Source organism: Tamandua tetradactyla, chromosome 7 (assembly GCF_023851605.1).
Source record: "Tamandua tetradactyla isolate mTamTet1 chromosome 7, mTamTet1.pri, whole genome shotgun sequence".
In the NCBI taxonomy this organism is placed as follows: Eukaryota; Metazoa; Chordata; class Mammalia; order Pilosa; family Myrmecophagidae; genus Tamandua; species Tamandua tetradactyla.
In genome coordinates, this window is record NC_135333.1 from 117,535,011 (window position 1) to 117,679,189 (window position 144,179).

Below are 144,179 nucleotides of genomic sequence, written 5' to 3' on the forward strand. Positions count from 1 at the left end.
CTGTACTTTATCTGAATGGGTAAAAATGCACTTTCTTTACATGGCAGAATAATGTCCCATTTTATGTAGATACCATATTTTCTATATTCACCTATCTATTGATGAACATATGGAGGGCTTCCACATTTTGACATTTGGGAATAATGATGTACTGTAGATGAACCCCCCTCACCCCAAATCTGGGTTCATTGTTCATTGTGGCTTAATGTACAGACACACAAAATTGGCTGAGGTGGAAAAGGTGGTTTATTTTGCTGGTGGAAGGGCAGAGAAAACTTTCCAAATGTGCCTCTCTATAGTGATTTTTCAATTGACTTTTATACATATTGAGACAAAGAATGCTAATCATATTGGTTAAAAAGTAACAGGGATCTGGAGAACATCTGTAGTTCCTTCTCTCAGTTATTTACTTTTTTAGGATTTATATCCTCTGTGATACTTACAGCCAACACTGGGGTGATAGATGAAAACCTATTCACACATGGATGTCAACTTTGCATATTATCCCTCTGTGAGTTTAAAAGCTCAAATTCAGAGCTTGCTTACAGCTTTTTTTTTCTTTTTTGTATTTTCTTTCTTTCTTTCTTTTTGCTTAAAGTTTTAATATTATTAAAAGGCTACCACTAAACTATGAGCATCACTGTGCACAATATTTGTTAGAGCCCCTGCTTTCAATTCTTTGGGATATATTCATAGAATTAGAATTGCTGAGTAACACAATAATACTGCACTAAAATTTCTGATGAAGTGCCCAAGTCTTTTCAGGTAGCTGTACCATTTTACATTCCTACTAACAAGGAATGAGTGTTCCTATTTCTCCACATCCTTTCAAAGTTGTTATTTTGATATGTTGTTTTATGTGAAGTTAACCTCTTGTTAGTGTCTTAATTTGGATATTTTCATAAACTTGCTTTAATTGGGACATTTTCATGGACTTAAAACTGAAAATTTGCAACTTAATAATTCCCCTTTTTAAAAGCCATTCCATTTCTGGTGTATTGCATTCTGTCAACTAGTAAACTAGATCAGATATCTTTAAATATTCTGGCTATTAAACCCTTATGGAATATATTTGTTTCAAATATTTTCTTCCATTTTGCAGGTTGTCATTTTACTTTCTGAAGAGAATTCACTGATGCACAAAGATTTTACATTTTGATGAAGTTCAATTTACCTAATTTTTTTCTTTTGTTTCTTGCGGTTTTGGTGTAGAGTTCATAAAAACATTGCCTAATGCAAGGCTCTAAATATGCTTCCCTGGGTTTGCTAGGATTTTTTTTATTTTTGTCTTATATTTATGTCTTTGATACATTTTGAGTTGATTTTTGAATATTGAATGATATGAGACCCCCTTCACTATTTTATGCATGGATATCCTGTTTTCCCAACACCATCTGTTAAAGATACTATTGTATCACAGTTTGGTGAGTACACTTGTCATAAGTCACTTGGCCACACATGTGAGAGTTTACTGCTGAACTCCCAATTCTATCTCACCAGACTTTATGTATATATTTTTGCTGGTATTATGCTGTTTTGACTACTGTAGTTTTATAATATATTTATAAAATCAGAAGTATAACTGAGAAATTAGGATTTAAGGAGTGATTTTGATTGCTGAATCATTATATAGATATTCCTTTCTACTTTCTGGTATATTAGAGTAGACAGAGGGAAATGCCTGAACTCTTTAAATTGTAATCCAGCTGCTTTGATCTCTGATAATGATTGTATGCCTTTATGTTGTGCCTTTGTGATTATAAAAACCTTGTAACTAACTTTCCCTTGTACATATTTATCCAGTTTTTCAAGTTTAGAGTCTTGTAATCATTAAAGACAACCTCTAGTGTTTATCAATGCAGGGTCCTGGGTCAGCCCAGAACTAACCCACCCCAAGTCCAAAGTTATCTTAATAGCCAAATCTGTATCTAATCAAGGTAGGCCTGCCTGGTATACACAATAGCCTTGACTTTAACCTATAAGTCACCTATACCTCATTATAATACTAAAATCACCACCATTATATTATATTAAGGCCACCATTTTCTTACGTTCATTCTGTGACGAAGCATGTAATCAATCTCTGCATGCTTAATGATTAAATCACCTCTAATTGCATCACCTAGGGCCACTGTGCTCATTATCCTAAAAACCTGCCCATTTTTTAATACTAAAAAACCGTCAGAATTACTGCAGCTCAGGGAGACAGATTTTTGAGCCAATAGGCCATCTGATCTCCTGCTTTGTGCCTAACAAAATAATCTCTTTCTCTCTTTGAAACCCTTTGTCTCATGAGTTGGTCATTTGCCGCTGATAGCTTCAGCCGGGCCACGCGACCGGTACACTGGGTGGGTTTGGGGCGAGCTCGCAGGAATTAACCTGGGTAAGCTGGAGCCGGCGCTTTCCCCAGCCGGCGGTCGCGAGAAGTCGTCACTCAGGCCAGATGCGGGTTTTAAGCTTTTATTGTTACACTCCGGGATGGGACACCCAGGAACCCGAGGAGTGAGACGTCTGGGGTCCAAAGACCCCGGGGCTCGGACGACCCAGAGCGGGGTAAGCGTGGGGCTTAAGTACTCTCGGGGAGGGGTGGAGTCTTGGGCGCACACGTCAGGAAGGGACAGCCAATCACACAAGGCAGGAGGCAGTTGCTAGGCTGAGGGCTTAGGTTAGGTATAGAGGAGTGAAGAGAATAACAGGAAGGCTTGCGGTTTAGTGGTGAGCTACGGAAATGGGCGGTCTACAACAAGAGGGGGAAGGGGGGAACAGAGAGGGGGGTTACAGGTACGGAGGGCAGAGAGTGAATGTAGAGAGGGAGAGAAGGATTAAAAAATTTTAAGCATGGCTAGGCTCCAGTCCCTGAGAAATATGCCACAATTCCTCTCCTTTTTCTTTTAAAGGCTCACCTGTGTGACAGGTGGTGGGCATTAACCTTTGCTGGGAGGGGTAGGGATGAGATTCCCCTTGCACTTGAGGCTCAGAATTTCAGGGGAAGGGTATGTGCTGAGCCGACCCTTACGCAAATCTCATGTGCCCCAGAAGAGCCAGAGGAGGTCTGTTAGAGAGACCCTCTTCTGCGACTACTTTGTGTCGCACCCAGCGGTACCCATCTGGTAGCCGTACGGCGGCCCCAGATGCATGTACTCTGATAACGTGCAGCCCCCGTAGGGGAATGGAGAGGACAGAGGAGTGGCGGAGGCACACAGCTTGCTGGGCCAGTATTACAGCAGTATGGGGCAGGCTCCTCAAGGTGATCAGTCTTGAGGGCAAGACCCAGGCCCCAGGGTGATCAGTCCTGGGGGTGAGCAACACTAGTTAGCCAAACCTGTGTTTGCCGATGATTGTTTGTACCGGCAAAGGGATTTTGGAGCTCAAGAGCAGCTAGGGCTAGGAGTTGAGTTTGTCATTTATGGTGAGATATTTTTGAGAAAAGGCACTAGAATAGGAAGAAGATGCAGATGAGGATTATTAGTATAATGCCGTAGAAGATGAGTTTAGAGAGTTGAAAGAAGGAAGAACACTTGCGGATGGCCTGGAGAGTAAGGGTGTTGAGTCCGGTCTGCACGGCACTTCAGCGGTGGTAGATGTTTGGGTGAGGGCGAAGGCTGCGGTGACGGCTGCTGCTACAGAGGCGATGATGGCTGCAGAGATGGCGGCGGTGATACCGAAGTCTTGCTTCGCGTGTGGGCTGAGCTGAGTGACGGAGCTGTCCATGGGCAGTGCAGGAGCGACCCATCTGGTTGTGTTGAGGGGGATCCACAGGAGTCTAGGTTGAAGTACTATGAAAACTACTGAGAAAGAGGTAGTTAAGTAGGTGACATGTGTCAGGGTGACTATAGTTTGAGCAGGAAAGGAAGTAGAACGGAGGGCTTAAGAAGACCGTGGAGGTGAGGTTTTCGGTGCCTAGAATATTAAACGCGTAAGAGCTCGTACCGATAACTTTATTACCCTGAGTAATGGGTTGCTGGGTGTTGTGGTAGGTGACCAGGCACCATTGGGATTGGGTTGTTCCGAGGAGGGGACGTAGGTCTAGGCAACTGAGGTTTCCACAGAGAGAGAGATGCGTGAAGCCGCTGGTACCATAAAGAAAGGGGGGATTATAGGGAACGAAGAAGTTATATTTGGAAGAGTTGAAAGTTCGAGGGGGAGAATGACATGGAAGCCACGGGATTTCTGTAAAGGAAGTCGAGGGTGTAAAGCTGCCAGGCGAGCAGAGGGGAACTGGGGGCCATGCCGGTGGGTGTGGGCGAGTTTGGTTATAGCCGGGTGCAGTTCCTCTAGCTGGCCAGGTTCCTGTGAAAAGGAGGGCTTTTGGCTTTTTCGTGCTGAGTACTCCGGCGCTTATGGTTCGGGAGTAGATAAGGTGGATGCAATTAGGCCATCGAGGAGAACACGGGAGCCCGTCTTCTGCTTGTCCTGAAAGATTAGCGAACGTGAGGTTTAGTAGTTTGCTGTTTGGCGGGGAGACTCTGGGCAGGGCTTGCATTGACTGATTCTGCAAGAAGGTAAGGTTAATCGCTAGGGCTTCGGGAGGCGGGGAGAAATTAGGGAATGATGATAGGTTGAGAGGCGCACTAGCGGGGAGGATATTGGGATCGCACGGGAGATCTAGTAAGCAATCATTAACAAAAGGTTGTGGGAATGTGGGGGAATCGGGGGTGAGGAACAGTAATCCTGGGGGATATTGGACTGCGGCCCACACTTCGCTTTCAGGAGGTTTTGCAGAAGTGGCTGTGGAGAAAATTAGAAGTGTTACAGGGAGGAGTCGCCAGGTGGGAATTCCGGAGGGGCGTGCTAGGGAGAACATTTTTACTGAAAATAATAAGCAGGTTAGCACCTAGAGGAAGAAAATGAGCAGGTTAAAACGCGATGATGCACAGGAAAATTATGGCAAGTAGGATTCTTTTGAAGAGGCTCCAATCCTTTGGAGCAACTGTTGCTGGGTAGTGTAGGGACCGGTAAGCCCATCCTCTTTGACTGCTTTGCGCAGTCGCTTTATATCTTCCTCACTGTGGGGAACTCACGGGAACGGGTGCTGCGGGGATGGGGTGAGATTAATGGGGAAGAGCGCTGCCTGTGTCGGCGGCAGAGGCCAGACCGGGGGCCAGAGCTGTCCAGGTCCCGGGGAGGGGTTATTGTTAGTGGGATTGTAGCAGGGCGGCCGGGGTGGGCAAGATGGCGGTTGCCCCGGGCACGGCCCTGCGTAAGATGGCGGTGGGGGAACATAAGATGGCGGCTGCACCTCCGGGACAAAAGGGTTAGTGCAGCTAAAGGAAGAAGGGGGGGTAGCAGAGGGAGGGGCTGAAGGGGTGGGGGAGGGCTTAGGATGTTTTGCCTCTGTGCTCTTAGGGAGGGCGGGGTAAAGGTTGTGGCTGTCTTCCGGTTTGGGTAGTGGAGAAGAAGGCGGAAGGGTGGAATTTGTTTGTCCGCCATTAGTATGTTCGCCATGGTCCCGCAAGGGTGGGTGCCTCTCGAGTAATTCGAGGGAGAGGCTTCCCCAGCGGCCGCATTTACAGACTTGGATCCAAGAGTGCGGCTAGGGTGCGCACCTGGGGGACCTGGCTTTTAGAGAGAGATTGACCCATACTAGAATTTAGAGGGGACTACTCACTCCTTGTAGAACCTAGGACTGTGTTTATTTAGCAGGAGAGTCTAGTAGGCTTACCTTGGTTCAGAAGAGAGGTCCTAGGATCTCCAGTGTCCAGTCAGCGACGGAAGTGTAGAGGGTCCCTGTTCGGGCGCCACTTGCCGCTGATAGCTTCAGCCGGACCACGCGACCGGTACACTGGGTGGGTTTGGGGCGAGCTCGCAGGAATTAACCTGGGTAAGCTGGAGCTGGCGCTTTCCCCAGCCGGTGGTCGTGAGAAGTCGTCACTCAGGCCAGATGCGGGTTTTAAGCTTTTATTGTTACACTCCGGGATGGGCCACCCGGGAACCCGAGGAGTGAGACGTCTGGGGTCCGAAGACCCCGGGGCTCGGACGACCCAGAGCGGGGTAAGCGTGGGGCTTAAGTACTCTCGGGGAGGGGTGGAGTCTTGGGCGTACACGTCAGGAAGGGACAGCCAATCACACAAGGCAGGAGGCAGTTGCTAGGCTGAGGGCTTAGGTTAGGTATAGAGGAGTGAAGAGAATAACAGGAAGGCTTGCGGTTTAGTGGTGAGCTACGGAAATGGGTGGTCTACAACAAGAGGGGGAAGGGGGGAACAGAGAGGGGGGTTACAGGTACAGAGGGCAGAGAGTGAATGTAGAGAGGGAGAGAAGGATTAAAAAATTTTAAGCATGGCTAGGCTCCAGTCCCTGAGAAATATGCCACAGTCATTTGAGTGCATAGGCAGGAACCCACTGCCTTTGTCCAGGTTCAGAAAGGTGATTACTGCAACTTTATTCTTTTTATTCAAGATAATTTTGGCACTATTATTATTCAGAACCACTTACCCTTCCATACAAATTTATTGATTGACTTTTCCATTTCTGCAAAGAAGGATGTTGGAGATTTTATTGAGCTTGTAAGAAAATTAAGTTTAGTTTTCACACAAGATGGCTCAGGAAAGGGCTGCAGGACAGTTCAAACCAGTCTTTTTAGTACTTATTTTCAAACCAGTACATTTAGTATTTATTATTCTTTATTATCTTACTGATTTTTCTATTGCTTCATTGCTGTCAACTGAATGTAAATCCCTTTAGAACAAGTATTTATTTATCTGTCTACCATTTGTTCCTGTACATAAAAGAGCTCCTTTCACAAACTGAATACTCAAAATTAATTCATCATTTAAATTAACTATAACTGTGAGCATTAGATGATCATTTAAGTTGCAATTTGCATAAAATAAAATCATAAATGTTAAATTTAAATACTCACAATAGCAAATATATATATATCCCCATAACCACTATCTCAATAAGGATATATTACTATTTTTCCATAACATCTCTTGTGCATATGTGAAATCTATCTCTCCTATTATCTTTACCACAACAAGCCACTAACTTGCTTTCTCTTAATAAACATTAGCTATTTATATTCGGGAATAGTTAAATGGGATTGTATGTCATACACTTTTTTGTATGTTTCCAGCATCTTTCTCTCAGGACAATACCCATGAGATACCCATCTTGTGTACCCATCTTTTTAATTGTGATGTATAGCCTATTGACATTTAATACAATTACTGACATTTTCATTTAAATATAGCATCTTGCTATGTTTTTCAATTTGTCCTATCTGTTTTTTGTCCCTCAATTTTTTTTTATTTTCTTTATTTTGGCAGATACACAGACCTTAAGGTGGCCCCTAGCATTTCTTACCTCCTGTTTTATGCCATTGTGTAGTCCACTACATTTGTGTCTAGGCATGACCTTGGTTGGTTCTCTCTATACGAATATGTCAGATGTAATGTCATGTTACCCTCATAATAGGGTTGCTTGATATTACAAAAGTGACGGGATGCCATTCCATCTTGCAGAGCTAAGGATTCTCCATGCTTCACATGATGAAGCAAGTATTCATAATGGAGACTCTCACATGGCAATGAATTGCAGGAGGCTTTTAGGAACTGCAGGTAGCCTGTATGTCTTTCAGGCATCTTCAGCTGACATCCAGCAAAAAGTCAGGGTCCCACTCTTGGAGCTGTGCAGAGGTGAATACCACCAATAACTTGGAAGAATTTGGAAGCAGAGTCACCCTCAAATCATATCCCTGTAGAGAACTAAACCCAACCAATACTTGGAAAGTGAACAAAAAAAGTGGGAATTTTGTGTATGAGTTAGTGTCTGCTATCTGAAATTTTTAACATATCCTCCACAGACAACAAAGAAAATCAAGAACAAATTAAACTACAAAAGGCATGCCTCTAGAATAAACAGAAGGTAAAGAAATTCCAAACTTTAATTTACCTATTAGTAGAAAAATAAACAACAAATCCCCCAAACTCTCTTTTGCAGTCCTAGACCAATTTATCTTCACAGCAGTCAGGGAAAAACAGAATGGAAGAGAGAATCATGTCATAGCTGCTAATTTCAGATTGACCTAAAACCATCAGAAAGAGAAAATACACCCTAAGTGTATTTTTAGTATATTTTTAGATAGGAAATCTGGTAACAGGGAAGGGACTTAAAAGTTCTCATGGGAGTGGAAAAGCAATCTTAGAAAAGAAATCACTCTGGGGAACAAATACTGATTAAAACAAAGGACTATGTATGCCTCCTTTGGAAGACAACATTGTGAAGGAAATGAAATAAGAGTGGGGAGATATCGAGGGTCCCAGAAAAAGAGAAGAAAATGTAAAACTTAGGAAGCACAAAACCCTTCATTCCATTTCCTCTTCCACCAGGCAAAAGCAGCCAGAGTAAAAAGACAATACTGGGATAAGTTAGCACTCTTGAGCTAGGAAATTCACAAGCCAAACTAAATTGCCTGCCATACAGGGTATGAAATATTTAAGTGTAAGTGGAGAATGAGTAATAACACATAGTTTAAGGTACAGTTTGTCTATGATAGGATATGTTGCTCACTTTATATTCTCACTTCTTATTCCCATCTGAAATAACCTTACCTCTTTCTGCCCCTAAAACCTTATCTAAGTGTCTAATATTTCATAACATGCATATGTGGAAAACCAAACATGTATGAGGGCAATGTATACTGAATTTTCTGGAGACATAATTAAATAAAGTAGTTCATTCATGTTATTTTTTAAAAATTTAATGCCTGCAGAGAACATTTATATGACATACAAGTTGGTCATCTATTGGGAAATGGTGTTCTTGGATCACAGATCCCTCTGAGAATTCCTCATAACCTTTGGTTATTTTCCTGCAGGTGCAGAAAGCATACATGTGCCATGGAATCAAGAGTTGATAAATGTTCATATGGCATTATGTACAATATTTAGGAAGAATTTAATGTATCAATTAGTAAATAGCACTAAAGGGGAAATGTCAGTACACTGTGAACAGCTGCAAAAATGTCTAATAAAAATTTTACCAAGATTGTTGTGCTGGTTTGAAATGATGCATATACCCTAGAAAAGCCATGTTTTAATCCTAATCCCATTTTGTAAAGGCAGCCATTTCTTCTAATCCCTACTCAATATTGTATGTTTGAAACTGTAATTAGATCATCTCCCTGGAGATGTGATTTAATCAAGAATGGTTGTTAAGATGGATTAGGTGATTCCATGTCTCCACCTATTCAGGTGGGTCTTGATTAGTTTCTGAAGTCCTATAAAATAAGAGGAAGCATGTTGGAGTATGAGAGTGATTCAGAGAGAGCAGAAAATGCTGTAGCACCACAAGGCAGAGTCCACCAGCCAGCGACCTTTGGAGATAAAGGAGGAAAATGCTTCCCAAAGAGTTTCATGAAACAGGAAGCCAGGAGAGAAAGCTAGCAGATGACGCTGTGTTCGCCATGTGCCCTTTCAGCTGAGAGAGAAACTCTGTGGTTGCCATGTGCCTTCTCACCTGAGAGAGAGAAACCTGGAACTTCATCTCTTTCTTGAACCAAGGTATCTCTGTCTGGATGCCTTAGATTGGATATTTCTATAGACGTGTTTTAATTGGAACATTTCTCAGCCATAGAACTGTAAACTAGCAACTTATTAAATTCCCCTTTTTAAAAGCCATTCTGTTTCTGGTATATTGCATTCCAGCAGCTAGCAAACTATAACAACTGTCATTTTACGATCATAAATGGTGGTGTAGAGTGGGTCCATGAGGGAGGACTGTAACATCAGCATGTACCTTCAGCATGATGATAAAAGAACTGAATATTGAAGGGCAGATCTTTTTGCCTGTGAAAATACATGTATGTCTTCTTAAAAAGAGCTGTTCAAAATCCTAAATGCATTTGTCAGGTCACTTTATGACAAAAAGGATGAAAATAATATGTATTTCTAAAATTTAAAGATGATATTTTCAGTTAGATATGTATGAATCCACTTTGGTCTATTTGGACCAGTAAAACTTGAAGCTTTTTTCCCATCTTTTAAATTTGGATTTTTGGAAAATGGTGAAAGATGAAAAATGGGATAGTGATTATTTAGCATCAAAAACTTTCCAATTTAAAATGTATCTTCTATTCAAAATATCTAATAAGATTAAACGTAATTGCCTTTATGGTCCTGAGTTCTGATGGTTTTATAATAAGAATTTTATTGTTTTTTACAGTGCCTGTTCATGGCTAGATGGTGTGTATGATTATTGAAGTTAGACAAAGCAATCAGTTGTGATAACAAAATCCTGATTTAGATATTTTAAATGTATTTATTCTTATAGTTGTCATTAGCATAAATTGTCTAAAAGGGAAAAAAGTCTTAATAGATTGTTTCATAATTATTTGAATATGCAAGAAATGTCCAGGAAAAATGTTATTTATTTTCACTTATATATGCTTGCATTATTAGCACATATGATTTTGATAGCTGAACTATAGTCATCGTTCCTGACATAATCATGTACATGCACTCCACCTTGCTTCTGTTCTGGCTGTTTCCTCCACTAGAAATAACCACGTCTCATTTCTTCATCTCTTCCTAGGACCAATCTTATAAAGCACCTTTCTCTCTGTGAAACCCTCTAGATAATACTGGACACATCTTTTGTTTGTTCTTATGTTATTTTTCTTTATATGCAGGTCTGTTAAATATAATGTATGTTTTGGAGGTTATAAATAATTCTCTTAATACTCTTCAGATACATATATTGCCTTATATATAGTACCCATCAAAAATTTAACCATTTTATTGTTTGATGATGAAGATACAGAGGAAAGAAATTTTCACAAGATATATAAGGTATCGTTTTTTTTTTTAAGAACTGCTCTATAATTTGGCCTATAATTGCTTGTATAATCACTGTGCACAACTAGTGTTGCTTCTCTTTCTCATTGTTTCTCATTTATTATATATTGAATGTTGAGAATAGTTATCTGTTATTAATATCTCAAATCTACTGTTAACTGAGCATTTGAATATCCCTATGTGGTAAGAAAATGCATGCTTTCTCTCAAATTTGTCTTACCACTTCTCTCAGTGATTAACTGTTAATTTGAAATTAACCAATTATTCTTTTTTCTTGTCTTCAAGTCATGTTGACCTCCACATTCTTTATGATTTCAGTTGTATTTTAGACAAACAGCAGAAAGTTAACCTAAGGAATAGAAGCAGATGGAGAGAAATTCAATTTTAAACACTCCTTCATCATAATTTTTTACTTACTAATTTATATATTTTTGATCTTTTAATTTTTTCCTCATACTCATTACTCCTTCTGTACGAAAAGTCATTTTCTTAGAGCCTCCATGCAACATTTTCTGTATCTTTCTTCACTGTGTGCAATGCCCATCTCGTAACTAAACCTAAACTCATATTTATATATTTATATTTGCTTCAATATCCCTTTGTCCTACTATTAGTTTATTTTTCCCCCTCCAGTAACAGAGCCATAGACTGCAGAGGAAACCTGCAGTTTCTTGTTATTCACAGCAATGCTATCCTACAGTTTCTGCTGACTTTTTCATAGGGTAGGAAGCAGGAAGGCAGGTACATGACAGCAGGAGCAAAACTGTCACCCATGTCTCACGTTCACATATCTGTTAAAGGTTTACTATCCTTGATTATTGACCACGGGAAGTGTGTAGGGATGTGTGTGTGTGTGTGTGTGTGAAATGCAAAATGTGACCTGATGCAATTGCAATGATGGATATAATTTAGGTACTAGAATAAAAACATTTTTAAGTGATCAAGACACACATGGCATTCCAAATCTCATCAAAAGAGAAGAAAAAGTACTTTCCTTGAATTTAGGCCCCTGTAATTTATTCACTTAAAAAAAACAAGCAACAATGACTACTGTTATATACTTTATTTCCTGGTGGAAATGCAATTTAAGTTCTAATTATCTGTTCAGTTTCTCTGGAAATGTGATCTATTTTTTCTCACTGAAAAACTATCTGTAAAACTTAATGAGTATTCTGTTACTGTATCTGAACAGTGCTTTGCAAACTGTAGTGTAACACTAGCTATCACTTCTCTTTGTCACAGGGATCAAAGTAATATATTTATTAATTTGTTCAGACTATAGAATCTCCAGGATAATAATGGGAAACCATACAAGAATAGCTGTATTTATCCTAACGGGTTTGACTGATGACCCACAATTGAAAGTTGTGTTATTTATCTTCCTGCTTCTCACCTACTTGCTCAGCATCACAGGCAATCTAATCATCATCACACTCACCCTGCTGGATGTTCACCTCAAGACACCCATGTATTTTTTCCTTCGGAATTTTTCCATCTTGGAAATGTCTTTTACTACTACATGCATCCCTAAATTGCTAGTTATGATGGCAACTGGGGACAAAACCATTTCCTATAATGGATGTTTCACTCAGTTGTTTTTTGCTTTCTTTCTCGGAGCGTCTGAATTTTACCTGCTGGCAGCCATGTCCTATGACCGTTACGTTGCCATCTGTAAGCCCCTGCACTACACCACCATCATGAACAGCAAAGTCTGTGTACAGCTTGTCTTCAGCTGTTGGCTTGCTGGGTTCTTTTCCATCTTTCCACCACTCCCCATTGGTCTAAACCTTGACTTCTGTGCTTACAACATTGTCGACCATTTCTTCTGTGACACCACTCCCCTGCTGCAGATCTCCTGCTCAGACACACGCCCGCTGGAGACAATGGGTTTCATCTCAGCTTCAATGGCACTCGTGGTCACCTTGGGAATGGTGATAATATCATACACGCACGTCGCATTGACAATTCTAAAAATCCCTTCAAGTAATCAGAGGAAAAGGGCATTTTCCACGTGTTCTTCCCATATGATTGTGATCTCCATTTCTTATGGCAGCTGCATCTTCATGTACGTTAAACCCTCAGTACAACAAAGAATTTCTTTTTCCAAAGGAATTGCGGTGCTCCATTTCTCAGTTGCACCACTTTTGAACCCTTTCATTTACAGCCTAAGGAACCAACAAGTGAAAAAAGCCTTCATAAATATAGTACAAAGAACAGTCTTTTTCTCAAAGAAATGAATATAGCATTGCATTATTTAAAAGATATGGAAAAAGGAAATCTAACACAATATCAATTTATTTATTAATAGCTTCCAATACACAGCTTTTCTAGTTTTTCTTCTTCCATTATTTTTATATTCACCTTAATCTCTCTTCAGAATTTATTTTTCATAAGTCTTTGTTCCAAAGAAGATAATTTTCATTTTTTTCTCTATTGAATATTCTTTTCTCATCACACTTCCTTTGCTTTGATATCTGGAAAAAACAAAGCTAAGTTTTCAATCTGTCTCTTTTGTCTGCAGTAAAACTAATTAATCAAGCCTATAAAATATTGTTTCATTTAAATATTAAATACATCACACAGTGCAAAGTTTATGATACAATCCTCTTCTTTATACACTATTACTTGCAATCAATAATAACATATTCAAGCTTATTTTAATGATAAATTTGTCTCACTAATTTAACAGTGCATATTACATTTAAAGAAAATTTTAAAGAGCTGTAGCACAGATTCCTTATCAGTGTTGATATCCATCTTTGAAAATGTTGGTTTATTTAAAAATCTATGAATATTGTTTTAAAGTACATTCTACTCATGTAGAATTACATTAAATGTAATTGTAGCTTCCATATTGTAGATAAATATCTACCTATTTATCTATGAACATTTATCTTTTGAATATTTTTGAGAGAATGCTAATCTCATAGCTTATTGTAAAATTAATAATGCAATCCAATATACAATTGGTGTTTCTATACCAGGGAAACACCCTCCAATTACTTGATACATTTCTGAGACCTACTTGAAGTTTCTTGGTAAATGGCTGTTAAATAATGAAATAGTGCTCCTCACTTTATCCTTCTCAGTAATTATTTATGTCTGCTATATATTTGTTACATATATTTATATATATGCCTATGTCTATTGATATCTATCTATCTGTCTCATCATCTATCTATCCTCTGCTAATGAAATCACAATTGTAGATGAATCCTACTCTTAAGGAGAAAATTTCTTATGTTAATACACAGACTCTGAAAGCAATTTCTGTTATGACCAGAATTTTACAAAGTGAAAGCAAACAGAAAAATGCTTTCATATAAATTCACAGTATTTCAATGAAATATTTGTTTTAAAAGTATGGGTATATTAGGCCATAATATTGTTTCCCATTTCTTCTTTCTTATTTTTAACTGTGCCTTGATTTGTATGGAGAAAAGTTTGAAAAATATTGGCTAAAGCAGCAGAATAAAATACAGCCATGGAACAAAATATAGTTAGTAAAAATTTGAGTGGATACTTGCACAGTTTTCTCTAAAATATTTTGAATGATGTGGGCTGTAAAAAAGTATTTGAGTTTATATTATGATTTCGGGAAGAAGTGGTTATTTAAATAGCTGCTGCATATTTTTCCTTTGATAATTTTAGATATGAATTTTTTCCAATTTTGAGAAGCTAGATCTAATAATCCTAGAGCATTATCTAGATTTAGAAACTTTAAGAACAAAGAAAATGAAAAAACTATACAATACTTTGAGAAAATAAATAACATTAAAACTTTGGTTTTTATTAATATTCTAAGTAGGTTTCATTCTGTTATGCACCAATCAGAATAAGTAGGCTAAAAACATTCTCCTCAAATAAAACCGTTATGTTATCACTGAACTTTTCTGAAATGGTTTCATTATGTATTTTTGAATGTTTGTTATCTACAAGTCATTTGTCCTAGATCATGCTCTATATATCTAAGGAAGAGTCTAGCCTATATAAATGAAAACTTGCCCTAATCCTTCTCACTCCCAGGCAGAATTAAAGTTTTATCATCTGTTCTGTATGGTACTTCACATTCGCCATGCCACATCGCCTCATAAATATATATAAATATATATATATATATATATGAACCATGACCATTGATCTTAGTTCTGAATCCCCAGACAGTTTTATATTGCTGATTTTGTTTTGTTTTGTTTTAACATGTTCTTTAGCACTAACACTGTCTTAAATTTGTATACAATTTTGTTTTTGAGAAAATTCCACCTGAAATGCTCAAATGCTTTATTCTGAAATGCCATCTGAATTTCTGCCCTATATTTTGTTGAACACTCATTAAATTCCAGACAACACTGTTTTATACAAATAAGTTATTTCTTGCAACAATAGTGTGATATAAACGTTATAATTAGCATTATGCATAGGTTCAAAAGAGAGTTCAGGGAGGGTGTGAGTGTGGCTCAGTGGCAGAATTCTCGCCTGCCATGCAGGAAACCCATGTTTGATTCCCGGTGCCTGCCTATGCAAAAAGAAAAAGAGAGAGAGAGAGAGTTTAGGGAGGTTAAGAAAATTTCAAAGGACAAAGAGCTAAACAGGATAGTCAAAATTTTCTAATGTTAATCCACAGTCCATTAAGGGACTCTGAAAGCAATTTCTGTTGTTACCAGAGTTTTACACAGTTACATATAATGGAAAAGGTTTACATAAAAATGCATAGTATTTCCATGACATTTTGTTTTAGAAGTACCCATATATTAGGCCATAATACTATTTCCCATTCTTCAAAATTTAAGCTTAGGAATCTTAGTTTCCATTAGTCCAATAGGAGACACTGATATCTTTTTTAATTAAAAAATTTCAATTAGAGATGTAGGTTTATAGAACAATCATGTAAAAAATACAGCATTCTCATATATCCCATTCCTCTGTTATTAATACACATTAATGTGGTATCTTGGTTTCAATTGCTGAAAGAATATTATAAATGCACAATTAACTGTGGTTGATAGTTTGTATTAGGGTATATATTTTTCCCATTATACCAAAACATCACCCTAAGATTAATACCTTACATTAACGTGGTATATTTGTTATAATTCACAAAAGAACATTTTAATAAATGTACTATCAACTGTCACCTATTATTTACAATGGGGTTCACTATGTTGTACAGTCCTGTTTTATCTTTACATTTTTATTTTAATAGCATTCATATGACTGAAAATTTCCCCTTTTAACATTCACATATATCATTCAAACCTGTTTGCTATACTTACAGTGTTGTGCAACCATCTCCACCATCCATTTCTGACACTTTATAACCAACCCAAATAAGAATTCTGTACAAATTAAACATTAACTCCCATACACTACCCTCAACCCAACCCCTGGTAATCTGTATTCCAGATTCTAACTCGATGAGTTTGCTTATTCTAGTTGTTTCGTATCGGTGAGATCATGTAATAGTTGTCCTTTAGTTTTTGGCTTATTTCACTCAATGTAATGTCTTCAAGTTTCATCCATGTTGTTGTATGTACTCAAGCTTCATTTTTTTTTCTGTAATATTTTATTTGCTGACCTCTTCGAAACATTACAAAATTCATAATGGCCAGTGGAAATTTCTATGCTAAAATACTACTCAAAATGACAGATTTCTAATAAAAAAGATTTTAAACCATAGTACCTTTATTTTACTCTGCACATTTCAACATGTGAAAATTACATTTTGGTGGTAAAACTCAGGTGACAAATACAAGACAAATATCAACTAATATCATATTTCTGGCTTAATGGAAAACATGGCAGTTTTGACAGTCATGTTTAGCACCGTGGTCAAGTAAGGAGAAAATGGGCAGGGCTATCACAGAGGTATGCAAAATTTAACAGGTCAAATAATCCTTCGCCTTGCTGAGAAATTACAGATAGGATATATGTAGTAAATATTTTTGTAACAGGGTGATTTTAGTCATTAGTGACCATCGTTCAGTTCATGTGTTCAAAGTAACTGCAGTTAGTTTTGATCACTGAAAACTGGATTCAAATAAATTACAACTCGGTGAACTAAATACCTTACATTCAAAAATATAGTTTCCATCTGGCAAGTTTAAGGTAAAGAAATACTTGTAATTCTAATATCCTTTAGATATAATTGAGACTACTCTACTATACCTAAATAGGTGTACTATTATGCATAGTTAATTCCAGTTACCATATTAAATATTTACTGGTCATCAACAGCAGAAATTTTTATGCTCCAAAAGAATTATCGGTCCAGTAAAATGGTTACACCTAATTTCCTTTCTTTCTTTCTTTTTTTTTTTAACATGGGCAGGCACTGGGAATCGAACCCGGGTCCTCTGGCATGGCAGGCGAACATTCTTGCCTGCTGAGTCACCTTGACCCGCCCTTAATTTTCTTTTAAAGACAGAAGAACAAAATTGAAGGAAGATTGGCTCTTTCCTATTGGTATCTTTTTCAAATTGTGGATACAAATTTACCAAAGAAATAATTATATATTTTGCCTAACATCAAATAATCTGCAAAAAGTTTCTAAGATAGATGCATTTCATGTTCAATTTCCAAAAATAAATAGAGGCTTTCTAACTGACTAAATTAACTAATTTACATTCCTAGCTCTCTAAAGCAAACGTTAAAAACAAAGCACAAAAAATGGTCTCTTGGTTTTTGAATAACCCATTTAGTTACATAAAGTATTTTCCATCCCAACACTTCTTCAAATTCCAAAGATATTTATTTACTTTCAAAGAACATGACAGTCTTCACTTCAAAACATTCCATCGGTTTCCATGGCAACGCTGCGGGATTCCTTGGCTACCATAAGTCGCATCAGTTGGCTGGAATTTCTCAATCTTCTTTACATCTTGAGCTTGATCTGTTCTATATATCAAACAAACTAAATCATCTGTTACTTTAATACACAGACTCCCATCAGAATGCCTATATTTGAGAACCACACATGCCTTCATAGGGTCTGCAAGGTAAAGCCTCTCAGTCGCGCGGCTGATCTCCTCCCAGGTTTGGTATTGCGGCAAGGTGGGCTCAGGGTGGAAAGGGAGGAGAAAAGAGAGGCAAAGCCAGGGAGGCAAGGCTGCGGACCTAAGGCGGCGCCACCGGGCACACCTACCCACCCACTGCAGCCACCAGACTCAGGAGTCCTTCATTTCGTTTTAATATGTATTGCCTGGTATGTATATACCAGATTTTGTTTATACATTCTTCAGTTGATGGACACGTGGGCTGCCTCCATCTTTTGGCAATTGTGAATAATGCTTCTATTAATATTGTTGTGCAATTAAATGCTTCTTTGTGTCTCTGCTTTCAATTATTTTGGGTATATACCTAGAAGTAGAATTGATGGATCATATGGTTATTTTATGTTTAGCTCCCTGAGGAATTGCCAAGCTGTCTTCCACAGAGGCTGCACCATTTTACAGTCTCACTAGTACTGAATGAGTGTTCATATTTCTCTACATCCTCTCTAACACCTGTAATCTTCTGTTAATTCAATAGTAGCTATTCTAGTATGTGTCCAATAGTATCTTGTGTTTTCAATTTGCATTTTTCTAATAGCTAATGATGTTGAGAATCTTTTTATGTGCTTTTCATCTATTTGTTTATCCTTTTGGAAAAATGTCTCTTCACACCTTTGCCGGTTTTTACATTTTGTTGTTTGATTTTACTGCTGAGTCATAAGATTTCTTTATATATTCTGGATATGAAACCCATATCAATATATGATTTCCACATATTTTGTCCCATTGAATAGGTTGTCTTTTAACTTTTGTGATGAATCCTTTGCTACATAGCTTTTAATTTTGAAAATGTCTATTTATCCGTTTTTTCTTTTGTTGTTTGTGCTTTGGGTTTAAAGTATAAGAAACCATTGCCTAACAGAAGATCTCAAAGATGTTTCCCTTTTTTTCTTCTAGGAGCTTTGTTATCCTAGTTCTTATATTTAGATCTTTGATCCATTTTGCTTTAGTTTTTGTATAGGATGTGAAATAAGGATCTTCTTTTTTTTTTTTTTTCTTTCTTATGGATATGAAGTTGTCCCAGCACCATCTGTTGAAGAGACTATTCTTTCTCAATTGAGTGGACTTGGTAACCTAGTCAAATCAATAGGATATAGATTTGATGGTCTATTTCTGAACTCTCAATTCAGTGTCATTGGTCTATATGTCTATTCTTGTATCAGTACTATGCTATTTTGGCCATTGTAGCTTTGTAATAAATAACTCCTCCAACTTTGCTTTACTTTTTCATAAGGTTTTAGCTATTCAGGGCTGCTTAATCTTCCTATAAATTTGATAATTGGCATTTCCATTTTACAAAGTAGGCTACATGTATTTAATTGGAATTGCATAGAACCCATAAATCATCTTGGGTAGAATTGACACCTTAACAAAATTTAGTCTTCCAATCCATAAGCATGTAATGTCCTTCCATTTATTTAGATCTTCTTTGATGTCTTATAGCAAAGATTTATAGATTTCCATGTAGAGAGTCTTCACATCCTTGGTCAAATTTATTGCTAGATATTTGATTCTTTTAGATGCTCTTGTAACACAAATTTCTTTCGAGATCTCCTCTTCAGAATGCTTTTTACTAGTTTATAGAAATTACCAATTTTTGAATGTGTATATTGAATGCCTAAAGTCAATTGTTGCAGTTTTAACACGAGCAATTTTGTTAGCAGCTTGCAACCTCTTTAGTTGATCAGGAAATGACATATCCCAATACTTGAACATCTTGCCAACAGAAGTAGCATTTTTCACATCTATGGGCATTCTAATTCTTCACATGAAATAATGAATGGCTGCCACCCTTAAGAATTACAATGTTATTGGATTCCAAAATTTGTAAGAACTGTCAGGACTTGATAGACAGAAGACCGCGTCACTGGACCCTATGACCTAGACCACCATGGTAACATCACCACAGAATCATGTCTCAGGACTATTTCTATAATACAATTTTAATGGGTTTTTTGCATTTTTTTCTGTGAAGATACTATTAAAGGTGTGCCAACTATGGTTTTAAATTTGCTTATGAAAAATTTGATTATAGATTTCCCTTAGACTATTACATAACATAATGAGTGGTGTTGGACAAGTCATTTAACATTCTCAGTTTTGGTTTTCTCGTTTAAAAACATGAATCATCTATTTCATATGGATATTAGTTATATTAGATGAGTAAGTTTACAAACATATATAGCCAATAAAATCACAGTGTAGATTATTAAAATGGATCAAACATCAGAAAACGATGTTGAAGAAGTGTCATCAATTCATTTAACTTGTTATATAATTGATATAATTTCATTTTTAATTCTATTGTGACAACTTTTTGTTTCCTTTATAGCAAATGTCTTCCATGTTTTTCAATTTCATTCAAATTAAATTTAATGTTTCATAAGAAGATTCTGCATTCTATGATATTTTACAGAACAATTTATTTCAATATATTTACAATATACTTTTTATAACAAATCAGAAACCTTTAGGGTGAACAAAATCCTCTAAATTGAAATAACACAAAATAGGGGTTGTCAAACTCAGGAATGAAAATCCTACCAATAATCAAACTTTACTAAGAAGTTTAGGACACAAACATTATGATGTACAAGGAAGCAAGAAGTCCAAGATGGCCTAGTCCATGGTTCAGTTTATACCTGACATGTTATGGTGCACGTTAGCCCTAGCATCTGTAAGTGAGCACATTACTTTCATAAAATGAAGCCATTTTGATAATGAAATGTCTTCATTTTATAATCTAAAAATTACATTGGTTACATGAAATTTCAGGGAATATTGTCTCATAAATTCATAATTCCAGATGAGTTTACTAGAAGCAATTCTAGACAGAATTGTTACAGCAATTTTAAATTCTGCTAAAAGTATTCCATAGGTAAGGACTCTTCCACAAGTAAGTACCATTAGTATGTTTGCCAGACACTCCTTTCTTAACAAGAACACTTGGAAAGTTAAGAATAGAAGAAAATTTTCCTCAACATGATAAACGGCATATAGAAAAAACCACAGCAAATACTGTATTCAATGATGAAAGATTGAATGCTTTCCTTCTAAGATCTGGAACAAGACAAGGATGCCCATTGTCCTGATTAATATCCACATTGTGCTAGAAGTTCAAGCTACAGCAGTTAAGCAAGAAACACACAGAAGGTCTGGAGCTATCTATTTGTTACCTTTCCAACTTTTTTCACTCTCAAACAAGAAATGGAAAGAAAAAGATCAATTTTTATTTTTAAAGAAAGACTGTCTCAGACTACTCTGTCAGTTTTGCCTGAGGAGCTTTTAAAAATGACCTCCAACAGAGCTGATCCCCAACAATCTGAAGTCACTAACCAAAAGCAGTGATCAGCCATCAGGCCACATAGCCACAAATTTTGGAGAATTGGGTCCTGACAGGATAGCCCACCCTGGCATAAACAAGATACACCAGAAGCCTCAGTGGCAGTATCCACTACTGCCTGCCGTGGGGTTGCAGGATGGGAAACTGTAGTTGCTGCATGGAGGATGAAATTCACTGATAGAGTCCACAATTTACCAGCTTATTCCTCCTCCTCTTCCCTGGATGCTGAACAATACTTCACAGTACTCTAGGGTTTCAAAAGACTTGATTCAACACTTCCTGCCAGTTCAGTTTAGTTGTTTTGATGGAGAGAATGATTCCTAGAGCTTTCTACTTCACCATCTTCCCACAAGTCTCATTTTTTTTCTTCTGGTTGTACAGAGTCACATGAACAAGGCTTTAGAGGAATTTTTACAAAGACTCATAAATTTTATTCTAATTTAGGAAGAATGATTAAGGGAAAAGAAAAAAGAGAAGGCCAACTTATTAATAACAGAAATGAAATTAGAGCAAAACCACTGATTGTCCAAATATTAAAATAATGATAATATGATTTTATACTAAAAGAGTGCCAATACATTTCAAAAGAAATGTAATGAATAATGTAATCACAAAACTTTGAGAATAAAAAATTAGAAATTCTGACATGTCTTATATTTATTAAGGATATGGATTCTATTCATGCTTGAAATTCATTACTACTGTTCATGTAAGTTGTATCATTCCACGCCATTTTCTCCTTCTCTTTGTTTCTCTATTCTCCTGTAATGTATTTGTGTGTTATTTGCATACAAGAAAATCTTTGGCTGCGTGGATTCTATTTTTCTGACAGAGATGCATGAATGAATGTTTCATTCTTTCAGAGTGAATATTTCATTCAGAGAATACATGAATGAATATTTGACTCTAATACATTCTTAATGAAAATTAGCATGCCATAATTTTTTGCATTAATCAGTTAGCAAGTTAGCATACTTTAATAACTTCTACAATAGTTTTAAACTGAACTTATTGAAACTCAAGTATTTTAAATTTTGAAAAGAATATCTAACATTCATTTTTTTCTTTTTTGGCAGAAAAAGATATTAATTTTCTTGTTAAATTTTTTTGTGCCAGGTTCATGTCTGGTTATCTGATCAGCAGATAAAATCCAAAAGAAATTTCCTCTTACCTTGCGAAATTGACCTTCTTCCCTAATCTTTCCATCATATTATTTGTTCACTTTCACATAATCTCTTAAGTATTTGAAAATTTAGAACAAACATGTACCACCAGATGACTGCTATTTTCAAAAAGAACATTAAAAAGCCTCCTTCAAATTGCTATTTCCAATCCCAGATCCATACTACTTAAGAGTGCTGTAATAGCCAAACTAATTAATCATTTCAGTACTTATTTCCTACTTTGCTAAAAGGAGATAGTGAGAGTATTGTTCTATTATGGAATTGGTTTCAGGATTTTTTGAGATAATATTTTATAATGCTCATCACTTGGTGGTTGCTAATACACAGTGTAATTTATTTGTCAATTTAATTATCACACAATTATCTAAAGATATGAATTATGGAAACAAACTGGGAGAATTAATAAAAAATTTTGCTTCTGTTCATGAGAATTCATAGTTTGAAAAAATTGGGACTTCAACAGGCAATAGCCATAGGAATATAAGTTTCACATCTTCGTATGATCCTAATTACCAAATTAATAAATTCTCTATGAAAATACTTAGAAAAATAGAAATAGAAGGGGACTTTTTCAACACAATAAGGGGAATATATTGCTCACTGTCACCACTGTTACTCAACATTTTACTGGAAGTTCTAGCTGGAGAACTTAGATAAGAAGAAGAAATGAAAAGCATCCACATTGAAGAGGAAGAAGTAAAAATTTTCAATATTTGCAGATGACATGAATCTAAATACTGAAAATCCTGAAAAATCCACAAGAAAAGTATAAGACCTAATAAATTAATTCAGCAAATTAGTGGGGTACAAAATCAAGAAGCAAAACTCAGTATTGTTTTTATACACTGGAAATGAGCAATATGAAGTATATATAATAAAGAAAAAATTATATTTACATGAGTAACTATAAAATCAAATATCTATGAATAAATATAATCAGGTTGCAAAGAAAATATACTCTGAATACTACAAAACGTTGACTCAAAGACCTAAATAAATGGCAAGACCTTCTGGATTCATGGATTGGAAAACTGAATGTTGATAAGATATCAATTCTACAGAAAGCAATTTATAGATGTATTGAAATTCCAATCAATATTCCAAAAGCTTTCTTGGCAGAAATGGTAAAACCAACCGTCAATTTAAATGGAAAGGTAGGAGAACCCAAATATCCACACCATATTGAAAATGAATAAAGTAGGAATATTCACATTTCTGATTTTAAAACTTGTTACAAAGCTATTGTAGTGAAAACAGCATGATACTGACACCAGGACAGAGGTCTAAACCAACGCAAGTGAATTGAAAGCACAGAAATAAACTCTCATGTCTATGACCTATTGATTTTTGACAGATTCATTCAGTTGGTAAGGAATAGTCTCTGCTGAAAATGGTGTCAGAAAACTGAACACTCATATGTAAAAGAATGAATATAAGTCCCCCTACCTCACACCATTTACAAGAATTATATCAAAATGGAGCAAAGATCTAAATAAAATCCATGACAATACAACTCCTAGAAGAAACACAGGGAATCATCTTTAGAACATCATGTTAGGCAGCAGTTTCTTTGATTTCATACTAAAAACACAGGTAGTGTAAGAAAACATATATAAATTGGGCCTAATCAAATTTTAAAATTTTTGTACGTGAAAGGATTTTGTCATGAAAGTAAAAAGGCAACCTACAGAATGTCAGAAAAATACTTGGAAACCACATATCCAATAAGTTTAAATATTCACAATCTATAAAGAAATCTTACATCTAAACAACAAAAAGAGAAACAACCAATGCAAGGTGTTAATAGTAGGGTGGTAAAAGGGAACCTATATTTCATGTACGATTGTTCTGTGAACAGCAGAAGAAAAGAATAAATGATAGGAAGAGAGACAGTCTCTTCTGAATCCTCCTTAAAAATCCTTTAGTGATTAGATTAAGCATGACTCATTAAAGAAGACACTCCCCTTGGCTGATTACAATTGGAATCAGCTGTGGATATAGCTGATGTGATCATGATTTAATTTTATTAAATATCTTCATAACAATTGGAATCAGCTGTGGATGTAGCTGATGTGATCATGATTTAATTTTATTAAATATCTTCATAACAAGACCAGCCAGCACTTGCCCAACCAGACAAACAGGTACCACCATCTGGCCAAACTGACACATGAACCTGATCATGACAGCTTCTGACATCAAGTGCAAATACAGCAGTAATTCAATCCAATCTAATTCTGCTCTAACTACCCTAAAGTAGGCAGACTCTATGGGGAAAGGACATCTCCTTATAAGATTACTCTGAAGGCACCTCTTGCAATTTCAGGAATATAGGCTATCATACTTCTCACCAACTTGCTACAAAGGGTTACTTCCACTGCCTCAAGTTTGACAATTTGTTATAACAAAATTATAGCTTCATTGTTATAAAAGCATACAAAACACAGGGAGGCATAGGCAAGATCTAAGAGGGTCTCAAATGATGCGTCTGTGTTCTCTATATATGGAGTCACAATATCTTATACTCCCAGCACAAAGATAGATCTTATCAATCATGGAAGTTTCAGGACTTCCAGTATTCAATGTATGGAGTTCATATGGACTTCATTATATGTGCCATTTCTGGGGCACATGCTCAACCCCTTCATTTGGTGGCAGCCAGGCTCTCCCTAGTCCCCCAAGGAGTGTGTTCTATCTTCTCCAAGGCCTGAGGCCGCACGACTCTTCCACTGCAACAAGGTGGGAGACTCATCCTCACCCATCAGGGTAAACTCACCCTCTCCATGTATATGGGTGGGTCCACTCTCCTGGCTGAGGTTTCTTGGCTTCAGACCCCAGCTTCCATGGTTCTTACTCTGTAAACTCCAATCTCTCCCTTTTTTGTCCTCCTTTGTCCAGATTGGCAGTGGTTCCATTTACACCAACAGTCTCTTCAAGCACTCCAGGACTTCTCCTTCATTCTCTTCAGAGTTCCTCCAAAATCTTCCCCTTAGCCATCCAAAACACCATTCCAACATATCTGGTATTTGCAAACTGCAGCAGCACCCCACTCTCTGGTACCAAATCTGTTCTAGTTTGCTAGCTGCCGGAATGCAACACATCACAGATGGATTGGCTTTTAATAAAAGGGGATTTATTTTGTTAATTCTTCAGAGGAGGCAGCTAACTTTCTACTGAGGTTCTTTCTTATGTGGGAAGGCACAGGATGGTCTCTGCTGTTCTTCTCTCCAGGCCTTTGGGTTTCAACAACTTTCCCCGAGGTGATTCCTTTCTGTATCTCCAAAGACCTGGGCTGAGCTGCAAGTGCGGAGATGAGGAATGCTGAGCTGCTTGGGCTGTGCTACGTTGAGCTCTCTCATTTAGGCACCAGCCAATTAACTCAAACATCATTCATTGTAGCAGGCACGCCTTCTAGCCGACTGCAGATGTAATAAACAACAGGTGAGGTTCATGTACCATTGGCTCATGTCCACAGCAACAGAACTAGGCACCTTCACCTGGCCAAGATGACAACTGAATCTAACTACCACAGTCCCCATATGTAATCTTTTAATAGTTGGCATGATGGATAATCAGAAAATTCTCCTTAATTTTCAGTTACCAGATATCTTGTTGTGGAACAGTTTAGCTTTCCATGATCCTGTTTCTCTGGTCCACTATGTGAAAGACTGAACATATTTTCTTAACATTCTTCTCATAGCTGCTTTGACCTCCTTGTTCTGCAGGCCGTAGATCAGAGGATTCAGCATGGGCATGATCACACTGTACTGTAAGGGGAAAATCATCTCCAGGAAGGAACTGGAGGCTAGCAAAAGATAGCTGATGAAACCTGAGCTGTAGAACAAGATCACAGTTGTGAGGTGGGAGGAGCAGGTGGAGAAGGCCTTGCTTCTGCCTGAGGTGGAGCTGATGCTCAGGATGGTGGAGACAATATGGGTATAAGAGAAGAAGATCAAAATGAAAGTTCCAAAGAAATGCAAGACAGAGGAGCTGAGCAGCATAAAGTTGGGAGAGGTATCAGAGCAAGAGAGAGGGAAGAGAGAAGAGAGCTCACAGCTGAAGTAAGGGGTGGTTTGGTCCTCACAAAAGTCTAAATTGACAGCTGGGAGAATATTGATGAGTGCATCAATAAAGGCCAGGCCCCAGGAGCCCCACACCAGCCTGACACAGAGCTGATTACTCATCAGCTGGCCGTAGAGCAGAGGGGAGCTGACGGCTACATAGCGGTCATAGGCTATCACCGCCAGCAGACAGGCCTCAGTGCCCCCCGTGGCAAACACAAAGAAGGCCTGAGCCAGACAGCTCTCTACAAAGATGGCTTTGTTTTTAGAAAGTAGATTCTCCAGCAGTTTGGGAGCTGTGACAGAGGAGTGGCAGAGGTCCAGGAAGGACAATTGTCCCAAAAAGAAGTACATGGATGTGGATGTGTGGAGGTGAGAATCGGTCCTGATCACCAGGTTCCCCATTAAAGTCAAGAGGTCAATCACCAGGAGCAGCACAAAGGGCAGAGCCTACATTTGGGGGTTGGCAAACAGCCCGAGGAGGATGAACTCACTGAACCTGCTATGATTTCCCATAGTGATAAAAAGAAGCTTTATCCTGGGAATCCAAGGAAGAGACATCACTTCTCCTTTTGTGCCTCCCATGTACCTAGTGCCTTAGCTGTCTTACACACTTACCTCAATTTACTGATGTATATTTTACCATGCTCAGACATTCCTAAGATAACTCCCAAATCATCATGATAGGCTTGATGATTTTTTGGACAGCAGTCCACTACTCTTCTATCAACCCCTTATATAATTTTGTGGGTCATCTTATGTCTATGGGGGTTTCTTTTATTTTTAATATGGGTATTAATATAAAAACATCTTGTATACTCAATGAAAATAGAGAGAGAATTTGTTGATGCATAAGAGAAAGGAGTTAATAGCAGAAATGCAGACCTTGGAATGGGATCCAGAGCATAGGTGAAGTTTTGTCCTTAGGAAAAGGGAATCTTTATCTGTTATAAATAGGAGGGAAGATAAAGATAGTGGGGACAGAGGCAGCGAGTTCCTATATTTTATAGTTGGAATATGAGATATTCATATTCTGATTGCTGCAAAGTGTTTGATGCAATGTGAAGTGAGATCATAAACAGAGTCCCTCTCCCGCACATGCTCCCTTTCTCTATCCATGTATGTGTGTGATACATTTTCAGTCAGGTGGTGGTGAGAAATGTTGATGACCCAGGTACAGCCAGTGGAAGATTAATTTACTAAGGAAAGAAGGTAGGATTAACTGGTAGTATGTTTTCCCATTTTGGACACTGGTGCTAGTTTTAACAGATATGCAATTGTCTTCAGTAACATATAGCTGCTTATGCTGTGGATCAGACATGGTTTTAACTGTTTTTTGTTTGTTTGTTTGCCAGGTATACGCAGTGACAAAGAAAAACAGGAGTAAGGAAGTAAAGTATACTTGGAAAGGGAATGTTTATCAGGATGAATCATAGAAACACAGCTGTGAGAGGAATTCAGTGGGACATGCAGGAGATCATGGGTAGGGAATAAGTAGTAAACTCATTGGTTTGATTTGAGGCATTTGTTGTTTAGGAACACCAGAGCAAGTATGTTATAATTTTAGGACTAGGTGGTTAGGTAGAGGGGTGTTTGAAATTCTGATTTTGTAGGTGTGTTATAAGTATCAATGATGACAAAAGTGACAGTTGTTATTGTGAGAGAAGGTGGCTAAGATGGCATGGAAGATTCAGTCACTGGCATAGGGTAGGAGAAGGACTGAGGTGCTGAGTTGGGGTAGTTAGGATATTTTTCTCTGTGTGTGTTTTTTATTTTACTCTATTTCCTTTATTTGGGGATTTATTAGTTTAAAACGTAAGTGAAATTAAATGAAAAAATTTAATCCAAGATAATCAGCTGAGTGATAATCAAGTATACCACTATAGGAAACACTTAGCTTCCTTTGGTCGGAGAAGCTATTCCCTTGTAACAGGACAATATCTGAGCACATGCTCCATGCTCAGCCTAAATCCATCAGAGAGCTTCTTCAATATTTCAGCCAGCTTTTGGAGTCCATATGCCAACCCATCCTACACATTCTCACCCTCCAAAACTTGCCCATAATGGACTTTGCTCTGACACCATGACTTGTCACTTCAGACTAGGATAACTATTCTGTAATGTCCAAGTCTGGCCTGCCCTGGCCTTTCCTATTCTGACTCACGACAAGTTCGTTCAGATGATCAAAGGGAGTTAGGGTTTCTCTCTCCTTGACTGTTAACCAAGTTCTGGGGTGACTAAGTCCAATTACCTGCCTGAATAACTTTCAGATTCAATTTCAGTTTATTGATATCCAGACAAAATTATTCAGCTTGTGTGGTTAGTGTTGAGAATCCTGTATTAGGGGACAATTGGGAAGAGCTCTACTGGCAATATTTGTAATGAATTATATGCTATCAAATTATGAATTATGCATGTTATTTTTCAAATATCTGCATATTTATTTCCAATTATTTGAGGAATGGATTATGAATATAATGGCTAAACTTTCCCCATTTGACTCATTAGTTTACATCTGAGCACAGGGTCCACTTGGACTCCTAATGCTCAGATCACCACATGATCTACAGAGGATATGGTTAAAGCAGCCGGTAAGGACTTAAATAGTGAAATTCTTTATATCAGACAGGATGCCTACATCATTGAGGGTTAGGAATGGGCTACTGTTCCCCTGTCATATATTTTCACGGTAGTACAAAGAAAAGCCCCTTTCCTATATCCCACCTCCAAATCTATCCCTACTTATTAGTTCCAAAGAGTCTGCATATTGTGGAAATATATCTTTGCAACAAAGTGAAAGATAGGATAAGCTTGCAAAGTGTATTTGCATACATAAAATACAGGAAAAGTCAGGGGCTTGACTTCCATAGAAATGATGCATTGGGTTTCTTTTCAAGGTCTTTGTAGAATGTCAAAGAATTCCCTCAAAATAAGCCAATAAGTAAAATTAAAACATACCTTTTAACAGTGACTGGTGCCTAAAGCATCACAATTGGTGATTCCTTTCTTCTGTGGTTTGTGAACATAAAATTCCAACAGCCTCAGGAAGCATAACACAGATGTTAGTTGCCAGATAGTAACATCATTAGTAGGAGAGGGTTAATTGGATCCTGTCCAAAGAAAGAACAGCCAAGAACCATTCATTACAGAATGAAATATGACTTTATTTCTTATTGCTAGTCAGAAAGTATTGGCAGAGGACACGATTAAGTGTATTGAATGATTGGGAAGCAGAAGGAGAAAGTGTTCCAGAGTTTTAATAGTTTAGAAACTCAGGCTTGATCACAAAGGAGCTTAAATCCCTGCGTTTATGAAGAGGGACCTGGTATGAAGAAAAAAAAAAATACTAAAGCCAGAGATATGAAGGCACCACAGATAAGTATCATCTATTATTTAATTTAGCCCAGAATAGACCTTGATCCTGCCCCACATGCTCAAGAACTAGGTACCTGAAGATGATTTTAATAGCAGATAAAGCAATTCTCTGAAGCTCCTGAGACTATAGTTGATGAAGAGAGATTTTAAGTCTTGAAGAGAGAAAAATCTGCCCTCAGTGTCATCAGTTTACTGTATCCCTGCCTGGGCTGCTCTTGGGTAGTGGACTCAGCTTTTTCAAGATGAAATGCATTTGAATGTAGCCAACATCCTGCAATATCAGAGACAGAGATATATGTGATATTTCCCAATTATGTCACTTATTAGCCATTTGACTTTTGCAATATCCTTTGACCATTTGATTGTATTTTTCCCATCTGTAAATTGAATAAACTTTGAGGGGAATATGCCTATCCTACAAGATTGAAAGGATTTACTTAGATATATTATACATACAGAGCTTGAAACTGGATTTCTGATCTCTGTAATTGCTAATGCAATGCAGGAAGGGAAGAGGTGTTTCAGAAGAACAGACCAGAGCATATTAGGGAAGAGATAATATAAGGCTGTTTTGTGGAAATGCTGTCTCTACAACTAGGAACAGCGATGAAGTGAGAGACTTCAAAGGGAAACAAAGTCTTAGAAAGCCAAGAAGGGAGGGAGGGAGTGCAGGGAAGAGGAAGCACCCCAGGAGTAGGTTGGGAGGGACAAAACTGTTCAGTAGGAAATCTTGCTCTTGGCTTCTTTTGGTAGAGAAATATCCTTGAGCTTTGAGTCAGTGGGTGAAAACATCAGCGATCAAGTGATTTTCATTAAAACAAAATGTACCTCAACTTCCCATCTCTGTGAAGAGATGTTTTCCCTGTAGGAGGCTGGGTGAGAAAAAAAAAATAGAAATACAGATCTCAGGTTCTTAACAAAGCACTTGATCTGCTGAGAAAGTCTTCAGAACTTTATTTGTGCTCTTACTCCATTATGGCTTTGAAAGAAAGCAGACATATCTCGAAAAGGTCAAGTTCTTAACTGGTCACTTTTGAGAAATTTCTGTCATCTGTCTCAGGCTTGATATGTGTGTCAGTAGGTTCATACACAGTCATTGGTTCATACAGGTTTCTCTGTGACTGTAAATATTTTTCTGGCAGTATCATCTGAACAAAGGATTTTGTTCTAGTTTAGGCTGAACTAGAAAGCCCAGGGGACTGGCTCAACACTCTATTCCTAGGACCTACAGCCTGAAGCAAAATTTTAGACTCATTTGCTAAGAAGCTTGAACTTTTAAAAAGCCACAAGGGATTTTCTCATGTATGACCTTTGTAACTTGTGAAATGAAGCAATCCACTTCAACTCCTACTTGAGCTTTTCTGCTGGTCTGCTGGGAACAAAGGAGAGGCAGGGTGGGAGAAGGGAATTTGGAGCTTATGAAAGAAGCCACAGTTTTCCCTTAGGAACTTACAGGCCATAAAGAATTCAAGAAAGCAAAAGTAGGGTGGTGTATATAGTATGGTGCCTTCTGAGTATCAAATATATATATATATGTGTGTGTGTGTGTATAATTTATGTGCACAGGTATGTGTGCATGCGTGTGTTTGATTTTCAGAACAGAAACAATGAAAGAATAAAACAAAAACTAAGAAAAATGATTACCTATAGAGGGAGGGAAATACAAATATGGTAGAAGGGATGAAAGTGATACTGTTTTGAATGTGCTTTTTATATCTTATTGACTCTCAAAGTTTTAAAAATTAAAAAAAAGAAAAATTAACTAAATTAAAATTAAAAACAAAAATCAAACAAATAAACCCATCTGTATCTTGAGATAGTGATATAGCTACCATAGAAAATAATTCTGGAACTGATGTTAGAGTATAGGATTTTGACTAGGCTGATTCAGTAAGAGATAATTCATTCAGTAGTCCTATTGTTCTAATTATTAGTAATAATAGTTATTGTTTTTTGAAGCTCGTATATATTTAAAGTATAAATATCATGATAATATTGTTAGGAATGTATATTTCACAGCATAATAGCAAAGTAACATAACTAATATCAAAGAAGTAAAATTTTACAGTTTTAAATTTGAGTTAGAAATAACTATAAATTTGCTACTTTTCTTTTTCCACTTTAAAAGACCCTATCCATGGAAGAGGACTTAAAGTATTAGTAAAGCAGTAATGGCCACCTATAGAACCCTGATTTTGGTTTCCAAATCCTATTAAAGGAGTCAGGATTTCTTAAAGAAAGGGCTGATTCCAGATCTTGAGTAGAAAATCTACATGGTAAATCTGGGACTTATTTTGTACCAGGTAGTAAGGAAGCCATTACAGCCATTAAAGCCTCATACAGACACAGGAACCAGCCCACAGGCCAAGCATAGGATATTTTAATAAAAAAAAAAAAACTATGATTGAAATGGACTAAATGCATTATCAATAATTTAATCAATCAGTCAATAAAAGGGCATAAGATAAAAGTTCACTGGATACTAGTGGAGATTGTACTAAAAATTGACAAAGGAAATTATTTATTTTGCTTTCTAGTTCTAATATGAACTGTACTTCAGGGTGATGAAAGAAATCAGGTAACTCATGCATAAGGAATAACACAATAAAAAATTACTATTTTAAAATTTCTAATATAATAACTGCATCTAGTATTTCTTGTAGTTGTGTTTGGCCATGTGACTGCATTCAGATTAATGAGATATAATTTGGAAGTTTCAAGGAGCCATCCTTGAAAGAGTGATAGCTCTTACCCTTTACTTCTTTCTTACCCTTTCTCCTTCTCATTCACTGTAACTGTGTATATAACTTATTGTCCATTATATGACTTTGGGAATGAGACCTTGCATATAGGTACAGTTATAGAAGTTGCTGGGATGCTGAAGACTTTGGCAACCAATCCATCATACCAACCTTGGATTGTTGTCTCCAGACTTTTACATAAAAAGAAAATAAAATTCTATGTTGTTGAGTCTATTATCACCTGGCGTCAATTACTTTCAAATAAATTTTATCTTAAGGGGCATAGAATTTGATTCCAGTGAGTAGAGTGCTTCATATAACAAAACCTTTAAAGTGTGTCAGAGGTTTGGTGGAAACAGCAGGCTAGAAAGCGCAAAATGCCAGTTAATAATGGATTATTTGATCAGGTTTTTAAGGTACCTTGACACGCAGACCACATGCTTATTGATGACATAATATTAGAGTGAATGGTAGGGAAAAAAGAATAGGTTGTTACTGTGCTTTGACTGCCTTCCATCAACTTCTGCAAAATCCTGTGAGAGAGAATTCTGCCCACACACAAAAAATGGAAGGAAATATGGCTTTACCAAGTCGCTTTCTGTCATTTAGAGTCTTGCAGGAGTGAAATGTTGATTTCTTCTCTATTCGGAACTGGTGGAACTGATAAGCACTGGCTTTGATGTAACAGCCATAATAGGAAATAAAACTAAATTCCCTCCACACAAAAGCCAGAAACCTACTGGCAAGACAAGGCTTTGAGACCTACAATCTTTTAATTAAAAAAAAAAAAGAGAAGACAAGACAAGACTTTGAGTGTTGCTTTTTCACTCAAGCCCGTTGATTCAGATAGCCTCAAGTTAGCTCAATTAATTGGAAAGAGAGATATGGTAAGCTAACCAAAAGTAACCAACAGTGACTAAGGGTTCTAATTTCTCTGCATCCAGCAGCACTTATTATTTACTGTTCTTTTAATAAGAGCCATTCTAGTAGGTGTGAAATATGTCATGGTTCTGATTTCCATTTCCCTGATGATCAGTAATGATGAGCATCTATTCATGTACCTATTGACCACCTGTATATTTTATGTGGAGAAATATATATTTAAATCTTTGCCCGTTTTTAAATTGGGCAAATTTTGTTTTTTTATTCTTGAGTTATAGCAGTTCTTTATATATGCTGAATATTAAAACCTTAGGAGATATATGCTTAGTAATTATTTTCTCCCATTCTGTTGACTTTTCACTTTTTTGATCATGTCCTTTGACATACAAAGTTTTAAATTTTGATCAGGCCCATTTTGTCTATTTTCTCTTTTGTTACTCATGTTTTTGGTGTCATATCTATGAAGTCACTACCAAATCAATGATTATGAATATTTCTCCCTATGTGGGAAGAATCTCTTACAGGAAGAAATAATCTTCCTCTCAGACTGGTTTTCTCTCTAAATCTTTAGGTCTTTGATCCATTTACAGTTAATTTTAGTCTATGGTATGAGGTAGGGGTCAAACTTTATTATTTTTTTTTTGCAAGTAGATATCCAGTTTTCCTAGCTCCATTTGTTGAAGAGCCCATTCTTTTCCTAATTAATGTACTTGGCACCCTTGTTAAAAGTTGATTGGAGGTGGGCAGCAGTGGCTCAGTGGCAGAATCCTTGCCTGCTATGCTGGTGACCTGGGTTCGATTCCCAGAACCTACCCATGCCAAAAAAAAGTCAGTCAGTCATACACATATGGGTTGATTTTTGAACTCCCAACTCTATACCATTGGCTGTTATGCCTATCATTAGGCCAGTAACATACTGCTTTGCTTACTGTAGTTTGTAGTAATTTTGAAATAAAAAGTTGTGAGACTTCCAACTTTGTTCTTCTTTTGCAATATTGATTTGGCTAGTTAGGGCCCTTTGAGATTCCATATGAATTTGAGGATCAATCTTTCTATTCCTGCAAAAAAGGCTGCTGTGATTTTTATAGGTGTTGGAAAGACATGTTATTGTGACAATATTCTTATTGTGAAGACTTGTAAATACATCTATTATCTTCAAATTAATTTTTAAATTTCATGCAGTATTCAACTGTAAACCTCAAAGCTGTTTTTCTTTGAAGTTGAATCAAGTGTATTGGAGTTCATATAAAAGGATGGGAAGGAATAATAGTGGAGTGGGGGAATTGAAGGAGTATTACCTTACCATGTATCAAAAAAATTGATTTGATATTTTAATAAAAAGATGAACAACAACTCTGATAAAAAATTTAAAAACCAGTTAATTAGTCCCAGTTTTTAATGTAAGATTCAAGTGTTATTTTAATTCATATAGGAAAGAATGATTAATTGTTAAACATTATTGTCACAAGCTGTTATCAATTATAATATAGTTACACATTATCTCACACCAAGTATGAACATGAATTCCCAGTGATTACAGATTTAAATGTAAAAAATAAAAAAGGCTATAAAGGACACCTTGAGGAGTATATTTAAAATCAAAGATGAGGTAAATCTTTACATAGATAGGTACAGTGATGTAATATTTGAAGGAAGCACATTATATATGATAATATAAAAACTAAAAACATTTGAATAGAAAAGATATCATAAACAAAGACAAGATAAAATAATAGAATTGAAAAACATCTGCTGCACAGAATACAGACAGTGTTCAATGTAGGTGATATATGAAGCATTCTAACACATTGATAAGAAAAACAGAAAACATGCCAAAAAAAGACTTCAGATATGAGCTTCACGAAAGATCAAAATCCAAATGGTCAATAAAAATGTGAAAAAGATGTTAAGCTTTCCTAGTGGTCAGAGAAATGCAAATTAAAATAAAAATTAAATATCACTAAATAAAAATAACAAATTGCAGGCTGGATATGGATTACAGGCCACTCTTTGCTGGTAGAGACCTGAAGTGGTACAGCATATCTGGTAAACAATTTGGCAACGTCAATTAAAATTTTATAATGTACATATTCCTCATAATTCTACTTTTTAGAATCAGTCCCAGAGAAATAAAAACATTAAAATTTAATGTTTTATACTCAAAGTTGTATATTGCAGAATTGATTGTTGTGGTTAAAAAAGGGAAGCAAAGTGAATGCCCAAAAGTAGGTGATGAATTGAAAAACTATGACACATTTTATGCAGCCATAAAAATTAGAACTACATCATTTGACTTGGAGTAATTTTTACACATTATTAATGCATGAGAAAAGCAAACAAAAATATGTCTATGATCTATATTGTTTTAAAAAACAGATGGAAGAGCTCTTACATATGTGTGTGTGTGTGTGCACAGATGTTTGGGTATGATTATATGAATATGTAAAAAGCTAAGGAATGATATATACTCTATAGTTAACATCAGTTACTTTGAGTAGAAAAATAAGTAGAAGATGTGGAAAGGGTGGCAAGCATAAGCCAACTACAAAAAAAATAAATAAAACCACCAGGGAAGAGATTGTATGACGTGATCCCATTTGGGTACTTATGTAAAATGATGTCTATTTAAATAAAAAAAGAAATGTAAAATAGATATAAAAAATAAAAATGCTAAATAGAAATCAAACCCCCTCACCTAGTTGAGAAAAACAATCCATTCCCAGAAATCTTCCCTAGATTGTTGGAGACAAAATTAATCTAGTCCTATCATTTCTTCTGAGTACAATCCTTTTCTTCTCTGATTCTGATTTCACCCCCTAGGCCACACTGGTTTTGAATCCTGTATCTTCACAGAGTAACATGGATGAATTTAGGACAGGAGAGCTGTTAACTAGCTTTCTTCCATTAAGAAGATGCAGCATGCAGAGGCCAAGGAGGCATGGTGGTTTTAGAGAACTTGAAGGTTCATGGTTTTCTAGGTTTGCCAAATTCTCTCAGATCCACTATTCCAGTTGTTTAGATCATATAATCCCCTGATCAATGCCCAAATCTCCCTTAAGCAAGCTGTTGTGATAGTGAATTAAACTAGTGGATAATGAATTAAACTAGTGATATGAATCAGCAAGTCACTGAATCAATGTGTGCCTTAGTTTTGTTTAGTTTCTGCTCTAAACTTGTAAAGTGATATTCCTTCAGCATAGGGAGAGAAAGATCCTGAAATTCATCCTATACCTTAAGGTTAAAAGTCAAGAAATGAGATTATTGTCTTGATACCAGAAGAATCTGTAGTCTTGGCATTCCTCATTCTCTTCGATTTTCTTAATTTTGACAACTTTCTAGTATTCAATGGATAAGTCCACTGCTCATGGTCTCAGGCAACCCTGGGTCTTAATTTGGGAGTTGCAATTGAATATCATGTGTAATAAAAAAGGACAACTCACTTCACTTTTCCCAGCTTATTACAATAAACAGTTCCACATATCTTCACTTCCCTGAGAGTTGTTGCTTACAAAACATTCTGTAGCTTCAATTTCTAACCTAACTGAGTTCCTTTGCAAGCAACTGAAACTGACTATGGATAAACTAGTTAAAGGGGGAGAAGAATTTTTGGAACAAAAAAATAAAAACCAGGATAGTTCACAAAATTGAAGATGAAGGATAGTATATTAATTGGTTTCTCTTTCCAGATCTTAACCAAGTATCTAATTCCACTTTACATTTTGAAAAAGGTCTGGTGTACACAACTCACCTCTGAAACATATTTCTGTTATCAGTTGCCATACTTTGGTTTTAATCAACTGAATCTGATAGATAATGAATGATGGAAAGAATGTGAGAGCTTCATAACTTAATGGAGGGGGCAGTTCAATGACTGAGAACATGGACTCTCGATTCAGACTGTTTGAGTTAAATACCACCTCCACCATTTCCTGCTGTGAATTGCTAGACAGGCATATAGACATCCAATTTTTCATTTCTTCACCAGTAAAGGAAAACTAAATGTAAAACTATACATGTTGAGATGATAAAATAGGATAATAAAAGTAAAGTACCTTATTAGTTTTTCTATTTCTGCTATATCATTTTACCACAAATTTATTGGCTTAAAATGACACAGACTTTTTTTTATTTCAGAGGCTTTTAGGTCAACTAGTTTCTCTGTTCTGGGTCTCACAAGCCTGAATTCAAGTGTCAGCAGCCCTTATGGGGAGGCTCTGGGGAAGAGGTTGCTTCCAGGCTCATTTGGCTTGTTGGCAGAATTCAGTTGCACTGGGGTGCAAGACAGGTCTCTGTTTACTTGCTGGCTGTTGGACACAGGTCATTTTCAGTTTTTAGAAACCACTGACAATCCCTGTCTAATGGCCTCTCCCATCTTGAGGGCCAGCAGTAGTGGGGTGAGTCTTTCTCATGCTCAGAACGTCTCTGGCCTCCCCTTCTGCTTCATCTTTTCTGCCTTTAACTAGAGAAACTAGAGAATGTTTTCTGCTTTTAAGTGATTGGCTTGAGTCTACGTCGATAATCCAAGATAATCTTCCTATTTTAACGTTTCTAACTTTGTATCTGTACTATTCCCTTTTCCATGTAGCATGGCATATTCACAGATTCCACAGATTAAGAGGAGGCCATTTTTGGAGTGGTGAGCAGGCATCCTCCTTACCAAAGGTACTTACCACAGTTCTTGGTAAGAATTAAGAAATACAAAAATATGCTATTCTACCATTGAAATTGAAATATATGACTTTGGGAAGGACAATTTCTGGGGGAACAGGGTTTCATAGACAGTCTCCTTAGGCCAGTACAATCCACTTGACTCTCTTCCAAATATTTTCTTTCTTTTTATTTTTTCATGCTCAATGTTCACATTTCCTGGAGAAAAATTCTGATTACCTAGCTTGGATCATGGTCTCTCCCCTTTCCCCAGTGCACTATCAGAAGAAAGATGCATAACAGCTACACTTTCCTGGATTACATGATCATTACCCTTGATGACCATACGAATTTGAGAGAATCATTTTTTTCTAAGGATATGAAATACAGTTTTTGGAAGAAGAGTGAGGGAATAATGGGCAACTAGTATCAATAGATAGTCACATAGATAATAAATAATAACAAATATTTTAATAAAATGATCCCCTGAAAAGAGGGTTATCTGATTCATTTCTCCTTCTCTGAACAAGATTGAGCCTGAACCTACCTAAGAAACAGAACATTTTCTGTCCTGTTCACAAGCATTTCCAAGAAGTAAATGCCACTATATTCCCTGTGGCATCTGGCATCATGGGCAATCAAGAAATTCTCCTTAAAGGTCAGTTACCTCATATCTTATAATAGAATAATTCATCATGACTTGTGGCTTCTACATGAGAGGATTAAAATATTTTCTGAACATTCTTCTCATAGCTGCTTTCACCTCCTGGTTCTGCAGGCTGTAGATGAGAGGATTCAGCATGGGTGTGATCACACTGTACTGCAGGGAAAAGGTCATCTCCAGAGAGGACCCTGAGGTTGGCAAAAGATAGCTGATGAAACCTGAGCCATAGAATAAGATCACAGTTGTGAGGTGGGAGGAGCAGGTGGAGAAGGCCTTGCTTCTGCCTGAGGTGGAGCTGATGCTCAGGATGGTGGAGACAATGCGGGTATAGGAGGAAACAATCATAAGGAGAGTTCCAAAGAAATGCAGGACAGCGGAGCCGAGCAGCAGAATGAAGTTGGCAGAGGTATCAGAGCAAGAGAGAGGGAAGAGAGAAGAGAGCTCACAGCTGAAGTGGGGGATGGTTTGGCCCTCACAAAAGTCTAAATTGACAGCTGGGAGAATATTGATGAGTGCATCAATAAAGGCCAGGCCCCAGGAGCCCCACACCAGCCTGGCACAGAGCTGATTACTCATCAGCTGGCCATAGAGCAGAGGGGAGCTGACAGCTACATAGCGGTCATAGGCCATCACTGCCAGCAGACAGGCCTCAGTGCCCCCCGTGGCAAACACAAAGAAGGCCTGAGCCAGACAGCTCTCTACAAAGATGGCTTTGTTTTTAGAAAGTAGATTCTCCAGCAGTTTGGGAGCTGTGACAGAGGAGTGGCAGAGGTCCAGGAAGGACAATTGTCCCAAAAAGAAGTACATGGGTGTGTGGAGGTGAGAATCAGCTCTTATCACCAGCAGCATCAAGAAATTTCCCATCAGGGTGAGGAGGTAGATCAGAAGGAATAACATAAAGAGGACAGCCTGAATGTGCAGGTCACTAGACAGTCCAAGGAGAATGAACTCACTGACGGCACTGTAGTTTTTCATTGCCATATAGAAATGTGCTGTCTCTGGAATACAAGAAAGAAGATCCACCCAATGGCTCTCAGTTGTCCCAGTGCCTAGATCTTACTCCATAAACACTATCCCCAAATCTACATTCAGATATTTAAAACCTAACTTTCTGGCCATCCAATTACCGTTAATATCCTACATCAATCATATTACTATTTTTCATTATGCTCTCTTTTTAAGCTAGTGTATATTTATGCTGATGAGAGTGGTTCAGTTTTGAAGGAGAGTTTGCAAAAGAGAAAGAGAAAGCAGAAAAATTTTGGCATGACAAAAAGAGGGGTGATTAAGTCTAGATCAAAAGGCCTTAGGTAAGAGCAGGGACACTTTGTCTTTTCTAATTAAGAAGGAAGGTCAGGGTCAGGAGTGTTGAACCACGTACAGAAGCTGAATATGTTCCCACCTGATTGCTCCCATTTTTTTTCAATGAAGTGTAAATAAGATAATTTGTTATGTATGTATATGTGTGTGAGTGTGCCCACATACGTGAGAGAAATTATAAAGGTATTGATAATGATAAAATTAAATGTACAATCCTGGTAATCAGGGCTAAGGTAAAGTGTAAGAAACCCATTAGAGAACAGGAGGAATCATCAAGGAATTTAGAGACTGAGGTAAGGAATTATTTTGTCTTGGATTTTTCTTGTTTTAAATTTCTCCCATTTCATTTGAAGGCATATTACTATTTAATTTCAAAATACATTCATATAACAATAATGAACTTTTAAAACTGGCAGCCCTAGAACATACCCCAGTAATATTTCAGGAAGACCTTCAAGGGGAGTCCTATGCTTGCAATGGCTCATCAGGACCCATCAGTGTTACAGGAAAATGTTCAGTCCAGACAACACTCATCCTAAGACCCATATATCCTATATATATATATATAGCCACCACTACTGTCTAAGCCATCATACCATGTTCTAAGGCTCCACATTCTTACCTGAACTACCTTTTCACACTTTAAAACTTGTGCACAATTTCCCATATTGGTCTAACATCTTTAGACTTCAGCATGAATCCCAGATGAATTCTTCAACACTCTTGCCTCTGTCTGGAGGCCCTTCCTGGCCACCTCTAATTCAATACCAGCTCTGTGAGTGCATCCATGGAGACTGAGGAGTCTGTCCCCTTGTCTCCTGACTGTACAACTGAACCTTGTAGCCCTGGTGAGAAGTAAAACCCAATTACCTGCATTCTCAGTTGGTAGCAGACTGGGTTTTAGCAATGATACTTTCAGATCCAGTCACTGATAAAATTCCTCGGCTTGTAAAATCAATATTGACTATACTGCTAAAGGAGAGAAGTAGAAAATCATGTTCAAATTAGCATTTAACAGATTCAATACCAGTGATATGAAATGATAAATTGTGGGCAATATCTGTTTATTTATTTGCATTTATTTATTTCCATTTAGTTCTAGTGACACTGTACATGGGGTTTCCAGTACTTTTCCTGAGATTGCCCCATCACCCCCAAAGCAAAGGAGTTTTGCCAAAATCATTGGCTTTTCCACCCAGACAGAGAGTTCATAGTAAGGAGTGAGGCTTGTGTTCTATGACTTCAAGGTCAGCACACACACATAAAATTTCCTTCCTCTTTGCCACCTTCAAACATAGGCCACCTTATTAGCTCCAGAGAGTCCATGAACGTTGGTGAGAAATCCAACCTCAGAACAAGGAAAAATCTCGCATAGAAATTACCAGTGCAATAAAAAGTCAATGCTAGGTATTTGTTTCCATAATAGGTATCTTCTTTAAGGTTATTTAGAGATTCTTAGAACTAAATAAATAAAACAAAAATAAAACCAAAACTCCCTTAAATGTCACCATTATTGATTTATTTCTTCAATCTGTATTTCAAAATTTAAAGTAAATATCTATGGGGACATAATATAATAGGTTTGTTTCTAGATATCAATTAATTTCTAGATATTAATTAATTTCCTAATTACACATTAGGAAATTACGCAGAGGAAATTAATTGGCTTCTGCCGATTTTTCTCAAGGAAAAGCTCCTTTCATTTCAGATTCAGACAAAGAGCAGCATGTATAGTGAATAGACCATAGGAACTGCTCTGAATGTGATAGTAGAAAATAAGAATGAATGAATGAATGATGGGGGCACTGCGTTTGGAACACAGGCTGGGCTGTGTGACCAACACAGGTGTGTCTGAATAGTCCGTATAATTAGAAGTCCCTGAATTCATAATGGACACTTGGCATGGGAGCAATGTATTAAAGTGAGAGGACCTGAGATAATATCACACCAGTTCTAAATGTGTCCTGATTATGCTCTAACTCCTGCCTTTTTGCTCTGTTAAATATACTCAATATGCTCTGGGGTAAGTTAAGGGAGGAGTTTTTTGTTTTTTTTTCCCAGAAGCAAAGTTTTACTAAACAGATGTGGAAATCAATAGTATTCGTACATAAATTAGACTGGAGTAAAATTTCCCTGGTGTTTAAAGACAAATAACGGTGGTTTTCATTGTGCAATCAATTGACAGGATTTTGAACAGTACTTCACATGAGTCAGGATCAGCTGTAAACACCACCCAGTAGTGAAGATTACCTTACAGTGTTCCCAGTTCAAGCTCTCTAGGAAGCACAGCTAACCACAAACATACTGCCTTATGTTGTAAGGTTCTTTAGAGCTGAAACACTTCATTAAAGGACAGGCAGGCACTATCAATACTTCAAAAGGCTTTAAATCCCATCTGTTAAAACCCATTTAAGTACTAAGTCCACCATGAAAGGTCTGTTTCCACTATATAGGAAACCACTACAGTGCATTTCCCTTTTATTATGAAATATTGTTTCACTTGTTTATACGGCCAACATATTTGCAATGCAAGCTCAATCCTAAAACTTTGTACTTGGTTAAGACATATACACTCCACCTCCACCAAAACACACACTACAAAAAAACTATTCAAACATATAATTAACACAGCTGTTAATGTACTTTTCCTTTTATTTTTGTTAAGTGAAGTAATGGGTGCCCTTTGCCCTGAGAATAAACTTACCTGGCATATTTAAATACTTGCATAGTAAACTGACCACAGCAACTGGGGAATCACAATTTCGAAACCCTATAATTAAAGTAATCAAGGTTGAAGATTGTGTTGTGATGCAAAATCAGCTGGCTGGGAAAAATATCTGACCAGTTAATTTTCAACTAAGTATATCAAGTATATCAAATAAATATCTGGACCAGTTACTTTATCAATCAAGTATCTGGACCAGTTTAGTTCTGGTGTTGCATTACGCAGCCTGTGATGCTCCCTATGTCGATCTTTGGTGCTGAGAGGGCCCACAATTTGGGATCTTTAGTTAACAACATTAAAGCCATATTTTCACACTTCAAATCGTGCAACAGAAGTATCTAAGGCCAAGCATAGAAATGACAAATGCATCTCAAATTACTCATCTGTTTGACTCTATTGATAGTCTTTAAATTAAGATATTTCAAATTAATTTTTAAGTACAGATTTACAGACTAAAACAAAATGTTGACCTAGAATTTAGAAATAAATGATTGTGCAATTGCTCCACAAACAGATCAGAAGTGAAGCTTGACAGCATTGTGACTGCATAAAGTTTGCAAAAATATCCTATTGATTTAGTTTCTTTTGTTTATCCTAATGTGTGGGCATCAGAAATCATGGGTAGCACATGATGACAATGGTATGTTTATGCAGACACTGATTCCAACTTCTGTGGTGAAAGAATTAGAACTCTATTATGCAAATGTACTATAGACTATATAATTCATTTTTATTTTCTTTACTCCTTGTCTTTATAAATGCATATGAAGACAGGATGTAAGATTTCCATTTACAAAATTAACTCACCCCAATACACTTCTTGATGCAGTGTATGCATTTCTTAAAGATACTGTTTTATAGTATTGCTATTTAAGAAAATACTGCCAACTCATCAAATTACATAAAGCAAAATAAATCTATAACTGATCTGATAAAAACTGTTTTTGTAATTGTATAAAAAGCAATACTTTGGTGTTCTCAGCATAAAGGCAATTCTAATCTATAAAGATTAGAAATTTACACTTGATGTCTTCACCTGCTCAGATGGTAGTCTCATCAACCCCAATCTTCTCAGATCCTTGAGGACATGCAGGCTCTATTAATTTGAAGTTTCCCATTTGCATAACGGGAATAAAAGTACCTGCTCTGTAGTGTTGTGAGAATTTAATTGGATAATTTACATCATTTGAGAGGTTAGTATGCCAAAGCAAGAGAGGCATATCTGAGAAGCTGGCCAGGATATCTTAGGGAACAGATGAAACTAGTCAGTCTGGAGAAGGCAGGAGAGCTCTAGGACAGAAGAAAAGAGGTGAGATGAGAGGACTCAGAAATAAAATAGATATTTTAGAAAGCCATGAATAGATGGAATGAGGGAAGGGGGAAGGAGGTAACTTAAGGAGCTGATCTGAAGAGACAATAAATATTAGAGAATTTAGGGAGAATTATTACACTTGGTTTGTATCCTAGAGGCCAGAGTCAGTAAGTTAATATATCTTAATTCTGATGATTCCCATTAAAAGAGAATTACCAGAATATAGTTTTCTATTTAGGAAAAAATGAGTGAGAATAAAGGAGTAAGTTTACCCAGGCTATAAAAGTTCCTGTAGAGAAATCTCCAGAAATTTGTTCTACTTTCTGCTCAAGAACATCTTGAAACATTCAAAGTTTCCAGCAATTTCTTTAGTCTTTCTTAACCTTGAACAAGCAATCATTTGTCTATGATATTTCTTCTATGGCTATTATTTTACAGTTAGTATTATTTAAATAAAGAATCTTCTGGTGTAAGCAATCAGAGCAAGACATCTGGGTTAGGCAACTGGTGGGTTGACAGATTGAGTCTGACAGCTTAGGAAGCAGCTGATTCAATGCTAGGTGGTCCCTGGAGTCATAGCAAGAAGTTTCACTTTGGACTCATTAACTGAAAATAAGAACTTTTTTAGAACAACAGCGGGCTTTATTTGGAAGTTCTGGGTTGTGCAATCTGTTTGAGCTATTGAATAAGAAATCCTGCTATTTGATGAGAGTTATATTGGAATAATGAAGGAAAAGAAAATTGGGTCCCTGTAGGAAGCCAGGGTTTTCCCCTGGGCCAAGAACAGGGTGGATGAATTCTCTGGGATTCAATATGCGAGTTGAGAAATGACTCAGAGCTTACCTCCTGATCTTCTCCCACATGTATATGAAATAGGACTGTAAAAACAACTGGGCTGAGTATCAGAATAGTCAAATGAGTAAAAACAAGATGAACTGGCTTTTTTTTAATGTTTCATAATATAAGAAATTATGTTATAAAGCAACACATATGAATCTCCTGCCACATTGTTAGACACTACACCCATTTCTAGATGTAATGATTTAGAAGATATCTTGGAGACAGTTTCTATGCATTTAGGTTTAGATTGTGTTCCAGCTTGCTTTTGCCACTTAATTTTATACTTTGGAACTCTTTTCATGCCAACACATAATACTCAGCTTATTCTTTTTAATGCCTACATAGTAATCATAGTATAGATTTATCATAATTTATTTAACCTTTGTCTTATTGAAGATTATTCAAGCTGATTCCAAACCTAATCCATTCAATCAGTACTGTGCTGACCATCTTAGCACCTGTTTTGTTGGGGACCAGAGGCTAACCTAAGATGGCGATTAAGCCAACATGGCCACCCCGGCTGATGCAATAGCACCTACATATTACAACAAGGTTCTTCACGGAAATAGGTTCCCACCAAGAGTCTGTTCTGCCCCTTTTTCCCCTGACAATAAGTGCCACCAATCATATAACCAACCCTTCCCGCCGGCGCAAACTCCCTCCTATCATAATGCTCCACATACCCTACCTCCCTCCCCAGGTCGGTATATATACACCCGGCTTGCTTAATAAAATTTGCAGCTTGATCAGAATCCTGTCTTGCTGTCCTTCTTGCGTCTCTCTGTCCCATAGCCATTCTTCCCTCAGCAGGTGGCGGACCCCGTTGACTGTCCTGCAGGTCGGGACACTGTTTCTTGGCTATGTATAGTCATTATTTTGTGGTCTAGAATTCTATATTGCATCAACATCAAAGATTATATGTACTTATATTCTGGTTTGATAATTGACTTAGAGATACTCCCATCCGTCAGTTGTATCAATTTACTGGGTGTATTTGACTGATCTCAAGATGAGATAGGTCTATATAGACTCAACCCACAAGGCCCCAAATCAATGCTAATTTCATTGTACATAAAATATAAAAAGGGAAGTATGAAACTTTTGTAGAATCTCAGTTAGAGCTCTAGTTGTGCTTTAGGGTTAATGGGAATGATGTTAGTTAGGATATGGCAAACCATGGTGTGCCAGTTTGAAAGGATTATGTGCCCTAGAAAAGCCATGTTTTAATCCTGATCCATTTATGGAGGCAGCCATTACTTCTAATCCCTATTCAGTACTGTAGGTTGGAAACTTGATAACATTATCTCCACAGAGATGTGACTCTGCCCATTCCATGTATGTCTTGGTTAGTTTACTGGAATGCTTTAAAACTTTGGAAAAAGCTTGAGAGATGTGAAAAAGCCACAAGAACTACAGAACTCATGCAGCCAGGGACCTGTGGAGATGAAGAAGGAATATACCCCTGGGGAGTTTCATGAAATAAGAAGCCTAGAGAGAAAGCCAACAGACATCCCAAGGTTTGTCATGTGCCTTTCCAGTTGAGGGAGAAACCATGAACTTCATCGGCCTTTCTTTAGTGAAGACCTCTTGTTGGCACCTTAATTTCAACATTGTAATAGACTTGCTTTAATTGGAACTTTTCATGGCCTTAAAACTGTAAACTTGCAACTTAATAAATTCACTCTTTCAAAAGCCATTCTGCTTCTGGTATATTGCATTTCTGGCAGCTAGCAAACTAGAACACATGGCAATTGGCAATATCAAGCTGAAGCTTGCATAAGACTAGTCTTCAGAATAGCCTTTAGACTCCATTTGAACTCTCTTAGTCACTGGTACATTATTTTGCTACATTTCTTTTCCTCCTTTTCATCTGGACGGCATAATAAGTCCTAAAGCCCAGAGGGCACAGCCTCTCCAAGAATATAAACTAATTCCATCCCCCATTCTATATTGTTGACAATCTTTTTTAACATGAAACAGTTAGAATGGGCACAACCCAAAGACCCCTATAGATTGGGAATAGGATGAAAGGAGAAGGAGTAGTTATAACAGAGAATATAGGATTTAACAAATGAGTATAACTGCTGAATCACGATAGTGATATTTCTTTTAGCTTTGTGATTTGGAGCAGCTAGAGGAAAAAACTTGAAAATGTGGATGGTAATCCATATAGGCTTTGAAATCTAATGATTTGTTAAAATGTACTTTGAAATGTATTGCTCTTCTGAATATATGCTATATTTCATAACAAAAAATGCTTTTTTTTTTAAAGGGAAGTGTGAGAAAACAAGCTCAGAGCCCTGCTGATAAGTCATTCAGTGTTTCCAAGGAGTCAGTTTCATTTCTGGGGAGAACAGGAGAGCTGTGAGTTTGTACTGTTGCAGCATAAAATCACTTAGAGTGTGGAGGGCCAGGAGCAATCAATCAGGCCCAAGCAGGGAAAGTCCCCACAACACTGGGGCAGAATGTCCCCGAGAGTTAAACAATAACCAATGCTAAGAAACTGTGGGAATGGGATATGTTTTGGCAACGGCTAACGGCATTCTTCTGCTACTATGAACTGCTTGCTTGCTAGCAACTGCAAAAAAAAACAAAAAAAAACCACAGCATGATTTTAGCCTTTATAAGCACACCTTGAAAACCTCTGGGGGCTGCTCTCTGAATACTCTTTCTTGGAGGTTTCTGAGGCAGTCACCCGCCGGCTAATAAAGACTCCAAATTGGCTTGCAGTTTTGATTTGTGTGGTCTCTCTTTCAGTGCACCCCACAACAAGAGAAGACATATGATCTAAAATATATTTAAATCAGCTTCTGACAGAAAAAAATATCAATAATTCATATATCCTATTTTGCTGATTTTAAAGGATTTATGTACCCTAGAAAAGTCATGTTTTAATCCTAACCCCATTTTGTAGAGACAGCTGCTTCTTCTAATCCCTATTCATACTGTAAATTGGAAACTTTAATAGATTATCTCCATGGAGACATGACTCAATCAAGTGTGGGTATTAAACTTGATTAGGTGGAAATGTATCACCACCCATTCCAGGTGGGTCTTGAGTAGTTTACTTGGATCCTATAAAAGAGGAGATTTTTTTTTTGCATAGAATGCCTTTTGAGAACGCTTCAGAATGACAGAGCCATGAGAAAGCCACAGCAGAGCTGTGCAGAGTCACAAGGCTCAGAGAACCACAGAGTCCACCAGCAGCCACCTTTGGAGATGAAGAAGGAGAATGCCTCTGGGGGAGTTTCATAAAGCAGGAAGCCTGGAGAGCACGTAAGCAGATGCCTTGTTTACCATGTGCTTTTCCACTTGAGAGAGAAACCCTGAACTTCATCAACCTTCTTGAATTAAGGTATCTTTCTCTGGATGCCTTAGATTGGACATTTCTATAGACTCACTTTAATTTGGACATTTTCATGGCCTTAGAACTGTAAACTTTTAACTTATTAAATTCCCCTTTTAAAGAAGCCATTCCATTTCTAGTGTATTGCATTCCAGCAGCTAACAAACTAGAATACCTATGCATACAAATTAATCCTCACAAGTGCTGACCCAGGTTAATTCACTCTTCTTGGATACCAACAGGGCTTTCCAATGAAAACAGAGGAAGTATTTCTTATTCAACATACCCCTCTATGCTAAACACATAGCAATGACAGATAAAGTACAAAAACAATCTTCCACTCATTTGAAATCTGATCTTCTGGTATTCCATTTTATGATTATTCTGCAATTTATTTATCCATTGTTCTATTGATTGACATTCAGATTGTTTCCAGTTTTTTGGATAGCATGGATAAAGTTTCTATGAATATTCTTATGTATGTCTTTTGTGTAGATATATGCACTAATTTTCTGTGTTTATAGGGCTAGGAGTGAATTCCTGGGTATTTCTAGTATTTAAGTATGTTTTAAAATTTTAGTAGATGCTTGTCAACTGGTTATAATACTAAAATATACAAATAATATAATTTGCAGTCATAATACTCAGTTATAATAACTTGAGCAGTGTATAAGGGTTTCAGTCATTTCATGTTCTTGCCAAAATTTTGTATTTCTAGTCTTTAAAAATAATTAGAAATTCTGATGCATGTGAAATAGTAAATCACTGTGGTTTTGACTGTGTTTTTCTGATGAGAAAAGATATTGGAGAACTTTCCATATGTTTATCGGCCTTTAAATATTTGTTTTGTGAAGGACCTGTTCTTATTGTTTTACGTATGTTATTGAATTGTTTTTCTGTTTCTTACTGAAGCCATTTGTGTCCCATGCAAATGCATACCAGAGGGTGATTTCAGCAGAGGAAGGTTTTAATAATCAAGTGAATAAGATGGCCCAGTCTGCAAACACCAGTCATCCTTTTTCTCCAGCAATTCCTGTCATTGCCCAATGGCCTCATGAACAAAGTAGTCATGGTGGTAGGGATGGAGGTTATGCATGGGCTCAGCAACATGGACTTCCACTGTCCAATGCTGAGTGGCTAAAGCCACTACTGAGTGCCAAATCTACCAGCAGTAGAGACCCACGCTCAGCCCCCAATATGGCACCATTCCCCAAGGTGACCAGCTGGCTGCATGGTGGCAGGTTGATTACATTGGACCACTCCCTTCATGGAAGGGGCAGTGATTTGTTCTACCTGGAATGGACACATACTCTGGATATGGGTTTGCTTTCCCTTCACGCAATGCTTCTGTCAAAACTATCATCCATGGGCTTACAGAATGCCTTATCCATAGTCATGGTATTCCACACAGCATTACTTCTGATCAAGGAACACATTTCACAGCAAATGAAGTGCTGGAATGGGCACATGCTTATGGAATTCTCTGGTTTTACCATGTTTGCCACCATCCAAAAGCAGCTGGATTGATGGAACAGTGGAATAGCCTTTTGAAAACTCAGTTATGGTACAATGTGGTGGCAATACCTTGAAGGGCTGGGGAAATGTTCTCCAGGAAGTTGTGTATGCTCTGAATCAGCATAGCCAGGATCCATGGGTCCAGGAACCAAGAGGTGGAAATGGAAGTGGCACCACTCACTATTACCCCTAGTGATCCACTAGGAAAATCTTTGCTTCCTGTCCCTGCGACCCTGAGCTCTGCTGTTCTATAGGTTTTGGTTTCAAAAGGGGAAGTGCTTCTACTAGGAGAAACAACAGTGAATCCATTCAACTGGAATCTAAGACTGCCTCCTGATCACTTTGGGCTACTCATGCCCCTCGATCAACAAGCCAAGAAGGGGATTACATTACTGGCTAAGGTGATTAATGCTGACTATCAGGGGAAAAAGGACTACATCTACACAATGGAAGTAAAGAAGAGTCTTCCTGAAGTATAAGAGTTCCCCCAGGGTGTCTTTTCGTACCACCATGTCCTGCGATTAAAATCAATGGAAAACTGCAACAACACAATCCAGGCAGGATTACCAATGGCTCTGAAACTTCAGGAATAAAAACTGGGTCTCCCCACTGGTCAAAGAGTGATGGCCAGCTGAAGTGCTTGCTGAGGGTAAAGGAAACATGGAATGGGTAGTGGAAGATTGCAGTGATAAATATGAACTACGACCATGTGATCAGTTACAGTGAAGGGCTGTAGTGCTGTTTTGTTCATGTTATAGTATTCAAGTTGTAAGATATTAAGTTTAAGAATGAATATTACCCAAGGACTTGCACCTTATTCTGGAGAGACTTAATGTGTTTCTGGTTATATGCAGTACAGTTGAGTATTGTTAGGTGAGAAAAAAAAGTGCCTTTTATTGTTTTCTATTTAGAAATGAGGTATGGTTTAAGGTGATGAGCTTAGCTGCCAATTTGACAAGGGGTGGGCTGTCATGGTCAGGTTCATGTATCAACTTGGCCAAGTGGTGGTACCTGTTTGTCTGGTTGGGCAACTGCTGACATGTCTGTTGCAGTGAGGACATTTCATGGAATTAAATAATGATCATGTCAGCTGCATCCACAGCAGATTCCATTTGTAATCAGCCAAGGGGAGTGTCTTCTTTAATGAGTGATGCTTAATCTTATCACTGGAAGCCTTTTAAGGAGGATTCAGAAGATACAGGCCCTTTTCCTGCCTCAGCTGGTGAACCTCTCCTGTGTTGCCAGCTTCACAGCCTGCCCTATGATTTTGGACCCTACATTCCCACAGTTACATGAGGCACTTTTATAAATTTTATGTTTATGAATAATTACTGTTGATTCTGTTTCTCTAAAGAGCCCTAACTAATACAGAAGCTGTCGTGAGAGTTGCAGAAGCTTTCTTCCCAAACTTTACAACATATCACAGTGAAACTGCTAAACACAAAGGAAAACATTCAGGGTAGAAAGTCGAGTTAGGTTAATTACAAAGTAGAGGAATTTCAACAGCAATTTTGTGATATCAAAATAATTTGATAATGTTCTCAAAATGCTGAGAGAATAATAACTGTCAATTTAGACTTGAAAGGAAGCAAAATAATTATTTAAGAATTAAGGTTTAAGAGCTTTTTAATAAATTAATACCTAGGTGAATCAGCTCTTGAAAAATCCCATAAAATTAGGGAAAAGTATAAGCCACTAATTGAGAGACAATACTTGTAGGCAGAAATGCTAGGTTGTTCTTTAGAGAAAAGAAACTCCTATGAAGCCATAAGGAATGGATAAATAATCTACTTATTACAAACTGATTTTACAGTACAAGAAATATCTAAAGATGATTTTCAACCTCATTAATAGTTCAGAAAATGCAATTACCATCACTAGGAAGAAAGTAATTTCAGAGATCTGAAAAATGTACAGTCCTCACAATCAGCCAGAAGAGATGAAAAATATGTACTTAATTTTAATTGGAGAAATAACAAATTGGAAGTGGGGAGGAATAGTGGTCCAAGGAAATAAATTTGATATTTGGTAATTTCCTTTGGAAATTGCTCATTGAGGAGCAATGCCTGAGAAACGGAGAACATGATTGTTGTTTCTGGTTATTCTATTGGTCCAGGGAGACAGAGATTAGTGTATAGGACCAAATAAAAGACCCTTTGTGAACATCTTTAGGTCTGAAATGAGAGTCTGTAGGAGGCAGACTCGTAGATTCAGCTTTAAATCATCCCAGTATATGAGTGAATATTGAGATAATCCTAAAAGCCACAGGTGCATGGAAGAAGGGCCTGGAACACACAGGGCCTGGAACACACTGTGATGCCTGAAAGTAAAGAATTCCTCAAAAATTGATGGGGACATGTCAAAAAGACACAGGAAGAAACTTGAAGGAATCTACAGCAGCCAAATCTGGTGTAACTTTAGCTTCAAAATAAATATGGGGTAGTAATGAGGAAAATTGGAAGCCATAAATTGAAAGTGATAAAAGGTATTTAATAAAAAAAAGTTGAAAGCCTGATGATGGTTGAGATATTTACACAGTATTCACACTACCAACCAGCAAGATAATTTAATTACAGAGATAAAGGATGAGGTTTATGGTTGAGAAGCCTATGAATCATCAAAAGAATTAAGATATAGAAGAAAATACCATCAATAAAAGAGAAAGAAATAATGTGATAGCTGATAGGACTCAAAGAGAAAGCAGCCTTACTTCTACAATATACCAGCTAAAAGTTAATAAATTGAATCTTATCAGGCAGAAATACCAGACCAGCAACAACCAAGGGATATTATTTAAAAATCACTAAAAATAATTCCTAAAATTCAAGAAAATTGAGGAAAAACTGAGAAACAGCTCCAAAAGACAGAGTAACTGTTCAAAATTAAAGGAAACTAAAGATTCATGTCAGTTAAATGACACATGTAATTCTGAACTGTATCCTTGTTCTTATAAAGGAAAATTTTGAAACAACTAGTAAAAGTTGATAAACTTGGAGAATTAGACATAAATAATATATTAATACTTATATTAATAATATATTAATACTTATACCCTGTTATGGATGGTTGCATTATACTTATGTAGTGAATCTTCTCTTTGTTGTGGCATTACACACTACCGTATTGGGCAAAAGATGGGGCATTATATGGTTCAGAAGAAAAAAAATCCCTTGCTCTGTATATATCACTTTTCTTTAAGATAAGATTGCTTCAAGGTAAAAATAAACAACAATCATTTAAGTAATGCCTTCCAGTTATTTGGGTGGGCCACAATGAGCTTTACAGAATCCTAATATCTTCCCTAAAGGAAGCAAGAAAAAAAAAAAAGATTTCTCTTTTGAGTAAATTCTCTTATCAGTGTGGCTGGTCATATATTGTCAGGATAGTGTGTAGCAAGCAGGCTTTAAAGCAGGCAGGCTGCTCCCCCCACCTTCTTCTGGTTCAGATGCCTTCTCTGTGGAAAATCCCCAAACCCCCTCTCCTGACCTTCAGGAATGGGTAAAACTGCAGGCAAGCAAGAAAAGACATTCCTGGGATAGAAACCCCCTCTCCTAGCCTTCAGGACTGGGTGAAACTGCAGGCAAGTGAGATAAGACACCTGGGATGGGGACCCTCCCCTAATAGCTCATCTGCTTCTATAACCCGTTTTACTCCTTAAACTGAAAAATTGTTTGTCCTTTAACATTGCTGGTGGCCATATTAAGTTTACCTTATCTCTAGCATGTAATACAGTCTACAAAAGCTAAAGTTGCCTTTTGTTCCAGGCTCAGACTTTCAGAGACTATTTGGCTGAGCCCTGTGGCCATAAAAATAAAATCTACTTCCTGCAACTTCAGAGTCTCAGCCTGGTTTATTCTATTTCTAAATAATATTCCAGGAGGCTTGTCCCTCTTTTTGCACAAGTGGACTGTCTGAAATTCTTATTGGCATCCCATATAGAGTTTAAATTATTTCTGTTTCTCCTTTAGAATAATGTCCCTTCAGCTTTCTATTTAAGGAAATTCACCACACCATTTTTTTTTGTGCATATTTGAACCTCCCAAATATAAGCCTCCAGAGGATATTTCTTTTCTTTATTCTTATTTTATTTAAAAAGATATTTCTTTTCTTTATTCTTATTTTATTTAAAATAGTCTTCTGGAGTCTCTTATGAATGGAACAATTAAAAATGAACAAGGTGAGAGAAGTGAGATTTATTCCTACATACTGGGCCATGGTACTTATGGTAGGCCTGGAAAGGGAGTGCTTAGCTGTTGGGTATGAAGTGTAACAGAACAGACTTTACCTCCTGAAACTGCTGCTTAAAATTCAGATCAGTCAAGGAACAAACGTCACAACAACCAAGAAGACCAAAGAAGAGTATACTTAAGTTGAAGACACAACACTTGATCTGAAACAAGAAGTATGTGCTTATTCAACAGCTTTGAAAGAGCACTTCCAATCGCTGCTAGTAATTTTTGTTTTCTTCAGTGCTGTACTGTGAGATTGTCTGGTACAGCAGAAGTTGTATTCCTTATTAGTTTGATAGATTATTTTCTCTCCCTTTTTTTAATACAAGCAACTTTCATCTTTGAAACATGTGCTGAAAAAGAAGAATCATCAAATAACTGCTGAAAGTGAAATAACAGTTGTTTATCACTGCAAGATGAGCTTTGATCTGAATCTTCTCTACAACAATGAACACAAAGGGTACCCCAATGATACTTCAGTAGCACTGTGTGAAACTGGGGTTATCAAAAAAGTGCTAACCTCTTATGGATTTACTCAGTGTTTGGAACATCAAGCTAGACTTTTCTTCCACTGTTCACAATATAGTGGCAACCTGCAAGATTTAAAAGTAGGAGGTGATATGGAAGTTGAATTGTCATTTGTCTGGCAGATCAGGAAACTCATTGCTGTTAAACTGGTGAAGATAAAACCAAAAGTCCTCCCTAAAGAAAGAATTAAGTGACAAGAAGTGTTTTATCTGACTTATACCCCTGAAGATGTCAAAGGGAAATTTCAACTGGAAACTGGAGATAAAATAAACTTTGTGTTGCCTCCCGGCCAGAGGGACATCTGTGCCTGGGAATAAAGTAATTCCCCTATTTCCCCTGTCTTGAGAAGTTGCAGGCATTCATGAGGTTAAGCCTTTCTATAAGCTCTTTTACAAGCTCTGTTGAGCAAACAGCTAACAAATGTTCCAGTTGATTTGCAATTGTTGTTTACCCTCGGGCTGGAGGGAGTAAAACTTCATGGATTATTGCATGCAGAAGTTTCCCCCCCTGTCAAGGGGGTAGGGAGGAAACGGGTGTGACCTGGGGGTGGTGACCTGCTAGATAAGGGAAGCTCTGAGGATACAAAGGGGAGGCAAGAAAACAGAATAAAGATCTGACTCCCAAGAAGCAGGGAGCCCTGAGTGATGGAACCATACTTGTCTCCTGAGTGCTGATTTCTTAAATCAACCTCGACGCCCCTCTCCTGACTCGGCTTCAAGAGCCGGACGCGGCACTTTGTAATTGATAACAGTAAACATACTGATGCTGTTAGTGCTCATAGTATTATGCCATTGAAAAAGAAACAAGGCCACTGTAAGGGAACGGTTTGTGCTGTGAAGGAGGCATTTGGCTTAAGTCAAAGAGATGATGTTTGTTCTAGTTTGCTAGCTGCCAGAATGCAATAGACCAGAAACAGAATGGCTTCTAAAAAGGGGAATTTAATAAGTTGCTAGTTTACAGTTCTAAGGCCAAGAAAATGTCCCAATTAAAGCAAGTCAATAGAAATGTCCAATCTAAGGCATCCAGGGAAGGATACCTTGGTTCAAGAAGGCCAATTAAGTTCAAGGTTTCTCTCTCAAGTGGAATGGCACATGGTGAACATGGTCAGGGTTTCTCAGTCATCTGGAAAGGCATGTAGCATACATGGCATCATCTGCTGGCTTTCTCTCCTGACTTCCTGATTCATGAAGCTCCCCAGGAGGCATTTTCCTTCTTCATTTCTAAAGGTCACTGGCTGATAGACTCTGCTTCTCATGGCTATATCATTCTCTGCACTCTCAGAAATCTCTCTTTCTCCAAAATGTTTCCTCTTTTATAGGACTTCAGAAACTAATCAAGACCCACTCAAATGGGTGGAGACATGATTCCAGCTAATCCAGTTTAACAACCACTTTTGATTAAATCACACCTCCAGGGAGATGATCTAATTACATTTTCAAACATACAATACTGAATAGGGATTAGAAGAAATGGTTGCCTTTACAAAATAGGATTAGGATTAAAACATGGCTTTTCTAGGGTACATACATCATTTCCAACCAGCACATTCCACCCTCTGGACTCTAAAAAAGGTGTTTTCCCTCTATACAAAGTACATTCATTCCATAACAATATCAGAGAACCTTAAACCATTTCAGTAACATTAAAAATACAATACAAGTTTAAAACCAGCACAAAATCTCAAAGTTAGTTACAAGCAAGGTCTATCCTAAGGCAAAATTCTCCTCCAGCCCTGGACCTATAAACACTCAAAACAAATTATTTGCTGCCAACATACAAAGGAGGAATATTCATACGATACATATACCCATTTCCATAAGGAGGAAGGAATGCAGGGGTCACAGGACCCAAGCATTTTCAACAACCCCCAGGGCAAAGTCCATTATATTTCAAAATTTAGTCATTTATCTTCAGGGCTTTTGAAAGCGGCAGTCCCAACCTTTCCAAAGGCCTGCACAGAGGCCTGCCTCTCTCCAAACACAGCCTTGGGGGGACATTGGGGAGATTCTCAGCTCCATCCATTCCAAGGATTGAGGCTGCACCCAGGCTCTCTGTCATCTCCAGGGCACATGCTCAACCCCTCCATGTGGTGGCAGCCAGGCTCTCCCCACACCCCAAGGAATGTGCTTCACATATAGTGAATGACCCATTGCCAAGACACATCAAAGTTGATTTTGTGGTTCCTAAAGAAGTTTCCTTTGGAGACCAAGATACAAAATCCAAGGTGACTGTCATGGTCAGGTTTACATGTCAACTTGGCCAGGTGGTGGTACCTGTTTGTCTGGTTGGGCAAGTGCTGGCCTGTCTTTTGCTATGCAGACATTTCATAGAATTAAATCATGATCACATTGGCTACATCCACAGCTGATCCCATTTGTAATTAGCCAAAGAAATTGTCTTCTTTAATGAGTGATGCTAAATCTAATCACTGAAAGCCTTTTAAGGAGGATTCAGAAGAGACAGGCTCCTCTTGCTTCAGCTGGTGAGCCTGTCCTGTGGAGTTCATCCAAACCCTCCATCAGAATCATCATCTTCACAGCCTACCCCATGGATTTTGGACTCTATGTTCCCATGGCTATGTGAGGCACTTTTATAAATTTTATATTTGCAAGTGTTCCCTGTTGTTTCTGTTTCTCTGGAGAACCCTAACTAATACAACTTGGTACCAAGAGTGGTTCTTAAGAAACAGAATGTTAAAAATGAGTTTTTATGAATGGTTTTCTACTCTGACTGGACACAAAGGCACTAAGGACTCTGATTCCCATAATCAGAATGACATTGCCAATCCATGGAGTGAGCTGGGAAATTAGATAGTCAAAATATCACCATTCAATTCTTCTAATGCTTCAGTTGTATGAACTCAGGCTCTGGGGATTAATGTTTTTGACATCTTTACAGAGTTTTGTGGAAATAGGAGGTATAAAAATGTTGGGTGGTTGTTGTTAGATGCACTGTATACATTAATCACTGAAAGGGATAGGCTTAAGGCTTCAAATGAGAAGCTTAAGCACTGCTTGAAAGATGTAAATGATTCTTTGAGTGTCCTGAAGGAAAAATCTTATTTTTAGCCATAGACTTGAGATCTTTGAAAATCAGACTCAGAATCTTATTGTTAGAGTAGCAACTTCACAACATGAACTGAAATCTCAATCTTGCATGGTGTCTGCCATTAAAGTGAGGGCATTGATTGGAAAGGAGTGGGACCTGAAAAATGGGATGGTGACATATGGATTGATAATGATGTCGACGGCAAAGTTGAAACCCCAGTTCATGCTGAGTCATCTCAAGATAACCCTGTAATAGTCTGCCCTGAGGGCATAGCTGCCCCACCTCCAGGCTGCTTTGAGTAATTGGACACCAATTACTGGACACCCTGAAGGGATTAATTTTATCTTTATGAATATTTCCTGTTGATTCTGTTTCTCTAGGGAACCCTAACTAACACAGTGACCTTGCTGGAAGGTAACCATGTTATGTTTACTATTTCAAAATACCAATGTGACTAACTAGAATAAGAAAACAACATAGAAGTTCTATCAAATACATTTCAGTTCACAAATGAAGCCAGAGAAATGGGTGAGATTGCTGCCATGAGAGACGGTTTTGGTTTCACCAAGTGTGTGGACTGGGGTGCTCACATGTTCTTCCACTTCAGTGTAATTCTTGATAGGAATCAGATACATATTGCAGATGAAGTGGGGTTTACTGTGGTTCCTGATATGTTCTCTGCCCAAAGGAATCATGGTAGCAGGATTAAAAAAACTTCCTGAGGGCATAGCTTCATTCCATTTTCCTTCAGATCATTATTTCCTGTGCACAGTAGAAAAAAGAAGCCACCTTTTCCAATTTTAAAATCACTAACCCAAATAAAGGCAAAGAGAAGGAGGCTGAAGATGTCATTATTACTTATGATGAATGTGGGGTAAAACTGACTATTGCTTTACAAGTCAAAGATGCTAAATCTAAAAGGAGTAGATTGCAGCTTGTTCACAACTTTTAGGTCATAATTTAAATTCCAAGAGGCTCTTGGGTTCTTTGGCAACTTTGAAGGATAATTTGGATTTATTGCAATGGCTAGTCATGATAAGGGGTTATTTTTCCATTGCAGTGAGTTCCCAGGTGATTTTGATAGGTTGAAACTGGGAAAGTGGTGGAGTACAGCTTGTCCAATGGCAAAGACAACAAAGTCAGTGCAGAAAAAGTGAACGAAACACACTCAGTGAATGGCATTACTGAGGAAACTGATCCCACCATCTACTGTGGAAAATCCTTGATCCAACACAAACTGAGTACCAAGGAATGATTGAGGTCATGAAGGAGGGAGATATGAAAGGTGAGGTCTATCCATTTGGCATAGTTGGGATGGCTAACAAAGGGGATTGCCTACAGAAAGGGGAGAGTATCATTTTAGTTGTGAGTCCTGGACTAAAATGCACGTTGGCCTACAACATCACACCCCTGAGTAGGACCACAGTGGAGTATGTGAAAGATCAGTTTGGCTTCAATGGCTAAGAGGTAGGACTTAGCAAGCAACTCTTTCTCCATGTGAAAGAAGTTCAGAATGGTATTGAGCTACAGATAAGGTGGAGTTCTCAGTGATTCTTAATCAGCACACTGACAAGTGCAGTGCCTGTAATGTTTGGTGAGTCTATGATGGCCCAAAGGCTGTTGCAGCTCTAAGACCTGATTGGTTGGTCAATCACTTGAAACATATCACCCTGGGTGATGTCAGTGCTCCTTGCCTAAGGGTTCTTTGTCTGCCTAGGGGACCAGATAACTCAATGGGATTGGGTGCAGAAAGAAATATAAAGCTAGTGTCATTGACTAACCACATGCACAAAGCACACCATTAATCCACTATGATCAAGTTGGGGGGATTCTGATGAAGGGTTCTGATTATCTCCCTCTTCATCCCTCCTAAAATCTGAAATACTTATTCTATTGAGCTATTATACCGGTTTTAGTATCTTCCTCATGTTATATTTAAAAAAATAAATTTAAGAATATCATTTTAAAATTTTTAAAAAATGAATAAGGTAAATACTATGCAGTAGCCTACACTTTCCATATGATTTTTAAATGTAGGATATTATATAAGATATAATATGAAGATATGTACTGTCCTCCAAATTGATCTTTAAATGAAATACTAATCAAAATCCCTTTAGTTCTTTGTGCTTTTGAATTAATTAATAGCCTAATTATTTAATTCAAATGAAAATGTAAAAACAAAGACCACACACAAAACATAACAATTGAAAAAACAAAACTAGCAAGCCAGCATAAATAACAACAAAAAGCCAGTAAAGGCATGTATCATGGCTTTTAATAAAGCTAAATTATTTTAAATAATGGTGTATGGGTTTAAAATGATAAAGTTTAGCAGTGGAAAGGAATATTATATCCATAAACAGAAAAAAATTATGGTCAACCCATTTATAACAAATATGACTCTGTAGGTTGAAGGGAAAATATATCTTTTCAGTAGTAGCTACTGTGTTATTTATATATCTATAAGGACAGAATGCTTTGTTAATCTAAAATTCACATGATCCAAAAAATAATTTTCATATATATTACATTCATAAATACAGAAAGTAAGGTAATGAAGGATGTAGAGAAAACTTCAGAGAAAGTTTTGTTGATTTTGGAGGAGGACCTACTTTCTTAAACTGCAGTCAGCACCAGTCAAGTTCTTTAGAAAAGATTTTGCAATGGAATGTATTTAAATTAAGAACTTCTTTACAGCAAAAGACACCAAACAGAGATTGAAGTTACCTCATAGGGTGAGGGAATATATTTGCAAAAATATAGACCTGACAAATTTCTATGATCAATATTCAGAATATATAAAGAACTTCTCAAATTAAAAATGTAAATGTAGAAAGCCCATTTGAAATTTGAGCAAAAACCTTAGCTCACATGTCACTTAAGAGGATATGAATATGACCAATAAGGATGTAAATGCTTTCCAACTTCCTAAATCATCAGGAAATTGAAAATTGAGCCATGTGAGACATAATTACACTGTCACAGAATTTTTTAAAAATGATACAAGCATTAATCTGCTAATACAAAATAGTTGTAAGCATGTGGACCATCAATAAGCTTCATACACTGCTGGTTAATGTGGTGTTCTAGTTTGCTAGCTGCCAGAATGCAATATACCAGAAATAGAATGGCTTTCAAAAAGGGGATTTGAAAATGTATTTTTATTGATAAACGACATAGAAACTAAGCATTCTTAACATACAAATATTCCATACATGGTATACATACACAATCAGTGGCTCACCACTGATTTTATTTTATTCATCATCATGATCATTTCTTAGAACATTTGCATCACTCCAGAAAAAGAAACAAGAAGAAATCTCATGCATACCATACTTCTTACACCTCTCTCTCGTTGACTGCTAGCATTTCCATTTTTTTTTCCCACTGGATAGAGACACTTTAATTAAATAATCTTTTCAATAGTTAGCTGTAAGTACAGTTGTGAAAATGTGATCTTTCCTTTTTTCCCCTGCTTTGGTAAACACACAAGTTTGTTACAAGAATAATGCAAAAATGTATAAATTAATTCATTGTAAGTCTCTGAAATATGACCAACTCTCCCTCACCCATATACAAAGTTAAAAAGAAAGGTGGGTATTTAAAAACAGAAACTCATTCCTGGTTTCAATCAAGTCCTTTCCCTAAGTTTTAATTTCCAACTGAAGTCTCGGTTGTAGGAAAAACAATTTGTAGAGTCCAACACTTACTTTCTTGAGGAGAGGGCAATCCTGTCTCTTTAACCCCAAGCTGGGTGAAGATAGTGGCCATCTTCTTCTATTCCCCCTGCTATATCTAGAATTTAACATTTAGTACGTGTTTCCCGGTTTAGTCCGAGGGTGCCTCTATTACTTCCTCCTCTTTCCTCCTTGGTGCTGTCCTCCTTTTCTCTTACCACCCAAGCCAGGTGGCCCAGAATGCATCTTGCCCCTCAAGCCCCCTCTCCTCTTCCCTCCCTGGCTGGGCAGGGCCCCTTTCCTCTTGCCCCCAGGACCCTGTTGGCCCCACTTTCTCTTGCCCTTTTGGTTCATTTTTCTCCACTTGGCGGCTTCCTCCTGGTCCTCCTCCCTCATTTGCTTACTGGAGGCCCTTGTTAATGTCCAGCTGAGGCTTCTTGCTGTTCATGACTCGCAGTAGCTCTGACTGGTTCTTCTTGGCTGCAAAGTCCCCAAACATTCCATACATGGTATACAAGCAGTGGCTCACCACTGATTTTATTTTATTCATCACCATGATCATTTCTTAGAACATTTGCATCACTCCAGAAAAAGAAACAAAAAGAAACAAGAAAAAAGTCTCATGCATACCATACCTCTTACACCTCTCTCTCATTGACTGCTAGTATTTCCATCTACCCAATTTATTTTGACATTTGTTCCTTCTATTATTTATTTTTAATCCATATTTTTTACTAATCTGTGCATACCATAGATAAAAGAAACATCAGACACAAGGTTTTCACAATCACACAGTCATATTGTGAAAGCTATATTGTTATACAATCATCTTCAAGAAACATGGCTACTGGAACACAGCTCTACAGTTTCAGGCACTTCCCTCTAATCTCACTAATAAACCTTAAACTGAAAAAAGGGGATATCTATAAAATGTGTAAGAATAACCTCTAGGATAACCTCACAACTCTGAAATCTCTCAGCCATTGACACTTTATTTTGTCTCATTTCTCTCTTCCCTCTTTCAGTTGAGAAGTTTTTCTCAATCCCTTGATGCTGAGTCCCAGGTCCTTCTAGGATTTTTGTCCCACATTGCCAGGGAGCTTTACAGGCCTTGGAGTTATGCCCCATATAGAGAGGGAAAGGGCAGTGAGTTTGCTTGCTGTGTTAGTGGAGAGAGAGATAGGCCACAACTGAACAACAAAAGAGGTTCTCTGGGGATGACTGTTATGCTTAATTTTAAGTAGGCTTAATTTACCCTTTGTGGGGATAAGTTTTATATGAACAAACCCCAAGATTGAGGGAGGGACAACCCTCAATAACCTTTGAGGGGATAAGTTGTTGAGGGACAACCTATTAGTTTGGTTGTCCCCATTACTTGCGAGAATATAAGAAATGCTCCAAAGGGGTAAGTTGAATTTTCCCCCTTTCTTGCCATTCCCCTAAGGGGACTCTGCAAATATTTCTTTATTCACTATTCAAATCAATTGTCCATCTTTACTTCTGGCTTCATTTGTGCTCCCAGCCCTCCTCCCTCTATCATTCTCACATTCAGCTTCATTCAGTGTAATAATATTATTGTGCTACAATTAGGTAGCATTGCACTATCCATTTCTGAATTTTTACAATTTAAGAAGTTGCTAGTTTACAGTTCTAAGGCTGTGAAGTTGTCCAAATTAAAACAAGTCTATAGAAATGTACAATCTAAGGCATCCAGGGAAAGATACCTTGGTCAAGAAGGCCAATGCCATTCAGCATTTCTTCTCAGCTGGAAGGGCACATGGCTAACATGGCAGGATCTGCTACTTTGTCTCCAGGCCTCTTGCTTTATGAAGCTTCCTGGAATGTATATCCTCCTTCATCTCCAAAGGCTGCTGGCTGGTGGGCTCTGTGGTTCTATTGCCCCTCTGGCATGGTTCTGCAGCTCTCTTCTTGTTCTCAAAAGAGGAACCCTCTCCAAAATGTCTCTAATCAAGATCCAGGTAGAATGGGTGGCGATACATCCCCATCTAATCAAGTTTAATGCCCACAATTAATTAAGTCACATCTCTGTGGAGATAACCTAATTGAGTTTCCAACCTATAGTACTGAACAGGGATTAGAAGAAATGGTTGCTCCCACAAGATTGATTAAGATTAAAACATGGCTTTTCTAGAGTATAAATCCTTCCAAAACCAGCACAAGTGGCAATTGGTATAACCACTTTGAAAATTTTGTAGTGTCTACTAAATGCAAATATATGCACATGCACATACTATATTTCATTTCTACATTTTTTACCTAACTGGAAAATATAATGTCTTAATGCAAAAGAAATATTTATAACAGCAATTCTTTCTATAACAGAAAGGTGAAAACTCCCCAAAGGCCTCACATCAGTCAAATGAATAATTTGAGGTATATTTATAAATTGGAACATTGTCCGAGAATGAGAGTGAAAAAGCTACAATACATGCAATTATATGGAGGAAACTCAAACATACAAAAAGGGTATAGATAGAACATCTACAAAAAATGCATGCAGATTTTTCCATTTGAGATAATAAATATAATGTTAAAATCAGGGTAATGAGTTGGGGGGTAGTGTTTGGAAAAAGATAGGAAAGCAGTTTCTAGGGTATGATTCGTATTCTGTTTCTGGATCTTGCTAGCATTTGTGCTTATAATTTATAAAGTTTCTCTTAATGTGTTGGTCATACAGAATTCACAGATCTCTATTAAAATAATCAATATTTAAATTGATGCATTTGGTTAATTTACATTTAATGCAACTACTAATACATTTGGGGCTTACATACCTTCTTACTCTTTTTCTACTTGAACCATTGGTTGTATATCCTTTTCTCTCTCCTTTACTGTCTTCCTTTTGAGTAATCCATGGTTTTATTACTCAGTTTTGTATTTTAGTGCTTACCAAAGATATCACTCAATACATTTTAAACCAATTGTTGTCTATTGCAAATTATTACTATTACCAAATCCTTGATAATGCTAGAACCTTATCACAGTTTCATTGCTCTCCATTTCTTGGTTTTCACCTGAGATTCTTTCAATTCCAGTTATAAAATTCTGTTTATTGTATGTGTTAGTATGTTAGACCACAATAGATTGTCTCAGTTACTATTCTACATAATGTCATCTTTCACCTTCACTTTTTTTTTCTTGGTATGCTGTATGATGGGGGGGCATATTTCATTCCTTTTCTATGTGAGTATCTCATTTTGCAGTATCATTGTTGAATTTTTGCTTGTTTTGTTTTCTGTGTGTTTGCTTATTTTGTGGGGGGGAAGTGCACGGGCTGTGAATTGAACCCATGGCAGGTGAGAATTCTACCACTGAACTACCCTTGCATCCCTCATCTTCATTTTTTTTTTAAGTAATAATACATTTTAATAGAGTTATCATGGCAGGTTCTCTTTCTAATTTCCTCTTACCTTCTTGTGATTTGTTGCCTTTTGTTATGAAAATATTTTAAGAACTTTTAAGCTCCTTGAAAAATACTTGATGTTCTTTTTGTTGATGCAAAATACTAATAAACTTTTTCATCAAAGGAAAAATGATTGCAGACAAAAGAATATATTTACTTGAGGGAAGAGATGAAAGAAATTCATTCTTTTCTCATTATGCTTCTTTCTAACTTGGTGCTACCCCAAGGAGTATGAGAATTTGCTCCAAGCTTAGTGTCCAGCTGATGAACAGAACTGACACTTGATTGCATGAAGTTTAACAGTGTTTGTTGTTTGCTTTCTGCATTTGGGGATCATATTCTGTCAGGATGTAAAAAAATATTAAAGATTACATTTTTAAATAAGTAGTTCACAATCAAGGTATTTATAAATACACATGAAACTTATTCAAAGTATAACCTATTCTGGAATTAAAAGGTTGTGTTTATAACTCAGTAGGTAAACTAGTTTGGAATGCTTCAGACCAGGCTCAGTTGACACAAGATATTTTAAGTTGATATTGTAAGGAGTGGTCTGTTTCACCAGTTTCATATGAACTTAAAAATATGACTGGTATTTGATTAATTCTGAATCTAAGTTAGTTATATGTCTTATACCACTAAAACATGCTTTCCTGCTATCTGTAGGTTTTAGTAGAGTTGTTCCTAGAATTTAGAATACAAAATCAAGTAACTTTAGCATTGACTTATTTTGCATTTCTGTTACTTTTCCTTTTTTTGCTTGCAGACTTAAACTGAATTGCAGCTTTGTACTTAATAAATTAGTATTAAAATAAAGGCAGTTTAATAGTGCTATAGAAAATTTGGAAAATAGAGAGAGGGGAATAAATTGTAAAGGATAGAATTTGGGTAGTCATCTTAAAAAACACGTGGTTCTTAACGTATTTGAGACCACCTTTTGCACATTGCTTTATGTGACTGTTCTTTGCTACGTGACTAGTTTGATCATTCTGCCTTGGTAGAAAGATTGGATGCTTATTCTTTAACAGCTAGAGATGTTGTAGAGATGACTTTCACTGTGAATGAGTTTAAAATGGAAGATAGCATTGCTACTAGTTCATTCTATTACCTTTAAGAGTAGAACTACTTTTTGATATAAAAATAACATTAGACTAAAAAGATAGTTTGAATGAGTTACACATGTTCTAGCTGACAATAATCTTTATGGTCTACCAGCATCTGGTTTAGACATGAGACCCTTATAATTAGCCAGTTTTTTGGTCTTTGTCTTTCAGGAAGATTTATAGTGTACCTCAGGTAGTATCAGTTAGCCAGCAGAAGACTGAATGGATAGCACTTTTAAATTGAGAAATATTATGTCTCCCTGAAACCAATATTATTTTAAAAAAATGACAAATATTATTTTCCCTCATTCATTTGACATTATGGAAAACTAGAATACAAACAAATCTAAACAAGCTTAAGCTTCTTGAATATGGCTTTTAGAGTCTTAAGACAGATGAGAAGAACCTAGGCTTTAGATGGGACAGGCTTGTGGTGTGTTCTGAACTATTAGACAAGGAAGAATTATTAGGTTGTGTGCCTTTTTTTAAACTTTTATTTAAGTAAACAAACACATTTAGAACCACCAAAAATGTATGTTTGTTAGTGTAATCATAGGCATATTTAAATAAAGTATTCATATAATCATTGTAAAACCTGTGCTTTTGCACAGGCTTGTGTAAATTTTGAGCCAATTTAAACTTAGGGCAACAAGGAAAAAATCTACACATTCAGATAGCAAAGTTCTTAAATTCTAGGTAGTAAAAACTAACTTATATACCATTTGATCAGCTTTCACAACTGTGAATGTTCTCAGAATATCAAGTAGAAGGTACTTACAAATATCTGCATTGCTATATATTAGCAATATATAGCAATATATAAAATATACCAGATATTTTCATTATTTCAGGAAAATATGAGGATACAAATATTTTTTACAGTTTTTTACAGCTAATATGTGGAAATCTTAACCACCTAAAATGGGTATCTTAGTTAGTTTATACATAGGCATGTTAAAAAATGTTAAAGTAAATTTAATAAAGTAAAGCCTGTTTGTACAATATGTTTCATAAACCAATTTAAAATCAAAGCAAGGAAGGAAAAAATCTATAAATACAGATATCAGAGTTACTTGAACTATAAATATTAAGAGGATCCTAAATACCAGCTAATTAACTATCAAAACTGTGTGCATTCTCAAAATATCAAGTAAAAAGTTATTACAAATATCATCTTTGCTATAGCAGTGATCTGTGTTACTAAATATTTTTAAATATTTGATTTTGGGAATTCATTTTATCTAATATTACTATAAATGAGTATGGCATTTTTCTATTCAATTTTTATTGTAAAAATAACATATATATGTACAAAGAAAAGAAAGAAAAAAACAACACTTTTCAAAGCACACTGCAGCTAAAGAACAGTTCCCAGACTTTGTCATGGGCTACCATACCCTCAACTCAGATTTTTCTTTCCAGCTGCTCCAGAACACTGATGGCTTTGTCAGAGTCCTAATAATGGAATCACACAGTATCTGTCCTTTTGTGTCTGACTTATTTCACTCAGTATTATGTCCTCACGGTTCATCCATGTTCTAATATGTTCCAGGACATCGTTTTGTCTAAATGCCACATGTGCTGGTTTGAAAAGGTTTATGTATCCTAGAAAAGCCATTTTTTAATCCTAATAAATCACATGGAGGCTACAGTTTCTTCTAATCCCTTTTCAGTACTGTAATTTGAAAACTTGATTAGGTTATCTCCATGGAGATGTGACTCAGTCGATTGTGGGTATTAAACTTGATTAGATGGAGACATGTCTCCACCCATTCTACATGGGTCTTAATTAGTTTACTGAATCCTATAAAAGATGAAGTATTTTGGAGAAAGCTTCAGAAGGCTGTAGAACCATGAAGCAGAGAATTCACCAGCCAGAAACTTTGGGAGATGAAGAAGGAAAACTCCTGCCAGGGAGCTACATGAAGCAAGAGACATGGAGAGAAAAATGGCATATGCCACCATGTTTGCCTTGTACCCTACCAGCTGAGAGAGAAACACTGAATGTCATTGGCCTTCTTGAACCAAGGTATCTTTCTACAGATGCCTTAAATTAAATACTTCTATAGACTTGTTTTAATTGGGACATTTTCTTGCCCTTAGAACTTTAAACTAGCAACTTATTAATTCCCCTTTTTAAAAGCCATTTCATTTCTGGTATATTGCATTCCGGCAGCTAGCAAACTAGAACATTGCATAAGAGTCCATCGAACACATATATCACATTTTGTTTATCCACTCATCCATTGATGAACACCTGGATTTTTTCCATCTTCTGGCAATTGTGAATAGTGCTGTGATAAACATCATTGTGTAAATGTCTATTTGTGTCACTGCCCTCAACTCTTCTGGGTATTTACCAAATATTGGTATTGCAGGGTCATAGGGAAACTCAATATTTAGTTTCTGAGGAACTGCCAAACTGTTTTCCACAGGGGCTGAATCATTTTACATTCCCACCAACAGTGAATAAGTGTTCTAATTTCTCCACATCTACTCCAACATTTATAGTTTCCTGTTTGCTTAATAGCAGCCATTCTTAGAGGTGTGAGGTGATATCTCATTGTCTTCTTAATTTGCATTTCTCTTATAGACAATGGAGATGAGCAGCTCTTCATCTACTTTTTAGCCATCTGTTTTTGGTCCTCAGAAAAGTACCTATTCATTTCCTCTGACCATTTTACAATTGGTTCTTTGTTCTTTTGTTGGTGAGCTGTATAACTTCTTTATATGCACAGGATATTAAGCCTTTATCCAATATGTGGTTTCCAAATATTTCCTCCACTTGAGTTTGTTGCCTCCTCCCCTTTTTAACAAAGTGCATTGAGCCACAGCAGCTTTTGATCTTAAGAAGTTACCATTTGTCTATTTTTTATTTCACAGCTTGTGATTTAGGCATAAAGTTTAAGAAGCTACCACCTATTACTAGATCTTGAAGATGTTTCCCTACATTGTTTTTCAAGAAATTTTTATAGTACTGGCTTTTACATTTAAGTCTTTGATGCATTTAGAATTAATTTTCATATAGGATGTAAGGTAGGCATCTTCTTTCATTTTTTTGGCTATTGAAATCCATTATTCCATGCCAGTTTTTTGAAAAGACAATTCTGTCCCAATTTAGTGGATTTGGGTGCCTTATGAAAGATCAAAAGTCCATAAATTTGGTGGTCAATCTCTACATTCTTGACTCTATTTCACTGGTCAGTCCTTCTGTCTTTGTGCCAGTACTTTACTGTTTTGACCACTGTGGCTTTATATTAAGCTACAAGGTCAGGAACTGATAGATCTCCCAGTTTGCTCTTCTTTTTTTGGATTTCTATATTAGTTAGGGTTCTCTAGAGAAACAGAATCAAGGGGAAACACTCATAAATATAAAATTTATAAAAGTGTCTCAAATAAGCATGGGACTGTAGAGTCCAAAACCTGCAGGGCAGGCTGTGAAGCTGACAATTCCAATGGAGGGTCTGGATGAACTCCATAGGAGAGGCTCACCGGCCAAGGCAGGAAGAGAGCCTGTCTCTTCTGAATCCTTCTTAAAAGGTTTCCGGTGATTAGATTAAGCATAACTCATTGGAGAAGACACACTCCTTGGCTGATTAGAAGTGGAATCAGCTGTGGATGCAGGCAACATGAGAGTGACTTAATTTGATGCAATGTCCTCATAGCAACAGACAGGTCAACACTTGCCCAACCAGGCAAACAGGTACCACCACTTGGCCAAGTTGACACATGAACCAGACCATGACAGCCCACCCTTGTCAAATTGGCAGCTAAGCTCATCATCTTAAACCATACCTAATTTCTAAATAGAATAAAATAAAACACACATTTTTTTCTTTCACCTAACAATACTTAAAGGTCCTACATCTAACTGGAAACACATTAAATCTCCCCAGAATAGGGTGCAAGTCCTTTGGTAATATTCAATCTTAAACGTGATATCTTACAATTTAAATAGTATAATATGAACAAAACAGAACTACAGTCCTTGTTTCTGTAACTGATCACATGGTCATAGCTCATATTTATCACTACCTTCTTCCACTACCCATTTTATGTTCCCTTTACCCTCAACAAGCACTTCAGCTGGCTGTGGTTCTTTGCCTGGTGGGGTGACCCAGACCTTCATTTCAGAAGTTTCAAAGCCATTGGCAGTCCTGCATGGATTGGGTTGTTGCAGTTTTCCATTGATTCTAATCACAGGGCATGGTAGTGCTGAAAGACACCCGAGGGAATCTCCTTTATTCCAGGAAAACTGTTCTTTAGCACCATTGTGTAGTTGCAGTCCTATTTCCCCCTGATAGTCAGGGTCAAGCACCCCAGCAAATAATGTAATCCCCTTCTTGGCTTGTTGATCCAGGGGCATTAGTAGCTCAAAGTCACCAGGTGGCAGTCTTAGATTCTGGTTCAATAGAATCATTCTTTTTGCTCCTGGTGGAAGCACTCCCCCTTTTAGAACTAAAACCTGTAGACCAACAAAGCTCAGGGTCACAGGGACAGGAAGCAAAAATTTTCCTAGTGGATGACTAGGGTAATAGCGAGTGGTGCCACTCCCATTCCCACTTTTTGGTCTCTGGACCCATGGATCTGGGCTATGGGAGAAACAGCGCCACAGACTGGATGCTGATTCAGAGCATACACAGCTTCCTGAAGAACATTACCCCAGCCCTTCAAGATATTGCCTCCTGGTTGGCACCAAAATTGAGTTTTCAAAAAGACCATTCCATTGTTCTATCAAACCAGCCGCTTATGGATGATGGGGAACATGGTAAGATCGGAGAATCCCTTGAGCATGTGCCCATTCCACACTTCATTGGCCGTGAAGTGTGTTCCTTGATCAGAAGCAATGCTGTATGGGATGCTATGATGATGGATAAGTCAACTCCAATTGCCACCTGGTTGAACTTAAGATAATCTACTGTTATCCTCCAAGACCCATCTGTTTTCTGCACAGACAAAATAGGAGAGTTGAATGGGGATGTGATGGGAATCACCACCCCTGCATCCTTCAATTCCTTAAGAGTGGCAGTAATCTCTGCAATCCCTTCAGGAATCCAGTATTACTTCTGATTTACTATTTTGCTAGGTAGGGGCAGTTCTAGTGGCTTCCACTTGGCCTTTTCCACCATAATAACCCTCACTGCACGAGTTAGAGAGCCAATATGGGGATTCTGCCAGTTGCTCAGTACGCCTGTTCCAATTATATGTTCTGGAACTGGGGAAACAACTACAGAATGAGTCCGGGGGCCCACTGAACCCACTGTGAGATGGACCTGAGCTAAAACTCCATTGATTATCTGGCCTCCATAAGCCCCCACTCTGACTGGTGGACCAGAGTGATGTTTTGGGTCCCCTGGAATTAACGTCACTTCTGAACCAGTGTCTAATCATCCCCAAAATACCTGATCATTTCCTTTTCCCTAATGCACAGTTACCCTGTTAAAAGGCTGTTGGTCTCCTTGGGGAAGGTTTGGAGAAAATTTAACAGTATAAATTTGTGGCCGTGTAACAGGGCTCTATTCTGAAGGGATCTGGCCTCCCCTTCATTCAAGGGGCTTTGGGTCTGTAAACTGTCTCAAGTCTGGAAATTGATTAAGTAGACCTGACTCTGTGTTTTTGTAATTCAGGTTATACTTCTGTTCACTTGATGTAGAACTCCTTTGTTAATACAGCTCAAAGAGGGACTTAGTAGAGTGCCCATCTATTGTATTTCTAGGTACCCCATGATTTACTAGCCAATGCCACAAATCTCTGTGAGTCAGATTGTTTTGACTCCTGCTTTGAGTTTGCTGTCTATTATAATAGCCACGTCCACCTTGTCTTTGGTGATTAAGTGCTGCCACCTGGCTTCTGCCAACTCAAGAGCTGGTCATCCCCATTGTGTTTAAGTATTCTAGCTCAGTGACAGCAGTTTCCACAGTAATATCTGACCTACAGAGAAAAATAACTACAGAGCTCTTCAGGGATGATGATGCTAGTCTCACAAATTTATTCCTCACTGTTCTGGTAAATGGTACATCCTCCAGACATCCTGGGGTGTAAGAGCAGGCTTTGCATGATAAATCCATTCTAACATCCCAGTCTCTCTATGCCTCTGGATCCCCTCATCTACATTAAACCAGGGCAGTTCTGGCATTTCAACCTCAGGTAATGTCGGCCACCTTTTGATCCATGTTTCAACCAACCATCCAAACAAACTGTTAATACGTTTTCCAACCCCCAAGCTATAACATTGAATGCAAAATCTTTCTTAGTGGCACCATATCAGTAAAGTCAACCTGATCCAGCATTATATTCCTCCCACCATTAGCCCACACCCTTAAAATCCATTGCCCCACATTTTCTCCTGATTTCTGTCTATGTAAATTGGAAAACTCACACAGTTCTTTTGGAGTATAATGTACCTCCTTATGTGTGATACTTTGTACCTCACCTTTAGGGGCCTGTTGGGACTTTAGTTCAGTTATAGGTCTGGAAGAAATGGGGGTGCGGTCGGTCATGAAAGGAATTAGAAATATCTTCCAAGCCATTTTCTTCAGGGCCTTCATTTGCAGTTTCATCTGGTGAAAGATGATTAATCACTCTAGGGCTAATCCCTTCAGGAGGAAGATGTGTAGCCAACACCTCAAGGCAGGCTGAGGTGGGGTGGTTATGTCCTCTGGGCAGACTTTTACAGAGTTACCTAGAGAAGACTCAGCATGACCTATGGTTTCAACCTCATCACTGACATCATTATCAATCCATTTGTCACCATCCCATTTTCAGAGTGCCTCTCCTTTCCAATCAATGCCCTCACTTTAATGGCAGACAGCATGCATAATTGAGATTTCTTTATGTTCTATAGTTGCTACTCTAACAACAAGATTCTGAGCCTGATTTTCATAGATCTCAAGTCTACAGCAATAGAAAATAAGATTTTCCTTCAGGACACTCATAGAATCTTCTACATCTCTCAGACAGCGCTTAAGCTTCTTGTTTGAAGACTTTAGCCCATCCCTTTCACTCATTAATGTATCCAGTGTATCTAACAACAACCAGCCAACATCTCAATATACCTATTTCCACAAATCTCCAAAAAGGTGTGAAAAATTTTAACTCCAGAGCCTGGGTTCATACAAGCAAAGCATTCAAAGAACCGTGTAGTGATATTTTGACTATCTCATTTGCCAACTGACTCCATGGATTGGCAGTGTCATTCTGACTATGGGAATCAGAGTCCTTAGTACCTTTGAGTCCAGTCAGCATAGAAAACCATTCATAAAAACCCATTTTTAAGATTCTGTTTCTTAAGAACCACTCCCAGTTCCAAGTTGTATTAGTTAGGGTTCTCTAGAGAAACAGAATCTGTAAGAAATATTTGTAAATATAAAATTTATAGGGCAGGCCATGGTGGCTCAGCAGGCAAGAATGCTTGCCTGCCATGCCAGAGGACCTGGGTTTGATTCCCGGTACCTGCCCATGTTAAAAAAAAAAAAAAAGAAAATTTATAAAAGTGTCTCATGAACTGTGGGAATGTACAGCCTAAAATCTGTAGGGCAGACTGTGAAGCTGATGATTCCAATGGAGGGTCTGCATGAACTCAACAGGAGAGGCTCACTGACCAAAGCAGGAAGAGAGCCTGTCTCTTCTGAATCCTCCTTAAAAGGCTTCCAGTGATTAGATTAAGCATCACTCATTGCAGAAGATACTCCCCTTGGCTTATTACAAATGGAATCATCTGTGGATCATGGTATGATCATGATTTAATTCTATGAAATGTCCTCAGAGCAACAGACAGGCCAGCACTTTGCCAACCAGACAAACAGATACCACCACTTGGACAAGTTGACATATGAACCTGACCATAACAATATCTTTAGCTATTCAAAGTCTCTTTCCCTTCCGTATAAATTTGATAACCTGTTTTTCCAATCTTCAATCAGGTTGTTGGGATTTTTATTGGTATTGCACTGAATCTGTAAATTCGTTTTGGTAGAATTGATATCTTGATGATATTCAACCTCCCTATACATGAGCATGGAATATCTTTCCATCTATTTAGGTCATTTTTTATTCTTTTAGCATTTTTTTCTGTGATTATTTGTTTATAAGTTCTTGACATCCCTGGTTAGGTTTTTCCTAGATACCTAATTCTTCTGGTTGCTATTCTAAATGGAAATTTTGTCTTCGTTGTTACCTCAGATAGGTCATTGCTTGTGTATAGAAACATTACTGATTTTTGTATGTTAACCTTGTATCCTGCCACTTTGTTAAATATGTTTATTAGCTCAAGTAGTTTTCTTGTAGATTTCTAAGGGTAGTCTAAGTATAGTATCACATCATTGGCAAATAATGAATGTTTTATTTTTTCTCTTCCTATTTGGATGTCTTTTATTTCTTTCTCCTATCTTATTGCTCCAGCTAGCACTTCTAATACAATATTGAATAATAGTGGTGACAATGGGGATACTTGTTTCATTCTTGATCTCAAGGGGGATGCTTCAATTTCTCAGAATTAAGTCTGATGCTGGCTACGGGTTTTTCATATATGGCCTTTATGATATTTAGAAAGTTTCCTTTGATGCTTAACTTTTGAAATGTTTTTATCAGGAAAGGATGCTGGATTTTGTCAAATGTTTTTCAGCCTCAATTGATATGTACATGTGATTTTTCCCTTTAGATTTGCTAATATGCTGTATCATGTTGATTGACATTCTTGTGTTGAAACTTTCTTGCATTCCTGGTATGAATCCCGCTTGATCATGGTGTATAATTCTTTTAATGTGGTGTGGGATACAATTTGCTAGTATTTTGTTAAAATTTTTCCCATTTTTGTTCATTAGGGAGATTTGTCTGTAGTTTTCTTTTCTTGTATCATAGTTTCATCAAATGAATTAGGTAGTATTTCTTTTTCATCAAGTTGTGGAAGTTTTTGAGCAGGATTGGTGTCAGTTCTTTTTGAAAAGATTGATAAAATTCTTCTGTGAAGCCATGAGGTCCTGTGCTTTTTTTTATGTGGGAGGATTTTTGATAACTAACTGGATCTCTTGACTTGTAATTGGTGTGGTGAGATCTTGTATTTCTTCCTGAGTCAGTATAGGTAACTCATGTGCTTTAGGAAATTTGTTCATTTCATTTAAGTTATCTGGTTTGTTGGCATATAGTTGTTCATAATATTCTCTTATGATTTTAAAAATTTCTTCATGATCTGCAGTAACAACCCCCCTCTCATTTATGATTTTATTTATTTGTGTCTTCTTTCTTTTCTTCTCTGTTAGTCTAGCTAGAGGACCATCAATTTTATTAATTTTCTCAAAAAACCAACTTTTAGTTTTGCTGATTCTTTCTATTCTTTTATAGTCCTCCAGTTTGTTTATTTCTGCTTTAGTCTTTATTATTTCTCTTTTTTTTATTTGCTTTGAGGTTAGTTGCTGTTGTTTCTCTAACTTCTCCAGGTGAACAGTTAAATCATCAAATTTTGCTCATTTTTGTTTCTTAATATAGGCATTTAGGGCAATAACCTTCCCCTCAGCACTGCCTTTGCCACATCCCATAAGTTTTGATATGTTGTATTCTTATTATCATTTGTCTCCAGATATTTACTGATTTCTCTAGCAATTTCTTACTTGACCCACTGATTATTTAATAGTGTATTGTTTAAACTCCTTATATTTGTGCAAGCTCTGGTTCTTTGTTGATTATTAATTGCCAAGTTTATTCCATTGTGATCAGAGAAAGTCTTTTGGATAATTCCAAACTTATTAAATTTATAGAGGCTCAGTTTATGTTCCAGTATATGAGCTATCCTGGAGAACATTCCATGTACATTAGAGAAGAATGTGAATCCTGGTGCTCAGGGATGTAATGATCTATCAATGTCTATTAGATCTAATTCATTTATCTTATTGTTTAGGTTCTTTATTTCCTTGTGGATCTCTGTGTGGTTGTTCTATCTATAGCAAAAAGTGGTGTAATGAAGTCTCCCAGTTCTACTGTTGATGTGTCTATAGTTCCCTTCTGATTTTCTAATCTGTGCCTCATGTTCTTTGGAGCTCCTTGATTGGGAACATGCACATTTATGATTATTATTTCTTCCTGATGAAAAGTCCCTTTTTAAAATATGCAGTGTCCTTCTTTGTCTCTTATGAAATCTTTACATCTAAAGTCTATTTTGTCTGATATTAGTATAGTTAATCCTGCTTTCTTTTGGTTACAGCTTGCAGAGATCTTTTTCCATCCTTTCACCTTCAATCTGTGTCCTCAAGTCTAATATGTCTCTCTTGTAAGCAGCATATAGATGGACTATATTTTTTGATCCATTCTGTCAGTTTGTATCTTTTCATTTGTGAGTTTAGTCCATTAATGTTCAGAGTAATTACTGTAAGATCAGTTCTTAATTCTTCTATCTTGTCCTTTAGTTTTTATTTGTCAGATTTGTATATTATTTTCTTTTTTCTCTCTTTTCTTTAAATTATCTTTACTGATATTCTTTAATTCTGTTTCTTACTCCAGACCTCCCTCTCCCGTCTTTTTTTAACCAGCTGACACAGCTCCCCTTAGTATTTCTTATTGGGCTGGTCTCTTGTTGACTAGTTCTCTCAATCTTTCTTTATCTTTGAAGATTTTAATCTCTCCCTCAGTTTTGAAGGATACCTTGGCTGGATAAAGAATTCTTGGTTGCAAGCCTTTCTCATTCAGGATCTTAAAAATATCATATCACTGCCTTCTTGCTTCCATGGCGCCTGTTGAATAGTCTGAAGTCAGTCTTATGTGTTTTCCCTTGTATGTAGTAAGTAGATTGCTTTTCTCATGCTGCTTTCAATACTTTCTGTTTCTCTTCAACACCTGACAGTCTGATTAGTCTGTGTCTTGGGGTGGGTTTATTTGAATGTATTCTATTTGGAGTTCACTAGGCCTCTTTGATGTGCATATTCATGCCTTTTATAAGGGTTTGGGGGTTTTCTCCAATTACATCTGCAACTAACTTTCCCAACACTTTGCTCTTTGCTTCTCCTTTTGGGACACCAATAATTCTTATATTTTTGTGCCTCTTATTAGCCATCATTTCCCTAAGATCCAGCTGTACATTTTCCATCTTTCTTGTCATTTGTTCTTTTGTGTGCTCTAGTTCTGTGAGCTATCTTCAGCTCACCTATTCTTTTTTCTGCTTCTTTGAATTTGCTATTGTGTGTCTCCAGTATATTTTTATTTGGTCTACTGCATCTTTCATTTCTGTGAGATATGCCATTTTTCTATTTAACCCCCTGAATTCTTCTTTGTGCTCTTCTAGTGTCTTCCTGATATCCTTTATTTCTTTATAAATATTCTTGAGTTGTTATTCCATATTCTGTGTCCCCTCTGGAATTTTGATTTGGTTGTTCAGCTGGGCCATAGCTGCTTGGATCTTCATGTATTTTGTGATTTTCTGTTGTGTTCTTGACATTTGTTTATCTTGATATAGTTATTCTGCAAGTTGGTTTCCTTCATTCTTTTAGTATTTGCTGAATGTTTCCCTTTATACTTTACCACTTATTCTCAGCCAAATTAAGGTCCATATATCATGCAGGGATACAATGCAAATGTGTAGGGGATGCAATTCAAATTAAGGGTCTATTTAAGGTAGGTCAGGGCACACGGGTATTCCAGTGTCAGAATAGCAGACTACCACACAGGAGACCCAACCTGAACACCTAGCGTATGCACACACACACACGCACACACAAATATAATAATAATAAAGCAAAATAATAAATAATAAAAATATCAAACACAAAAACAAGAACCATAACAACATACACCTCGACACAAGTAGGCACGAGAATCAAAAGGAGACAACCCAGGACTTACTGGGAGTGAAGTCAGCCTGGTGCCTACCACAAGAGAAAATTTAAGAGAAAAATACTAGTAATAGTACAAATAAATAAAATGTAATAATAAAAATATTTGAAATAAAAATAGAAAATGAGTAAAATATAATATAAAATATCTATAAAATTTTTAAAATAATGAAAAAGACAATTACATTACTAACAAAATGTATACAAAAAATATATTTTAAAAGGGGGAAAATATATATATTGAGAAAAAAATAAAAATAGAAATAAAGACCTAGACAGATGGAAGTTAGCTTGTCTGCACTTACCCTATCTCCCCAGCAGGTGGCAACAGTGAGGCTCCTACTCCCTCAAGCTTTCCCCTCCCTGTCTGGTGCACCCGACCTGCCCTCTACAGTTTTTGGCCAGCAGATGGTGCTTGAGTTTCCTTCTTCCTCAGCGCCGCCCTTGCTGGTCAGAGCAACTGGAGGCCGGGTGCTGTGCAGGAGTCTGCTCCATCAGGGGCAGCCAGCCAGCCGGTCCCTGCCGGGGGACTGGAGAGCCGACCAGCACGTTGGCGATCAGTTGATGAGCTGATCTACAGCGCGGGTGAGTCTTCCAGACACAGCAACTGTGGGCGGCTATTCCCACAGCTGATGGGGTGATCACTTCCCCCACCCCGAGGCCCACCCCACGGTGGACAATCGCCAGCCTCTCAGCTTCCTGTGGACACTGTCCACCGCAACCATGTGTCGAGGTTTCCCCAGCTGGCAGCTGTGCAGGCTGGAACCCAGGAGGGTCAGTTCCCTCCAATCGCACTTCCCCGGTGCACCACGGCCTCCCCCCAGTCACCCAGCCACTCACGCCCCCTCTACACCCCCCCCCCCCATCCTCTTCCCACACAGAACCGCCTAGAAACCCTCCTAGACTACTCACTCCTGGGACCTGCAGTCCTGGACATTTTCTCCCCGTCTGTTCACAGAGCAGGTGTGAACTCACTCCACTCCCATCGGCCACCTTTCTGGAAGCCAACATCTTCATTTTAGATGTTCATTTTTGCATGTATAAAGTTTCAGGTAAGTAACTGAATAACTCTATTTCTGTTAAATTAATTGATTCATTGTTAAAAGTCCTCCCACAAAAAAGGTTAGGTTCAGATGATTTCAGTTGTAAATTCTACAAAAAAAAAACTTAAAAATTAATACCAATTATACACATTATTGCAAAGAACTGGCAAGGAAAGCCTTCTCAATACATTCTGTGATACCAACGTTACCTTAATGCCCAAACTAGACAAAGGCATTAAAAAGAAAATCTATAGACTGTAAACTTCATCAATATATATATATATACACAAATTCTGAACAATATTTATCAAATTGCATCCAAAAATATATAGAAATTATAATACAACATGAAAAGTGGGGTTTCTCTGGTGAATGCCTTGTTCATTTAACACAAGAAAACAAATCAATGTAATTCACTGTTTTAAAAAACAAACAAAATTGATTAAACACACAGAGAAGTCATTTGATAAAGTCATTTTGCTTGAGAAAATTCAGAGAAAACTAGGAATAAAAGGGAAATTGCTCAGCTTATGAAGATAATGCACTAATCTATAGCTAATAACACAGTTCTGTGCTAGAATAAAAGACATCCATAATCGACAAGGAAATTGTCTTTGTTCACAGACAACATTATCATCAATATTGAAAATCCAGTGGTATATACAAAACTGTTATTGGAACTAATATATGAGTTTAGCAAGTTTTGAGGATAAGGAAATCAATATAAAATTTATTTTATTTCTATATACTATCAATGATAATTAGAAATTAATCTTTTAAAGGCCATTTTCAATAAAGTAAAAAAAGAAAACTTGAAATGCCCTCTGATAAATATGACAAAAGATGTGTTAGATCTGCACACTGAAAACTACACATTTCTGTGAGAAGTTAAGGAGATCTCAATAAATGGAGTAATATTGTCTATTCATGGATCAATAGACAATATTTTTCAGATGTCATCCTCCTAAAATATCTAAAGATTAATTGCAATCTCCATTGAAATCACTGAAGGCTTTGTTTTTTATTGGATAAATTGATAAGTTGGTTCTTAAGTTCATACAGAAAATGAAAGGACCTAGACTAGGCAAAACATTCTTTTGAAAACAAGAATAAGTTTTAAGGTTTAACAATACCACGAGTTTTATACTTAAATAAAGTTACAGGAGTCAACACAGAGCAGTATTTTTCTAAGTAATGGATAGATGAATGGAAGAGAATAAAAACCAGATACAGACCATACTTGTATTGCTAAACGATGTTTTTGACAATGATTCAATGACAAATCAGTAAGAAAAGATTATTTTTACAAGGAATTGTTCAGACATTGTTTCCTTTAAGAGAGACATGTCTGGGCTGGCTTTCAGGTCTGAAATCCTGTAGTGGACTAGAAGTTTCCTTAACAATATATGGCTGAAAGTAAGTTGTCTTCAAATTCAAACATAAATAATTTTTTGGAATTGTTTTCAATGACTTTCTGTTCTGGGCCATGAAAATGTGGTATGTTTAGGCAACTGTATTTAATAACATTTTAGAGGAGACCCCTAACATATTATCTGTAATCAATCCCTTTTATTAAATTCAGGTATATGTTTTCATAACAATACAGTTCAAATATTCCAAATATTTAAGTTGTACTGCACTGGCCCATAGACCACAAGCCAAATGCACTTAAAATTGAAACATGCACTTATAAACAACCCAACCCATTCCACTTGATTATTCAGACAATATCTCAGCATGAAAATCCCCAATTTAAGAGAATATCTCTCTGCATTACTCAAACTTGCCACAGACCTCCTATTTATATATTTTTAGTGAATGTAAGAAAAATTTCTCTTTGGAGAAAATAACCATAGCAGATTTTCCCATATTGCCTTATTCCTGTGAATCAACTGATGTTCTTGTTACATATTTCCTACATTAAAAAAATTAAAGTGTCATTTGAGATACAGTTCCATCAAGTTTTTTTCCTAAATGATTTAGAAAAATTAATTTTTTCCACTTAATTGATACTATCAGAATACCAGTCTCTAGGGAATTTTTTTTCTGTTCTTTTGTAGGAATTTGAATAGATTCCCCTGTGTATTTGTTGAGCAAAAATATAAAACTGTACCTTAGTTAGAATCATGGGACATGGTAAAGATATGTTTTCCTACGTTTTGATCTTTGTTATGACACTTCTATTTAAAGATTAAGAAAATTTAACCAAACTAGAAAGAATGATAGAGATACAGTAAGAGTCTATTTATCCAGATTTTGTTTTATGAAATAAACGGGAAGTAAGTGAAACTGGAAAGTCATTTGAAAACTAAATAATTGTCACAATTCATGGTTTACTTGAATACTTCAGAAGAAAGCATTAGTATATAAAATCCCTTTAGTGACTGAATAATGTCTTGAAATGATTATAATCACTCTTAATTTAGTTAGCTCATATATTGTATCATGCAGCATAACAGAAAAAGAAATTCCAAAATATGCAGCTAAAGGTAAGTCAGTTTGTAATTCTAACTTATCTATTTCTGAATCAGCAGTTAGAGCAGAAGTTTAAAAGTCCAAATAAGGAATTGTATTTTCCCTATTTCCTGTTGATGGTGAAATAAATATTCTTGTCCAGTTCTAGATAAGAATGTATAAAATGTATGTATAATATACAATAGAGTGTTTATATTTTAATATATAATTGACTCTCTAGTCCATTTTTTTTCCATCTCAAAAAACTTGAAATTATGGTGAATGAATTGTGAAGTGAAATTTAGAGAACAGCTATTCTTTAAATTTTGAGGAAATCTAATTCCAGCATCTCAGGCACTGTGGTTAACAGAAAATAATTGCGTTATTTCTAAAAGCTCACTATCAAATCAGGAGTAGAGTAAAAACAGGAGTCCTAGAGACAGCAAAAGCAGATGTACATAATAATAAATGGTTGTGATTACTTAATAAGTCCCGTGATAGTTAACCTATCCACGGCTTCATTTGTGGAATACATTTTAAAATCGTAACTGCTTATCCTATTTTAAGCAAAAATGTTTCTACCCAGTTTGAGGTTAAAGAAAATTAACATATTCACCAAACTAAGATTATGATTGATAGAAAGCAAGGAAGAGATTACAAAGAGGCAATGTCTGTTCTAGTTTACTTAGTCCATCACACCATAAAAATTTCACATACAATGCATGAAAGAATGCAGTCTTACATTTCATTATGAGACAAATGAGTATATGAAAAAATTCCAGGGTTGAAACATAATTAGAGTAGTGAAATGCAAGTATTAACATGTTATTCATGAAATATATATATGTATATATTTATGTCTATATAAATTAAGAGTGGTTGATAATAGTCCAATATATTGAGGAATTTTAAAGATCCAGTAGCTTTTTTAAAAAATCTGGGAAAAAGATAATATCAAGTTATCTAGAAAATCTAGAGAACTTCACTTAATTTTAATTGAAGAGAAAAAGGAAAATAATGTATGTGGCATCATTCTCCATTATAGCTTATATACTAAAAAAGAAAATAAAAGAAAGACTTTTGAATATTGCCTGGAAATTCTGAAAATTGGGTAAGACCAATAAGCTTTGTTCATATACAAAGGAAATGATTCAAGAAAAACAAATTATGATTAATAACTATGGCATATTGATACAGCACTAGTTAGTGAGAACTTAAAGTAGTGCTTAATATGTTGCTTTCAAACTAAAAGTTTTGATTTCTTAAGGTAATTTGCACAACCATAAAGACCATTATCAATGTAATAAGCTAACTAGGAAGATAAAGCACAGATGTCAATTTTACTTTATCTGGTTGTGTGTTTCTTTTCCTAAGTCATATAGATTTGAGCCATTGTTAATAATATACTGGAAAGGTTTCTAAGTATTGTATATAAAGGCCATTGAACAAGCAAGCAGTGCATGAAGTTAGAAAGAAAAAGCAAACAGGTAGTTAGGAAAACTGAATCAAAGTGCCTCATGTAAAAGTAAGAAAAGGAAATGTGAAATGAAAATTTGAGATAAATAAATGGAATCATAAATTTGAAAACATGGTATGTTTGAAAACTCTGTTGAGCATTTCTCTGCAAGATGCTGATAGATCAATTGCTAAACTAGATTTCAGAAAACTGATCAACTTCCTGTTAGATTATAAATAGAATTTATTCAAGTCTAGATAAGTGAAGACTCTATCAAATTTCTTATTAAAGACAGCTGATGAATTGGAAGACATGCTCATTTTGATGAACTCCAAGTTGACTGTGAAAATATTTTTACATAGGTAAGTTTAAAATGTGGAGATTTATATAGTTGCAAGTGAAAATAAAATGCTTCTTTCATCTAACTTTACTTTTTATTTTCTTTAGATTTCATAGGACAAAAGAGAAATGAAGAACCAATCAGTGGAGATAGAGTTTGTTCTGCTTGGGCTGACAGAAGAGCCTCGGCTGCAAATTGTAATTTTCCTCTTTCTCTTTCTCAACTACATGTTAAGCATGACAGGGAACTTCATCATCATCATCCTCACTCTGCTGGATCTACGCCTCAAAACTCCAATGTATTTCTTCCTCCGAAATTTCTCCTTCTTAGAAATTTCCTTCACAACAGTTGGCATCCCACGATTCTTGATAAGCATTCTGACTGGAGAAAAAACAATTTCCTACAATGCTTGTGCAACTCAGTTATTCTTTTTCCTTTTGCTAGGAGTTACAGAATTTTACCTTCTGGCTGCCATGTCCTATGACCGCTATGTGGCCATCTGCAAACCCCTGCATTACCCAGTCATTATGAACAACAAAATATGCTACCAACTTGTACTCAGCTCTTGGGTAACTGGATTCCTAGTCACCTTTCCCCCTTTGGTTTTGGGGCTGAAATTAGATTTCTGTGCCTCCAGAACTATTGATCACTTCCTATGTGACTCTTCTCCTATCCTGCAAATCTCTTGCACAGACACACATCTCATTGAGTTGATGGCTTTTGCCTTAGCTGTGTTCACTCTCGTGATCACGTTTTCATTAATGGCCCTCTCCTACACACACATTGTCAAAACCATTCTAAGATTCCCTTCCATTCAACAACGAGCAAAGGGCTTCTCCACCTGTTCCTCACACATGGTTGTTGTCTCTCTAACTTACGGGAGTTGTATCTTTATGTACATGAAGCCATCAGCAAAGGAAAGGGTGACTTTCACTAAAGGTGTAGCTGTGCTTAATACCTCTGTTGCTCCTTTACTGAATCCCTTCATTTACACCCTAAGGAACCAGCAGGTGAAAGAAGCCCTCAGGGACATGCTTCAAAGATTTTGTTGTTTTCAAAAGAATGAGACAAAATTTTGGCCTAAGCAACATGTTGTTTAATGTGATACTTGAATCAAGGCATTAGTCAGACAGCTGTCACTTCTGTCTTCATCTATCCTCAGCCCTCTATGGTCTCCTTTTTGAGTGGTTCTTCCTACTCATTAGTAGTGAACTGCATTCTCCAACCCAGAATGCAAAATTTCACCTTTGCATAGAAATATGTGTCTTCACAAATGACTCACTTTCATGTACTGAATTCTTTTTCAAAATGAACTCTTAGATACCCTTAATTATTTAGATAATTTGATATTTTAAATACTTATTGCATAATTAAATACATAGTTGTAATTGTTAATATCTGATGCTGGCTTTGTATGCACTGAAGATCTTTACATTGCTAAAACAGTTTGAGAGACACAGAAATTATATGACATAATTAATGTTATGATAGAAAAGGGGAAGATGACCTAGTTAATTTGAAGATCAGAGTAGTTTCCCAAGAGAAGCTCTCACTTGTACTGATTTTAGAATATGAATAGAAAAAGAAGGATCAAGGACGTTGTAACCAGAAGTATAAAATATGCAAAGGAATGAGGAATTTAACTGGGAGAAAAATATGGTAATTTTGTACGCTGTCAGGTTTCATTTTCTGTAATACCAGTTGAATTCCAGTCTTTGGTTCTAATTGCCTAAATTCCTCCATATCCTCTTTTTTTTTTGTATGCTGAATGGCAGGGTCACATTTTATTCTTTCTCTGTACCATGTTATTACACCACATTTGTTGAATTTTGTTTGTTTGTTTGGTTTTTGGGAAATGCATGGACCAGGAATTGATCCCGCATCTCCCACATGGCAGGTGAGAATACTACCACTGAACTACGTTTGCACCCCTGCTCTACATTCTCTTAAGCCTAACAATGATGTAACATGATGGAAATTTAAGGTATAATTTATTTATATCTGAGTTGATGTATGTTTCCATATATTTATAACAATTTGCAAATTACAAATTTTGTAATCTTGTATTTGCACATGGCTTCATTTTTATCAAGGTACACCCTTGCATAATAATAGCATGCAATCACTTTAAACAATGCATTTGACCAAATATATAAGACCATTTAACAATGTACGTAAAGAAAATCCTCATCTTTCCAAATAGTTCCTTATCCTTTTCCCACCTATTTATGCCTCTGCCATTAGATACAGGTACTCTCTGTTATCCTCTGAGTAATTGATGATTAATTTTGCCTCTTTGGAATTTCTTATAAAATAAATAACACAACATGAATTTTATGTATGGCTTCCCTTTATCGACTCAATGTGCTTGAGGTCCACTGATGTTGTTACAGGCATCTATACCACATTCCTTTCCAGTGATGTGATTTAGCAAAATTTCTAGTGTCCTTTTTTCAAAGCTAGTTTTCCTCCAACATTTTAGATTTATTTTCCTCTGAGAAATCTCTCCAGAAGATTCAATCATTTGCTTTAATAGGGTGAGAGTGAGTATATTCTATATTCTGAAATGCCAAATGCTAAATTTTTCTATCTTTCTATAATGTACTTTTGCAATTAGCTCTCTGTCAAAGTGATACAAACAGAAGGGGTTCTTTCTCTTATATATTGGTAACTTGATTCCTCTCTCAAAGCAGGGATGAGTTTTCCTAAGCAGAATTTTGCACAGAGTTTAGGGATTGTCCCTAGCAGAAAAGGATGCATGTACAGGAACAGCAGTGATATTTCATGCCCCAATCTAAATTCCAAACTGACTGATTCTATACTCACTTTTATGCACCATGCTCCAAGGGTCAACTTCTTTTCTATTTTGAGCTAGTAGCTCATGTGTTTATTGGAAATTTCACTTATAAAAAATTACTATAGTATAGGGCACTGTCTTTCATCTCCCTCTATCTTTGGTAACCTCATCATGAATAAGTCTGATTGGTCTTGTATCACTCATGGTTCAGTCAGGAAAATAAATTGCTCTAAGTTTACTCTAGTAATTACTAGTATATTGTAGGAATTATAGCCTTTCAGAATGTTGGAAGGGCTATGGGAGCAGAATCAGTAAAGTGGCTGCAGGATATTTGAGACTCAGATAAAAGTTTTATTGAAACTAGTATCACAGATCTCAGGTTGAAGCCTTGAAGAAAATGGTTTGGGGGAAATGGTGATGACTCTCAGTAATTTCTGAGAAGGTTTCTCGCAATACTCTCAGCAGTGAAGTGGACAATACTAACAGACCTGCTGAGGAGCCAGCAAGAATCTCATCTGCTCAACTGCCTGATAACAGCACCTCTGGAGAGGAATAGCTTCTGTTTATCTTCCAGTTTCTATATTTTGCATGAAGTCCCCTCACTGGCAAACTGTAAATTGGAAACATATAGGGAAGGGGATTTCTGCACTTAGAGGACAATTGAGAATATTATGATGCTGTTCACTTGACAACAGACAATTGAATGGGGATTCCTTGAAAACAACCAAAGGCAGGGTACCAAACAAAGGCAGGGTACTGATTGCACAGCTGACTCTCCCCAAAGAATGACATCAATATTAAGAGTTTTTTTTTTTTTTTAATTGCTCTTAATTCATTCCTGCACTGGAAAGCCTAGTTCTACAGGGCATGGTGGATATGTTTCTGAGCAAGGAAAGAATTGGGTAAAAGAGTATTAAGGTTAGGGCAGTAAATTATTTCACTAAAAAAGAAATTTAATTTTCCTATTAATCAAGGACATGTCTAGATGCTACAGCTCAAGATTTATGTCCTAGGGAGAAGAAGACCTGTACTAAAAGCACTCTGGGATAAATTTTTTTTGAATAAACAAATCCCAGAACCCTGGAAAGAGAACTATGTTTATTCATTTTTTTATTCATTCAGCACCTCAATAAATAATTGCAGGGGCTCTAAGAATGTGCCATTTTAAAAGTGAGAATAGCAGATATGCTCTTTGGTTTTAATATTTTATGTTCAGTGATCAGAGAGAGAGAGAAAGATCCTTATAATCCATACTTCCCGCAGAAGGAATACATCTGAATTTGAAACTTTTGACAGAAAAACTGTAACTCTAGAGTCATGAACATTTTCCTTTATAAACTTTCTTTCATTTCTGAATGTTCACAGCATTACAGCTGCCAAAGAACATCGACTAAGAAAAATTTAGGTTTCAATTACTAAAACTCTAGAGGTCCTTTTCAGTCTAGTAGGTCATTCTGCTAAGCCCAAGTGAACTTAACACTCTAGGGCAGAGTTTCATGTCTTCACAAACCCTGGGCAGACTTCTGTATGATCTAAAAAACTATCATAAAACCAATTTGAAGAATGTGACCTTTGTTCACAATTAAAATGATTCATTTAGGATGACAATTTTCATGATCCAAACAATAATCCTGTCTTTGAGGGCCTGTTATGCTTCAAAATGAAGCTATCACAGTACAAGAAAAGAGAATAATGGGAGTAGAACCCTGGAAAAATATTTTATAAGTGGATTTTCAGAATCATTCAGTAATAATAAGGATCATTATTTTATGAACAAATGTAAATAGTGAGAATAATCTGTTCCACTAAAGACCCACAGACAATGCATTGTATGTAAGAACCTATATGTAATCACCAAGAACAAGGGCTAGATGCACTTAATGCACTTTACAAAAGAGTGGATGTATTAACCTTATTATCATGAACAAAGGAATGAGTAGGGTAGAGAAGTAGTTCTACCACCACCCTGATGCCAAGTTAATGGATGGAATGCCTGCTTAAAGAAAATGTATCTTTCATGGCTGGATGCCTGCTGAAGTATTGAATCTCAAGTTGCACACCAGTGCTGGTAAAGGAGAGGGAACTGTGCATTATTTCCTTTGGTCTGAATCGTTTAATGTAATTATCCTAGGTGGAAAAGGAACTGGGAGCAAAGACTTTGTTCAAGAAAGAAACCTTGAACTCACACTCTGCAGTGAGGCGGGGAGGGGCGTGATATATGCCTTCCCAGACTGAAGGATCCTAATCAGCCTCAGAAACCCAGCTCCGTAAACCATCAAGATGATAGATCTAAAGTCTACAGCTACAGGAAAGAAGATTTTCTTTCAGGAACTTCCTGGAAGATGGCGGCTTAGTAAGACGCGCGGATCTTAGTTTCTTCTCCAGGACACCTACTAGGGGAGTAGAAACGATACAGAAAGCGCCCAAAGCCACAACAGAGATAAAAAAGACAGCGTACCCCATCCTGGAACGGCTGGCTGGCTGAGAGAAGCAGCTTGGGTGAGATCGCCGAGGCGCGCGGGCCTTACCGGGCGGGGTGGCAAGCGGCCGGAGTTACTCCCTTCCCCCTTCCCGGGCCGGCTGGGAGAATTGGAGAGGTGGTCCCCTGAAACCAAGGCGACTGGCGCCCACACCACGCGCAGCCCCCGGACCAACTGAGAGCATTGGATCGGAAACCCCCAGGCCGCGGAGAACGGTGACCCCGTGACTCCCGGGGAACGTGCACTCTCTCGGGCGGGCCGCTGCCGCTGGCGCCCTCCCGCCACGCTTGTTGCCCAGGGCCGACTAGGAAATTCGGATGGGCTCTTTCCCTGGCTGCGGCGACCAGCAACCCTCCCTGCGTTCGGACCCCGGGCCGGCTCAAGCCGCTTCGGCTAGTGAACCCCCAGGACGGCGAGAGTTTTCCAAAGTTTAAGGTCCCACAGCACCTTTTACTGGTGGGACCCGCAGACAAACGTGTGCCACGAGCGCCACCTACTGGGCAGGATAAGAAAAACAGAACCCAGAGATTTCACAGAAAAATATTACAACCTTGCTGGGTCCAACACCAAGAGAAATCTGAATAAATGCCCAGACGCCAGCAGCAGAAGATAACTGTCCACGATCAAAAGATTGAGAATATGGCTCAGTCAAAGGAACAAACCAATAGCTCAAATGAGACACAAGAGCTGAGACAACTAATGCTGAATATACGAACAGAAATGGAAAACCTCTTCAAAAATGAAATCGATAAATTGAGGGAGGACATGAAGAGGACATGGGCTGCACATAAAGAAGAAATAGAAAAACTGAAAAAACAAATCGCAGAACTTATGGAAGTGAAGGATAAAGTAGCAAACATAGAAAAAATAATGGATAGCTACAATGATAGATTTAAAGAGACAGAAGATAGAATTAGTGATTTGGAGGATGGAACATCTGAATTCCAAAAAGAAACAGAAACTATCGGGAAAAGAATGGAAAAATTTGAACAGGGTATCAGGGAACTCAAGGACAATATGAACCGCACAAATATACGTGTTGTGGGTGTCCCAGAAGGAGAAGAGAAGGGAAAAGGAGGAGAAAAACTAATGGAAGAAATTATCACTGAAAATTTCCCAACTCTTATGAAAGACCTAAAATTACAGATCCAAGAAGTGCAGCGCACCCCAAAGAGATTAGACCCAAATAGGCGTTCTCCAAGACACTTACTAGTTAGAATGTCAGAGGTCAAAGAGAAAGAGAAGATCTTGAAAGCAGCAAGAGAAAAACAATCCATTACATACAAGGGAAACCCAATAAGACTTTGTGTAGATTTCTCAGCAGAAACCATGGAAGCTAGAAGACAGTGGGATGATATATTTAAAATACTAAAAGAGAAAAACTGCCAACCAAGACTCCTATATCCAGCAAAATTATCCTTCAAAAATGAGGGAGAAATTAAAACATTCTCAGACAAAAAGTCACTGAAAGAATTTGTGACCAAGAGACCAGCTCTGCAAGAAATACTAAAGGGAGCACTAGAGTCAGATACAAAAAGACAGAAGAGAGAGATATGGAAAAGAGTGTAGAAAGAAGGAAAATCAGATATGATATATATAATACAAAAGGCAAAATGTTAGAGGAAAATATTATCCAAACAGTAATAACACTAAATGTCAATGGACTGAATTTCCCAATCAAAAGACATAGATTGGCAGAATGGATTAAAAAACAGGATCCTTCTATATGCTGTCTACAGGAAACACATCTTAGACCCAAAGATAAACATAGGTTGAAAGTGAAAGGTTGGGAAAAGATATTTCATGCAAATAACAACCAGAAAAGAGCAGGAGTGGCTATACTAATATCCAACAAATTAGACTTCAAATGTAAAACAGTTAAAAGAGACAAAGAAGGACACTATATACTAATAAAAGGAACAATTAAACAAGAAGACATAACAATCATAAATATTTACGCACCGAATCAGAATGCCCCAAAATACGTGAGGAATATACTGCAAACACTGAAAAGGGAAATAGACTCATATACCATAATAGTTGGAGACTTCAACTCACCACTCTCATCAAGGGACAGAACATCTAGACAGAGGATCAACAAAGAAATAGAGAATCTGAATATTACTATAAATGAACTAGACTTAATAGACATTTATAGGACATTACATCCCACAACAGCAGGATACACCTTTTTCACAAGTGCTCATGGATCATTCTCAAAGATAGACCATATGCTGGGTCACAAAGCAAGTCTTAACAAATTTAAAAATATTGAAATCTTACACAACTCTTTCTCGGACCATAAAGGAATGATGTTGGAAATCAATAATAGGCAGAGTGCCAGAAAATTCACAAATATGTGGAGGCTCAACAACACACTCCTAAACAACGACTGGGTCAAAGAAGAAATTGCAAGAGAAATTAGCAAATACCTCGAGGCGAATGAAAACGAAAACACAACATATCAAAACTTATGGGACGCAGCAAAGGCAGTGCTAAGAGGGAAATTTATTGCTCTAAATGCCTATATCAGAAAAGAAGAAAAGGCAAAAATTCAGGAATTAACTATCCATTTGGAAGAACTGGAGAAAGAACAGCAAGCTAACCCCAAAGCAAGCAAAAGGAAAGAAATAACAAAGATTAGAGCACAAATAAATGAAATTGAAAACATGAAAACAATAGAGAAAATCAATAAAGCCAGAAGTTGGTTCTATGAGAAAATCAATAAGATTGATGGGCCCTTAGCAAGATTGACAAAAAGAAGAAGAGAGAGGATGCAAATAAATAAGATCAGAAATGGAAGAGGAGACATAACTACTGACCTCACAGAAATAAAGGAGGTAATAACAGGATACTATGAACAACTTTACGCTAATAAATACAACAATTTAGAGGAAATGGACGGGTTCCTGGAAAGACATGAACAACCAACTTTGACTCAAGAAGACATAGATGACCTCAACAAACCAATCACAAGTAAAGAAATTGAATCAGTCATTCAAAAGCTTCCTAAAAAGAAAAGTCCAGGACCAGATGGCTTCACATGTGAATTCTACCAAACGTTCCAGAAAGAATTAGTACCAATTCTCTTCAAACTCTTCAAAAAAAACGAAGTGGAGGGAAAACTACCTAATTCATTCTATGAAGCCAACATCACCCTCATACCAAAACCAGGCAAAGATATTACAAAAAAAGAAAACTACAGACCAATCTCTCTAATGAATACAGATGCAAAAATCCTCAATAAAATTCTAGCAAATCGTATCCAACAACACATTAAAAGAATTATACATCATGACCAAGTAGGATTCATCCCAGGTATGCAAGGATGGTTCAACATAAGAAAATCAATTAATGTAATACACCATATCAACAAATCAAAGCAGAAAAATCACATGATCATCTCAATTGATGCAGAGAAGGCATTCGACAAGATTCAACATCCTTTCCTGTTGAAAACACTTCAAAAGATAGGAATACAAGGGAACTTCCTTAAAATGATAGAGGGAATATATGAAAAACCCACAGCTAATATCATCCTCAATGGGGAAAAATTGAAAACTTTCCCCCTAAGATCAGGAACAAGACAAGGATGTCCACTATCACCACTATTATTCAACATTGTGTTGGAGGTTCTAGCCAGAGCAATTAGGCAAGAAAAAGAAATACAAGGCATCAAAATTGGAAAGGAAGAAGTAAAACTATCACTGTTTGCAGACGATATGATACTATACGTCGAAAACCCTGAAAAATCCACAGCAAAACTGCTAGAGTTAATAAATGAGTACAGCAAAGTAGCAGGTTACAAGATCAACATTCAAAAATCTTTAGCATTTCTATACACTAGTAATGAACAAGCTGAGGGGGAAATCAAGAAACGAATCCCATTTACAATTGCAACTAAAAGAATAAAATACCTAGGAATAAATTTAACTAAAGAGACAAAAAACCTATATAAAGAAAACTACAAAAAACTGCTAAAAGAAATCACAGAAGACCTAAATAGATGGAAGGGCATACCGTGTTCATGGATTGGAAGACTAAATATAGTTAAGATGTCAATCCTACCTAAATTGATTTACAGATTCAATGCAATACCAATCAAAATCCCAACAACTTATTTTTCAGAAATAGAAAAACCAATAAGCAAATTTATCTGGAAGGGCAGGGTACCCCGAATTGCTAAAAACATCTTGAGGAAAAAAAACGAAGCTGGAGGTCTCGCGCTGCCTGACTTTAAGGCATATTATGAAGCCACAGTGGTCAAAACAGCATGGTATTGGCATAAAGATAGATATATCGACCAATGGAATCGAATAGAGTGCTCAGATATAGACCCTCTCATCTATGGACATTTGATCTTTGATAAGGCAGTCAAGCCAACTCACCTGGGACAGAGCAGTCTCTTCAATAAATGGTGCCTAGAGAACTGTATATCCATATGCAAAAGAATGAAAGAAGACCCATCTCTCACACCCTATACAAAAGTTAACTCAAAATGGATCAAAGATCTAAACATTAGGTCTAAGACCATAAAACAGTTAGAGGAAAATGTTGGGAGATATCTTATGGATCTTACAACTGGAGGCGGTTTTATGGACCTTAAACCTAAAGCAAGAGCACTGAAGAAGGAAATAAATAAGCGGGAACTCCTCAAAATTAAACACTTTTGTGCATCAAAGAACTTCATCAAGAAAGTAGAAAGACAGCCTTCACAATGGGAGACAATATTTGGAAATGATATATCAGATAAAGGTCTAGTATCCAGAATTTATAAAGAGATTGTTCATCTCAACAACAAAAAGACAGCCAACCCAATTACAAAATGGGAAAAAGACTTGAACAGACACCTCTCAGAAGAGGAAATACGGATGGCCAAGAGGCACATGAAGAGATGCTCAATGTCCCTGGCCATTAGAGAAATGCAAATCAAAACCACAATGAGATATCATCTCACACCCACCAGAATGGCCATTATCAACAAAACAGAAAATGACAAGTGCTGGAGAGGATGCGGAGAAAGAGGCACACTTATCCACTGTTGGTGGGAATGTCAAATGGTGCAACCACTGTGGAAGGCAGTTTGGCGGTTCCTCAAAAAGCTGAATATAGAATTGCCATACGACCCAGCAATACCATTGCTAGGTATCTACTCAAAGGACTTAAGGGCAAAGACACAAACAGACATTTGCACACCAATGTTTATAGCAGCATTATTTACAATTGCAAAGAGATGGAAACAGCCAAAATCTCCATCAACAGAAGAGTGGCTAAACAAACTGTGGTATATACATACGATGGAATATTATGCAGCTTTAAGACAAGATAAACTTATGAACCATGTAATAACATGGATGGACCTAGAGAATATTATGCTGAGTGAATCCAGCCAAAAACTAAAGGACAAATACTGTATGGTCCCACTGATGTGAACGGACATTCGAGAATAAACTTGAAATATGTCATTGGTAACAGAGTTCAGCAGGAGTTAGAAACAGGGTAAGACAATGGGTAATTGAAGCTGAAGGGATACAGACTGTGCAACAGGACTAGATACAAAAACTCAAAAATGGACAGCACCATAATACCTAATTGTAAAGTAATCATGTTAAAACACTGAATGAAGCTGCATCTGAGCTATAGGTTTTTGTTTTGTTTTGTTTTGTTTTGTTTTGATTTTACTATTATTGCTTTTATTTTTTTCTCTATATTAACATTCTATATCTTTTTCGGTTATGTTGCTAGTTCTTCTAAACCAATGCAAATGTACTAAGAAATGATGATCATGCATCTATGTGATGATGTTAAGAATTAATGATTGCATGTGTAGAATGGTATGATCTCTAAATGTTGGGTCAATTTCTTTTTTTCCGTTAATTAAAAAAAAAAAAAAAAGAGAAGGGATAATTGGAGATGAAGGGATACAGACTGTACAACGGGACTGGATATAAAAACTCAGAAATGGACAGCACAATACTACCCAATTGTAATGCAATTATGTTAAAACACTGAATGAAGCTGCATGTGAGGTATAGGTTTTTTGTTTTTGTTTTTTTTGTTTTTTTTTCTTTCTATTATTGTTTTAATTCTTATTCTGTTGTCTTTTTATTTCTTTTTCTAAATTGATGCAAATGTACTAAGAAATGATGAATATGCAACTATGTGATGTTATTAAGAATTACTGATTGTACATGTAGATTGGAATGATTTCTAATTGTTTTGTTAATTCTTTTTTTAATTAATAAAAAAAAAGAAAGAAAGAAACCTTGTATAATGATTTCTATATCAATAGTATGTTTTTACAAGTTAATTAATAAAAGTTCATGTGGTCATACAGACAGAAAACCCATTTATTTATTCACCAATATAACTCCTTTTATGTCAATATATCTTTTCAAATTTTATTGAGGTAGGGTATACTATGAACTGCATGTCTGTTCAGGGCACAGTGTAATAACTTTGATAAATTTATTAAAAAGTTCACATCTCCCAATGATTATATAAAACTAAAATCATCATCACAATCAAGGTACTCAACATACCCTTCACCACCAAGAATTTCCTTTTGGAACTCTGCAATTTTCTCCTACCACTCCTCTGTCTCCTTCCTTCGCAGCCACTTACTTGCTCATTTAAAGATTGGTTAGCAATTCTTAGACTATTACATGAAAGGATAATAGAGTATTAATTTTCTGGGCTTATTTCACTCAGCACAATTATTTTGAAATTCACCCATGCTATTACCTTATAGATAGTTCATTTATTTTTATTGCTAACTAGTACTCACTATTATGAACATATCACCACTCATTTATCCCCTTGCCTTTTGGCGGCAGTAAGGTCCTGTATTGGCCATTTGCAATGAAGTTGTTATGGATAGTTGATTTTAAATCAAATGTCATATGGTGGTCATATGCTATCCTTTCTCTTGGCTAAATGCTAGAAGTGCAATGGCTGAATTACACAGTAGTTATATTTTTATCTTTTTAGAAATTTCCAAACAGTTTTCCAAAATGGTTTTACAATTTTACAATCTCACCCATAGTTTTTGTGAACTTCAGATTTTCCACATCTTTGCCAAACTTGGAAGTGTAATATTTTTATTTTTGACCTCTCTGCATGGTATATAGTATAAATTCCACGCTGATTTTAACTTCATTTCCCTAATGACTAATGATTTGATTATCTTTTTTATGCTTATTTGCCTGTTATATGTTTTTCCCTAGTAAATTATTTTAGATTTGTTTTTTTTAACATGGGTTGTTCGCTTATTATTTATTTTTAATGTATTTTATGTTTTATAGACCAATCCTTTTCCAAGATTTGTGATATATAAATATTTTCCCACTGTCTGAGGTTTGTTCTTTCATTAATTTATCAATGTCTTTTGAAGAGCAGAAATTCATAATTTTATATAGTGTTCAACTTATTTTTCTTTTTTGAATGATACTTTGTCTAATCCAAGGTCACAAAGATTTCTCTTACATTTTCTTCCAGACTTTTTATGATTTTAGATTTATAATTATATTAGTGATCCATTTTGAGTTAACTTTTATATACTGTGGGATATGGGTCACAGATGATACATTTGCCCATGGATAACCAATTCTTTCAGCACTATTTGTTAAAAATAAAGCCACTCAAAGCAAGTAATTATTAGGTCCAAAATCTTAATAGTACTGTGAACTAAGAAACTGGGAACTAAACAGCCAATTTTTTACCCCACTAAATGCATTTTCAAGCTCATGTAAGAAAAGCATCTGTAGAGCCCACAGAGTCTTGGCTGTCTACCAGGTATTAAGTTCCATCTGGATATTTACAGGGAGTGCTGCTGGTCTAAGACAAAACTATTACTTGCAGGCTGGCCACGGTGGCTCAGCAGGCAGAAAGATTTCTCGCCTGCCATGACAGAGATTCGGGTTCGATTCCCGGTGCCTGCCCATGCAAAAAAAAAATAAATAAATAAAACTACCACTTGGGTCACCAAGGATCAAAAGAAAGAGCTACATACCTCTTATTAACTTGTTCCTTCTCTGTAATAATGATATTGTGCAATCACCCTTCCTTCTAAATACTTGGATTAGTTGTAAAAAACTTGGAAACATCGTCAATATTTAACAGTGAAGTTAAAATCATGTCTTTAATACTCAAGATATAAATTTTGATCCTGTCATTGAAGCAGAATCATAAAAATTATTTGCTATCAATGCCCTGAAAAACTGAACAATAAATGAGTTGAACACAAATTAGCATTTAATATTATATTGTGGTAAACAAGACTAATTATCTGACTTTTCTAAGTGAGAATTTGAATATATACAGATTGTGACATCTATTATGACAATAAGAAATTTTAATTAATTTCATTTGTGACAATGTCTTAGAAATGTGATAAAGACAATAACGGTGAAGATAAATATGGTGATAAAAATGAAGATACATTGGTTTTCCTGGCAAAGAAAGTCTTGAATCACTGACTAGATACTTAGTTTAAGAGAAATTTCCTAGGGTTGGACCTCAGTTTCCTCAGAGAAAAAGGTATTTCATGCTGAAAGACAAATGATGGTGTATTTTTGCAATTTAAAAACACAATTCAGGGCTTCAAAAAATGAAGCAATTTTTATAAGTTTGTTTTCGATTTAATGAAAAAAAATTTTTTCTACTCTACAGCTTTCTGTCTCTGTCATCTTTCTCTTTTTCCTTTTTTCTCATTCCTCACCCAGTTTTTTTGTTCAAATACATGAGTATCACAGAAATACAATAAAATTAAAATTTGGAGGCTAATTATTTCTCCATAGGAAATGAAATAAATGAGTGTCTTAATTCAAAAGCAAAAGACAATTGTCAGAATTGCTATATAATGTGGAATAGCATGCATTAGGTCAAAGTAATTACTGTTTGGAGACCTCAGGCACTTCTGCTTTTCCACTTGAAAAAACTCCTGAGAGGCTCCGTTGAAAATGTACACTAAAGAGGAACTTTCCAGATGTCATGAGAAAGTAACACTTCTACTCAATTTCATTTGAAGGGACTCTACCTAGGGTTACTTGGAAAATGGGAAGAGAGGATTCCAGGGCCTGATAAATGAGAATATTAATTCTCAGTGAGCACTTTCTAGGGTGAGGACTTTCACCAGGTGGAGAAAAACTTCAAGTATACAAATATATATGAAAGAAGTAGCAGGCTATTCTGGTCATTACATTGTATTACACTAATCAATCAAATATCAAAACAATAAAAAAGAACATGTATAATTTGTTACTATTTATGTATATGGCTCTATTACCAAAGTTCAGATTAAAACAAAATAATTTTTCCTTTCTTAGGCTTTTTGAGATTGAGTTTGATTACAGGTGAACTGATGATGAGGCACATAAATATGTACATGTAAGTTTCTTCTAGCAATGGCAAATTGTAAGGAAGAAGAAGAATGGGAGAAGAGAAGGAAAAACATGGTATTACATTCCTCATTTCCTTAGTGATAAATGGATGTCTTATGAGTATGTGAAATAAATGACCAATTAGAACCAAAACCAGGCGTTAATACATATCAAGCAAGAAAGACAGTAGATTAAAATCACAACAACAAAATATCTTAAAATATCTGCTTCTAGGTTTATCTTGGTTCATCTTGACTCTTTAGATCTCTTCTCTTTTTGGATAACTGTGCATCTTTGTAATTTCTCTGTCATTGACAATTTTTGGAGGTGATTTGAAAACATTTCCTCAAGGTCATTTAATGCATAGGTAATGGGGGTTGAACTAGGGAGTGAGTAATCCAAAGGAAGTGATCTCAGAAACTCCCACTCCATTATCTCCACAATGTAGACATTTAATAAAATCTCTTACTTCTTTCTTCTAAATATCTCTGAATTTATTACCCAATTCTAGACCCCTGGTTATATTTATATATTAAACTACAAAATTTCTCAGAAGTTTAAAACAATGTGCCTCTCATTTGGTCCCTTGATTCTGAGACAGCCATATTCAATATCATTGCTGGATTAATCTTCCTAAAATATACAAGCTGTTCATTAATGTTTTCCTCTTAAGCACACTTTCAATATTTCTCTTTGTTTGAGATGTCAGATAATGACCACTACTTTAAAATAAACTGAACTGCATATTAAACAAATGATTCATTTTCTATACCCCAAACTTATTGACTGAGAAAAACGAGGTATGAGAACTTGAAAAACATTTATAACATCATCTAGGTGATTCTTATAAACAAAAAGCTGTGGAAATAACTGATAACATGCCTAAGTCCAAAATACTTTTCTGGCATATAGATCCTTTCTTGTTTCAGCCCAATACTGTCTCTAGATATGTTTCCTTTACACTCCCATGAACACTATCTTAGTTTTGCTACACTGTGATCACAAATACCACAAATTGGTTTGGGGTCAATAAACAGGAATTTATTTGCTCACATGTTCAAAGGCAAGTAGATTTGCTTTCTTTTGGGTTTAATATTCTGACTTGCTAGCAATTCTTGGGTTCCTTCATTATTCTCTCTCATGATATGTCCTCTCCTTTCTTTTCCAGATTCTGCTAACTTCTGACTTTTGACTCACCCCCACGGCTTTCTCCCTCTGTATTCAAATTTCATCTGCTTCAAAAGGACTCCCATTAATTTGGATTAAGGGCCTACCTCATTCAGTTGTGCCACACCTTGACTAGAAATATCTGCAATATATAAAAATATCTGTCCCGTTTACAATGGGTTCACACCCACAGAAATGTGGATCAAGACTGAGAATACGTCTCAACTGATGTACAAGATTCAGTCCACCAAGCACATCAAGCATTTGTTGCATCAGATTCTTGAATTGCTCAGAATAAGTGTCTTTCCTTCCTGAGTGTTAAACAGACCTAATAGCATTAAATCAATTGACTGAATTATGAGGTAAGGGTTGTATCTCTTACTTTACATAAGGAGAATGTGTGGCATAAAATTTTTGAGTAATCTGTGCAGTTTCCCATAATGTGTATGCAATGAAGACTTTACTAACGCTAGGATGCGTGTTTCAAAACCTCCTTGTATAATTGAGACATGGGACCTCTCCAAACACATCTCTCCAACATTTTTGTGTCAATCTTCTTATCTTCTATATATTGTTAGCATCATTAAATTATTACTTTATCTTAGAAGACCTTCCTGATTTCCAACATGCTTTAGAAGCTACCCCAAATATCACATAATAGTTTGTATAGCTTTGTTACAGTCCTAATCACACACATTATGGCAACATATGCTTATATGTTTGCCTTCTTTAGGGAAATCCAACTTGTTAAAAAGGTAAAGATTAAACCTCTCCCAAAATATGGCATAAGCTAGGTATTTTATAAATATATGTCAGATTAATTAACAAATTACAGGGAGAATATAAAATTTTCAGGACACTTTTTCACCTAAGTTATAGTTTCTGGAAACTAATGTCTCTTCAGGAGATGATACATAAATTTTTAATTAAAAAATCGAAGCAAGTAAGTTTACCACAGCAGGGTGGAATTTTTAACAGTGAAGAGTGAATGTGAGTTTGGAATTGAGCTACAAGCTTCTTTGAAAGAATCTCATGCATGAGAAAACTGATGAGCTACATAAACATAATCAGAACAAATGTGTGGATTCCTTTTTTGTTTTTATTTTAAAGTTGCAATTTGTATCATATGTTTTAAATCAATTTTTTGAAAAATGCCCAATCTTTTGGAGCACACCCCTGAAAACTTCTTTGACCTGCTGGTTCCTCAGAGTGTAAATGAAGGGATTTAGTAAAGGGGCGACTGAGGTATAGAGCAAAGCTACACCTTTGGATATGGTCACTCTTTCTTTTGCAGACGGCTTAATATACATGAAGATACAACTACCATAAGTTAAGGAGACAACAGTCATATGGGAAGTGCAGGTGGAAAAAGCTTTGGTCCTTTGCTGTGCAGAAGGGAATTTCAGAATAGTCTTAATGATGTAAGTGTAAGACAGAATCACTAATACCAATGTGACTGCAAGTGTCACCACAGCTAAGATAAAAGACATCAGTTCTAGGACATGTGTATCTGTGCAGGAGATCTGCAGGATAGGAGAAGTTTCACACATAAAGTGATCAATGACTCTGGAAGCACAGAAATCCAATTTGAGCCCCATGACCAATGGTGGAAAGATGATTAGGAATCCAGTTACCCAAGAGCTAAGTACAAGTTGATAGCAAACTTTGTTGTTCATAATGATGGGGTAATGCAGCGGTTTGCAGATGGCCACATAGCGGTCATAGGACATGGCAGCCAGAAGGTAAAATTCTGTAACTCCAAGTAGAAGGATAAAAAATAATTGAGCTGCACAATTATTATAAGAAATGGTTTTGTCTCTAGTCACCATGGTCATTAGGAACCTGGGAATACACACTGTTGTGAATATAATTTCCAAAAATGAGAAATTTCGGAGAAAGAAATACATTGGGGTCTTGAGACGGGGATCCAACAGGGTAAGAAGGATTATGATTAAATTCCCCATCAAGCTCAACAGGTAGTTGAGAAAGAGAAAGAAGAAAATCACAATTTGCAGCTGAGGGTCATCTGTCAGGCCTACCAGTATGAATTGTATTTCCTTTGATTGGTTCTTCATTTCTCTTTCAGGACTCTTGTTAAATCTATATAGAAAGAAGATAAAAATGATAACTATCTACACACACACACACACACAAAGACACACACAAATATAAACACCTATTTATCTAAAATGTACAATGACATATATTTTCAAACATACCCATATTTAAGTGATTTCTCCAGTTTGAAATAGATGACATAAATAAATGGTCAATTCAAAATCCCATCCAAATCCTTAGTTCTCTTTATAATGGTCCTCACAATTTTTCACCAGCACATGAATTTTTTGCCAATATGCATTTTAGCCAATAATATTCAAAAGGACATTACTCTGAATATATACTGTGTATAATTAATATAGAAGCATATTAATTATTTAAAATGTATTTTCTTTTTTGCATATAGAAAGTGGATTTGAATAAATCTTATCTTTGACCTATAATCAGAGTTTCATTTCTGAAACTTTATTCAAAATTAATCTCAATAGAGTTTCCTCATTTATCAAATATCTTGACATGTATTCCTTGTGACATTTTCATTGTAACCCACTCCTTTCCTCAGAAAAAGCTATTATTTTATTTTAAATCTTGCAGAATAGAAATGTCTTTAGCCTTACATTGTACTTATTTTAATTATGTATGTATATATAGATATACATAAATCTGTTTGCTTATTTATATTTATTTATTTAGTGTCTTTAAAACTTCTTACAAAGTGGTCTTTTCAAGGAATAGTAGAGGGTATTCCAAATTAAAAATTGGTGAAGGAGATTAATTATGGCAAATTCAAAACAAATCAAAGATAAAACAAAATAATAATTCTATCTGTTCTTCTTTTTCTTCAGATTCAGTTTATTTAAATACCAGACTGTTATTTTTATTATAACTGTGAAATTGCCACAAAGTTTGTTAGCCTTCTTAGAATGACATCAGAGTGATTTTTAGAAGGTATAGTATATTGTATTGTAATTCTCAGGCTAGTCAATGACTGAGATATTATTGAGTTTCAAAAGTTAAAGATTCTAACTTCAAATGTTTTGAAATGTTCAATGAGAGTATACTATCGCTATTACTAATTTTCTTGATTGTCAATATGCAAATACAAAATTGTTTTTTAGACTATGGGCAAATAATAAAAGGCAAAAAATGACTGAAGCAAATAAGTAAAATATTTTATTATAATATATTTGATCTTATTTTTAATTAACGAAATTTCTTCTTCTATGAATCTACATAATTTTGGCACTTTTTGCTTCCTGCATATTCTTTAAAAAACATATGAATGTCCAAGAAATAATACTAATTTTTATCTTTTCTATATAAAAAATTCTTTGTACCTCAGATTTTACTGTGCCCCTATTATGGTGAGTATGTCAGTCTTATTCCTTTTATGCATTATCTGTGAACTTTAAAATGAAATGGTTGACTAAGGATATATTCTGAAAAATAAAATTTTCTGTGTATCTTTATTCTTTCATATCTTCCCTTTTTAATATCATTGACCTTTAGTTTTTAATTTTTTCTCATTTGGGAAAAAAACCTAAGATTTTATATTCTTAATGTGATTTTCCAAAGCGGATATTAGTGAATAGCTTTAAAATTTTTAATAACTATTTAATACTAACAGATGTCAGTGGCAAGTGATTATAAACTTTATTGTACAAGTATATAAAGATATATACTTGTATCTTTATACAAGGTTGATAAAGATACAAGGTTGAACTTGTTCAACCCTTGTTCAACCTTGTTATCTCAGGACTTCTATTTTTGTTATATTCCTGATTTGAAAAGGAATTTTCTAGAAGTAATCAGTTTCTGTTGCCATGTGGGTCTCTCAGTCTGTTCTAGAGGAATGTTATTTCAAATTCCAGAGAAGGGCTGCTTACTATTTTGTTCACATCAGCTAACCATATGCAGCAACTAGTTTCATAAAGAGGGTCAGAGGAAAAGAGATTTAAATCCTATAATATATTAATAAAATACATGGTAACACTTACTATATGCATCACTTTAAAATTATGCTCCATTAAAAAAGATGTATAAACGTGAAAAGTCAGTAGTCAAATTAAACTCCCTGGATTTGAATTCTTGGTCATCTGCCTTAAAATATGATTTGGAAGTAAAGTTAAAATTATAGTAGACTTACCTTCTTGGCATCTATTGTTTGCATTCTTCTCCTTTTTGTGTATGGAAGAGATGTGCACTAACATAATTAATGGTGTTATTCACTTTTAAAATCAATTTTTATTATTGCAATGGGTGTATTTAATAGAAATGATTGTTATGGGAAGAGGAAATATGTACATATGGTGCTTCTATATCGATCTTCCACTTCCACTTCCCTCAAATCCTTACTCACTTTGAAGATGGGACTCAGGTCAATAATTTTTAAGGGGAGCCATCTTTCATGCCAGATAAGGTCCATTTTGTGAAATTTTGTCCTTAATTATCTCCATGAAATGCGTTGCAACTGCTATTGCTATCATTCAAAACCTAAATACAGGCATGTATTTTTAAAATATAACAAAAAAAATCATCTAATGAAAGGTAAGCAACTTGTCCAAGTAAAAAAAAATGACAATTTTAATTGTACACTTACAAAATGCTACACTTTTATCATTTTTCACTTACTACACACTCAAGAGAATTTATTGAAATAAATAAAATATCTTCTCAGGGAGCACTTCTTCAAAAGTGCTAATTATTTGCAATAAAATATATCACTGTAATCCACTTTAAATAAAAGCTGAAGTGGAAGTATCCCAGAGGAGTAATATAAATGATTTAGAGAAGTCAGTGAATTATGCAACAATAACATTAGCAGTTTCGTTGTCAGGGGAGCAACACTGGAATTTCCCAGCTGGTTTGCACCAACATGAAACATGCTTTGTTTCAACTAAGCAACAAGACCTATTTAGATTTTACTGTAAACCATTTTAAACTGAGACTGAATGGTTTGTTGGTGGACACTGATACTTCAAGTGCACTGAGTTTCATCTGTTAAATAAAATTTTATGTTAACATCCCAACTGTTAACAACCCCAATTCAACTGCTGATGAATACATAGAATTTTTTTTGGAATATATATATATAATAGAATAGTATTTAACCATAAAATGAAATAAACTGCTAATATACAAAAAAACACACATAAATCTTAAAAGCATTCTGTCCAGTGCAAAAAGACACATACAGAAAGACATCAAATTGTTTGATTCCATTCATATATTTCCGGAAAAAACCTAACCTACCAACTAAAATTTGATCAGCTGTTCCAAGGGTTGAAGGTGAAAAGAAGGAATTGACTACAAAGCGTGATGAGGGATATTTTTATGGTGATATAAAAACAATTTATACCTTGATTGTCTGTCAAAGTTTATAAGTCATATATCCCAAAGTGTAAATTTTATTGTACTTAAATTACACCTCAATAATCTGTCCATCGAAATTACTTGGATATAATTTTCTTCTATAGCGTAACCTGTTGATAAGATAATTTACTTCTGTGCTGACCATGAATTAGCCACTGGCCACAAGTTGCTGTATATTTTTTATAGTTATTTTGCTAAAATAATCAGTTCCCTTTTGCACTAGCATCATTTCAGATGCTCAGCAACTTCATGTGGCCATTGGTACTTTATTGAACAAGACAGCTATTGAACAAGACATTGGACAGGATAGTACCAATTTGATACTTGATTTTAACTTTTCTCATTTCTAATGTATGCACTTAATGGTACAAATTTTCCTTAACCACAGCTTTAGCAAACATCTCATAATTTCAGTATGCGACATTTTTTATCATCACATAGTTCAAATTTTTCCAACATCTTATGTAATTCCTTATTTAACCAATTGTCTACTTAGAAAAATATTGCTGAATTTCTAACCATTCAGTAAGTTTCTACTTATTTGGAAGTTATTACTCTGTGCTCAATTCCATTATGATTAAAGAACACATGCTGTAAGGGTTTAATCCTATGAAATTTGTTTGAATTTACCTTATGCTTAGGTTATAGTCAATTTTGTGAGTATTCCATGTGAACTTGAGACTAATTGCATTTTGAACTTGGTGGATACACTCTTTTATACTTTTTTAGGTTATCAATATTGTTAATCATAGTTTCAAATCTATCAATTTGTTTCTCTGCTTGCTTTTTAATAATTTATTTTTAATTGTAGTAATTTATACATAACAAAAATCATTTTAAATTGATACTTCAAGATATTAATACAGTGGCAATACTATGTAACTTTCACCATTTTCTATTAATTCTAGAGTACTCATTTGGCAATTACTCCCCATTCCACCTCTCCCACATCTGATGGCCATCATCTTATTTTCTGTCTCTAAGAATTTGTTTATTATAAGTATTCATATAAGAGACATCATAAGATATTTGCCCTTTTGTGTCTGGGTTATTTCACTCAACATCATGTTCTCAAGGTTTATCCATGCTGTAGCATGTGCCAACACTTCACTTATTTTGATGGCTAAATAATGTTCCGTTGTGTGGGTGTGCCACATTTTCTTTTTCAATTCATCTGTTTTTAGACACTGGGTCTAAATTTTGACTTCTGTGCTCCTAATATTGTGGATCATTTCTATTGTGACCCTACTCTGCTTCTGCAGGTCTCCTGACCAGATACCAGGATCCTGGAGACCAGCTCAGCTTTGGAGACACTCTTGGTGATACTGATAATGGTGATAATATCTTATACCTACATTGTGCTAACAATCCTAAAAATCCCTTCAACTAAAATCAGAGGAAAAGAGCATTTTTGTGGAATTCTTCCCACATGATTGTGATCCCCTTCTCTTATGGCAGCTGTATCTTCATGTACATTAAACCCTTAGTCCCACAAAGAATTTCTTTTTCTAAAGGAATTGCAGGGCTCTGTACCTCAGTTGCTCCACTTTTTAACCCTTTCATTTATGCACAAAGGAACCAACAATGAAGAAAATCTTCAAACATATGGTAAAAAGGACTGTTTCTTTTAGAAGGAAGCACAAATACTGTTAAGGGCAGGGGGGTGGATTAAATGTGAAATCTGAACAGTTAATATACCTTCCAGTTAAATGTATATACTCTCTGAGCCAATTGAAGTCTTCTTGGTGAATGACTGCTAATATCATTATTTATTTCCCTCAAAAAACATTTGATGAGATACACATACATGCATGTATAGCTCCTACGAGTAAAACACAAATAATACAGGAAACAAGTTCCTCTTTCAAGGAAAGATTTTTTTCAACTTTGGGTCACAAACAGGGAGTCTAAAAAAATTTCTCTGTAATGAGTAGAACATTTTATAAAATGAAGTATAATAGAAAAAATATATTACAAGGTCACTTGATAGTTCATAAAGTTTTTGTTTCCAATATTTCAGACCTGTTCAAACAAAACTACAAAATCTTCTGGACATGGAATAGAATGCTTTATCATACTCAGTGATATGAAGACAATATCTCAAAGATAACAGTTTTTCTTCAGTTTATCTATAGAGTCATCAAATTCCAATCAAAATACTCTAGGGTCAATTTATGAAATTTGCACATGATTCAAAATTAAATGTTTAGAAATCCATCAGCCAAGAAGGATCAAGCTTAACTGAAGAAGGAACAAATCCAGACTAGATTTCATAACTAATTTCAAATCACTATAATTAAGACAGTGTCAAACTGTCACAAAAGTAGACATATAGACAAATGATATAAAATAAATTATATATTTTATATATATATATATATAATTTCAATTGATTTCTGACAAAATACTACATTTCAAGGAAGAAATGATGATTGTTGCCATAAAGTGTTAAAGAATGATGGGTCATTTGGCTGTCCACAGAGAAAGGACATAGGTCTTCACCTCTACACAATACACATTTTTCCAGATGGATTGTTGATTAAATGTGAAAATTAAAACGTGAAATAAAACATAGTGTAACATATTCATGATCCTTAAATATTTTTTAAATATAATATAAAGGCCCTGACCAAAGAAAAATAATTTATAAATTGAATTTTGCTGAATGACATGAGTAATAGTGAAAAGAAACACCCACACAAGCAGAAATAAATCTGCACATAAAGAGATATATGAAAAGAGAGGTTTTGTTTGTTTTTTGAGGGAGAGAGATTAAAGCCCATCCCACCCTGACCATACCTGAACCCCTTTTCCCTTTATGGGTTTGCCCCCTTCTCACCTAACCTTCGTGCCCATTCACTGCTTCTGTCACATTTGGGACTCTGAGAATCTTTTCTTAAGTTGACATGGGATTGTTTGGGGGAATTTCACTTCTTTGAATGTTTTCTGCCCTAGGGTCACTACTTGTGCTTACTCTCAAGTCTTCATATTTTCAATCCTGGATCATTCATCAGAGGTCTTCCAGAATATACTACCTCCTACTCCCAGTAACATTTGAATATCAGCAAGGCTTCCATTGTCAACCTCTGAGGGGAGTCTCCTGGGTCAGTAACAAAATTAGGCAGATGTGAACAGGGAAGCAGTTATTAGCAAAGGAAATTCTTCAGACAAGTCTTGTTTATTCTTCATTCCCAAGACATGGGAAGGAAGAGTTTTTTAATGGCACTTTCTGTAGTGACTGTATTCTGTATCATGCTCCTTTCCTTCAGGGAGGTACCTGTAGCATGGGAGAGAGCCCAAAGTAAGAAAGTTCAAAGTTAAGCTGGGAGCCAATCAGCTGAGAAAGAGTATATAGGATTCTTTATAAGGCCATAGAGCCCCTGGTGTGTCCAGAATTAAGCAAAGCACCTACCTAATGGTATGTGCACATTTACATTCAAATGCAAATGTGTCTGTGCTGGTTTGAAACTGTAACATACTCCAGAAAAGCTATGTTCTTTTAATCCAATCTTGTGGGTATAGACATAGTAGTAGGAATCTTTCAATTAGATGACTTCTGTAGAGATGTGACCTTGTCCATTCAAAGTGGGTGTTAATTAGTTTACTTGTGTTGTTAAAAATGATCTTGGGAGAAAGAGCTCAGAGGTGACACAGAGAGCAGAGAGATGAAACTAGGACATAGATGTTTGGAGATGCAGAAGGCAGTGACCCAGGAGATGCCAGAAGCTGAAAAAATAATTTGAAACCAGAAGTCAGGAAATAATGACAGCAGATGTTGACATGTGCCTTTCCATGTGACAGTGAAACCCGTGATGTGATTGTCTTCTGAGTGAAGGTATCCTCTTGTTTGTGCTTTAATCTGAACATTTTCATGGCCTTAGAACTATACATTTGTAACCTAATAAATCCCCTTTTTAAAAGGGGATAAAATTCAACTGAGCTGAATATCAAAGAGTAGATAGACAACAAATTCATGCAGCAAGGAAACCCTAGGTAAAATGAACCCTGTTCATTTCTGGTATATTGCTTTAGCAAAATGAAACAGTCGCTTAATCTGCTGCATCATATCCACACTCTTTTGGTGAAGGCTACAGTCTATCCCCTGTCTGTGATGCTTAAACTAAATGCAGGCCATGCAATTTACAAGGCAAAAATTAACTTTGGCCACTCAAACTATAAGGCAAAACTCTGGAAAGCAACTCTTCATGATGTAAACACAAGGAAAAAGAACAAGGTGTAAAACACAAGAGTGTGACAAGACCCTGAATCTTGGGGTCAAGATGGTTGCTTAGCAATGTGCGCATATTAGTTCATCCTCCATAACAAATACTAAATAACCAGAAACAGAACAGAACAGCTCCTGGGGCCACATCAGTGACCAGACACACAGTGTACCCCAGTCTGGACCAGCTGGACTGGATGTGAGCCCCCCCCCCAGAACTGTGAGTTCCCCAAGCCATGGTGGCCAGCACCTCTACCCCACAGGCTGCCTCCCAGAGGGGAAAGGAAAGAGGCTTTACCAGCAGCAGGGGCTGAGCACAACCAAATGCCAATTGTGGAAATAATTAACAAATTATGACTACTAAAAATACGCCCCCAGCTCAGGTGAACCTGATCAAGCGGAGGTAACTCATTTTTGCCCCAGCACCAAGGGGGCAGGGCTGACAGAAAAAGAAAAAAAAAAAAAGAAACAGAGGTTTTCCTGGCTGTGTTTCTACAAATCCTTGACTGCCTTTGGATATAGCAGCAGGGCTTCTCAGGCTGCAACTGCCCCAGGCATAGGCAGAAATAAGCTCGTTTGGAGAAGTGAAGCCCAACTCAGGTGGAATCCCTTCCCCAAGGAATTCAGACACCAGGGCTTGGTAATTTGAAGCCATTAAAACCAGCCTACAACCTCTCTTCTGTCTCCACTATGCCCCCAGCAGGGAGAGTCTGCCAAAGTTAAAGGCACCAATCATCTAATGCTGATGGGACCTGCAGGCAGACAAGCACCACATACTGGGCAGGATAAGAAAAGCAGGTTCCAGAGACTTCACAGGAAAGTCACTTAACCTACTGGGTCTCACCCTCAAGGAAAACCGATGCAGGTGACTCTTTCCTCCTGATAGGGGGCCAGTTTGGTCTGGGAAAATCCAGCTGGTGTCTATAATACCTACGTATACCCTCCTAAGGGTGGGGGGTGTGGGGGGGAAGGCACCATACAAGCAGGGCAAGAAACAAGAAAACAAGAACTGAAAAATTCTTCTTTATTAAACAAAACCTAAGCTAGTGGTCCAGAAAAAGCTGAGCTGAATATCAAAGAGTAGATAGACAACAAATTCATGCAGCAAGGAAACCCTAGGTAAAAGAAGTGAAAGCAATCTCCAAAATAAACTAATTAAGGTAATTAAATGCCTAGAGGCCAGCAAAAAATAACAAATCACACTAGGAAAATTGAAGATATGGCCCAATCAAAGGAACAACCAACAATTCAAATGAGATACAGGAGCTGAAACAATTAATTCAGAACATACGAACAGACATGAAAAACCTCTTCAAAAACCAAATCAACGCATTGAGGGAGGCTACAAAGAAGGTAAGGAATGAACAAAAAAAAGAAATTGAAAGTCTGAAAAAACAAATCACAGAAATTATGGGAATGAAAGGCATGGTAGAAGAGATGAAAAAAGCAATGGAAAACTACAATGGTAGCTTTCTAGAGGCAGAAGGTAGGATTAGTGAACTGGAGGATAGAACATCTGAAATCCAACAAGAAAAAGAAAATATAGGAAAAAAATGGAAAAATATGAGCAGGGACTCAGGGAATTGAATGACAATATGAAGTGCATGAATATACATGTGTGGGTGTCCCAGAAGGAGAAGAGAAGGGAAAAGGAGGAGAAAAGCTAATGGAGGAAATTATCACTGAAAATTTCCCAACTCTTATGACAGACTTAAAATTACAGATCCAAGAAGTGCAGTGTACCCCAAAGAGAATAGATCGCAATAGACATACTCCAAGACACTTACTAATCAGAATGTCATAGGTCAAAGACAAAATGAGAATTTTGAAAGCAACAAGAGAAAAGCAATCCATCACATGCAAGGGAAGGCCAATAAGACCACGCATAGATTTCTCAGCAGAAACCATGGAGGTGAGAAGACAGTGGGATGATACATTTAAATTACTAAAAGAGAAAAACTGCCAACCAAGAATTCTATATCCAGCAAAATTGTCCTTCAAAAATGAAGGAGAAATTAAAACATTTTCAGACAAAATATCACTGAGAGAATTTGTGACCAAGAGACCAGCTCTGCAAAAAATACTAAAGGGAGCACTGGAGACAGATAGGAAAAGACAGAAGAGAATAGAGAGGTGTGGAGAAGAGTGTAGAAAGGAAAATTATGAGTAAAGATAAAAAGAAGGAAAATTAGATGTGACATATAAAATCCAAAAGGCAAAATGGTATAAAAAAGTACTACCCATACAGTAATAACACTAAATGTTAATGGATTAAATTCCCCAATCAAAAGACATAGACAGGTAGAATGGATTAAAAACAGGACCCATCTATATGCTGTCTACAGGAAACACATCTTAGACCAAAAGATAAACACATGTTGGAAGTGCAAGGTTAGGAAAAGATATTTCATGCAAATAACAATCAGAAAAGAGCAGGAGTAGCTATACTAATATCCAAGAAATTAGACTTCAAATGTAAAACAGTTAAAAGGGACAAAGAAGGATACTATGTATTAATAAAAGGAACAATTCAGCATGAAGACATAGCAATCATAAATATTTATGCACTGAACCAGAATTTCCAAAATACATGTGGCAAACACTAAAAACACTGAAAAGAGAAATAGACACATCTACCACAATAGTTGGAGACTTCAATTCACCACTCTCATCAATGGACAGAACTTCTAGACAGAGGATCAGTAAAGAAACAGATAATTTGAATAATACAATAAATGAGCTAGACTTAACAGATATGTATAGAACATTACATCCCAGAACAGCAGGATACACCTTTTTCTCAAGTGCTTATGGATCATTCTCAAGGGTAGACCATATGCTGGGTCCCAAGGCAAGTCTCAATAAATTGAAAAAGACTGAAATCATACAAAACACTTTTTAAGATCATAAAGCAATTAAGTTGGAAATAAATAATAAGCAGAGTGCCAGAAAATTCACAAATATGTGGAGGCTCAACAACACTCTTAAACAACCAGTGGGTCAAGGAAGAAATTACAAGAGACATCAGTAAATATCTCAAGACAAATGAACATGAAAACACAGCATATCAAAACCTATGGGATGCAGCAAAGGCAGTGCTAAGAGGGAAATTTATTGCCCTAAATGCCTATATCAAAAAAGAAGAAAGGGCAAAAATTGAGGAATTATTAACTGTCCACTTGGAACAAGTAGAGAAAGAACAGTAAACTAACCCCAAAGCAAGCAAAAGGTGAGAAATAATGAAGATTAAAGCAGAAATAAATGAAATTGAGAACTTGAAAACAATTGAGAAAATCAACAAAACCAGAAGCTGGTTTTATGAGAAAATCAATAAGATTGATGGACCTTTAGCAAGATTGACATAAAGAAGAAGAGAGGGGATGCAAATAAATAAGATCAGAAATGGAAGTGGATACATAACCACTGACCCCATAGAGAAAAAGAAAGTAATGACAGGATACTATGAACAAATTTATGCTAATAAATACAACAATGTGGATGAAATGGGCGACTTTCTAGAAAGGCATGAACAACCAACTTTGGCTTGAGAAGTAATAGATGAGCTCAACAAATAAATCAAAAGTAAAGAAATTGAATCAGTCATTAAGAAGCTCCCCAAAAAGAAAAGCCTATGACCAAATGGCTTAACAGGTGAATTCTATCAAACATTCCAGAAAGAATTAGTATCAATCCTGCTCAAACTCTTCAAAAAAATTGAAGAGGAGGGAAAGCTACCTCACTCATTCTATGAAGCCAGTATCACCCTCATACCAAAGCCAGACAAAGATATTGCAAAAAAAGAAAACTACCAATCTCTCTAATAAATATAGATACAAAAATCCTCAACAAAATTCTAGCAAATCGAATCCAACAACACATTAAAAGAATTATACATCATGACCAAATAGGATTCATCCCAGGTATGCAAGGATGGTTCAACATAAGAAAATCAATTAATGTAATACACCATATAACAAATCAAAGCAGAAAAATCACATGATCATCTCGATTGAGGCAGAAAAGGCATTTGACAAAATTCAACATCCTTTCCTGTTGAAAACACTTCAAAGGATAAGAATAGAAGGGAACTTCCTCAAAATGGTAGAGGGAATATATGAAAAACCCACAGCTAATATCATCCTCAATGGGGAAAAACTGAAAACTTTCCCCCTAAGTTCAGGAACAAGACAAGGATGTCCACTATCACCACTGTTATTCAACATTGTGTTGGAAGTTCTAGCCAGAGTAATGAGACAAGAAAAAGAAATACAAGACATCAAAATTGGAAAGGAAGAAGTAAAACTCTCACTGTTTGCAGATGATATGATACTATAGGTTGAAAACCCTGAAAAATCCACAGCAAAACTACTAGAGCTAATAAATCACTACAGCAAAGTGTCAGGTTACAAGATCAACACTCAAAAATCTGTAGGGTTTCTATACACTAGTAAGGAACAATCTGAGCGGGAAATCAAGAAATGAATTCCATTTACAATTGCAACCAAAAGAATAAAATATTTAGGAATAAATTTAGCTGAAGAGACAAAAGACCTATACAAAGGAACCACAAGAAATTGTTAAAAGAAATCACAGAAGACCTAAATAGATGGAAGGGCATACTGTGTTCATGGATTGGAAGACTAAATATAGTTAAGATATCAATTCTACCTAAATTAATTTGTGGATTCAATGCAATAGTAATCAAAATGCCAACAACTTACTTTCAGAAATAGATAAACCAATAACCAAATTTATATGGAAGGGCAGGGTGTCTCCAACAGCTAAAAGTATCCTGAGATTAAAAAAATGAAGTCAGAGGTCTCATGCTACCTGACTTTAAGTTGTATTATGAAGCTACAGTGGTCAAAACAGCATGGTACTGTCATAAAGATAGGTATACTGACCAATGAAATCAAATAGAGTGTTCAGATATAGATCCTCTCATCTATGGATAATTGATCTTTGATAAGGCAGTCAAGTCAACTCACCTGGGACAGAGCAGTCTCTTCAATAAATGGTGCCTAGAGAACTGGATATCCATATGCAAAAGAATGAAAGAGGACCCATATCTCACACCCTATACAAAAATTAACTTGAAATGGATCAAAGACCTAAACATGAGGTCTAAGACCATACAACTGTTAGAAGAAAATATAGGGAAATGTCTTATAAATCTTATACTTGGGGGCAGTTTTATAGACCTTACACCCAAAGCAAGAGCACTGAAGAAATAAAGAAATAAATGGGAACTCTTCAAAATTAAACACTTTTGTGCATCAAAGAACTTCATCAAAAAAGTAAAAAGACAACCTACACAATGGGAGACAATATTTGGAAATGACATATCACATAAAGGTATAGTATCCAGAATTTATAAAGAGATTGTTCAACTCAGCAACAAAAAGACAGTCAATCCAATTACAAAATGGGAAAAAGACTTGAACAGACACTTCTCAGAAGAGGAAATACACATGACCAAAAGGCATATGAAGAGATGCTCAACTTTCCTGGACATTAGAGAAATGCATATCAAAACCACAAAGAGATATCATCTCACACCCACCAGAATGGTCATTATCAATAACACAGAAAATAACAAGTGCTGGAGAGGATGTGGAGAAAGAAGCACACTTATCCGCTGTTGGTGGGAATGACAAGTGGTGCAACTGCTGTGGAAGGCAGTTTGGCAGTTCCTCAAAAAGCTGTATAAAGAATTCCCATATGACCTGGCAATACTATTGCTAGGTATCTACTCAAAGGACATAAGGGGAAGGACATAAATGGACATTTGCACACCAATGTTTATAGCAGCATTCTTTACAATTGCCAAGACATGGAAACAGCCCAAATGTCCATCAACAGACGGGTGGCTAAACAAACTGTGATATATACATATGATGGAATATTATGCAACGTAAGACAGAATAAAGTTATGAAGTATGTAACAACATGGATGGACCTTGAGGACATTATGCTGAATGAAATTAGCCAAAAACAAAAGGACATACTGTATGGTCTCATTGATATGAACTGGCTTTAATGAATTAACTTGGAATATTTCGTTGGTAACGGAGACCATCAGGAGATAGAAATGGGTAAGATATTGGGTAATTGGAGCTGAAAGTATACAGATTGTGCAACTGGACTGAATATAAAAACTCAGAAATGGACAGCACAATACTACCTAACTGTAATACATTATGTTAAGACACTGAATGAAGCTGAATGTGAGAATGATCGAGGGAGGAGGGCTGGGGGCATAAATGAAATCAGAAAGAAAGATAGATGATAAAGATTGAGGTGGTATAATCTAGGAATGCCTAGAGTGTAAAATGATAGTGACTAAATGTACAAATTTTAAAAATGTTTTTGCATGAGGAAGAGCAAAGGAATGTCATTACTGCAGGATGCAGAAAATAGATAGTAATTAATATTTTAAAATTTCAACTTATGTGTGAGACTAAAGCAAAAAATGTTTATATGGTCCCAAATTTATATTTTGACTAGTGCATTTCCTAATATAACTTATGTAAATAGCTTGATTGGACACCATATGTACTTGGAACCTTGGGTAGGATATGAGATTTTGTTGGTTTGTCCAGAGTGATGCCCTGATAAATCCTTTTATCTACCTTGTCAACAGATGAGTAGAACATATGGAATAAAAATAAATAATAGGGGGAACAAATGTTAAAATAAATTTAGTTTGGAATGTTAGTGATCAATGAAAGGGAGGCGTAAGGGGTATGGTATGTAAAATTTTTTTTTCTGTTTTTGTTTTATTTCTTTTTCTGAATAGATGCAAATGCTCTGAGAAATGACTATGATGATGAATATGCAACTATGTGATGATATTGTGAATTACTGATTATATATGTAGAACGGAATGATCAAAATAGGAATGTTGTTTGCATTTTCTTTGTGTTTTTGGGGTGTAGAAAAAAATAAAAAAATGTACTTGGAAAAAAAACACAAGAATATATTGTGTACATTCTGAAGGACTGTGTAGATACATTAGTTTTATCCATGTATTTTCATATATTTATTCAATGTAAGTTGTATATGCATCAAGCAGATGTGAGATGATGAATAGAGAAGTGTTTTGATGAGAGGGGAAATAACTAAAAGTGGGTCCAAACATCTTTATGTCAATAGATGTTAGTAATTTCTTTTTTCCTCTTTTTTACCAATCATTTTTATTTCTTTCTGTGAGCAGTCTGTTCAAATCCTTTAGTTTTGTTGTTATTGTCTATTCTTCCAATAGCAAATATGCCACCTAAAATTTCCCTTTTTACCCACATATAGATAGATAAAAGTATATAGATAATCTTAGTCAAGAGTTTATGAAGAAGTTGTAAAAATCGATAAGAAGCAGACAGATAATTCAAAAGAAAAAAATGGACAGGAATTTCTAAAATAGATGTATTTAAATATTCAAAGAATATGAGCAACTGACCAAAATAATTACTCATTAGGGAAATGCAATATGAAAATGTTATGAATTCACACTTGTAAGAATGATTAAAATGGGAAAATTAAGAGCATTGCTGGAAAATGATGGAGTAGGAAGTTCTAAAATTCATTCCTACTACCAGAACAAATATTAAACATGACAGAACTGTCTCAAAAAACTGTTTTGAAACTTCAGAGGCATATAGAATAGCATACAGCATGCAGGAAAGAATAGGAGAAAGAGGTTGGCAAATTACAATAAATAACAATAAGTTGCTTTTTCAGCGAGGACATTACCAGTGCCCATCCTGCACTCTTGCAGCAGGCCATTGTGGTGTCCAGCCCCTGGCTAGCAAACTGGTGACAGAAAGGGAAATAAAATTCCTCTTACCCAAGTCTAGATGTAGGCACAACCAATCACTGACTGTTGAAATAATAAGTTTGCACCCTGAACAAGGGACAAAAACAACAGAAGCCATCCTCTACCAACAGCTGGGGACATCAACACAGACTGTCCAGTCCATATCACAATCTACACTTCCTCCCTCCTGGGCCAATGACTCAAGGTCCTTTCTTGTCCCTCACCCTCCAACCCCCCACACCACTTATCACCTTGCCTATATATAATATAGGGAAATACAAAAGATTCTCCATTATCCCCCCAGGCAGGCTGCAGTCTGACTTCAGACCCCTACCTTGCTGGTGCCTGAATAAATTCCTTTGCCAATAATCAAGTGGTCTCTGAGCCTTCTTTAAACCTAAAATTTTGGTGCTGAAATCCAGGAGGCATTGTTGAGAAAAACTGATCAGTGGGGAGCTTCCACTTCGCCATTGCTAACCAAGCAAACAACACTGGACAGTAGTTCCACAGCTGGGTGAGTCATGGGACCTCTTCAAAGGCCTGTTCTGAAGAGGAACTGTCCACTAGCCATTGTATTTCTGAAAAATCCTAGGGCTAGATCCATGATTCTCTCTGGCAGTGGGGAGCTGTCACCTAGCCTTGATACCCCTCCGCTCCCCAGCTCTGGCGATGCCTCATTCAGGGATAAGGAACATTAGGATGTCTGTCTTCCCCCCCACCCCCCAGCAATGACTTCTCTGAGGTTCATAGACTTGCTCATTTCTCAAGAGAGTCTCCTTCCCTCTGTGCAGGATCCAGCTTCACTCCTACCTCTCTCTCTTCTCTCCACTCCCCAGGTGTCCAAGACTCATTCTCTGGAAAGTCATCAAATGTAACAATATATGCATTATGGGATCCCCAGAAGGAGAACAAAGAAAGAAAAGGGTGAAGGAATATCCAAAGAAATAATGAGAGAGAGCTTGTCAAACTTAGAAGACATGACTCAGTACAACCAGGAAGACAAGAAAATGCTGGACTGGATAAACATGAAGAAAATTTCACCTCATCATATATTTATCACACTACAGAAGCCAAGAGCAATGAAAGAGAGTTCTGAAACTGCAAGAGTAAAGCAAAGTTTTAGATATAAGGGGGTCCTGATTAAATTGAGTGCTGATTTCTCATCAGAAACCAAAGAGGCAAGAAAGCAGTGGATTGAAATACTTGAAGTGCTGAAAGCAAACAACTCTGAACCAAAAATTTTATATACAGTGAGATTCTCTTTTAAAAATTAGTGAGAGAGTAAGATATTCCCAAATAAACAAAGCTGAGGGAGTTTATCACAACTAAATCTATATCCTAGAGAATTTCATATATATATGATGTTCAGTTTTAACCCCATGGACACCAAAAGAAATTATATGAAAAATATATCCAGCTATAAAAGAGAAATTATTCAATATCATATGATTCAAAAAATCAAATAAATATAAAAGTAGGTATTTATGGAAGTAGTGAGTGACAGAAAGGTTATAAAACTTACAAATGCTAAATACAAACTGGAAGAATAAGGTTCTGCATTATCAGTAGTGATGTTTTGAAATGTCAAATGGATTAAACTCTCCAGTCAAAAGGCAGAGATTGCCAGAATAGGTAAAAACATATCCCAACCATACACTGTCTTCAAGAGACTCATATTAAATTCAAATATACAACTAGGTTGAAAGTAAAAGGAATGAAAAAATATATATAAATGCAAGTAGTACTGAAAACAGAGTTTATCTGAGTTTAATATCAGATAAAACAAACTTCAAGTGAAGAGAAAACAGTTACGGGGACAAAGACAGTCATCATACACCATTTAATAGGGGTCATTTCAACAAGCAAGATGTAACAATTATAAATATATTTGCACCTAGCAGCAAAGCCCCCAAATATAAAAGCAAATATTGACAGATTTGAAGGGAGACAGTGAAGTTTCTATATTAACAGCGGGAGAATTTAATTTATCATTATTAGTATGTAGAATGTCTTTGCTAGAAAATCAATCAGGATATTCAATAATTGAATAATACTCAACTATTCAATTAATAATACCCAACTAGGCTTAACAGACAAGCATAGGACAATTCATCCAACCACAAAAAATACATAGTCTTCTTGAGTGCAAATGGATCATTCTCTAGGATTGACCATAAGTTTGGTCACAAAAAGAATTTCAATAACTGAAAGGATCTTCTCTTACCACATAGGAATGAAGTTAGAAATCAATAACAGAAGGAGGCATAGAAAATTCACAAAATCTTGGAAATCATACAACATATTTGTAAACAACAAATGGAAAAATGATGAAATCAAAAGGGAAACTAGGAAATAACTTGAGGCAAGTGAAAATGAAAATACAACATCACAAAACTTATGAAATCAACAAAGGCAGTATTGAGAGGGAAATTTATAGCTCTAAATGCATACATTAAAAAAGGAAGAAAGACTTCAAGTTAGAAACTTCACAAAAAAAAAAAGAACTAGAAAAAGAAGAGAAAATTTAATACAAACTGGCCAAAGTGGGGAAAAGCACAAAGATTAGAGCAGAGATAAATGTAATAGAGAACAATAAACAATAGAGAGAATCAAGAAAATCAAAAGTTCGTTCTTTGAAAAGGTTCAGGAAATTGACAAAATTTTCTCAAGACTGACAGAGAAAAAAAGAGAGGATACAAATAAAGAAAATCACAAATGAAAAGTGGTGCCTTATGATCCACCCCACTGAAATAAATAGGACTATAAAAGGATGTCAAGAGCAACTGTTCACCAATAAATTATATAACCTGGATGAAATAGACAAAATTCTTAGAAACTCAAAAACTTTCTACACTGACCCAAGAAGAAGTAGATGATATCAACAAACCAATTACTAGTAAAGTATTGCATCATTAATTAAACAGCTCCCAACAAGGAAATGCCCAGGACCAGATTGCTTCACAGGGGAATATTACTAACAACAAAAACAAGAGAAGGCAACTCCAATTCTGCTCAAACTCTTTCAAAGAAAAAAGAAAGTGACTGAGCACATACTAATTCATTCTGAGGCCAGTGTCACCCTCATACTGAAGCCAGATAAAAAAATACTACCAGAAAAATAAAAGTTACAGGTGTGTATTTCTTATGAATACAAATACAAAAATCCTCCACAAAATACCATCAAGTTGAATCCAATAGCAGATAAAAAGAATTATACACCATGATCAAATAGGGTTTATTGCTGTTATGCAAGGGTGATTTAACATAAGAATATCAATTAATGTAACATACCACATTAACAGGATGAAGAAAAAAATCACATGGTCATCTCCATTGATGCTGAAAAGGCATTCAACAGAATCTAGAGCCCTTTCTTCATAAAAATATTTAGAGCACTAGGAATAGAAGTAAACTTCCTCAACATGATAAAGGACAGATGTGAAAAGCCCACAATTATTAACCTACTTAATGGTGAAAGACTCAAAGCTTTCTCTCTAAGATCAGAAACAAGATATGGATGCCCACTGCTACCATTGTTAGCCAACATTTTATTGGAAGCCCTTGCCAGAGCAATTAGGCAAGAAAAAGAAATAAAACACAAGCCAATTGTAATGGAAGAAATAACACATTCCCTATTTGCTGATGACATGATCCTACACACAGAACATCCATCATCTCTGCAGTAATGAAGATTCTCCTTTCCCACATGGAGCAGAACTGTGATTTCCACCTCTCTGCAATAAAAGAAAGGTGCCCTTCCCAGGTCTACCTGTAAGAAGATAACTCTGTTTTGTTGCTGCCATGAAGTAATGCTCCTGCCTCTCAAAACCTCAAACTGTGAGGTTGAGTACTGTCATCTGGATAATAAACACATGGTGCAGACAAAAAAAGCATTGTAGAGGCATTGCAGAGTAAATTGCCACAAATGAAACAATAATTGAAAACTGGGGGATGGGGAAGGCACCTGAGGTGTTTTGCATAAGAGAGTGCAGGACCATGAGTAATGAACAAACAGAACAGATTGAATTAAGTACTTTCCCTTGAGCTCCCAATTCAGTGAAACAAAGCACTGAATTGGGAGCTCAAGGTTAACCTGCCAGCTGGGTGGCTATTGATTGTTGGAGGTCTAATGTGGGAGGCCTAAAAAATCATAAGCAATATATTTTCATGGTGCCTTCTGCACCCTTGGTTTTGTACTTCTTGTGTGAAGGCCAGGTATTGGTTTGTTTCCCTCTTGAAACACTCTGACTTGCACAGTTGGAGTTGTAAATAAGAGTTTCAGATTAATTGGAACATCAACAAAGTGAAATAATTATTGGAAAATTCACCAAATCCATGTTGGTTTAAAAAGGAAGGGTAGATTTGTGAGATACAATTTTTTTTTTAATTTTTTTATTAATTTTTAAATTTAAAAAATGACAACAAAGAAACACAAACATTCTTAACATATGATCATTCTGGTCTACATATATAATCAGTAAGTCACTATATCATCACATAGTTGCATATTCATCATCATGATCATTTCTTAGAACATTTGCATTAATTCAGAAAAAGAAATAAAATGACAACAGACAAAAATTCATACATACCATACCCCTTACCCCTCCCTTTCATTGATCACTAGCATTTCAATCTAAGTTTATATTAACATTTGTTCCCCCTATTATTTATTTTTATTCCATATGTTTTACTCATCTATTGATAAGGTAGATAAAAGGAGCATCAGAAGCAAGGTTTTCACAATCACACAGTCACATGGTGAAAGCTATATCATTATGTAATCATCTTCAAGAAACATGGCTACTGGAAGACAGCTCTACATTTTCAGGCAGCTCCCTCCAGTCTCTCCATTGCATCTTGACTAACAAGGTGATATCTACTTAATGTGTAAGAATAACCTCCAGGATAGCATCTCGACTCTGTTTAGAATCTCTCAGCCATTGACAATTTATTTTGTCTCATTTTGCTCTTCCCCCTTTTGGTCAAGAAGGCTTTCTCAATCCCTTGATGCTGAGTCTCAGCACATTCTAAGATTTCTGTCCCACAATTGCCAGGAAGGTCCACATCCCTGGGAGTCATGTCCCACGTAGACTGGGGGAGGGCAGTGAGTTTGATTGTTGTGTTGGCTGGAATGAGAGGTCACATCTGAGCAACAAAAGACGTTCTTTTGGTGGTGACTCTTAGGCATAATTTTAAGTAGGCTTGACCTATCCTTTGTGGGGTTAAGTTTCATATGAACAAACCCCATATTGGAGGCTCAGCCTATTGCTTTAGCTTTCCTCACTGCTTGTGAGAATATCAAGAATTCAACTTGGGGAAGTTGAATTTTCCCCCTTTCTCACCATTCCCCGAAAGGGACTTTGCAAATACTTTTTTATTCACCATTCAAATCACTCTGGGATTTATCAGAGCATCAATCTGGATAAACCTACAAAATCTCAGACCCTACTCAAGGTTCCATGTACTTATGGTGTTCAATTAAGCTGTCTACATAAGTTATATTAGGAAACACACTAGTCAAAATATAAATTTTGTACCAAATAAACATTTTTTTGCTTTAGTCTCAGCCATTAAGTTGAAATTTTAAAATATTAATTACTATAAATTTTCAACACCCTGCAGTAATGACATTCCTATGTTCTTCCTCATTCAAAAACAATTTTTTAAATTTGTACATTTAGTCACTATCATTATACACTCTAGGCATTCCTAGATTACACCATCTCAGTCTTTATTGTCTATCTTTCTTTCTGCTTTCATATGTGCCCCCAGGCCTCCTCCCTCTATCATTCTCACATTCAATTTCATTCAGGGTTTTAACATAATTGTGTTACACTTAGGTAGCATTGTGCTATCCATTTCTGAGTTCTTACAATCAGTCCTGTTCCCCAATCTGTATCCCTTCAGCTCCAATTACCTAATATCTTAACCTATTTCTATCTCCTGATGGTCTCTGTTACCAATGAAATTCTCCAAGTTTATTCACTAATGGTGAGATGCAATTCTGCATGGCATTTCTACATATCTTGTGACAGCTTTTATCCTGGACTTCTTTGGCAGATAAAAGTAGTATTTCCCTCTTTGACAGAATTGTTTGCTGACTAGGATATTAAAGATAATGTCTCCCAGGGGACAAAATTAAGCAGGTTTGCAGGCAGCCCTTTAAAAGATTGGGAATTTGATAAACTGGGAGTTCCTCATTTGTAACTCAGGGTCATCATTTGTGCAACATTGACTAGGGCCCCTTCCACCTCATGGGAGGGGGGAACTGATAAGAAGAGGAAGCTTATATATCTGCTGTGCAGTGGGTAATAAAGCCATTTGTCTTTGACCCAGGTGTCTTATGTCAATAGTATCAATAAAATAAGGGAGGCTAACCTGTTATATTACAAGTAGGGTAAAATTTCTGTCTGTTTTTGATAATAGAACAAATTTGGCAGAATATGAGAAAAACAAATATGCAGTGGTTTAAATAAGATAAAAGTTGTTGTTTTTTTAAATCTCATTTAAATGTCCAAGCTAATGTGTTGAAATTATTCCACAAGTTCCTTGCATCTTGTTTGCTTGCATGGCCTGCTGTGGTGTCAGGAAGCTGGGTATGTTCTATCTTATTGAAGAGTTATCCTTAATATACGTGTTCATTTTCATGGCTCAGCATGGTACTCTGAGCTGCATCAAATGTAAAGAGGGTAAAAAGGAAGAGGAGGGCAAACACCTTTTATCAAAGGTTAATTGCTGGAAATTAAACAAATTATTTTCCTTTGCATCCATTGACCAGAGCAAGTCACAGGGCCACAACAATTAGAAAGGAAGGCTAGGATAATGAATCTTCGTTCTAGTTAGCCATATACACAGAAGAATATTCTATTAACATGGAACAATTGCAGAATACTTAATTATTATGAAATGTTGTTTTTAATCCAATAGACAATAGCACAAAGACAGCTTGAAGAAAAGAAGCTTTAAGTCTTAAAGGATGTGAAATGTTGAGTGGGAATGGAGACTTAATAATGTCAAATATTTTAAGGTACAATTTTGTCTATGACAGGATATGTTCTCCATCTTATATTCTCACTACTTATTCCCATCTGTAATAGCATTTGCTCTTTCTACTTCCAAGTCTTTATCTAAGAGTTTATAATATGCATTTGTGGGAAGCCAAACTTATATTAGGACAATCTATATGGAATTCTCTGGGGACATAATTACAAGAAGTAGTTTATTCATATTATTTCAAAAATATTTCATGTCTGCAGAGAATATTTGCATGATATACAAATTGGTGACCCATGGGGAAATAGTGTTTTTGGCGCTAAGATCCCTCTGAAAATTCCTCATTACATTTAGTTATTTTCCTGCAGGATGCAGAAAGCAGACACAGTCCATGGGATCAAAAGTTGAGTAACTTTTACACAGTGCTATGTGTAATACTTAGGGAAGTATTTAATACGTAAATACATTAATGGTAGTAAAGGTGACATTTTAATAACTGATGTGAACATCTGCAAAAAAAAGAATTTAATAAAACATTTAATAAGATCATCATTTAAATAATCCTAAAGTATGGGACAGTTTATGATCCAAGCAGAGAGAAATGCAGCATTAGCGAGCTCCTTCAGCATGATGACGTTGAACACTGAAACATGAACATGAACGTGAAAGGTGTGGGACACTGAAGTGCAGATTGAAGAGATGTGTCTATGTCTTCTTAAAGAAAGTGGTTTGAGATTCTCAATGCATTTGGCAGCTGCCTTATGTCTTAAAAGAGGAAAATAATTTGTACTTCTAAAATTTAAAGATGATGTTTTCTGTTGAACATGTATTAATGCATTTTGGTCTAGTTGGACTATTAAAACATCAAACTTTTCTCTAAACTTTCAAATTTTGATTAAGGGAAAGTGATGAAAGAAGAAAAAAAGGATATAGTGATAGTTTAGCTTGAAAATCTTTTTAATTTAAAATGGCTTTGTTATTCAAAATATCCTATATGATTAAGCATAATTGCTTTTTATAGGTCTGAGTTGTGACGACTTGATTAAATTTTACTGTTTTCTTTTACAATATGTTTTGGGGGATAGATGGTGTGAATAATTGTTAAAGTTAGGCTAAGTTATCTGTTGACATGATAAAATTCCAGTTTTGATGTTTTAGATATATGTGTTCCGATGATTGTTGTCAGTGATGATTATAATCATAATAGATTGTCTCATAATTATTTGAATGTGCAAAGGAAAAATGACATTTATTTTCACTCATAAATATTTGCATTACTAAAGCCCTTTAGTTTCATAGCTGAACTACATTCACCTTGATTCCATTCTGGTTCCTTCCTCTGCTAAGAATACTTGCCTCATTTCTTCATCTCCTCCCAGGACCTATCTTATAATGCACCCTTTCCTGTGAACTCCTTCAGATAATACTGGAGATATTTTTCATTTGTCCATAGGCATTTATTTTTATTAATACATGGGTCATTTAAATAATAATGTATATTTGGGAGGTTGGAAATAATTCTCTTAAAAAGTAAAATATAAATGCAAAGATATTTTTCCTATAATAGTGTCTATCAAAAATATAATCATTTTATGTGTTTGATGATGAAGATCCTGAGGAAAGAAATCTTCTTGAAACATGCCACTTATCTTTTTTTTTAAAGAAACACTCTATAGTTTGGTCTATAATTACTTGTACAAAATTTTGTAGTTTTAAGAATTCAACTGCTGACAACAGGCTTTTTGAGTCTTAATGCACAATCTTCCAGTGTAATAGCTGTGCAAACCTGAAAAATGTTGCTTCTTGCTCTTAATGTTTCTCATTTAATATATTCCAAATGTTGAGAATAGTAATCCATGATTAATTTCTCTTCAATTTTCTGTGGGGTAGACATTTGAATATCCTTACTATTTTAGGAAAATGCATGCCTTCTAAAATGTGTCTCAAAACTACTCTGAGTGTTTTATTATGAAATTGAGATTAAATATTCCCTTTTCTTGTCTATTAAGCCATGCCAATCTCCAAATTCTTCATGTTTTCATTCTACATATTAGACAGAAAGCAAAAAGATAATTTAAGGAATTGAAGAAGATAGGGGAATATTCAATCTTACACAATTCCTTGTTATATAATTTTTGACTAATTTACATAATTTTAATCTTCTTCTAACTTTTCCATCAAACTCATTACCTTATCTCTTCTAAAAACTATTTTTTTCCCTCTAGGCTTCCATACAGCATTGTCTTTATCTTTCTCTTCTCTTTACATTGCCCAGCTCACGCTATTTCCAAATTCATATTGATATACTTTTAGTTCCTTCTACATCCTTTTACCTTACTTTTACCATTTGTCCATTATCACTATCAAAGCCTGGAAAGGAACCTGAAGTTTCTTGTTATCCACATAAACACTATCACACTGTTCCCACTGATTTTACAATGAGGCATGAAGAGGGATGGGAAATGGTGACAGCAGTTATGAGCAAATAAAATTATTCCCTATCTCTCATATTCACTAATCTGAAATCTGATCTCATTAGCCATAATAATAAATAAGAAAGGAATCAGGCTTTTGAGTTGATTAGTTGAGTAAAATGGCAAATGTGTAGTATCATTGGTTATTGGCCAGGGCAGTGTGTGTGTGTGTGTGTGTGTGTGTGTGTGTGTGAGCTAAATGCAAATGTAGACTGATGTACTTGTATTGATAGATATAATATTGGTTTTAGTATGCAAACATCTTTTGTTAATCAGGAAATATCATAGCATCCCAACTATTGCATACTACCAACAGAGAAAAAAACATCTTTTTCTTTACTTCTTAGGACACTTTAATTAGCTCACTTAAATACAATCAGCAATTACTACAGTTCCATGGTTATTTGCTGGTAAAGATGCAATTTAAGTTTCAATTCTCTCTCTCCAAGCACTCTAGAAAGAGAATCTATTCTTACTGATATGACTATATGTAAACCTTAAATGTTTACTGTATTATTGCTTCTGAACAGTGTTTTGCGAACTGTAGATTAGCACTAGTAAACACTGTTATTTTCCACAGAGGCATCAAATACCAACCTTTTAAAAAAATTTTCTATTCAGATGATTAAATTCCCAGGACAGTAATGGGGAACCATACAAGAGTGATTGTGTTTATCCTAGCAGGTTTGACTGATGACCCACAGCTGAAAGTTCTGTTATTTACCTTCTTGCTTCTCACCTACTTGCTCAGCATCACAGGCAATCTAATTATCATCACACTCACCCTGCTGGATGTTCACCTCAAGACACCCATGTATTTTTTCCTTCGGAATTTCTCCCTCTTAGAAGTCTCTTTTACTACGACATGCATCCCTAAATTGCTGGTTACTATGGCAACTGGGGACAGAACCATTTCTTACAACTGTTGTGCCACTCAAGTGTTTTTTACCTTCCTTCTTGGAGCGTCTGAATTTTACCTGCTGGCGGCCATGTCTTATGACCGCTACGTTGCCATCTGTAAGCCCCTGCACTATACAACCATCATGAACAGCAAAGTCTGCGTACAGCTTGTCCTCAGCTGTTGGATCGCTGGGTTCTTTTCCATCTTTCCACCACTTATCATGGGTCTAAACCTTGACTTCTGTGCTTCCAACATTGTTGATCATTTCTACTGTGATGCTAACCCCCTGCTGCAGATCTCCTGCTCAGACACCCGGCTCATCGAGACGATTGCTTTCATCTCAGCTTTGGTGACACTGCTGGTCACGTTGGTGATGGTGATAATATCATACATCCACATTGCATTGACGATCCTAAAAATTCCTTCAACTAATCAGAGAAAAAAGGCATTTTCCACGTGTTCTTCCCACATGATTGTGATTTCCCTCTCTTATGGCAGCTGCATCTTCATGTATGTGAAACCCTCAGTCCAACAAAGAATTTCTTTTTCCAAGGGAATTGCAGTGCTCAATACCTCAGTTGCCCCACTTTTGAACCCTTTTATTTACACCCTAAGGAACCAACAAGTGAAGAAAGCCTTCATAAATATGGTACAAAGGATTGTCTCTCTCTCAAAGAAGTGAATGTTTTACTGCATTATGTAAAGAATGTTTAAAAATGTGTCTAACATAGTTTGTTCGTTAATAGCTTGCAGTACACAGCTTCTATCATTTTCTTCTTCCAATACTTTGATGCTCCTCCTTATCTCTTTTCAAGTTCTATTTTTCATAGTCTTTGTTCCAACAGGTATGATTAGCATTTTTGCCTCCATTTGATTTTTTTTCTCATCTGATTTTTTCCTTAGATGTCTGGAAGAAATGAAACCAAGTTTTTCAATATGTCTCTTTGTTTTTAGGTATTTTAGTTAATCAAGCCTATGAAAAATTGTTAAAGTTTATGATACTATCCTGTACCTAATAATGAATTATTACTTGCAGTCAGTTACAGCATATTTAAATTAATATATTTTAATATATTACATTTAAAGAGATTAAAAAATAACTGTAGCAGATGTTAACCTTCATTGTTGATGCTCATTTTTGGAAATGTTTATTTAAAAAATTATGAATGTTGCTTTAAAGTACAGTTCATGGAAACCATATCATTTTTTAGTTTGTATATGAGAGATATTTACATTTACAAGTATTTTTACCCTATTTGCTTATTTACAATTAATAATGAAATCCAACATATAGTTGGTTTCACAACCAGATCAACACCATCCAATTAATTTAGGATTTGGAATACTTCTAAAGTTTACTTGGAACTACCCTGTGAATGAATATTTTAAATGATGAAATAATGATTCCCATACTATTTAGTCTTCTCAGTAATTATTGATTTCTGACATATATATGTATGTAAATGGCCCCTATTAGCAAAGTCATATTTTAGAAGAGTCCTGGTGTTAAGGAAAGGCTTTCTAATATAAGGACATAATTCATTAAGGGACTCTGAAATCAATTTCTGTGTCATGACCAGAATTTCACAAAATGAAATATAACAGAAAATATTTTCATATAGATGAAACTTTTGTTTCAGAAGTATGAGTGTATTAGGCTATAATACTGTTTTCCATTTTTTCTTTTTCATTCTTAACTATGTGTTGAAAAAATGAAATATGTTTGAACATATTGTCTAAATCAGCAGAATAAATTATAACTTTAGAGGAAAAACACTTAGTAAAAAATTAACTGCAGAACAATACAGGTTTATCTGGAATATGTAGAATGAAGTGTATTGTGAAAATTATATGCATTTGTAATATGATTTCAGGAAGAAATAGTTATTTAAGTAGATGGTTATATTTTTCCTCTGATCATTCAGGTATGTATTTTTTCCGTTTTGAGAAAGTACAGTAGTAATCCTAGAGCATTATCTAAATTTAGAAATTTTAAGAACACAGAAAATGAGAAGAAAATAAATATAGATTTTTAGAAAATGAATTAAAAAAAAACTATGGCTCTTATGAATACTTTCAGTAGGTCTGATTCTGTTTTGTGCCAAGTACAAATTTTCTAAAAATTTCTGCTCAAATGAAACCATTAATTTATTACTGAACTATTCTATAATTATTTCTGTATATATTTTTAAATGTCTGTCATCTATAAGTTATTTACCCTAGGTGAAGCTCTGTAGCACAATTAACACAGACTAATTTTCAATGTAACATCATTGTCTTGGGTTGATGATAAATTTTACATGGATTTCTCTGACTGTTTTGATGGGGAAATTTTAGTTTATCTGGTTTCTCTCTGACTGATTTTGAAATACTAGAATTCCAAAGATTCCATCTGAATACCTTTTTTTTGGTCTCTACTAACTTTATCTATTATGAACCACATCTCACTCTGAATCATGTATATGTGAATGCATGCATGTATGTAGGTAAGTGGATAAACATGTAAATATGTTTATATACATGTACCTTTTATATGTGTATGTATTTAAAAAAGCATGTACATATGTATGTGTGTGTGTGCACACACATTCCTTCCTTGCCTCTGAAAGGACATTTTCTCACATGCAAAAGAATATTGGTTCTTTAGCTAGCAAATACAAGATCTAGACTTTCTTTTGATTATATCAAACAATTTTAATTCTAATAACAAATAATATTTCATGTTTTTTTATTTATTATTAGTTTGTTTATTAGATCATTTCTGTCAATAGAAAGTAATTCCTGCTAAAATAGGTGGTCTATCTGCTAATTTTAGTGTTCATTCCTTTTGCATAGAACAGAACTTGGCACAAAGTGAGTATTCACAAACCGTTTTTCATATGAATAAACATTGAATAAATAATATACTTTTTATGTCAACACTGTTTTTTTGTTTGTTTGTTTACATGGGCAGACACCAGGAACGAACCCTGGTCTAAGACATGGCTGACAAGAATTCTGCCGTTGGGCCACGGTGGCTCAACAGGTAGAGTTCTCGCCTGCCATGCCAGAGGACCCGGGTTTGATTCCCGGTGCCTGCCCATGTTTAAAAAAAAAAAATGATTCCTCAATAAAAAATATTAAAAAAAAAACGAATTCTGCCACTGAACCACCATCACAATGCTCAACACTATTGAGTTATAATTTACAAACAATAAAATCCATATGTTTAAGAATGAAAGTTCATCAATATGACAAATACATGTACCCTCTAATCCCCCACCTTAATAAAGATATATTTCCATCTTTCCAGAAAAGTCTACCATGCAATTTGAAAGCCAATTAACTTCCCCTGTCATGACACCAGACAAATCATTCAGTTGTTTTCTTTTAATATAGCGTAGTTATTCATACCCAATATCATACACAGGAATCAACCATAAATGTATCAGCAATCCAAATGTAAAAGATGAAACCTGGCATTATTATAAAGAAATGTGGATAAATTCTTCCTTCACTTGAATGTAAGGAAAGGATCTACTCAAAATTCAAAGAGGTAAAAAGGAAATTGACATATTTGACATTGGAAAAATAACAGCAATATATTTTCATGGTAATCAAAAAGAGACACACTCTCATAAACAAAATAAAAATTTCCCTGTCATACTAGGGGAAAATATTCACAACACTTATCACAGATGATAGTTTAATATCTCTGATATATAAAGAACTCTTTGAAAATGTGAGCCAATAGACAAAAACATGATAAAAACAAAACAAGTATAAACAGTGCATAATTGAGTAAATGTATAGTGCAAAAATCATATACATAAGTATGTACATGCTTATTCGTATATATATTTATGAAATAATTCAATTAATGAAAATATATGCAATCTCACACATAATTAGAGAAATATTAAGTAATACTCATTTAACATTTCTCACCTAATAACCCACTGTTTTAGTGAGACTGAAGGGAAATAGAAATCCTCATAAATTACTAAGGGAAATAGAAATTAGTTGAATTCATGCTAGGACAACTTAGCAATAGTTTACAAAGAATACATAGGATTTACCTTTCATTTAACAATTACTACCTTAAGAATTTATCCTGATGTTCTTCCACAAACATTATGAAAAGGTTATTTATTGCTGTATAAATACCTTGTAATTGTCAAAATTGGAAACAACCCATAGCTAAACTTCACACCTTGAGAAAATTGTAGATTCACATGCAATTGTCAAAAACAACAAAGAGAACCCTCATACCAAAGCCAGACAAAGATATTACCAAAAAGGAAAACTACAGATCGATCTCTCTAATGAATATAGATGCAAAAATCCTCAACAAAATTCTGGCAAATTGGATCCAGAAACACATTAAAAGAATTATACATCATGACAAGTAGGATTCATCCCAGGTATGCAAGGATGTTTCAACATAAGAAAATCAATTAAGGTAATACACCATATCAACAAATCAAAGCAGAAAAACCACATGATTATCTTGATTGATGCAGAAAAGGCATTTGACAAAATTCAACATCCTTTCCTGTTGAAAACACTTCAAAGGATAAGAATAGAAGGGAACTTCCTCAAAATGATAGAGGGAATATATGAAAAACCCACAGCTAATAGCGTCCTCAATGGGGGAAAACTGAAAACTTTCCCCTAAGATCAGGAACAAGACAAGGATGACCACTATCACCACTGTTATTCAACATTGTATTGGCTGTTCTAGCCAGAGCAATTAGACAAGAAAAAGAAATACAAGGCATCAAAGTTGGAAAGGAAGAAGTAAAACTCTCACTGTTTGCAGATGATATGATAGTATATATCGAAAATCCCGAAAAATCCACAGCAAAACTACTAAAGCCAATAAATGAGTACAGCAAAGTGGCAGGTTACAAGATCAACAATCAAAAATCTGTAGGTTTTCTATACACTAGTAATGAACAATCTTAGGGGAAAATCAAGAAAAGAATTTCATTTACAATTGCAACCAAGAGAATAAAATATTTAAGAATTTATTTAACTTAAGAGACAAAAGACCTATACAAAGAAAACTATAATAAGTTGTTAAAAGAAATCACAGAAGACCTAAATAGATGGAAAGGCATACCGTGTTCATGGATTGGAAGACTAAAGATAGTTAAGATGTCAATTCTACCTAAATTGATTTACAGATTCAATGCAATAGTAATCAAAATGCCAACAACTTACGTTTCAGAAATAGAAAAACCAATAACCACATTTACCTGGAGGGGCAGGGTGCTCCAAATAGCTAAAAATACCCTGAGAAAAAGAAATGAAGTCAGAGGTCTCATGCTACCTGACTTTACGGCATATTATGAAGCTGCAGTGGTCAAAACAGCATGGTGCTGGCATAAAGATAAATATATTGACCAATGGAATCAAATAGAGTGTTCAGATATAGACCCTCTCATCTATGGACAATTGATCTTTGATAAGGCAGTCATACCAACTCACCTGGGACAGAATAGTCTCTTCAATAAATGGTGCCTAGAGAACTGGTTATCTATATGCAAAAGAATGAAAGAGGACCCATATCTCACACCCTATACAAAAGCTAACTCAAAATGGATCAAAGACCTAAACTTTAGGCCTAAGACCATAAAACTGTTAGAAGAAAATTTAGGGAAATATCTCATAAATCTTATACTTGGAGGCAGCTTTCTTGACCTCACACCCAAAGTAAGAGCATTGAAGAAAGAAAGAAGGAAATGGGAACTCCTCAAAATTAAACACTTTCGTGGATTAAAGAACTTCATCAAGAAAGTAAAATGACAGCTTACACAATGGGAGACAATACTTGGAAATGACATAACAGATAAAGGTCTAGTATACAGAATTTATAAAGAGATTTTTCAACTCAACAACCAAAGACAGCCAACCCAATTACAAAATGGGCAAAAGACTTGAACAGACACTTCTCAGAAGAGGAAATACAAATGGCCAAAGGGCACATAAAGAGATGCTCGACCTCCATGGCTATTAGGGAAATGCAAATCAAAACCACAACGATATATCATCTCACACCCATCACAATGGCCATTATCAATAAAACAGAAAATGACAAGTGCTGGAGAGGATGTGGAGAAAGAGGCACACTTATCCACTATTGGTGGGTATGTCAAATGTTGTAACTGCTATGGAAGGCAGTTTGGCAGTTCTTCAAAAAGCTAAATAGAGAATTGCCATATGACCTGGCAATACCATTACTAGGTGTCTAGTCAGACATGAGAGCAAGCACACAAATGGACATTTGCGCACCAGTGTTTATAGCAGCATTATTTACAATTGCGAAGAGATGGAAACAGTCAAAATGTCCATTAACAGATGAGTGGGTAAACGAACTGTGGTATATACATAAAAGGAATATTATCCAGCTATAAGATAGAATAGTTATGAAGTATGTGACAACATGGATGGACCTTAAGGACATTATGCTGAGTGACACTAGCCAAAAACTAAAGGACAAATACTGTACGGTCTCACTGATATGAACTGACATAAGTAAATAAACTTGGAGAATTTTGTTGGTAACAGAGACCATCAGGAGATGGAAATACGGAAAGATACTGGGAAATTGGAGCTGAAGGGGTACAGATTGTACTTCAGGACTTACTGTAAAAACTCAGAAATAGACAGCACAATACTACCTAACTGTAATACAATTATGTTAAAACACTGAATGAAGCTGAATGTGAGAATGATCGAGGTTGGAGGGCTGGGTGCACAAATGAAATCAGAAAGAAAGATAGATGATAAAGACTGAGATGGTATAATCTAGGAATGCCTAAATGTATAATGATAGTAACTAAATGTACAAATTTTAAAAAGGTTTTTGCATGAGGAAGGACAAAGGAATGTCATTATTGCAGGGAGCTGAAAATAGATGGTAATTAATACTTTAAAATTTCAACTTATGTGTGAGACTAAAGCAAACGATGTTTATTTGGTATAAAATTTGTATTTTGACTAGTGCATTTCCTAATATAACTTATGTAGACAGCTTAATTGAACATCATAAGTACATGGAACCTTGAGTAGGATATTAAAATTTTGGGGTTTGTCCAGAGTGATGTTCTGATAAATTCCAGAGTGATTTGAACAGTGAATAAAAAAATATTTGCAAAGTTCCCTTTAGGGAATGATGAGAAAGGGAGAAAATTCAACTTCCCTAAGTTGAATTCTTGATATTCTCACAAGCAGTGTGGACAACCAAAGCAATAGGCTGAGCCCCCAGTCTTGGGGTTTGTTCATATGAAACTTAACCCCACAAAAGATAGGTCAAGCCTATTTAAAATTAGGCCTAAGAGTCACCCCAAAGAGAACCTCTTTTGTTGCTCAGATATGGCCTCTCTTTCCAGTCAACACAATAAGCAAACTCACCGCCCTCCCCCTGTCTACATGGGACATGACTCCCAGGAGTGTGGACATTCCTGGCAATGTTGGACAGAAATCCTAGAATGAGCTGAGACTCAGCATCAAAGAATTGAGAAAATATTCTCAACCAAAAGGGGGAAGAGTGAAATGAGACAAAATAAAGTGTCAATGGCTGAGAGATTCCAAACAGATTTGAGAGGTTATCCTGGAGGTTATTCTTATACATTAAGTAGATATCACCTTTTTAGTCAAGATGTAATGGAGAGGCTGAAGGGAACTGCCTGAAAATGTAGAGCTGTGTTCCAGTAGCCATGTTTCTTGAAGATGATTATATAGTGATATAGCTTTCACAATGTGACTGTGTGATTGTGAAAACCTTGTGACTCTTGCTCCTTTTATCTACCTTGTCAACAGATGAGTAGAACATATGGAATAAAAATAAGTAGTATGGGGAACAAATGTTAAAATAAATTTGGTTTGAAGTGCTAGTGATCAATGAAAGGCAAGGGTAAGGGGTATGGTATGTATAAATTTTTCTCTGTTTTCATTTTATTTCTTTTCTGCATAGATGTAAATGTTCCAAGAAATGATCATGATGATGAATATGCAACTATGTGATGATATTTGTGAATTACTGATTATACATGTAGAATGCAATGATCAAAATAAGAACATTTGCATTTGTTTGGTGTTTTTTGGTATTTAAAAGAAATTTTAAAAATGATAGAGATCCTATGCACTGTAACTAAATTTGTCAATGGTAACAAATTGCAAAACTGTAGTGTAATACCATAACCAGAATAGAGTGAAGACACAGGATATGTACATCAGCACAAGGATCCCTCAGGTAGCTCTTTTATGACCACACCCACCTCCCCCTGTGTTGTCCGTACTGAGTCACTTACACAGACACAGACACACAGCACATGACTCAGGAGACAACCCTCAGGGGAAAATGGAAGGCATCTGCTTTATTCAGGAAGTGCACATGCTTATATTGGCTAGGAAGCATGCAGGGACACATGTCAGGCTGGGATTGGTGGTCGTTGTTGCTAGGCTGGAGGGCAGATCTCCGGGATTGGTCACTGTTGTTGCTAGGGTGGAGGGCAGATTTCTGGGATTGGTCATCATTGTTGCTAAGGCAGAGGGCAGATTTTGGGTCAGCCATTTTGTGTTGCCTTGCATCAGCCATGGCAGCCATGTTAGCAATATTTTATGGCTTCTCCAACAATAGCGTTCTCCAACAATTCCTCCTTTTAAGTTTTTTTAGCTTTCTGGGTAACTGTGCCTGTCTTAGGTTGCCTCCTCCAGAGGTCTTATCCATTTTGGCTACCAGCTAAGCCTCCGGAAGCAAGGGGTAGCAGCACCTGTCTTAGATTGCCTCCCCAGGAGGTCTTACCCGTCACTGGCTGCCTGCTGATTATCACCCAGGAGAATAGTGATGCACAGCTTAGGCTGGTCATAATGGAGACTGTGGAGATGCAGGCAATGCTACTTTATGATAAAACCAAAGCCCAGACATCGGGAGTGCATGCGGGAGGGGGTAGGCTAGAAACCACCGGTAGTCGGGAGGGTGATGGGGGCCTCAAGGAGCCTGAGGACTTCCTTGGGACTCAGGGGTACACAGCAGCTAGTGGGAAAGCAGGGGGTAGGTGTGCACAGGGGGCTGTTGACAAGGGGGGAAGGGTGCACAGGGGGCTGTTGATGGCAGCTCACGATAAACTTCTCCAGGGTTGATCTTCCTTTAGCCACTTCTACAATAAATCTTAAACAAATGCTTTAGCGGGACATACCATGGTTACTGCAAGGAATAGGTTAGGGGGAGAAGGAGGTAGAGGGGGAGGAGCAGAAAGAGGGGGGAGTGAAGGAGGAGCAGGTGGTGGGGCAGCCATGGCAGCAGCGGCCACAAGGGGTGAGGGTAAGGGAGGATATAACGATGCTAGATGCTATGGAGGTGGAGGAGGCTCGGGCACAGAGGTGGGGAGTGGAGAGGATGAAGCTGACGTGGTAGGCAAAAGCGAAAGCGCCTCAGAAGGGGCTCCCGTAAGGCATGCATATATGACTAGGAGGGTGGGAATGAGACCTAGAGGAAAGGTTTTTCCCTCATGTTCCTGAGTGGCATGAACACGCTAAAGGAGCTTGGACCAAGTGTTTGGGTCCCATATCGAGGCCTTTTTGAGCCAGGGGTTAGATTGCGTAAGGACTTCCCAGTACTCATGCAGTTTTTTCGGAGATATTAACGGAGATTTTAACCTGCCTTGCAGCCAATAAGGCATGGATAGCTTGAGCTTGAGGTGCAAAATCAGAGGAGGGAGTATTACCCATGATAGGGAGATTTTGGGGGGCAGTGTGCACAGAGAAACTGCTGAGGGGGCCTTTACTGAGATGGGTGGCTGTTACTGAGAACCACCAAAGGAATCACTGAGGGGACGGCTGACACAGAGAACCACTGAAGGAATTGCCGAGGGGGTGGCTATTACAGAAAACCACCGAAGGGGTTGGCTCTCACAGAGAACCGCCGAAAGGGGGTGGCCCTCACGGAGAACCGTCGAAAGGGGGGTGGCCCCACGTTGGGCGCCACTTGTTGTCCGTACTGAGTCACTTACACAGACACAGACACACAGCACACAACTCAGGAGACAACCCTCAGGGGAAAATGGAAGGCGTCTGCTTTATTCAGGAAATGCACAGGCTTATATAGGCTGGGAAGCATCCAGGGACATGTGTCGGGCTGGAATTGGTGGTCATTGTTGCTAGACTGGAGGGCAGATTTCCGGGATTGGTCACTGTTGTTGCTAGGGCGGAGGGCAGATTTCTGGGATTGGTCACTGTTGTTGCTAAGGCGGAGGGCAGATTTTTGGTCAGCCATTTTGTGTTGCCTTGCATTAGCCACAGCAGCCATGTTAGCAATATTTTATGGCTTCTCCAACAATAGTGCTCTCCAACACCCCTGTCCCATTCTCTCCTTAATTCCTGGCAATCACGAATTTGTTCCTCATTATTATAATTTCATCATTTTAGGAATATTATATGAAAGCTGTTTTATAAACTATGAAATCTTTTGGACTGGCTTATCTTCACTAAGCATAAGTTTTTGGAGATTCATCCACTTGGGTGTAGCCACAGTTTCTTCCTTTCGTGATGAGTAATATTACATGGTATGGATGCACCATAGTTAGTTTAACCATGCCCTCATTGATGGAAACCTTGGTTGCTTCCAGTTTGGAGCTACTATGAATAAAGATACTACCAATATTTACATAAAGTTTTTGGATGAACATAAATTTTCAGTTTGTTAGTATTTTGTGGGTGATTTCTACATCTTTATTCATAAGAAATACAGATCTGTAATTTCTTTTTCATTTCCTTGGAAAACATTTCAGAGTGCACATATTGGGTAGTATAATACTTACCTGTTAAGATTTTAAAGAAACTGCTGTGTTCCAGGTTGCACTGTACTATTTTACATCTCCACCAGTGATGTACAGTCGAGAAACTTCTTGAAGTCCTTGTCAACGTTCAGTGTGGTCATTATTTTTTTACCATTTTGGTAGGAATGTAGTTATAACTCATTGTGGTTTTATTTGCCTCTTCCTGTCCTTGTCCATTTTTAATTGCTTTTTTTTTTCTATTGAGTTTTGAGAGTTTTAAGTTGACTGTTGATCCAGCTATCGAGATGACATGTTTTACAAATTTAGGTATTATATATTTCCTTTCTAAAATTCCATTTTGCTTTTTTTTCTCTCACTCTCTCTTTTTTTTTTTTTTTTTTTTTTGCCATGGGCAGGCTCTGGGAATTAAACACAGGGTCCAGCATCACAGGTGAGAATTTGGCCACTGAGCCACTATTGCACTGCCCTTACTTCTCTTTTATAGATGCTTTTTCTTTTAGTGAGACTTTTTCTTTGATTCATCATGTTTGTAATTTCTCTTTAAGAATTTTTTAGAAGCTGTTTAAAATTCTTTTGATAATTAAGAAATCTCTGTATTCTCATTGTCGACATATATTGATTTTTTTCCTATTCAGCAAGTAATTTTCCTCATTCTTATTATTTGTACCAAATTATGAATGAAATCTGGGCCCTGTGGGTATTTTGTTAATTCATTCTGCATAATAAAGTTTGTGTTTTAGCTAGCTTTTCCTGAGCCTTCCCTGGCACAGTCCAGCACTCTCTCCTTGCTTCCAGACATGGGAAGAAGCCCATGTTTACTTGGGACCTCTCATGATTGAGTGGGATTCTTATTGCTCTTGGGTGGTGGTGGCAATTTGGGCCCCCCTGGATCTTCATTTATACTTGACTGAGAAGGGTGGGAGTGCCTTGTCCCACTGGTTTCCATATGGCCTCCATGACATCACCGTGGTGGGTGGGGAGCCTTCTTACCCCTGGGAGTTAGGAACATCTGTATTCTCTACTTGGCATCCTTGATACCACTGCACTTGAGGGTGAGAAGTTGCTCAGTAACACTCAGAAGTCATGCCTCCACACACAGTCTCCACTGACACTTCAGTGGGAAAGGTTTGATATTTCCTGGTGTGAGTGAAAATCTCAGCTCCTTACTTGGCCTTCTCTGTCACCATGCTAGTGGGGGGCTTGGGGTACCTTATTACAAGTGTCAAAATGTAGACTCCCTACATAGCCTTGATGAAGTTTTTATTGAGTGATGCTTTTCTAGATTAGAAAAGTTGTATAAAAATTAATTTGCTTGTTTGGCTGGCCTTTTCTTGTTCTTTGGCTAGAAAAAAGCAAGCTATTAATATGTTTTTCTTCTTCTTCTTTTTTTTCTTTTCAGTGTGCCCATTAAGATCTTCAGAGTCCTATGCCACCTTCAAGTAAATGATGTATAAGACAAAGTGAAAACCTCAGGTACTCATCAACATGTAATTCTTAATTGCAAAGCTACTAGCTGTTCTATCTCCTTTGAACCATCTTTCAAGATATTTGTTTTTTTTATCATGTTCTTAAGTTGCTCTTAAGGAGAGAAAAAGTCAGGAGAAGTACATCTATTATAATTTCCCCAGAATGGAATTCAGAGAGAGAGAGAGAGTGGGAGAGAGAGAATAGTAACAATAAAGGAAAATTTATCTCTTCATGTAAAGATAATTAAATTAAGAAAAAATCAGAGACTAAAATTGTTGTACAACTACAGTTGTTAAGTTAGAATTGAGTAAAAATTACTGATGAAGAAGGAGGGAGTATACCTGAGCATATACTTCTGAGTATATTTGTCCTTGATTTAGAAACATGATAGTGCTTTATATACCCAAAAAGAAAAAAGAAGAAAGAATATAATCAATATGTTGGGAGAAAAATCCTATATTTAATGTAAGAAGAAACTTATAGACCAAATATTATTTCTAGTAAATAATATGACCACACCCCTAGAAGGAAAATAAAAACTAAGCCAAATAACCTTTTAACACTAGTTTGGACAATATTGCCTGTGACACTCTTCCCCTCCTGCAGATTTCCTGCTCAGACACAGGGGTAATTAAGAGGATTATTTTCATCTCAGTTATTGTGACACTTATGGTCTCATTGGTAATGATGATAACACCTTATACCTACATTGATTGCATTGACAATTCTAAAAGTCCCTTCAACTGATCAGAAGAAATGGGCATTTTCCACATGTTCTTACCGCATGGATGTGATTTCCCTCTCTTATGGTGGCTGCATGTTTTACATGACCTTTTGACCAACAAAGAATGCCCTTTCATGAGGGAATTGCAGTGCTCTATACCTCAGGTGGCCTGCTTTTAAACCCTGTTATTTATATGCTAAGGAAGGAAGAGGTGAAGAAAACCTTCATGAATACCATATACAGGGGTGTTTCTTTCTCAAACAAATGAATATGAATATACTGTTGGATTATATAAAGGAAATGACCAAATCAAATTAGATATTTTTAAATCATTCATTAATTGCTTCTAACCTCTTTCTCCTTTTATTACATTTATTTTATTTTACCTTTAATTTTCAAACTTTATTTGTATGAAACATTTTTGTAGTGCATCCATGTCATGGAATATTACTCATCAATTTACATAATATTCTTGAAATGACAAGATTATATTAATTAAAACAAATCCATTGATGTGAAGGATTAAGGAGGGTATTGGTCAGAGAGAAGTGGACATTGTATAAATGCTGTTATACAATACACTACGTACCTTTTGGGACTGGCTTGTTATTGCTAAGCATAATTTTTTTAAGATTCATTTAGTTTGTTATGTGTATCAGCAGTTTTTTTCTTTATTGATGAGTAATATTCCATGATATGGATGTGCTACAATTCAACTATTCGCACTTGGGTTGTTTCTAAATTCTGGCTACTATTAATATGATATTATCAACATTTATGTACAGTTTTTCATGTCTATGCATTTGCTGTATCCTGGGGAAAATCCAATTAACTGTATTCCAGGGTGGCTATACCACTTCACATCCTCACCAGTGATAGACAGTTTCTTGATATTGTTGGCAGCAGTGTTGTCACTGTTTTTTCAGTCATTTTAGTAGGATTGTAGGTATATGACATTGTTATATCTGCCCATTTTTTAATTGCACTTTTTGTTGAGTTTTGTGAGCTGTAAGTTGGCTGTTAAGCCAGCTATTGACATAATTAAAAAAATAAGTTGGTTATTGTATGTTTTATTATTACATTTTTCCTTTCTAAAGTTCCTCTGTTTCTCTTTTTCTTAGCTGAAACTTTTTTTCATTGATTCAGTCATGTTTGCAATTGCTCTTTGAAGTATTCTGTAAAAGCTGTTCTAAAATCTTTTCAGATCATTCTCAAAATTCTCATTATTGACATCTGTTGATTTATTTACTTTCTGTTCAGTGTGCGATGTTTCTGATTGTTGATGTGCAGAGTGACTTCGGAATGGCCTGGGATATTAGGGACACTTTGTCATTTATTTTTGCATCATGAACTTTCAGTTTTATCTGACTTCCTCTTACCCTCTTCTTGGCACAATATGACCCAGTCCTGCCTTTTTAATACAAGTTCAGTGTGGAAGCTCATGTTTCCCTCTTGGTCTCACAGAATGGAGTGGACTCCTCAACATTCCTGGAAGGTCATGGTAAATTCAGATACCCCCAGAACTTCATTTATGCTCCCTAAGTGAAAGGGTTGGGAGTGCCTTGTCACTGCTTTCCATATGGTTTCCACTGATAGCGCAGAGTGGGGTGGCTTCTTACCACAGGTGGTTATGAAAGTCTGTACTCCATCTCCTCTGAAACCACTGCACCTGAAGGAGAGGAGCTGCTCATTAATGTTGGGGATTGTTGGAAGTCCTGGTTCCACACACGGGTTCCGCGTATACTTCAGTGGGGATGGGCTTGTTACTTCCTGGTGCAGATGAATATCTCAGCTCCTTATTTAAGTTTTTCTGAGCCCACACTGGTGTGGGCTTGGGGAACTTTATTACTGATACAAGGTAAAGGCCGTCGATTTTCTTCCCATAATGCTCAAATATAGCAGGTATAGGCAGAAACAATTTGCAAATGTAAAGGAGTGAAACTGTGCTCCAAGCAAGTTAATGGTTGGTTCTGATTTTATTCAAATTCTTTCATTAGGGGGTTTAAATACCTTTATGATTAGAAGGTTCTAAACTTAAAAAAAAAAAAGATGATAAAAAGATTACCAGCTTTATTACAACACAAAAGCACAAGATAAAGACTTCTTAGTCATTATCAGGAATCAGGGCAGCTGGGGTTACAGTGCAGAGATTTCAGATATTTCCCTCTAATATACCAGAAAGTAAGAAGGATAGTTATATAATGATTCCGTAGTTGTAATCATGTTAAAGCCTAACTTCTCAGTTATATTACAAATTATCACATGTGAACATTTAGGCTCCCCACTCAGCCTTTCCCAAGTTTTTTTCTCTGTGGTGTTTATCTAGTTTATAGAATTGTGATCATACAAAGTCAGTGGATTCTTTTTGCCGATGTACTCAAGTGACCAATTCCTCAGATACCGGAAGACAGAAAAAGTCTATTACTTGGTGTATAGAGGAAAGCAGATGGCTTATCAGCCCAGAATCTGTCTCCCCAAACTGCAGTGATTCTGATAGTTTTATTGAATTAAAAGATGGGCAAGGTTTAGGATAATGAGCACAGTGTCCCCAGCTGATGTAATTAGAGCTGATCTAATTATTGATATGTACAGATTGATTGCATACTTAGTCACAGAAGATATGTAAGAAAGTGGCGGTCTTAATATGATGATAGGCATGATTCTTAGTATATAATAAGGTAAAGGTAACCTGCAGGTTAAAGTCTAAGCCTCTGTACATGTCAGGTGGGCCTCTTTGGTTAGGTCCACTCTCAGTTATGAAGATAACTTTGGAGTGGGGGTGGGTTAGTCCTAGGCTGACCCCAGACCCTTCATTATTAAAAATAAGGGCTGTCTTTAGTGATTATAAGACTTTAAATTTGAAATACTTGATAAATGGGTACAAATGAAGGTTAATCACAATATTTTTACAATCACAGGGGCAGTTCATAAAGACCATACAATCACTATCAGAGATCAAGGCAGCAGGCTCACAATTTAGAGATTTCAGGTATTTCCCTCTGTCTACTTCAATATATCAGAAAGCAAAAAGAATTACCTATAAAATGATTCATAATCCAAATCATCCCTTAAGCCCTATTTTCTCAGTTACATTTGTCAATAAAGTTCATTTATTCATCAGGCTGACTTTTTCCTTGTTCCTTGGCTAGAGAGAGCAAGCTTTCGGTGAATTTTTGTTTGCTTTTCTCTGCAAATTTAGGTTGTATAAGAAAAAAGAGAAGCTAAGGATCTCTGATATGTAATACTTGGGTCCAAAGTCCTTAACTATTCTTCTTTTCTCCATCTTTTTGATATTTATTTTGGTAATGCTGAAAAAAAAAAGCAGAGACAATGAAAACAAAATACAGAAGTTTATTGAGCTAAAGTAATATGCATGCAGAGTAGTACCAAAGGAGTTTTCTGCTAAAAGGGCTGGGTTCCAGGAGGCAGTTTATAAGACTGTTTAGGACAAAGAGAGGATGTGGGGAGATCGAGAGGAGTGAGGAAAACCTGGACTATGTGAGCTGTGGGGGGATGTAAGTTGTCTGGGTCATAGTCTGTTAATCAGCAACTCACACTAGCAGGATTGTTTATTTAAGGATGTGCTTTTTGGTGAAGACTAGCAGACTTGCTGGCTTCAGTTTGACTTACAGCAAGGGCAGAAGACTCTATCACCAGAAGGATCTTTGGCATGTCAGTCTGCCTATGTTGCCCTACATTTCTTCTTTGTGGTTTCCTGGGTAAAACAGGAGTTCAAGCAAATCAAGATGATTAGGATGATTAGTAAAGCTATTTACTACTCCAACTTCAAGATAGAGAGAGGGAGAGGGAGAGGGAGATAGAGGGAGGGAGAGAGAAAGAAAGAGAGATTCATTATAGAAAAGCTACTTGAAGGAAACTTGAGAGATTAGTAATGTTATACAATTACAGTGGTGTAGGGGTCTGGGTTAGATTCAAGGGTACTGAGTATTCAGTAAAACTGAACATGCATCTCTGTATATATCTTTTCCTGATATTTAGAAATATGTTAATCATGTTTATTCAAAAAATAAAATTAGTGTCAATATATTAGGAGAAAAAACCTAATATGCAATGAATGGAGAAACAAATGAAGCAAACAGTATTTCATATGAATCATATGCCCACCCTACAGAAGGAAAATGGAAAGAACTAACTCAAATAACTTTTTTTACATTGGTTTGAACTATATGACTTCAAGCTAAAGATGAAAAGAATTCTAGCATATTTGATTATGAGGCTTCATAACAAAATCTATGAGTAGGCATTAGAAACTTCATTGTCTATTTATTTTTTCTATGATTCAGTAAATATGTAATATATAGTAATAATGGAAGCCAGGTCTCTCAATGCCAGTGAAAAAAGTTATAAGGCCTTGTTCTGGTTTGCTAGCTGCTGGAATGCAATATACCAGAAACGAAATGGCTTTTAAAAAGGGGAATTTAATGAGTTGCTAGTTTACAGTTCTAAGGCCAAGAAAATGTCCCAATTACAACAAGTCTATAGAAATGTCCAGTCACAGGCATCCAGGGAAAAGATACCTTGGTTCAAGATGGCCGATGAAGTTCAGGGTTTCTCTCTCAAGTGAGAAGGCTCATGGCGAACACAGTCAGGGCTTCTCTC

At 36.4% G+C, this 144,179-nt stretch overlaps 5 protein-coding genes and 3 pseudogenes across 5 annotated transcripts; 4 read left to right on the plus strand and 4 right to left on the minus strand.

Moving 5' to 3' along the window:
• Positions 1–12,094: 12,094 nt before the first annotated feature.
• On the plus strand, positions 12,095–13,033 carry LOC143690020 (olfactory receptor 6C74-like). The gene has a single exon (XM_077168032.1). The coding sequence runs from the start codon at positions 12,095–12,097 to the stop codon at positions 13,031–13,033; it is 939 nt and encodes a 312-aa protein (XP_077024147.1).
• A 4,544-nt stretch (positions 13,034–17,577) lies between these two features.
• Positions 17,578–19,600, minus strand: LOC143690606 (signal recognition particle 9 kDa protein pseudogene; annotated as a pseudogene).
• A 6,428-nt stretch (positions 19,601–26,028) lies between these two features.
• LOC143690021 (olfactory receptor 8S1-like) lies at positions 26,029–26,949 on the minus strand (annotated as a pseudogene).
• An 11,838-nt stretch (positions 26,950–38,787) lies between these two features.
• On the minus strand, positions 38,788–39,723 carry LOC143690607 (olfactory receptor 8S1-like). The gene has a single exon (XM_077168252.1). The coding sequence runs from the start codon at positions 39,721–39,723 to the stop codon at positions 38,788–38,790; it is 936 nt and encodes a 311-aa protein (XP_077024367.1).
• Positions 39,724–54,445: 14,722 nt separating this feature from the next.
• On the plus strand, positions 54,446–59,410 carry LOC143690608 (cold shock domain-containing protein E1-like; annotated as a pseudogene).
• A 23,642-nt stretch (positions 59,411–83,052) lies between these two features.
• Positions 83,053–84,024, plus strand: LOC143690609 (olfactory receptor 6C6-like). Its single transcript, XM_077168253.1, has one exon. The coding sequence runs from the start codon at positions 83,053–83,055 to the stop codon at positions 84,022–84,024; it is 972 nt and encodes a 323-aa protein (XP_077024368.1).
• A 15,860-nt stretch (positions 84,025–99,884) lies between these two features.
• Positions 99,885–100,823, minus strand: LOC143690022 (olfactory receptor 6C6). Its single transcript, XM_077168033.1, has one exon. The coding sequence runs from the start codon at positions 100,821–100,823 to the stop codon at positions 99,885–99,887; it is 939 nt and encodes a 312-aa protein (XP_077024148.1).
• Positions 100,824–126,327: 25,504 nt separating this feature from the next.
• On the plus strand, positions 126,328–127,266 carry LOC143690023 (olfactory receptor 6C74-like). The gene has a single exon (XM_077168034.1). The coding sequence runs from the start codon at positions 126,328–126,330 to the stop codon at positions 127,264–127,266; it is 939 nt and encodes a 312-aa protein (XP_077024149.1).
• Positions 127,267–144,179: the final 16,913 nt, after the last annotated feature.

Coding starts and splice junctions, on each gene's coding strand:
- LOC143690020 (XM_077168032.1), top strand. CDS start 12,095: ATGGGAAACCATACAAGAATAGCTGTATTTATCCTAACGGGTTTGACT.
- LOC143690607 (XM_077168252.1), bottom strand. CDS start 39,723: ATGGCAATGAAAAACTACAGTGCCGTCAGTGAGTTCATTCTCCTTGGA.
- LOC143690609 (XM_077168253.1), top strand. CDS start 83,053: ATGAAGAACCAATCAGTGGAGATAGAGTTTGTTCTGCTTGGGCTGACA.
- LOC143690022 (XM_077168033.1), bottom strand. CDS start 100,823: ATGAAGAACCAATCAAAGGAAATACAATTCATACTGGTAGGCCTGACA.
- LOC143690023 (XM_077168034.1), top strand. CDS start 126,328: ATGGGGAACCATACAAGAGTGATTGTGTTTATCCTAGCAGGTTTGACT.